General features: G+C 32.9%; 13 protein-coding genes, 1 long non-coding RNA gene and 2 pseudogenes across 27 annotated transcripts; 5 read left to right on the top strand and 11 right to left on the bottom strand.

Moving 5' to 3' along the window:
* LOC114391715 overlaps positions 1–7,233 on the top strand; it is a 12,526-nt pseudogene extending 5,293 nt beyond the window's left edge.
* Positions 7,234–8,686: 1,453 nt separating this feature from the next.
* Positions 8,687–17,017, bottom strand: LOC114418567 (rop guanine nucleotide exchange factor 14-like). Of its 2 annotated transcripts, none has more exons than XM_028383993.1 (8): positions 16,891–17,017; positions 15,415–15,664; positions 11,320–11,706; positions 10,923–11,077; positions 10,759–10,833; positions 10,395–10,667; positions 9,754–10,104; positions 8,687–9,207 (listed from the first exon to the last, which is right to left on the bottom strand). In XM_028383993.1, the coding sequence occupies exons 2-8, from the start codon at positions 15,488–15,490 to the stop codon at positions 8,833–8,835; spliced, it is 1,692 nt and encodes a 563-aa protein (XP_028239794.1). In that variant the 5' UTR covers positions 15,491–15,664; positions 16,891–17,017; the 3' UTR covers positions 8,687–8,832. The 2 variants fall into 2 exon arrangements, with proteins under 2 accessions (XP_028239794.1, XP_028239801.1); XM_028384000.1 differs by having other exon boundaries at positions 15,415–15,599.
* A 5,523-nt stretch (positions 17,018–22,540) lies between these two features.
* LOC114418557 (methanol O-anthraniloyltransferase-like) lies at positions 22,541–26,222 on the bottom strand. Its single transcript, XM_028383982.1, has 2 exons — positions 25,630–26,222; positions 22,541–23,496 (listed from the first exon to the last, which is right to left on the bottom strand). The coding sequence occupies exons 1-2, from the start codon at positions 26,068–26,070 to the stop codon at positions 22,579–22,581; spliced, it is 1,359 nt and encodes a 452-aa protein (XP_028239783.1). The 5' UTR covers positions 26,071–26,222; the 3' UTR covers positions 22,541–22,578.
* A 4,082-nt stretch (positions 26,223–30,304) lies between these two features.
* LOC114418552 lies at positions 30,305–35,568 on the top strand. The gene is made up of 4 exons (XR_003668053.1): positions 30,305–30,684; positions 30,833–30,958; positions 31,621–31,689; positions 31,798–35,568. It is a non-coding gene; the product is annotated as an uncharacterized LOC114418552 (long non-coding RNA).
* A 1,796-nt stretch (positions 35,569–37,364) lies between these two features.
* On the bottom strand, positions 37,365–44,375 carry LOC114418533 (beta-amylase 8-like). 5 transcript variants are annotated; one of them, XR_003668051.1, is made up of 11 exons: positions 43,842–44,375; positions 43,145–43,369; positions 42,565–42,645; positions 42,193–42,396; positions 41,478–41,672; positions 41,022–41,186; positions 40,646–40,906; positions 39,872–40,084; positions 39,462–39,678; positions 38,918–39,120; positions 37,365–38,256 (listed from the first exon to the last, which is right to left on the bottom strand). XR_003668051.1 is itself a non-coding variant. In XM_028383950.1 (10 exons), the coding sequence occupies exons 1-10, from the start codon at positions 44,229–44,231 to the stop codon at positions 39,085–39,087; spliced, it is 1,971 nt and encodes a 656-aa protein (XP_028239751.1). In that variant the 5' UTR covers positions 44,232–44,374; the 3' UTR covers positions 37,441–39,084. The 5 variants fall into 5 exon arrangements, 1 of the variants encoding a protein (XP_028239751.1); XR_003668049.1 differs by having other exon boundaries at positions 38,918–39,104; positions 43,842–44,374; XR_003668050.1 differs by having other exon boundaries at positions 38,986–39,104; positions 43,842–44,374.
* Positions 44,376–48,504: 4,129 nt separating this feature from the next.
* LOC114418520 lies at positions 48,505–53,949 on the bottom strand. Of its 2 annotated transcripts, none has more exons than XM_028383935.1 (6): positions 53,463–53,949; positions 51,464–52,504; positions 50,949–51,143; positions 50,711–50,841; positions 49,997–50,107; positions 48,505–49,370 (listed from the first exon to the last, which is right to left on the bottom strand). In XM_028383935.1, exons 1-6 carry the CDS (start codon positions 53,604–53,606, stop codon positions 49,310–49,312), a joined length of 1,683 nt encoding a protein of 560 aa, XP_028239736.1. In that variant the 5' UTR covers positions 53,607–53,949; the 3' UTR covers positions 48,505–49,309. The 2 variants fall into 2 exon arrangements, with proteins under 2 accessions (XP_028239736.1, XP_028239728.1); XM_028383927.1 differs by having other exon boundaries at positions 50,711–50,862; positions 53,463–53,948.
* Positions 53,950–57,124: 3,175 nt separating this feature from the next.
* LOC114418502 (pectin acetylesterase 8-like) lies at positions 57,125–65,031 on the bottom strand. Of its 6 annotated transcripts, XR_003668047.1 has the most exons (18): positions 64,685–65,031; positions 63,784–63,905; positions 63,587–63,669; positions 63,305–63,434; positions 63,141–63,220; positions 62,951–63,037; positions 62,743–62,867; positions 62,590–62,650; positions 62,362–62,415; positions 62,196–62,273; positions 61,723–61,828; positions 61,300–61,445; positions 60,751–60,876; positions 60,384–60,455; positions 59,356–59,424; positions 59,179–59,258; positions 58,323–58,426; positions 57,125–57,421 (listed from the first exon to the last, which is right to left on the bottom strand). XR_003668047.1 is itself a non-coding variant. In XM_028383913.1 (16 exons), the coding sequence occupies exons 2-16, from the start codon at positions 63,902–63,904 to the stop codon at positions 57,416–57,418; spliced, it is 1,344 nt and encodes a 447-aa protein (XP_028239714.1). In that variant the 5' UTR covers position 63,905; positions 64,685–65,031; the 3' UTR covers positions 57,125–57,415. The 6 variants fall into 6 exon arrangements, 2 of the variants coding, with proteins under 2 accessions (XP_028239714.1, XP_028239704.1); XR_003668048.1 differs by lacking the exon at positions 58,323–58,426; XR_003668044.1 differs by lacking the exon at positions 59,179–59,258.
* Positions 65,032–75,374: 10,343 nt separating this feature from the next.
* LOC114391646 lies at positions 75,375–79,487 on the top strand (annotated as a pseudogene). The gene is made up of 9 exons (XR_003662168.1): positions 75,375–75,403; positions 75,532–75,559; positions 75,655–75,704; positions 75,812–75,881; positions 76,355–76,477; positions 77,049–77,191; positions 77,514–77,656; positions 77,805–77,952; positions 78,690–79,487. The product of XR_003662168.1 is annotated as a carbon catabolite repressor protein 4 homolog 4-like (transcript).
* A 2,257-nt stretch (positions 79,488–81,744) lies between these two features.
* On the bottom strand, positions 81,745–82,515 carry LOC114418497. Its single transcript, XM_028383875.1, has one exon. The coding sequence runs from the start codon at positions 82,418–82,420 to the stop codon at positions 82,010–82,012; it is 411 nt and encodes a 136-aa protein (XP_028239676.1). The 5' UTR covers positions 82,421–82,515; the 3' UTR covers positions 81,745–82,009.
* Positions 82,516–90,108: 7,593 nt separating this feature from the next.
* On the top strand, positions 90,109–95,335 carry LOC114418467 (protein NUCLEAR FUSION DEFECTIVE 4-like). Its single transcript, XM_028383829.1, has 3 exons — positions 90,109–90,473; positions 93,002–93,942; positions 94,456–95,335. Exons 1-3 carry the CDS (start codon positions 90,165–90,167, stop codon positions 94,931–94,933), a joined length of 1,728 nt encoding a protein of 575 aa, XP_028239630.1. The 5' UTR covers positions 90,109–90,164; the 3' UTR covers positions 94,934–95,335.
* A 19-nt stretch (positions 95,336–95,354) lies between these two features.
* Positions 95,355–96,958, bottom strand: LOC114418476. The gene has a single exon (XM_028383842.1). The coding sequence runs from the start codon at positions 96,922–96,924 to the stop codon at positions 95,464–95,466; it is 1,461 nt and encodes a 486-aa protein (XP_028239643.1). The 5' UTR covers positions 96,925–96,958; the 3' UTR covers positions 95,355–95,463.
* An 18-nt stretch (positions 96,959–96,976) lies between these two features.
* On the bottom strand, positions 96,977–102,852 carry LOC114418485 (probable serine/threonine-protein kinase PBL15). Of its 2 annotated transcripts, XM_028383862.1 has the most exons (6): positions 102,371–102,852; positions 99,681–99,816; positions 99,420–99,553; positions 99,186–99,309; positions 98,288–98,670; positions 96,977–97,079 (listed from the first exon to the last, which is right to left on the bottom strand). In XM_028383862.1, exons 1-6 carry the CDS (start codon positions 102,785–102,787, stop codon positions 97,011–97,013), a joined length of 1,263 nt encoding a protein of 420 aa, XP_028239663.1. In that variant the 5' UTR covers positions 102,788–102,852; the 3' UTR covers positions 96,977–97,010. The 2 variants fall into 2 exon arrangements, with proteins under 2 accessions (XP_028239663.1, XP_028239654.1); XM_028383853.1 differs by lacking the exon at positions 96,977–97,079 and having other exon boundaries at positions 98,063–98,670; positions 102,371–102,851.
* A 12,955-nt stretch (positions 102,853–115,807) lies between these two features.
* LOC114418463 lies at positions 115,808–116,562 on the bottom strand. The gene has a single exon (XM_028383815.1). The coding sequence runs from the start codon at positions 116,273–116,275 to the stop codon at positions 115,928–115,930; it is 348 nt and encodes a 115-aa protein (XP_028239616.1). The 5' UTR covers positions 116,276–116,562; the 3' UTR covers positions 115,808–115,927.
* A 1,043-nt stretch (positions 116,563–117,605) lies between these two features.
* On the top strand, positions 117,606–118,921 carry LOC114418456. The gene has a single exon (XM_028383802.1). It carries the CDS (start codon positions 117,794–117,796, stop codon positions 118,562–118,564), a length of 771 nt encoding a protein of 256 aa, XP_028239603.1. The 5' UTR covers positions 117,606–117,793; the 3' UTR covers positions 118,565–118,921.
* A 1,251-nt stretch (positions 118,922–120,172) lies between these two features.
* Positions 120,173–124,705, bottom strand: LOC114418447 (SH3 domain-containing protein 1-like). Its single transcript, XM_028383790.1, has 11 exons — positions 124,543–124,705; positions 124,322–124,390; positions 123,889–124,002; positions 123,703–123,772; positions 123,466–123,614; positions 122,778–122,879; positions 122,499–122,699; positions 122,231–122,293; positions 121,943–122,086; positions 121,362–121,436; positions 120,173–120,692 (listed from the first exon to the last, which is right to left on the bottom strand). Exons 2-11 carry the CDS (start codon positions 124,379–124,381, stop codon positions 120,582–120,584), a joined length of 1,089 nt encoding a protein of 362 aa, XP_028239591.1. The 5' UTR covers positions 124,382–124,390; positions 124,543–124,705; the 3' UTR covers positions 120,173–120,581.
* A 3,227-nt stretch (positions 124,706–127,932) lies between these two features.
* On the bottom strand, positions 127,933–137,619 carry LOC114418438 (LRR receptor-like serine/threonine-protein kinase FEI 2). The gene is made up of 14 exons (XM_028383779.1): positions 137,282–137,619; positions 136,519–136,720; positions 135,975–136,110; positions 135,305–135,376; positions 135,135–135,206; positions 134,633–134,704; positions 134,170–134,241; positions 133,993–134,064; positions 132,521–132,615; positions 131,987–132,154; positions 131,545–131,877; positions 130,268–130,513; positions 129,219–129,352; positions 127,933–128,647 (listed from the first exon to the last, which is right to left on the bottom strand). Exons 2-14 carry the CDS (start codon positions 136,613–136,615, stop codon positions 128,429–128,431), a joined length of 1,788 nt encoding a protein of 595 aa, XP_028239580.1. The 5' UTR covers positions 136,616–136,720; positions 137,282–137,619; the 3' UTR covers positions 127,933–128,428.
* Positions 137,620–143,868: the final 6,249 nt, after the last annotated feature.

Raw genomic sequence — 143,868 nt, 5'->3', positions numbered from 1 at the left:
AGAATTCCCAAACGTCAGAGAGACGGAGAAGAGATTGAAACCTCCACTTGTACTGTCTTCATACGATTCCTTTTTCTCCCTACACGAATATTGTCTCACAAATCCCAACGGTGGAAGCGTGCGGAATTGAATTTCGAACAACATATCCAAATTTAACAATAATCCAACGGTTAACGAAACCGGGATCGTAGTTTTACCAAGACAGCTCTGGGTTTCTGCGGGAAAGAAAAAGGCTACAATGCGAAGGGTTTTTCTCTCATTTAAGACCTGATATCGAAATTCCCAACGGTGAGAATGCTCGGAATTGTGTTGCGAACATGATACTCAAATTTCACGACGATCCAACGGTGAACGGGTTCGAGATTGTCATTTTTCTGAGACTTGTTTGGTGGGCTGCGGGAAAAAGAAAGGGTTTTGAGAGAAGGGGAAAAACGAAAATGAGGCCAAAAGGAGGCAGCTGACTTAACATAACTATTTATACCTAGGGTACTCAGCCTATTATTTGCTCTATATTTATTTATTTATTTATTTATTACTAAAAAGCTTTTTAAATTTATTTACGAAAAAATGGGATGTTACAATTCCACCCCTCTTAAAAGAAGTTTCGTCCCCGAAACTTGCCGAAAGATCGAGAAAAAGATATCACGCATATGATTCTCAATATCAAGATGTGTGTCTAGTTGAAACTCTTTTTCTGTTACTCTGATCACAAGACTCCTCTGCACTTAACTATTAAATCCGGTGATCCTCATTTACTCAATGATAGTATTACATAAGTAAGTCTTCTCACGAGAGTGACATCTCAACTATAATAGAATGTGAATGACATACTATTTGGAGTAGAATAATATCATAGGAGACACTAATGACAAATTGAAAAGAACAAACAAATACAAGGAGACGTGACTGATCACATGGTCGACTCTTTTTCGAACATCGGACGGTTCAAGAAAGATAATGAGTTTCGAGACTCTCACACTCTACCAATCCTAGTTCACGATGACTATCGAGAATACATGATTTGCCTACCCTTGAGTCTAAGCCTCTTCCTTCAACATGATCTTTCTCACTTTCGTATACTTGACTCATAACTCTCACTTAGGTTCAAGAATGGTAACGATTCAACTCTAAGGTTGCCTACTTGATACTAACTGGGTGCTAATTAGATAAGCAATACAGATTACTCCCTACTTCTGTAAGTTTGTTCACCTTGAGGTAATCTTCACACATTTATGCTCATCATGTCACCCTATAACTTTGCACTTGAAGTTGAGATTTCAACTGTTGTTTACGATATCTAACTCTATAACTAGGACACTAGTCATATCATCGGTTTCCTATTCAAACTCTAACTACTAAGCTAGTTCTAACATTTAAAACTAAACTCACAACAAGATTCTTGAGAATTTTACACATCTCTTTTATCTCGGATTCAGCTCCAAAGATCCTCACAATGTATCAACTAACGGTAATGTCTCCCAAAATATTATGGTGAACCCCATGGTTACCTATTCTAACTCACATATAGGATAAATCTTTTCATAAGTCTTAAGTTGTCAAGAAACATTGATCACTATTTGTCCTCCTACAAGCACTCCTCTAAACTTAAAAATTATTTCAAATATTTTACTACTCCAATAAGGACCTACGCGACTAAGATAGCACTCAACAATTTACAATGGTCGACTTCTCTATGAACTTATGGCTTACTCCTTACAAGGATCTCACTCAAAAACTTAAACTTACTTAAGTCATCTCCAGCAAGCATTAAGGTTAATCCAATGAGTCCTAAAATAACCTTTTGGTTCGACTACTAGTTAAGAGCATTTCATCTTAATCTTAGGTTTCCTCTCATCTCAAAACAACTTCTGCCCAAGAAGGATTTGTAGTTATCTTTCACCTAGACGTAGCATACTTTAAGGGTCATCTTCATCTAACTAAAATGCATAACAAAACTCTTAGCTCGGAACATGATGTCCAAGGGTCTATAACAACCTTATAATTGCACATCATAATTCAACTTAACTGGAAACATACTAAACACTAATCATCAAAACCACAACAAGAGCTAACTCAGGGTGAGAGATCCTATCACGCATTCCACAAACACACATAGACATCAATCATATTATGACATGACCAGGTACACATAGAGGTCACAATAGGTACTAAGGTATTTCTTAAAGCATCAACAAACTTTTTCTATATTAAGGTAAAAAGAACTAATATTTATCTTGCTAATCATACAACTATCATCAATAATCTTTTAGGTCACCTACCTTACGCAAGAACACTCACTCTTGAATCCTTCTATGCTTAACAATTAATGTCTTACTAACTACCTTACTCTCTTCTTAAGGTTCCACATTAAACCTCTTAATTATACTTCATAACTTTTCCAACTAGACTATGTTCTCCAACAACTCTACACTAGATATTTCCCACAAACTACGGTTACAAGTTTCTATGGGTACTACACTTATAAGATTCTCAATCTTGCACTTAGGTGGTAACTAAGCATATCCTCAAGGAACACAGGTACACGTCTTACTAAGTTTGACTTTCGTCTATAGGTAACAATGATCATGTCTACTCAAGTATTTCCTCTCAAAACATCTTAACATGATTGTCAAAGGCGAAGTCTCTCTTTATTCGTATTAGAAGTAACAACAAGAAAGATTATCAAGCAGTTTAACTAGACATGATTGGAAGATGAGCAGCCAATAATAAGATGAACACTCGATTGATTAGGAGACTATAATTTTAAATCAAGAAGGATCACTCATCTAGAATCAACAGTAGATACTCCAAATGAATTCTAGAAACGAAAACATAATCATAGTGTACGCACATATGGAGATATCAACTATCACTTGATCGTGACAGAAACATCAATAATCCAATTATTTGATGTAGGCTCATAACACAAACAATGAATTATACTCAAGCTTGCAAGTGAAATCGAATTACTCGACTTAAGTACGCAACACAGAGAATAGTTTACACTAGAATAAAAAGGTATGGTCAAAAGAGTATTCTATATAAAATATATCTCGATACGAGTCCTCGAACTATAGAGTATCAACATTGCTAAGAACAAGAAATCACGAACAACCATACTATCTATGCAATTAAGGCAAAACACCATACTACTAACATACCCAGAATTATAAGGTTCTTATAATAAGTATACAACGTACATATAAGAAGTAAGAATTTAATAGTTAATAAGGATGTATTAAAGAATCACAAACTTCAACTACTACATTCACGACTACACACAAAATAAAGTGAGTTAAGTAGTCATGCGTTTACACATCAAGAAAGACATACTCATCCAAGACATATATATGGTTCAAAAGGTTTTCACAACACTAATCCACACATCAAGATAGAAATAAGTTTATTAACAACATACAAGCAAGAAGATAAGGGCTCATTAAAGCATTATCCATCAGTATCAAGGCTTCTTGCATCACCTAACGGCTTACCATAATGTCGAACCGCACTTCACAAATTATAGAGATGGCCAGTCTCATAACTCATGACTCAACAGTGGATTTATGGTATAACAAACATTAAGGATGCAAGGCACATACAAGCATTATTATTAAGTCTTATTTAATCATGTAGGAGAAAATACAAATAAAAATTCAAGCATGCTCAACAAAAGTACTCATAAGTAACCACACAGAGTGCACACCAGAATATGGTAAGCACATAACACACTGGCCGAAAGGTTCGACCTGCTCTGATACCACTAAATGTGACACCCTCTACCCCTCACATATATATTAATAAAGGAATAAAAATTCAAATATTAATTAAAAGTATTTTTAAAACATTTTTAAATACAAGCTTTTCAAATGGGTAAAAGGCTCACGTTCACTTTCTTCTACATCATATTCAAACTTGTCCAAATAAATAATAAAGTCATCTCGACTCAAAGAAAGTCATATAAGTCTCATACAATTAATATAGAACCTATATCCTAATGTCACATCCTATCAGAGCGTGGTGTTCCCGTGTCCTCTAGCATGAGGTTCTTCATAGTCATCCACCTATTCATCTGCTCCCCCGAACACAAGTTCAAGATCATCACAGGATCCAAACACAACAACACACAGGGAGTGAGTTATCACATTCCTAACTAATAGAGAAACAAGACAATTAAATATACATATTATATAAATGAGATACCACTTGCTTAAACATAGCTCACGTAACTTCACCACTTCGTCATTCAAAATTCACTTTTCAATTATCAATCACATTACACAAGAATCCCACACTTCGATCAAGATATAATAACACATCAATTAGCAAGCATATGCAATAGTTATGCTAAGACTCAATTCTATATGCAATGTGGTACCATGTCAGTGAAAAACCACCCTGGGGCGCTTAGGAGTACATAACAAGACACACCACACAATGGGTTTGTCAGGTCACTCTCACTAAGTAAGATCATAGGGAGACCAGTCAGGGTCACGATGTTTTGCGAGAATGCTCCAACCATATGAGATCAGCATAGGCTTAAAGGAGCACTCAAACTCGGTGACCCCCAAGGCCTACACTCCGAAGAGTCCGTCAGGGCCTCTCCCTCCTGATTCAGGTCCAACCCCTAAAATAATTTTTTTTTTACATGCAGACACTGCTCATGAATTATACAATACTTACGACCTTACACTCGTGTTTTAAACACGTTCAACACAATTGCACTACGATTTAACACTGGTTCCTAAATAGGAAACCTACATTTTCTCTTTAACACTGCGCATCAACGCTTTTCTCAAGATAACGCTGGTCGGATATTGTACAATTCATGGCTTACAACACAAGTAATTTCACATCAAGTGTTAACTACACACTTATCCACAACTAGAACTCATTCACAATTTCACATCTCATAGTGTCACAATCCACCATCACATGTTTACACGTATCTCACAAATTAACACATGTTTAACTTTACACTTATACTCAATCTCAATAACAATATTATAATCTCAAAGCAACATGTTATTCTACAATTCATCACATACTCACAATTTGAATTATCATTTCATATCCTCAATATAACAATTTATATAAAAGACTATCACAACATGAGGACTAAAACCCCTCAAATAATATTACACAATTATATCCAAATCATAGGTCCAAATATACAAATATCAAGAGCACAATTTATCAAGCAATTTTCATCAGGACATCAATATTTTATTTATAATCATAAAGGAAAAATTGCAATTTAACAAACATCCCAAAATAAAATCCCAATTTAATCCTCTAAGGATCCCTACACATGTTCTCACTAATCCCCAACTGTGAATAACTCATCCCTTACCTCTAAGCGGGCTCACGTGTCTTCAGTCAGTGATAGCAACATCTCTAGCGGTTCCCGGAAATTCTTTCAATTATTCATCCGACTGCTCCGATAGAATTCCCAAACGTCAGAGAGACGGAGAAGAGATTGAAACCTCCACTTGTACTGTCTTCATACGATTCCTTTTTCTCCCTACACGAATATTGTCTCACAAATCCCAACGGTGGAAGCGTGCGGAATTGAATTTCGAACAACATATCCAAATTTAACAATAATCCAACGGTTAACGAAACCGGGATCGTAGTTTTACCAAGACAGCTCTGGGTTTCTGCGGGAAAGAAAAAGGCTACAATGCGAAGGGTTTTTCTCTCATTTAAGACCTGATATCGAAATTCCCAACGGTGAGAATGCTCGGAATTGTGTTGCGAACATGATACTCAAATTTCACGACGATCCAACGGTGAACGGGTTCGAGATTGTCATTTTTATGAGACTTGTTTGGTGGGCTGCGGGAAAAAGAAAGGGTTTTGAGAGAAGGGGAAAAACGAAAATGAGGCCAAAAGGAGGCAGCTGACTTAACATAACTATTTATACCTAGGGTACTCAGCCTATTATTTGCTCTATATTTATTTATTTATTTATTTATTACTAAAAAGCTTTTTAAATTTATTTACGAAAAAATGGGATGTTACATATTTCAATGGTGATAGCGGCATCTCTAGCAATTTCATGTGATTCTTTAAGCTTTTTCTCTGATTGTTCTGTTAGAGTTTCCAAGTATTACAGAAAAGGAGAAGGGATTGAAGCCTCCATTTTATGGTCCTATGTGCGATGCATTTTTGTCCCTTCAAAGACATTATTTTTCAAATTCCAACGGTGAATTCGTGCGTAAATGAATCATGAGCCACATATCAAAATTTTACAACAATCCAACGGTTAACGAATTCGGGATCGTAGTTTTACCAAGACAATTTTGGGTTTCTACGGGAAAAGGAAAGGCTACGATGCGAAGGGTATTTCTCTCAGCTTCAACATTTTTTTGTAATTCCCAACGGTGAGAATGCTCAGAATTGAGTTGCAAACCGGGTGCTTAAATTTAACGATGATCCAACAGTGAATGAATCCGAGATCATTGTTTTTCTAGGACAGGTTTAAGGGAAAACAAAAGTGAGAGCGAGAAGAGGCTTAGAGGATATAGTCAGTCTCAAAAAAACTGACCTAAGATATCCGTATTTATAGTTAGGATACTCATAACCTATTATTTATTCTATTTATTTATTTTTATTATATTATAAAAATGAATACTATTTTATTTTCTATCAAATGAATAAATCAATTTTTTTTTCTTTAGATCATTATTTTAATACAACTATTTTTCCTTATTTATTTAATTACAAAAGTCTCATCATTTTTTTAATTCTATTTATTTTAAATGAAAAACCTTTTTAATTTAATTCACGAAAAATGGAATGTTACACTCCTATGCTTTTATGTTTTGAATCATTAGTGTTTCTTTGAATTCTCATTTTTATGTGTTAAGTGTTATTTATTAGTATCGTGTATCACTAATGATAGTTTTTGTATTTATTTTAGAGTATGGAATGGATTCTGAGGTGTCAACTTATGGAGATGTGTACATCTTTGAGACTCTTATGTTGTAAATGCTTATAAGAAGAAGACCTGAAATCTTTGAAGATGGTCAAAATATTCATAATTTTGTTGTAATTTCATTTCCTAATAATACTTTGTAGATTTTGGATCCACGACTTATTCCAAGTGATGAAGCAACAAGGTTGAAAGAAAACCATTGGAATCTTAATCCAAGTGTCGAGATGTGTTTAGTTTCACTTTTTAGAATTGGACTTGCTTGTTCTATGGAATGGCAGAAAGAACAAATGAAATGAATGATGTCACCGGAGAGCTCAATCGAATCAGGGACGCCATGATTATTTTATAGGACACAATGATTATATATATATATATATATATATATATATATATATATATATATATATATATATATATATATATATATATATATATAATTTATTCTTTTGTTCTTATTATTTCACAAGTACATAAAGTACCTTGTCACTAGTTTCGGCTATTACCTGATTTTGTTTATGTAGATATAATTGGTTTTTCTATCATTTTTTTTTCTTTCAAAATCCCAAAACTACAAACGTAATGGAATTATTGAATTTCAGGTGTTGACATTGGAAAAGAATTAAAGCTGAAATCAAATGCTGCAGTCATTTTGGATACAGATGTATGTACTGTATGATGTCTTGTCAATAAAGTTAAGTTGGATGCAAACTTTTCTACTAATTTGCCTCAGGTTTCTATCCATCTAAATAAATCAATCCATCCTTTCTGTAACATACATTTTGTACTTAATGGGTGGAATACTCCATCCAAATAGTAGGCTTATTGTACTCCCGTATTTTTATTTCATATACTAGTGATTTTCCAAATTTTGCTGCAAAAACATCAAAATGCTTTCGAACTATGATGCATATATCTAGCATTCCAATTTGTTTCTTTTTCTTCTGGGTCCGGGGGAATCCACAAACTCTAAAGTAAGAGTAGAAATAATTAGCTGAGATTTTTTTATTTCTGGCTTAGTTTAGGAGGCATTAAATGTTAGATAAAAATTTAGAAAACCAAAACAGAAAATATAAATAATAGTAGTATTTCACATCAAATCATAACACTTACAATGCTTATAACAATCAATTAATACAAAGGAAAAAATTAATAGAAGAGAGTTTAAAAAAGTTTGGGTTGAAGTATGCAATTCATTGTCTTTAGAGATAATATAATACTTTATTTTTCATAAAATAAATTAAAAATAATTTTATTGGAAAATAAAAATAGTTTAAAAAAAATAATGAGATTTTTATAATTAAATAAATAAGATGAAATAGTTTTATTAATTAAAATAATAATTTTAAGGTAAATAAAATAAATATATGTTCTTATAAAATAAAAAAATGTTTTATTTATTTATTTGATAGGGAATAAAATATAATTCTTTTTTTATAAAATAATATAAAAAATAGAATAAATAATAGGTTAGAATATCCTAGCAGATATTACATCCTTACAATCTCTCATCCTTTCAATTTTATTTTCCCTTCCCTTCTCCGAAAATCCTCTCTTGTTCCCGCATACACTCAAACATATCCTAGTAAAATTATGATCCGAGATTCGTTAATAGTTGGATTGTAAGAAAATTTAAACACCAGGTTCATAACTCAATTTCTCACATCTCCACCGTTGAGATTTGTGAAATAATGTATGCAAGTGAGAGAAATATCCCTCACATATTGATGTATGATTAGTTAAACCACAATATATGATTAAGATTGTGTATAGTTAGTTATAAAAGCAACCAAAATATAATGGAAGGCAAACCTATCAGTTTGCTTCTTTTCTTACTAAGCATGCCATGTAGTAATAACAATAACATTTACAAAAGTGGCCAAACAAAAGCTAATAAACTAAGGAGAATTTTGAGGAGACACACTTTTACAAGCCTCTCTACTAATGCACCAGACAGTACTCCTGTTTGGTGTAACTATTACAGAACTGGATTTTGTATCGATAGAAGAAAGTTCTAAATCAGAAGTATAGCAGCTAGAATCACAATATTGTCCATCTGCCTTGTTGATCTTATCAAGTAAGGACTGCCTGATATGTGAACCGACCACCCAAGTTTGAGAGAGATTTATCTCAGGAGAGCAATTTATCGACACAGGTGAATTAGGATTGCTTAAAGAATCCTCCTGCAATACATCTCCTATTCTAGACACTATGCTGAAGGCTAAATTTCCAAGAACTCTGGAATATGCTTCCAAAATGGAATGTCCAATATCCTACAGAAACGAAAGAAACCACGTTACCACTGAATGTATGCCAGAAATCTCACTACTTTAATAATGACAGATTTTTATGCCTCGACGAATTGGATTTTTGAGCTTTTTGGGGGTAGGCAGGAGGGTAAATGAAGCAGATAAAACCAAAAACAAAGAGATTTACGGTATGTTTGACACTTTGATTTCTATTTTTGAAACCTGTTTAATTTTCAAAATACAACTAAATAAGGTTGTTGAAATAGTTGGTGGAGGGTGGTTGAAGGCACGGGAAAGAGTGTGGAATTGAGAGAGTTTGAACAAGATGAAAACAGAAGATGATGAGAAAACATCCCTAAGCTATTTCTGTTTTTTTTTTTTTTAAATACTTGTTTTGGAAACAATTTTCAAAACATAATAGATTTTAGACAAGAAAGTAATAGCTGGATAGTATGTAATTGTTTTAAAAAACAGTTTTTAAAACCAAAAACTGAAAAGGGAATCAGACAGGCCATTAGTGTGTCTTCTCCAGTCAGAATAATTAGTGAAATACATTACAATAAAACTCACCTTGCCATACTGAACTTTGGTAGCATCCAGAAAAGTTTGAGGAAGGTTTGGATATCTGATTTTAATAAGCTGTAGTAGTGTTTCTGCACGGTCCAATAATAACTCCAGTTTATCAACCTCTGACATAGGATCCTTCACAAAAGGCGACCATGAGGATCGAACAGGGGATTTGCCACTAACTTGTTCTGCAATTCTCTCTTTCCATGAGAATATAGCAGCTTCCAGTCTATTAACAGTCTCAAGGACAAGATGTTCAGATTTCAAGTTGAGATATTTAAGCATGTCTTCTCCAGAGCTTGATTCAGCCATCAAAACCTTGTGCAATTCCTGTCCAAGGTTTGCCTTTCCAGACTGCAACATAGAAACAGATTTACTGATTTAGTAATGATGCAATGAAGATCACAATTTAATTTATCAAAGTGTACCTTATGAATATGATTTCTGTAAAGTTCTTAAGCTGAGAATGAAAAGTTCCTCACGGTCAAGTTATCAAAAGATGCAATTTTCTTGTTCAAGAGCTCAAGCTCATATTCAGTGTCAACAATTAAATGCCTTAACTACATTGAAGTTGCTCAGGATAAAATCATAAAATGTACATAGTTTTAATTGAATGAAGTTATTCAACATTACAAAATTATCACCTTTGCAAGTGCATCTTTAATAATAGATGGCACGGGCATTTCAAGCAACACACTTTCATTGATAGCTTTGGCAGCCTTGAATACTTGCCGTACCACCCTACCCTGATGAAGCAACCTTTTCCTTTCAGTATCAGAAAGACCAGTTTTTGGTACTTGGGGTGATGGAAGCCACCATCTTTTGCTATGCTGTGAATTTGTGTCCCTCCTCCCTTCTGCCTGGCTTCCTCCCTCTGCATACCAAAACTCCGTATTCATCATCAAATCTAGTGTTTCCTGTCAACCAAAAATGACATAGTAGCCTAGTAGGTCAGTTGAAACAAAGTTACAAATTTTGATGGGAAAAAGAGATCGCAATGTGACATACAATAAGCATAGAGTCCAACTTCTGAAGTGCGGGAAGATTCATATGGATGTCTGCACGAGCTTTTGGGGTCATTATCTGTTTGAAGAAGATGACTCTCTTATTTTATTGCAATATGATGTTTAAAATAGTCCATCCTTTTATATCAAAGCTCAAATGAAAAATACCTCAAAAATGCCACCATTGGAACTGCTTTGCTTAGCAGGAACTAGCTCGACCATATAGTTGGTAGGAGACAATAACCAGTCCATTTCTCTTTGCCATTTTCTCTTCCTTTCTTCAGATAGTGGTTCCAATTTCCACAGCTCACCAAAAACCGTCACTGCATATGTGATCATTAAGTACTTAGATTCCTTAAAAATAAAACCAGAAGAAAAAAGAGAAATGAATAAGAAATGGTCATTTACTCTTGCAAGTGAAATTTTATCATTGTACATAAGGTTTAAAAGAGTAACATAAAAGCATTACAAGTCATTCCTTTTCTGTGATAAACTTCATCACTTGTAATTTTTAAAGGAACCAAAACCAGATAGTTGTAATTTGTAAAATGGAGTTAGAGCAGACCTGCTAGGTTTGTGATGGCATTAGACAGTGCCAAAGCTGTACTGAGGCCCTTAGTTCCTCCTGTAACATCTTCACCTAGCAAAAGCTTTGAAAATTTATCCTTCATGGCTTCTATATCTGAATGTTGAATAGCATAAGGCTTCTCTTTGACACAAAAATGTTGAGGACTTTCTGAGAGTTCCCATTCTTCAAGTCCTTTATCATCCCTTTTCATTGTCAAGCATTTTGAAGAGAATGATCCAAAAGCATCTTTGCTGGATGAAGAGCTGGAGTTGTCATCATCAAATGAATCTGTTATGCATTCATCTCCTCTACTTGTTCTGCTCTCATCTTCGTAAGACTGGTTGTTCAGCATGCAACTCTCAAGGCCATTATATGTCATAATCCCTGAAACATTCCATTATTATACATTCATAAAACTATGATTTCAAAAGGTGTTATTATACTTAAATTTAACAATAGTACATTTTACATGTAACCAAATGATCATGAGGAAAAAATGTAGTCTGTCTGTCATTTTCAAAATAATGCAAGAATATATTCCCTCTGCCGTTTGACAAATCAGCAATGCAGGCAAACATCCAAAAGTAGCATATGAATAAACAGCATGTTTACAATTAAAACCCAAATATAAATTGTCACTTGGGTACTGGTACATAACTTCTATTTAGTGATAATATTTTAGTAAATCAGGCAATTTTTTTTTCTCAGTTCTTCCATATCTACACACATATAAAATTATAAATTATTTGCTGTTGTTATTCTCAAGTTGCTCCACTCGACACATCTAAAAATGTAATTCATAAATACTCAAAGAAGCCTCCAGATTTAAATAAATAAATAAATAAAAACTATCTCTAATGGTTAAGAATTAATTGTATCACGGAGAATGAACAATTGAGATTCCACCGTATCTCTGTCACGGATAACGTTAACTTCCTAGTTTGTATAAAAAATTTATGCCTTCGTCACAAGGTTAAGTATCATTGCAACTGCAGATCCTCATAGCAAAATAATGTGACCTATTGCAAGATATTCGCTGACTAGAATATATGTTATTTTTGCCAAAAAGTCATATATTTGTTTATAACCTAACAATATTTAAAGCACATGAGAAGTTGAGTGCTGAGAAAATTTTGAAATTGTTAGGCTTTATCCACTATATATTATTGTCTTATGAGTCTTTAAAAATTCATGGTAGATCTTGCACCAACATGGCGATAACATTAAGAGAAGGGCATAGCCATCAGAAAAATCTGTCCTGAATTCTATATTAATATTATGGATAACGAAGCATAATAACATCGTCACATGCAAGTGTCATCAACGAACCTTTTTTTGTTTATTTATTTTTCCATTTTGGAGTTTGGCAATACAACTTGAGTTGAGAATAAAATGTTTCACCTAGCTTTCTGTGCAAATCATTCAATAAGATAACTGAGACAAGTTTTAATTCGGATTTCTGAAGCCTGTTTAATAGGCCTGCATGAGCAGCAGAAAAATTTCTCCAAGTATTTAAATTTTCTAGCTGAATAACACCAATATGGGTGCATAATAATTAGAAAAAATTTTCTTACATATTTTCAATGGTTTATGCTTATTTTTGAAACGCGGACTCTCGTGATTTAAAATAGATGTTATCATCTAAAAAAATAATATTTTGATGTTAATTTTTAATTAATTTTATATATTATTATATTCATCGTCGGGTCCTATAATTTTTCAGCATTTATTATATTCCTATCTGCATGTAATATCGTATCCATATCTTGAATTATGGACCGATTAGCTTAAACTTTATTTGTTAAAAAAATACTCATTTTAACAAGAATTGACAACTTTTTATTTTTTTTAATGTGTTTGTTTAAACTATTTTAGTTTTAAAAAATAATTTTTACTTATTTTAAAAAATAAATTTTATTTGATTATTGAATAAATACTTTTTTGAAAAATATTTATTTTAAAATTACGTACTTTTAAGTTTAAAGAAACTGGAAAAAGGATGAAGAGAGTGTTCACCAAAATGAGCCAGGGTTTGCACGGCAAATATTCGAACAGAACAGAAAAGCTTCAGAGGCAATGAGCTATGACAGGATAGAACATCAGCAGCATCGAATTAAAGGCAAAGAAAAGCCAAGGACAAAAATGCCTCAAAAGATATGCAAGAGAATCCCCACAAAAGAATGAATCACATCTAAATAGTTGGATAAAATATTTTATATTTTGATTTTTGAGGACCAAAGTAGGGCAATAAATGGTGCAATGTTCATCCCCACTCTGCACCTATTTACTTCAATTTGTCAGCACCTATCAACAAGAGTGGCACAGCTAGTAGTTACCACTAATAACAACACTCCCTGTGAGGCCCATGGTCAACCAACATGTTGGTCAAAGGTGTTCAGATTCAGATTTAAGATTTGAGATTGACAAAGATAACCACCACAATTTTCTGTGATTTTATCAAACCCCAAAACTTCTTCACATTATTTATTCATTCCATTTTTCTAACACCGTCACAATTGCTCAAAACAAAAACAGGACCCATGTCACATCTTAAATAATGGAACAAAGCAGATGGTTCAAATTGTGGGATTCCACCAATTTTGTGTAGAAAAAGGGAAAAAAAATTAACTGATGGAGAAAGCTCAACAATGTAGGAATATCAGTTGGTCCCCTTCGTTTTGTCAAGTTTTATACTACCTGTTAGTCCTATTTATCTCATAAATTTTACGAAAAGATTGGATTTTTTTCAAAGCTCAATGTGCTGAGCTTGACCAAAAATTTCAGGATTAACAATAAATAATTGATGCTCAAAATTCAAAAAGTGAATATTACTGTTTATCGTTTGGCTTGAAACAAGAACGTGGCAATAATTGATCAGCATACAAAATTTGAAAATGTGGAAGTTCCCTTCGTTGGTCCACACACATGACCATAACAACCAGAAAATGACCACCTACTCTGAAAATGGGTATTTCTGTCCAGCGTTGAAATAAATCATAAATTATGATACGAAGTTTCCTTTCACAAAATTTATTGTATGTTAGTCATATTATTGTTTTTTACACGAATCAACATGTAAATTTATCAATTCTTCAAATAATTACAAATTTTTCTGTCAAATATTTATAACATCGGCATTTACTTAGATCCAATGGCAAGCCATACTTATCGTAAAGAGAACTCAGCAAAAAAACTTATCGTAAAGAGAACTTCCTTTTTTTGAATATCGTTTACACACATTTTTTTACAGTCTAATCAATTAAAGACCCAAGTCCCAAACTTTCAACTCGGCAGGATAATTCATTTGTCGAAACAAGAAAATCGAATTGACAAAACTAGTTAATAAAGAAATTTATTTTTCCTTTTTGAGATGGACCTGATATGTTTTTCACATAGCCATATTCATGCAACAGGCATGTTGTAGCAGTGAAAATAGTGAAGTTCGTCAAGATGGCTATTTAGTGCCTGTTGTTGGATTTGATGTGTTGCAAAAATTAATTTTGAATGGAGTTGATTTTGTAAAATTAATTTTGAAGTGATATGATTTATATTTGAATGGTTTATTATAAAATAAGTTAAGAGAAAAATTCATTATAAAATTTTGAATCCAAGACAGAAACTACTCAAAATTACTTCAATTTAGACCCATAATCAATTTAAAATTTTTCTTCAATCAAACATATAAAAATGTGTCCAAAATCAATTCTGAATTCAGAATTAATTTTTCAATGTCAAACCTAACTAACAGCCACGATGACTTATGAGACTATGGCAAGAATAAATGAGAGAAGTAATAAAGAGATTTTTTATTATCCAACATAGTAATATAGTATGATATCATTAGTGAATGAAATTGAGATTACTAGCAGGGAGAAGTAGGTATAGATTTCAATTTTAAATTTAGCTCTCATAAAATTGTTGAGACACTAACAAAAATAAGTAACATTAGTATTTGTTAAAGTTAATTACTTAATTTTATAGTTGTAATCATTAAAAAATTTAAAACTTTTATTGGGCCTAATCAATTTAAATTAATAATAATAAATAAAAAAGCACATAAACAGAGTGTTTGTTTGACTAGTATGAACTTACTCTCTTGCTCATCATGATCGATGCTAAATTTCCTTTCCCTTGTGCAGCATGCTAGTCTTTTTCTCATCATCAACATCCCCTTCAATTTCTTGCCTCTTCACTACTCCACGGTCAGTGTTTGAGGACAAAGGCTAGAGCGAAAGATCACTGACTCACTGCGGCTTCAATAACTCTTACTCTGAGTCCTTCACCAACAATGCCACCAAAACATTATTCTAAGCCATTTTCAACACTCAGATTATGCCCACACCTGATAAAATTTCGAGATTAATGCATGCTGAGGACACCAGGGTCCACCAATGTCACCCCCACCATTCCTAAGCATTTAATTTGACGTACTACCAAAGTCACGCTTGAAATAACTTCCACTATAATATCCCAAAATTTCAAAAGCAAAAGCTATACTATTCCATGAATTTACACAATTTGTTTTACAACAAAAGAGATAAAACAGTAAACAGTAAAAGAAAATTTGAATAAAATAATTAATGTGATAAACGAGATAAAAAAAATATTGGAAGAATATTATATAAATAATATGAGAAAAAAAGTTATACACTGTCATAGCATTAAACCCTAACAATATACCTCTTTCAATAAAAGCAAAAATCACATTTAGCAGCAATGATATCTTTGATCCGAACAGAACTGGTTTGAATCCCGCAGAAAAAAAAAATTATATATATATTTAAGATCTTTGATAAATGAATACATTTTCTTTTGGATTCCAAATAAATTTTTTCATTCTTTTAAGTAAATGATATATTTTATTTTAAGTCAGTGTCATAAGTAAAGTGATCTCAGTAAAGTGATCCGTGATACCATTGTTGATAATGTTGTGTAAGGTGACATGTTATTCTTTAACTAAGATAGAAATTTAAAACAAAAATTTCAACAGTAACGTTAACAAAGTTTGGTCATTTATCAGGTATTTTAAATAAATTTAAGCTAATAAAGAAAATGAAAATGAACTTTTTTATGTGATTCATCGGCTACGTATATATATCCACCCCCTACTCCTTCTAAACCAATTGATCCCCAAGGATTAACCGAAGTATCATAGAAATTAAAGAACATGTGCACGTTGAGCATAATTACTTAATTACTAAGTAATCAGAATTAATAATTAATTAATCATAAGGGGGGGAAATAATACTAAAAGAGCAATGGGGTGGAGTGAAGATAAAGGCGTTACTTATAGCAACTTTACGAAGAGATGGTCAAAAAGTAAGAGAGGATGGTCTTCCAAAAAGTAAAAACATGGGTCACGCAGATGATACCCTGATTCTGCATAAAGATTTGCTTAAAAAAAACGTTTTTATTAACAAAAGTGGGATTGAGGAAGATCCAATCAAAAGAAGAAAGGTGAGTTTAAAAATTAAGGAAGAAAAAAAAAAGAAGGAAATTTAATTTTGGTTCTAACATGTGTTGAGAGTGGAAACAGAACAGGTTCCTATAATGGAAACGTTAACGTACCTGGGATAGCATTGTTGTTTGGTGAATGGCGATGGCGAGCATAAGCAAAGAGCAATGGCACCGTACAGGGAGTGAGAGAGAATGAGAAGAAGGAGAGTGAGGTTAATTGGAGTTGGAGAGAGAATCTAGCAATGGAAATGGAGAGTGTGTGTGTGTGTTTAATAGCAGAGAGAGAGAGTAACTATTTTGGGCCGTTGAATGAAGTGGGGCCCGGTTCTCTTTCGACGGTTTAGATTGTGGATCAATAAGTTGTAGAAGTGGGGGCCAAGGATTGTGAGCCCTATCTATTAATATCATCCTTAAGTTGGAAATCATGTTTTCATAATCAAGCTTTTCATTTCAATTTTCAAATTGAACTTGTTCACTCAGGGGTCACTAATTATTGCATTATTACAGCTAAATGCACTTTTTGTACTGGTTTTTTAGGGTACATCATATTTTACTTTCCAATAGTTTTCTATTCGCTTAAATATATTATATTTTTTTTGTAACTGTTTGTATTTTTTTATTTGGTTCCTGTAAAAAAAATTGTTAGTTTTTAATTTAGATAAATTTGTATTTTTTTTGTTTTAATCATTATAAGATATTTTATTCATTTTTAATTTCAGTAATTTTATATTTTTACAGCATTGGTTCTTGTAAGTGTGAATTTATGAAAATTATAAAAAAATTTAAAGAAATTAAAATTAAAAAATAAAAACTTATAAGAACTACAAATAAATAAAACTTATGAAAACTAAAATTAGAAAAATTAACTTACTGAGAAAAAAAAATATTAACTTACATATGCCAGAAACATTTTAAATATTTTGTATTTTCTTACCTTTTTCTTTATATATATTATAAGTATTTTTAACAAAAGACAATTTTACTAAAATACAGTAAGACTATTGTGATGACAAAATTCAGTGATAAAGGATATTAAAGGATAAATGAGAAAAAATGTGAAATTAGAAGTTAGTAAAATATAATATATCCTTTTTACCATGGACACATAATAATATAATTTTCAATTGAAAAATGGGAAAATAAGAATAAGATCATGCCTTCCATCGAGAAATGAAATCTATGGAATAATCTGATTTTCTGTAAGAAAAACTATACTTTTACTGTTCTTGTTGGGGTTGTTCCAATGATGACAATATTTTTCTTCCTCTCTGCCTTGAGATTCCTCTAATCATGGCTAAAGGATGGTGGGTCATGGGTGGATCCTTCTAGTAAATAAATATTTTGAGTTAGTATGTTTTAATAAGGAAGTTGTTGTGACAAAAGTTATATATGCATACGGGATGTTGACAAATGTCTTTGCATAAAACCTTTTTCTCTTGTCTGTATTTACTAGACGAGGTAATTTCTATTGTTAACTGATAAATATGCTTTTTTTTTTTATGAACTGATAAATATGCGTTTGTGCTATAATTATAGTGAATTACAAAGTCATTCGAGTTCTGTAAAAAAAAAAGTCATTTGAGTGGTTCAAACCTTTTTTTTTCTGAAGTGGTTCAAACATGAGTAGAATTTGTAGGAATTTTATAGCTTTAGTACTTTTGTTTTACTTTGTATTTTGTATTAATATCTCTTATATTTTTGTGGTAATTTTTGGGTACAATTAATGATTTTTCATTTCTTATTTTCTTATTACCATTTGTAATGAATTTTGGAAGGGTGAATGGAAATTGAAAAAGACTTTGTAATTGTATGCATTAGCATTGGCACATTTGAGACGAGCAAGTTTGGATACAATGCAATCCTCTTAAAGATTCTTAATTTTAACTTTTCTACCTAATCATACTCTCCCTTCTATAAAGTTTAGAAAAATGTCTAAATTAACACTAATTTATTTTGTGATGGAAACTTTGTTTAATTGATTCGTGTATTAAATTAATTATGAAAAAAAAATGAGAACTAATTATGTGTTTGGTATAGGGAAATAATTTTTAACTAGTATTTTATACTAAAGGATGTACAACACTCACGTTCTCTACTTAACTAATTATGTGTCTGGTTTAGGGGAGTAATTGAAAACAAAGGAAAAAAAATTAAGAAGTGACAATTTTTTAAAATTATTTGATAAAAAAGAAAGTTAAAACTTTTTTTCTTTATTTGGTTGACACAAATATCCCTAATAAATGAGAAAAATATACAAAAACTAAAGTACCAAATGGTAGAAGGAAGAAAACTAACTAATTTATTTCCTCTCTTCTCTATGCTTCCTTCCTTGTTCTTGCTTCCTAAACAAGCATGTAACTATGTAAGTGTTGTTCATTTGTTCTTGTGAGCAATTGAACATATTAACATCTTCATCTTCATGTTTGGCTTTTTTTTTTTTTTTTGAAGATTCATTAAGTATTTGATCTCTCTCAGCATATATTTTTCAATTAGTTGAATATAATACTTGAGTTATTGTAAATCATTTCACACTAAATTGAGTTATTGAACCGGATGTTAATATATGTAACCACCATATTTAAATACGCTAAATTGAGTCAGTCACTAAATAAATAAGTTAACTATAACTCTACTTTTGTATTTGGGAGGAATCTGTGGGAACGATTATCATGGGAGGGCTATATGTTTGGCATAATAGCATTATGCTTCTAAGTTCGTTTCGGTTTGGTGTTAGGCCCATTCTTGTGGTATAGCCCAACCTGTTTTCAATAATTCTTGCTTTTGCTGTGTAAAAAAAAAAAAACTATAACTATTTTTACATCAAATAATTTATAGAATACATTGATAAATAATAGTTATTGTCTAAGAAGTTTCAAACCAATTCAAGGATTTCTTTTTTAAGAAGTTCACGTGCCTGATTCAAGTTTTTGACTTTAGGATCCATTCAATATATAACTAAACAAACAAGCTAGATTCACGTGTAAGAAATGGAACTAGACGTTATGAAATTAACACTAATGTTAATTTTGAAAAATTAACATCATTACTGTTCTGATATAAAAACACTGGCAATGAATCTAAACAGTTAAAAAAAAGTTCAGAATTCAAACTTAACACATGGTATATTAGTATGGATAGTTGTCATTTGTCAAAGCCTATGTGCCATGAACATTAGAGATGCACCTGCAGGCCTATGCCCTTATTGTCAGTTAATTCCCCCATTTCAGTTCCATGAAAATCGCCGGCACTTAGGGTTCCTGTCTCCTAATTTGTCCATACTCTCATTGTACTATTCACCAAAGTGTGGTATAAGCTAGTATGCAGCAGCAGCTGCAACCAACAGGGTACAAATTGTACTTAATTAATGGTGTAGTTTAATTTTGAATACAAAATAAATTATGTTAAAAAAATATTTATTTTATATATGTTTATAATTTTTAACAAAAAAGAATTTTGATATTGAATATTTTATAATAATATGATGATAAAAAAAATTGAGATTGAGAATGAGTGATGCATAATTATTTTGGTATAAGTTGTCGGCAATGTTCGGTACAAAATATCTTGATAATATAAATACTAGCATTCTCTTGAAGTTTATATATTTTTATTTCTAGAAAAAATAAAAATAAAAAGAAATTGTACTAGATAAAATTTCCTAACTAGAATTTTACAAAACTTAAAATTTCCTAACTAGTAAGGACCACTAAGTAGAAATTATAGGAAGCAAGGCCAACATCTATTCTATTGCGTGCAGCTAGCTGTTAGGAATATGGGGATCGATTATGAAGTGGCTGTATCTAATTTGTTTCCTTTTGTAAGTGGCACCAAAGTAGCTTGCCTTTGCTGCTCCTATACCTATCATCACACATTTGCTATGCTAAGAAACAAAAAGCTTAAGTTTCGGTGCCTCTTGTTGGATTTTGATGTTAATTGCATGCCCTACTGTATATCATATAATTGGCAACCCCACCACCACTACATTTTGTCTCCATTTTGCTGTGTACTATCCTTGTGCTTGGGATAAAACTGATAGAAGAACATGGGGATTATATATGGTGCCTCTTCTTGAATTTTGATGTTTCGGTGCAGGGGCATAAAATATGGGCAATAGTCATTTGTACAACCAAGGAAAAACCTTTTTATCCATGCGTTATTACTTGAAAACATTTACCGTTTAACCTCAAAATTTACTCTGATGTTTAATCGGCTGTACTTTGTGAAGATAAAACACCATGGTACAATTCAGTCAAAAAAAAAAACCCACCATGGTACAAATATTATGTGAGTTAGAATACTAATATAGAGCAATTTGTGAGGGTTTTATCTGCAATTTGAAAACACATTATTATTGTTTTTTATGCATTTCCATTTTAGTTATTAAGTATAGTTTATGGGTCCTATAGGTTTTCCTTATTGATCATATATATTGAGGATTTGAGGTATTCCATGCTAAAATTTCTAGTGTTATTATACTTATGTTATGTTTTCTCTTACTGTCTATTTTAAGTTCACAAATCATAGAAAGTGTATTGGCATTTACCAATAGTTGCATCAAAGCTCTCAGCTCTCAAATACTAAGGTATCATATTCATAAGAAATTTGTCAGTAAGTTGTGGCAAGGACGGATGCAAATATGTATGAAAGGGGAGGTCAGATTTTTTTCTTTTCTTTTGCACAATAGTTTAAATATCAATTTTTTTAATAATTCTTTAATAAATAATGAGTTTTATAAAAAAAAAATATTTATTATTGTTAGGTGTAAAAATAGAAATATGATCCACTGCCAGAAAGAAATTAAACAAATATTAACTTAAATCCTATTTTTTTTCTCATTTTTTTACAAAGTCTTTTATCTTGAGGAGTGCTAGTAAGTAGTAACACACTCTTTCTAATACACAATTTTCTATTGGATAAAATTTATTAAAACTATAAAAATAAAAGAGACTCATTAAATACAAAGTAAGACTTACCAAAATTTGTGTTTCAAAAAAATTTCTATCAATAGAGGATTTATTTAAAAGAGTGTTGGCATTTCTCTTTCAACCAAGTGAAAAAGCTTTGAGCACTCTGCAACACTTAGCATATGCTAGCATTTCCTATGCACATCGACACAAATTAAACCTGCCTAACTTCACATTGACACAAACGTGCAGCATTTAGAATTCGGCCAACTTCCTTTGACTTTCTTTTAGGGGGAAAAATTCATACATGAGAGCTTGGTACCATTATATATATATATATATATATATATATATATATATATATATATATAGTCAAGTTCACATGCCTCAATACCTAAATCGTATCAATTTCAAAGGTTTTTGAAAAAAGCAAATGCTTCACATGCACATAGCGTCTAAAGGCAACGCGATTCCATCATAGGTTGGTTGTCTCTCCCGTGACAAGAAAGCACAGGGAAATGATAATTCTTCTACAAATTACATCAGTACAGTACCATGCTTTGCACGATAATTAAATATAAAATATTTTAAATTTTAATGTTTCTAATTAAAAACTCAAGTGTTATTACAAAAAAATAGTAAAATGTATAATATAAAAACATTATACATGATAACTGTATTAATATTTATAATAATTATCTTAAAAATTATGTCTATTATATTATGATTTCTAATGGATTAATAGTATAAATCTTTTTACTAACAATAGAAATATAAACTCTTATTTTATTCACATTTCTATTGTTTAAAATGTTACTTATTTAAAATCTAACTAGACTCTTAAGAACATTTTAAAGTGTACTGCTAGTACTCTTCCTTTATCATAACAGCAGTGTTACAACATGGACCTATTTGTTATTTTGTTGTAAGACAAACCTACAGGTACCTCACTTGTGATCTTCACCAGCTCAAAGAGAAACCTCTTCATGACATGGTGTGGCAACAAAATTGGCACAACAACCCCATCCTCACCTTCATTGTTTCTAAACCGTCCATAGAAGCTAACAAAAGGTATAGCCCCTGCAGGCCCTCCATAGATAGGACTCCCCCACCCAAAATCCACATCATAGAACCCCACATGGGTAGTATCCCCAATAAGGTAATTTTCTTTTGTTTTGTATTTGGGCCGACCCTTGAGAACCATAAGATCCGCCACTGATTTCACATATTCTAGACCCATTTGGGCCTTTGCCTTTTTTATCAAACCCAATGCATATTCCAATGGGCTTTGGCACAAAAGTCCAGCCTTAGAAAGCGCCATTGGAAAGGCAAAGGCATTGCCATAGTACCCATTGGGCACATGTAGGCCCACTTTGCCACGAGCAGTAATAAAGGGAGATAAGCCCACTATCTCATTGGGCTCCAGCCCAAGTGCTTTGGTGCGACATTTCCACAAGCAAGCAGATAGTATCTCAAAAGTTGAGCATTTTCTTAGGTGCTGAGGAAGGTGACTCCTAAGGGTTGCAATCTCTTTTGGGCCGAAGAAAAATGACTCGTGGGCCATTTGGTCAAAGTCCATTGTATCTTTGTTGCTGCAATGTTTGGTTTCATCATATTCGTGGTGTGCATAAGTGATTCTTGGTGGGTCTCTTGCATTGAATAGTTCTCTTTGCCACACAGGGAACTGTGATATAGAAACACCTCTTGCAATCTCACCAACCATGGTGAGAAATTGAACTAGCCCGAGTGAGTCGCAGATTGTGTGGTTCATGCGTGCGGCGAAAGCAAATCCTCCACATGTTAGACGGGTTACCTACACAAACATCATATGTGAACAAATTCAATGATAGTGTGTTCTTTGTGCTGTGTTAGCAAACCAACGTTTCTGTTTCAAGCATGGTTCATGGAAAATATATATTGATGAATATATAAGGAACTAATTAGTTATATTTTTAGTGTACTAAATTACAACGTAGTTTTCTTTTAACCCGATCAAGAAAAGAGATGAGGATTCTATTAAGGAACTAGGCGATTTGGTCACAAATTACCAGTTACATGTAATTATGATTGTTGTAAAGACACAGTAATACTTTGCAATTAATTGCAACGAATCAAGTATTTATCTAAATATCTACTTTCTTAATAATCTGACATTATGTAGTTCATAGAACTTTCAAGGTTTCGTTTTAAGGTAGGCGTTAACATCTATAATGTAAGTAACGGTTTAAGAATGAAGTTTCCCAACTGCGTATATATATTGTAACCAGTGCTTTTTATTCTGACAGTGTCCACACACCCACACACGCATAAAGTGCCTGAGAGGTCTGTTACGGATTGTCTGGCATGTACGGTGAGAGACTGTCGTTACGTTGATAATGAACTAGATTTTCGTGACCAAAGAAATTAACGTGTATGTATATGCACCAACAACTGAGTAATAAATGAACTAGATTTATAGATAATGAACTAGATTTTCAATAAAAATTAATTATTTATAAATGAGTAATTTTTTCATACCTATAACACGACAAAAGAAAATATAGATAAGTGGTAAAGTGTTTTATCTAAACCAATAATTATAACATTTCGATCAAATCATACATGATAGAGATTTAAATATTATATAGGCATGAGATTATATAATTGAAGATAATTTAAATGAATTAATTGGTATTACTTATATTAATAAGATATATTTTTTTTTTAGATTATCACTTAAGAACTCTACAGTTAAGTGTTTGACTTAGAAAAATTATTGGATGAGTGAATTTTTGAAAAATTCTCCAAAAAACATACGAGTAAGGATAAAACACATTGAAAAATCTTGTGTTGGTTTGTAGAAATAATCAATAATCCTAAAAGCAACATAGATGATTGTTGATTTGAAGTCACGAAATGAGATTCTATAGAAGATTTTGACCGGTGGAAGGTTTTAATCCACTGACAAAGGAAGTTGTGTGAAGTAAAGTGTGAGCTAATAAATGTCAACAGTAAGGAATGTTACAACACCTACCTTCATTTTTAGAAAGATTTTCATCTAGTTATTATTTAGCAGTGAGTTTAAACTCAAAGGTATTTTTTATGGAATACATAGAGACTAGCTTGTTTGGTTAAAGGGAAATTGGACTTGAATTATTTAAATAAAATCTCAAGTTTAAGTTTAGTAGATAGAAAAAATGTAATTAAAAAGAAATTTTCATTAAAAAGTTCTTCGACAAAAATTAGATATCCATAATATCAATAGATACTTCACATTTATATTATAAAAAAATTAAGGTATGCTTAAATATTTTACTTTTACTTGAACCAACAGTTGTTTTCATTTTTTAATTACTATGATTTTATCTAATCATTATTTAGTGGTATGTTTAAACTTAAAGGTATCTTCTATGGAATACATGGATACTTGCTTCAAGGGAATTGGGTTTAGATATTTTAAGCAAAATCTTGACTTCAATTTTGATAGACAGAAAAATATGATTAAAAAGAAAGATTCAATTAAAGATGATAAATTAAGTTTTTTGACAATAATTAGTTATGTATAAAATCAATAGATACTTCACATGTTATACCATGACAAAATAAATATGAAGGCATGCTTAATTAAGTGCTTTACCTGAACCAACATTTGTTTTCATTTTTAGAATGATTTTATCTAATCGTTATTTAATTAGTGGTGTGTTTAAACTCAGAGGTATCTTTTATGGAGTACATGGAGACAGCTTGTTTGATTAAAGGAGAATTGGACTTAGATTGTTTAAGTAAAATTTGAAATTTTAGTCAGGTTGACAAAAAAACATAAAAAACGTGATTAAAAAAAAAGATTCCATCAAAGATAAGAAACAGATTCATCAAAAGAGATTCATTGTTTACAAAATTTCTGCATAAATATTTCACACCTATAACACCACAAAAAAATATGGAGACGTGCTTATGCTTTAATTACCTGAAACAACAGCAGAGGGCATCCGAGAATGCCTTGTGATCCAGGAACATCAAGGAGGAGTTCCTTCATGTGGGGGCATGGTGGCAGAATGGAATTGCCTAGCTCCTTGAGTGAAACATGAGCCTCAGCTTCAACGAACAAAATGCCCTCACCACTGCAATCCACTGTTAACTTTCTATTAGGCCATTCTCTCAACCTACCAGCTAGTGGGTAATAGTGTACAAGTGCTTCAGCCAAACCATATTTTATAACCGTAGCAGGGTGTTTTCCTTCCATAACATGACTCTTTTGGTAGAACATTATTACCTGATGCTGAAAACGTAACCCTTCTTGGTCATCTATGTCAGAGAGGTTCTTTAATTCTCGCGGAGTTGGTCCTGCTGGCACCACCAGTTCAGGCTCACCATGCACCACGGAAAAACTTGTTCTTGACGACATCATAGGAATTTTAAGTGAGGACTAAAGATAGCTCTTCTTGTACGTGTGTGCTAGCTTTTGCTCTTCCTTGGAATGAAGATTCCCTTAGTCCATATTATATAGAGTATAAGGATAAGGTCTTAAAATAAATGGCTTACATCGTACAACTATAGTTATTACTCATTCCAAAACGTCGATGTTCAAAACTGCAAGGTCAGTATATATATAGGCAGGTCCATAGGAAAGTTAGGTTTGTCACCATAGGGTGGTCCGAGTCCGAGAGTGGTCCAAGGCTTTTTTCTCAACATGCATGATGCATGTAACACGATTTGTTATTAGATGATTTGTAAATATTTTTTACAAGCATTCTAATTAAGTTTCTAGTGTTGGGATTCAATTCCAAATGTTGGAATTTAATTAATCAGCCTATTTTGATTTTAATAGATAATCATCAATTCTAATCACATGTTTTCTATTCATGTAAAGAGAAATAATATACAAAGATGAATAAAACCTTCTTATATTTTCGTACTAAAAAATCATGATAAAAATTAGTTGCGGAAGCACACCTAGATAATGAAATGATGATATTGATCAAAAGATTGATTTTTATGATCTTTCAAATGTAGAAGGCTCTTTTCTTAATATGAATTTTTCTCTTCTTCTCACCAGATAAAAAGAAGAACGAAACTGTATGCTTGCTCTATATATAAGAATCTTTCATGATATATATGTCCTTAATCATATTTTTATATTGATTAGAACACTTTAATATATTGGTTAATTATATAATGGTCCTACCTCATTTAATTATGTGATATATATATATATATATATATATATATATATATATATATATATAACACCCAAAAATTACTAACATCTAGATCTAACTTAAACTTTTATGAGGAAAAAAAAAGTTTTTTATTGATTAATAGTATAAAATAATTTTAAAATAATATCTAATTTCTCGAATTATATCTTTTAGGTAAGTTTTTTAATTTTTATAAAATTATCTTAAAAGTTATATGATTAATTTGTAACTAGATTTCAGAAATGTAATGGAATCAAACATATGACTGAAAATTAAATGAGTGGCTGGGATGTGTGCCATTAAAGGTTCAGTCAGGCGTTTGTTTGAAGGTCGGTGCAAGATAGAATCCCTACGGCAAGTAATCTGGTTAGGAAGACGGCGAATCCTTGTCATTTGAATATTTGTCAAGGTTGAAAAATGAGGTGGAAACAATAAATCATTTGTTTTTTTCGATGTGAATTTTTCTTTGACGTGTGGGCTGATTGTTTGAAGTGGAAAAAATGACGATGTTAATTACATCAGTATGAAATGGTTAACTTTTCTCAGTTTAAGGGACTGTTAGAAACATGATTTTAAATTATGGTTGCTATCGCGATGCTGTAATTCAGAAAATCTTTACATCACATAAAACTATGACTGATACTATCGTAATTTCGGTTGTGTGGGGAGCATTACATTATCGTTTGTCCATCTGGTTCATTGCTCCTAGGCAAAATCTCTTCCAAATTGAAACATAATCTAACAAGGCAAAAGCATATACGTATATCCTCGGATCTGGATTAGATTTCACACGGTTCACCTTGCAGTCATGATCAAGTTCTAAATAAAGCATTAAAAAAATGATAATCACATTTTTTATATAATTAAACCGTGTGCATCACACGCCATTTAACTTGCTACATGTACAATTGGTTTGGTTGATTTATTTAACCCACAACAAAGAGAATGACTAAAAGGGGACCATTTCTTTTGGAATTTATCAAATAGGAGTGAATTTTGAATTAGTACCAATATAAAGGTAAGTTCCAGGATTTTTTACGATTTCTAATTATAAAATCATAAAAATTTTACGACTTTGCTTTATTTTTTCACTGAAGTCGTGAAAACTGAACGACTTCAATTTTTTTTTTAAATATTTTATATGAAGTGGTAAAAAAATTTGCAACTTTAAAGTCATTTTATTTTTTAATTATTTATTTGAAGCCGTAAAACATTTATTCACTTCAAAGTCGTATTAATTTTTTTAAAATTTTAAATTAATTTTGAACAACTATAAATTAATTTTAACTTATTGTTTATTTAATATTTCTATATTTTTTATTTAATATATTTTACATGTTTTTGTTTATTTTTTTATTTAATATATTTTTATATAGTATTTTCTATATTTTTGTTACTGATATTAAAATCATTATTTTTTAAAAAATTATAAAAATAATGAAATCAATACACATAAACTTAAATAAAAAATAAAAAGTACTACATATATTTGTTTGTAGACCCTGGATACAAGTTGAAAAATATTTACAAAATTTATCAGAAACATTTCATTTATTTAGAAGCTAAATGACCTCAATCCTAAATATGCCTAAGAAATACTTTGAAGCAAAGTTTATAGTGTATGTCTAATCCTTCGAAATGACGAGACACAGCAAAAAGATCAGCCACTGGATGCATGCATAATGAGATGAACGAATTAATCCTAAATAAGCCTAAAAATACTTATTGTGTGGAACTAAAGGACATAATCATAATAATTATCTATGCAAACAAGTTATCGGCTGATATTATTTTTACTTTTCAATTTTATGTTTGTGTTTAATTTGTATTATTCATTTTATATTAATGTATTATATTGTTTTATTTTAACAACACTTTTATTAATAAATTATTTTTTGTTATTAATATTAAAATAATTTTATCAAATAAAATTAATTAATAATATTATATGAAATTATTAATTTACTTAATGATAAATATAAAAACTAATTAAAAAATATTTTAAAAGAATTTCATATTAGTTGATAAATTTTAAGTTTATATTATTTCTTAATATTGTTAAAAATATTGAAACAAAAATGCTAGAAATTAAAAGGAGTTTAAAGTCGTTAAAAATAAATAAAATGATTTTAAAGTCGTAAAAGATTTTTCAACTTCGTATAAAAAGTTAAAGAAAAAACTAAAATCATTCAATTTTTACGATTTTATTCGAAAAATAAGTACAATGTGAATTTTTTACTACTTTATCACAATAAAATGAATTTTTTACGTATCAACAGCATTGAAACTAGAAAGATAATAATATACAAGAAAAAATTGGAGCATGAATCGTAGGTAAAATAAGGTTTTCGACTGTAAATAAATGTAATTTTATAAATTATTTATTAAAATATTATTGAAAAAAATTCAAGTCTAAAAATAATACTTAATTGTCTTAATTAATTAAGAAGTTCCCCTAATACATAAGCTAGGAACTGATTAAAACTAGGTCATGATCTCCCACTAGAAAACAGACCTATTTATATATTTATACAAGGTGGGTATCAAGCATAAAGCACAATATAAAACTAAATGGAAGCAATAAATGATATCGATGTTAATTACATCATGGATGAAACTCCTCTTCACTAGTGATTTTCGTCACCTCCCAAAGAAACCTTCTCATCCAAAGATGTGGCAACAATATTGGCACCATAATCCCATCCGGAGATTAATGCATTATTACAAGTGTTGGATTCTGAATAGGGAAAGCAGATTCATAATCCTAAGCAACCACCTAGAGAAAAATGCTCTCTGCCACCAAGGTCTTTTTCATGGACTGTTAATTAGTAACTCTACACGGGGTTAAGAATTTTGTTTTTTCTTCGAATGTTTTTTGTTTGTTTTACATATATATATAAATATAAAGGATATATATCTTTATGATATTTTAAATATATAAATTTAAACTGAAAATATTTATATATATACCTTTTTCTTCTTCCATGGCCTTAGTTTTTCTGAAAACCTTAAATTTGTAAAAAATAATAAATCTTATATTACTCCTGTTTTCATCACTACAATTTTTGCCTTCTAAATCTTTCTTTTCACGTTTCTTATATATATACACCTAATAACTGCTTGTCTCTTTCTCTCTCACTCTCACACACAAACACATTCACACCTTCGTTTTTTTTGTGGATCCACACGTTGCCTTTTTTTTTCATACACTACCCAATTTTGGCTTCTAAATGTTGCTTTTTCACGTTTCTTTGATTTAGATATACCAAATAATTGCCCCTCTCTCTCACGTCATGATATTTTAAATATATTAATTATTTAAAATAAAAATATTTATATATTTTATCTTCTTACATGGTATTAGTTTTCGTGAAAACCTTAAATTTTTTTTAAAATAAAAAATCTGATATTACTCCTGATTTCATCATCACCACAATTTTTGCCTTCAAAATCTTGCTTCCACGGTTCTTATATAACAAAAAATGGCTGTCTCTTCGGGGACATCTTATATACCAAATAATTGGTTCTCTCTCACACAGGCACATCAACATCCATACATTGTTTAGCTTACCATGTTTTCATTTCCTTGCGTTCTTGTGTTTCAAATCATTTTTTACTTATATTAGTGCTTCACGCCCAAATTTTGGCCTTTTCTGTCTTCTCAGGAGTTTCTTCAAGATGTTGACTGTAGGCCTTGGAACAGTCTTTCAAAAAGAAGGGTTCAACCCTATGGTTATGATGAGTTTCAAGGATTATTTGGGTTTTTTTCATTATCGGTTGCGCCTAAGTTAGTGGAGATCCAACCTTTTTCCAATTTTCACCAAGTAAATAATTATTTTTTATGAAATTGATTGTCCTATTCCAAACTAGTAGGATATGTGTTATAATTATAATATAACAAGTAGATTGCTGGCTATCAGTGAGAAGATTGAGTAATCTAGACTCTCCTTTCTACTTTATTTGGATTTGCAGATTAGGAATGTTAATACCAGACATTGCTTAGGTGAACTTCCATCATTTGTTGCTCCAAAACTTGATAGAATCTCATCATGTCCAACTTTCAAGAATGTTAAAAATACAGTTTTGGACCAACTTACGGTATGCAAACTTACTACTGTACTCCACAATTTGTTAATTTTCATGGGCTATCTATCTTCCCCCTCGATCTTTGCTACTCTTGTCTGGAGAAGCACGTTATGCATGGCATCATTACATTCCACACCACAAGGTGATCACGTTTTGGAAATGATTATGCTTTTCCCCCTTTTAGATGTTGAAAGAAATTGTTACATTTCAGAATCCTGTTTTGTTATCATGGTCTGAAAGTGATTTGTGGTCATTTAAATGGAAAAATCATGAATAGAATATCTTAAAAGGCATGAGGGTGGAAAGGCAAAGCAATCATTTTTTGGCTCATGAGCAAACCAAAAGTTTCCTCAAATTTTTTATATAAAATTTGCAAAACATACCATTTTCCAAAAGATCCTCGTTTGAGAATTTTTATACTTAAGATATTAAGTTCATTATGTATTTGTTTTGTTAAAAGACAATCTGTATTTCATTATGCTGCCTTGCTGCTTTCTTCATTGGGCACTTCAGATTAAGATGTTTTGTAGCTTTCTCACGTGTTCTGTAATAGGGCAACTTTTCTGTGCTAATTTCTAACATTTTTTCCAAGTATAGTGTATTCTGCTTTAAGTGCAATTAGTTGTGTTTTGATAATATATTTTTGCAACTAAATATATTTTCTCCCTCCACAGATAGACAAACTGAATGGCAAAGTGATACGAATGCAGATTAAAGGAAACTAAGCTAGGAAGAATAAATTTGTACTGAATAATCTTCTCCCCTTTTATTTATTCTTTAATGCTTATATAAGAGTTTCCATACAAGATATTTTTGTAGAATTGGTTATAACAGAAATTTGAAATATGCAGATAACGTGGAGTGATGGAATTATCACGTGGGGAATTAAAGCTGAGAGGGAGCTTCTAGAATGGCGCCAATGCTTCACTTGAAATCTTCCAAGTAAGTGGGTTTGCGGGTCACCCTCTTGGGCCTGCTAGTGTCGCCATTGATGTTGTTATTTGGTTCTCTGTTCTGCGTATTACTATCAACACCCACGCCTCCGAAAACAACCTCGTCCTCGAGGTTGTACGATTGCTGCAAGTCGCTCCAAAGTTCCTAGGATGTATCCTCGGGAGGAAGACCCATCCATTGAACGAGGACCATGCGTTGAGGAGGTGTGACTGACAAATCCCATTTCCAGTCCAGGATTGTCAAAGGTTTGACCACGGGGTGGTGATCAACTGCTAAGGAAGGGAGGGGATTATCATTGGAAGGCGGAGGTCCATGATGTGCCTTCAAGAGGGAGACATGGAAGACGTTGTGGATACGGGAATCAGTGGGTAAGGCGAGCTTGTATGCCACGGGCCCTATACGTTCAGTCACCTGGTAAGGCCCAAAGAACCTTTTGGCCAACTTTGAATAAGTTGGGGTCATGGATTTCTGGCGGTATGGACGGAGGCGGAGGAAGACCCAATCGCCGACGACGTAATGTACGTCATGGCGGTGCTTATCATCATTGACCTTCATCACAAATTGGGCCTTGAGGAGGCGACGTTGAAGCACGACATGGAGTTCAGTGCGATCCGTGAGGAATGAATCAACCGCGTCGATGGGAGAGGAACCCATAACATAGTCGACAATGTTAGGTGGTGGACGGCCGTATATGATTTCAAACGGAGTGAAACCGGTGCTGGAATGTACGGTGGTGTTGTACGACCATTCGGCGAGGGATAAATACCGGAACCACTGGTTGGGTTTGTGATGGACATAAGCTCGGAGATATTGTTCCAGTGTGCAGTTGACGACTTCCGTCTGTCCGTCGGACTGAGGGTGGTATGCTGTGCTCATACGCAGCTGAGTACCATTGAGTCTGAAGAGTTCCCTCCAAAAATGGCTGAGGAAGAGTGCATCCATGTCGGACACCAAGCTCCGAGGAAATCCATGGTGTTTGCACACCATGTCCATGAAACGAACCGCGACCTGATGAGCTGTGTGCTGTGCCGGAAAAGCGCCGAAATGGGCTCCCTTGGAGTAACGGTCGACGACGACCAATATGACAGTGTGGCTGTGAGAAGGAGGGAGACCGGTGATGAAGTCTAGCGACAGATCCTCCCAAATTCTCGCCGAAATTGGGAGAGGTTGTAAGAGGCCTGAAGGTTTCTTTGTCTCATATTTAGTTTGCTGACAAATGAGGCAGTGCGAGATAAAATGACGGACGTCAGCCCTGATGTTTGGCCAGTCGAAGCTCTGCTGAAGGCGATGAAGGGTTTTGGCAACGCCGGAGTGATCGCCGAGGGGAGATGTGTGGAACTCTTCGAGCAAGGAGGATGTAAAAGGGGTGGGGAAAGGTAGCCATATGCGGTGGTCTTTGAAGATGAGACCACGGTGGACTGAAAGAGATGGGTGATCTGCCGGTCTGGTTTGAATGGCGGTAAGTAAGTCGCAGTATTGATTATCGGCGGTCAGAGAACGTCGGAAAGTGTCCAAGAAGTCAAAATGAGGCACGGTGAAGGATAAGAACTCCCCTGAGGGAAGGCGGGATAACGCGTCCGCGACAACGTTGGAAACGCCTGGTTTGTAACGTATCTCGTAGTCGTATCCCAAGAGCTTCACCAGATAAGTCTGCTGCTTCGGTGTCTGAATAACCTGGGACATGAGGTCCTTAAGGCTCTTGTGATCAGTAAGTATCGTGAAGGAGGTGCCCAGGAGATAGTGTCGCCATTTACGAACTGCGGATGTGATTGCATGAAGCTCCCTGACGTATGCTGAAGCTCGCCGGAGACGGGGACACAAGACCTTACTGTAATAGGCGATATGATGCTGCTGCTGAATGAGCACCGCCCTGATAGCAACTGCGGAGGCATCGGTTTCCAATACAAAGGGAATATTGAAGTCTGGGGTGGACAAAACAGGGGCACGGGTCATCTGAGTTTTCAGGTGATCGAAGGCGGAGGTAGCCTCGGGGGACCAAATGAATTGGTCTTTTCGGAGCAAAGCGGTGATTGGAGCTGCGATGGATGCGTATCCTTTGATGAATTTCCTGTAGAAGCCTGTCAGGCCAAGGAAACCGCGAAGGTTGGTAGTGGAAGTTGGAATGGGCCAGTCAACCATGGCCTGGATCTTCTCGGGGTCAGGGGCAATGCCTTCTGCGGATATGATATGGCCCAGATAGTTAAGTCGTGACTGAGCGAAGACACACTTAGATTCGCGCAAGTAAAACTGATGAGTGAGTAAGGTAGAGAGGACCGACTCCAGGTGAGTGATGTGAGAAAGGAGGTCCTGACTGTAAACCATGATGTCGTCGAAGAAGACGACAACAAATTTGCCCAGGTAAGGTTTGAGTGTGTCGTTCATGGCGGATTGGAAGGTAGAGGGGGCGTTACAGAGACCAAATGGCATAACACGAAATTCGTAGTGGCCCTGGTGCGTGCGAAATGCAGTTTTGGAAAGGTCGAAATCCGCCATACGAATTTGATGAAAACCTTGCCGTAAGTCAAGTTTAGAGAACTGTGGCTTTCCCGAGATCATCGAGTAACTCATCGACGGTTGGCATGGGGAATTTGTCTTTGACGGTGATAGTGTTGAGTGCCCGATAATCAACACAACAACGCCATGACCCATCTTTCTTCTTAACAAGCAAAATCGGGGAAGAAAAAGGACTTTGCCTGGGTTGAATGAGACCGGAGGTAAGCATGGTGGAAATTTGGGACTCAATTTCAGCTTTCTGGTAATGGGGGTATCGATAGGGGCGCACATTAACTGGTGGGGAATTAGGAAGAAGGTGGATGTGGTGTTGAATGGTGCGGGGTGGGGGAAGTTGGGTTGGTTCGGAGAAAATGGCGAAATAACGGTGAAGTAAGGTGGTGATGGAGGGTGGTATGGTAGTGGCAGGTTGGGTTAAGGGTGAGTTTGGTGGATGGGTTGGGAACGGGGTAATGTGGAAAAGGGCCGAGATACTGTGAGTGGTAGCAAGTCATTTAAGTTGGTGGGCCGAAGCGGGTGAAGGTGTGGGCGGTACATCAACAATAAGGGTTATTGGACGGCCCATATAAAGAAAGGACATGGGAAGGGAGGCGAAGTCCGTGGTGACCGGGCCGAGGAGCTTAAGTCATTGCACTCCAAGGACTATGTCGACACCACACAGGGGAAGGTGGAAGAGGTCGAGAGTGAAAGGATGGGTTTGTATGGTGAGGGAAACCTGGGGGGAAAGGGTGTCACAGTCAAGGGTATGCCCATTACCCACCATTACGCGTAATGGGGTGGTAGGGGAAGTGGAAAGGTTGAGGAATCGGGCTATGCGGGTTTGGATAAAATTATGGGAACTACCGCCATCGACGAGGATTACGACGCGGTAGGGTCCGATGTGACCATAAAGGCGGAAGGTCTGAGGGGTGGGTGAGCCTTCCATAGCGTTAAGGCTAATTTGGGAAATTAGGGTTGGGTTAGGGTCAGGGTCGAGGGGAGTATCGGGAGAAAGGATGTCTTCGTCCGCGAGGAGTAGATGCAGACGGGATTTGCAGCGATGGCCGGGGGACCATTTGTCATCACAATGGTAGCATAACCCCTGGTCTCGGCGCAAGGCTAGCTCTTCTGCCGACAAGCGTTTAACGGGGAGTTTCGATGAAGGGAGGCGAAGAGAGGAAGGGGGTTTGGGAGGGAGGGGTATTGGGTGTGGAGGAGGGGGTAAAGTCGAAACGAGGTTGGGTGTGGGAGGAGGTAGTGGTGGTCGGTGGCCACGGCGGCGGTCCAGTAGCTTGTCCTCCTGGAGTCGGGCAAGTTCGATTGCTTGAAGGAGAGACACTGGACGAAGCGCCTGGACTTCGCATCGGAGTTCCAGGATCAAACCGGAAATGAAGCAGCTCAGCAATGACGAAGGTGCGATGCCAATGGTTCAATTGGCCAAGCGTTCAAAGGCCGCGAGATAGTCACTCACGAAGTCTGTCTGTTGGAGCTTGAACAAGGTACCCTAAGGGTCATCGTAGTAGGAGGGGGAAAATCGGGATTCTAGGGCCTGCAACATCACCGGCCAGGAAGAGAAGAATCCATTCCGGTGCATCCACTGGTACCAAGAGAGGGTGGGCCCGTCCATGTAGAACGAGGCGATGGTGAGACGTTCAAGCTTCGGGATCCCCTGATAATCGAAGAATTGGGATATTTTAAATATCCAACCGAGAGGGTCGTGACCGTCGAAGCGGGGGACATCCAATTTCAGGTGGTGGTGACGAGAGTCAGGTGCCTGAGGTATGAGCGAGGATGAATTGGGGGTGGAAGAATTTGTGTGTTGCAGGGTAATGGCGACGAGACGATCGAAAAGGGATTCGATCTGTGAGGTAAGGGAAGAGTGTATGGTGTCTATTTTGGAATTGAGTGATTGGTGACCCTGGGATAAGGTAGATTGGCCCTCGGTCAGGCAGCTTGGGTCTGGGATAAACGGAGGACTGCTTCCTCGAGCTTATCGGTGGTGGTCTGGCGAGTATGGTGGTCGGGCATGGTTGGGAGTGGCAGGTCGGACCAATTTGATACGAATGCAGATTAAAGGAAACTAAGCTAAGCAGAATAAATTTGTACTGAATAATCTTCTCCCCTTTTATTTATTCTTTAATGCTTATATAAGAGTTTCCATACAAGATATTTTTGTAGAATTGGTTACAACAGAAATTTGAAATATGAAGATAACGTGGAGTGATGGAATTATCACGTGGGGAATTAAAGTTGAGAGGGAGCTTCTAGAATGGCGCCAATGCTTCACTCAAAATCTTCCAAGTAAGTGGGTTTGCAGGTCACCCTCTTGGGCCTGCTAGTGTCGACATTGATGTTGTTATTTGGTTCTCTGTTCTGCGTATTACTATCACAAAGTCATCAGAAGAGCTTTGAGAAGGGTATCTTTTACATTTCGTAAAGTGTGTGGATGTTACGGTCTTTTTTTCTGCTCTTCCTATAAACACCATATTAAACCCCTTAGTACATTGTATTGTTAGTGATTCAGTATCTAGTTGATCAGCACAAGAGGAAAATAAAAATTGCTATTGCTAATAGAATTATTTAAGTAGCTACCACACCTGCTCTTGTTATTAGCGCTTTTCATAGTTATTATGATCGGTTGGTATAGACTATAATTTTCCTGTACAATATTCCTTTAAATACAATAATTAGCAGATTTGAAAATGAAAAAGCTTTAGGAACACTTGGAACAATTTGTATGCGCACGGTTTAGTGTATGTCTTGAACCAACTATCCTAAATAAAAGCTTTAGTTATTGGATGAAAGCAGATGAATGATTTTACAAGTTTAGCATGCCCTCTTCACATACGAGCCGTTTGTGCTTGAAGCTTAAACAAGACAAACTTACTTTATGATGAATTTCAACATATTAGAAGAACAGGGTTGATAAGATTCAAAATCTAAACCACAGTTATAATTGTGACAAGGATACTACTTTGAGAGAAAAGAAAAGCATGTGCTGAAAATTGTGTTTCAATTGCAGCACAGACTTTATATTTTTATAAAGAGTGTAAAATCAAATACAAAGATACATTTTCCTATTACTATGTTTACATGGTTCAATAAATCTAGACTTTTCCTTACTGATATACATTTGACATTGTTGAAATCCTTAGAAATAAGTCTGTGCCTGCAACTTCTCAGTTACAATAACTATTAACTAATTGTTTGTTCCAAGATTTTTCTTGGCTGTCAACATGTTAAAATTAACTTTTTGTGTGTACCAAGTTAGAGAAGGTTTGTGCAAATGTGAATTTCCTCGGTATTGTGATTCTCAAAGATAAGGTTTACAATGTAATGCATCAAATATCTCTTACTGAGAATTGCAACTTGTAAAACCTGAGGTGTGTTCTGCATTTGTTTGTTGTTCCTTGATATTACTAAGTGGACAGTTGTGGGCTTTAGGGTGGTTTTGATCCTTTATAGGCCACCAGCGCTCAACAACTACAGCTTCATTTCAGTTATATCTTTGTCATCAGTTGATGCGCATACACTTCACATGACAGAACTCAGACAACCACCTAGGCTTGTGGCTTCAAGCTTCTAATCCTGTTATCTCCCCTCTTGCTTCCATTTTCAACTTCCAAGGCCCAACGTTTCTATTTCAACCTCCCTCTGATAAGTGTGGAGTTCTACATGAAATATACGCTTTAACTGTTAACTTTGCAATATGTAAGTGGGATACGTGGTTGACTGCAGAGGATAAAAGCCCGTACTCAATCCTTTAGGCATCGTCTCATTTGTACCAGTACACCCAATTGTTTATGTAGGATTTCTTTTGTATTCATTATGCAGGTGACCACCATCCAGCTGATGAATTAGCTTTACTGAAACAAACATGAAAGAATGACAGTGAAGGTAATAAATAACAAGATGGCCATCAAGGCTTGAGCTAATTTTGCGCAGATAAAGATCAATTGTCTTTTCTATTTTGGTTACTGTTTTGGTTGAAGGTATCATATCTTTGTTTCTTAATCATGCAGATATTCCTCACACAAGTAATCCTATCATTATTCAGTTGTAGCCTCACGTGGCTTCACTAGTATATTCAGCTTATATCAATTATGTCCTTGAATTTTCTTACATTTATTCGGCGAGCAATTGATATTTAACGTTCAGATGATGCAATATACTGACCTAATTTGCCATAACATTTTTTTTCTAATATATATATATATGTGTGTGTGTTTGCAAGAATCTCAATGGAATTCAAATAGTACCACTATTTCATTAAAGTTGTGTTAATTCAGTATCAAACATTAGCACAGCTGCTTCCCTTGTTTGAAAACATCTTAACCGTGCCTTTCCCATGCAAGGTTCGCATGTGATTAGAAACAACTATGGCATTGTTAGCTGAGAACAACTGCTTATAATGCTCCCCCCCCCCAATACTTTTAGAATAACAAAGTATAGACAAACTACACAGATATATTTGCTTTTTATTATCGTCGATATATTTCTTCATGATATATTACCATCCATACTCACATTTCATAATTGCCAATTTTATCCGTTAGATAGATTAGAAGATGGAATGCCGTAGACTTTGGAATTACCAAGCTTGCAAAAAGCACTGTTACAAATGACATTGCACTGCCACAAGGTCATTATGCCCCATAAAATGCCCTACAGTTAAAACGTGTATTTTGCCGCCATTATAGATCTGACATCTCACCTGCAAGAATAGGTAGCTATAATAAACATTAGACGGAATTTTTTTTGGCTGAAAGGATATATAATCAAAGCTGATAACAATGATTTTGAAATTATGAAGCCCTCTTGAAAACACATTCAGTTCCATTAATATAGCAAAAGAAACTTAATCAATGCTCCAGGCATAATTTGTATCAAACTTAGAAATTCTCTCAGACTATACACAATACCCTGAGAGTGATAATTGGGCATTGCCGTGTAAACAAGAGGAAAAAAAATAATTGCAGCAACAACCTTGGGGAATACCATGCTTTGTGCAAGCAACCACGTAAAAAGAATAATTCCCACACAGATTAGAGTAAATTCTAAGGATCCTTACCATGCATGCATTTGACGAAGAAATCCAGTTCAGACAAGCAAACATTTGCCTGCAGCAAAGATGGTTGCTGATAAACAAAGAAAGAGAAGTGCCGGCAATCAGGATCATTTCTGGGCTTTGCCATCTCAACCAATCTCTTGTATCCTTCTCTACCATAGCAAAGGAGTGCATTCTCTCCAGCAGCCATCAACCCACGATCCCAAGCTGAGTTTAGCACCTGTGAACATATAACATACAATCATTATCATCATTCATAACAAATAGGTGAAAACATCCTTGGTCCAAGTTGACCGAAATAAGTTATGCAAACTCTCTAAATAAGCATCATGACTGCCTTCATGAAAGTAACTACAGAACTTGTCAGAAGAATTATTCTCCTGAAGGTTAAGAATGTAGGAAAACAAAATTACCTGCCAACTCAAACCCTCTGGATCAATCAACGGTTCATAAGCTTCCTGACTGGAAAGATGAAATCCTAAGCAGACAAATTTCATGGTGACAGCATGTTTTCTCAGAACCTCAAACACAGGAGAGTATCCATCCTGATATGTTGGATTGTGATATCCTGCTGTCAACTCTGCTGCATGACTAGGAGTCTTATACCACCAGTATACAGCAGGAACCTACATGATATCGTTGTCTTAGACATTTAATCATTAATTTAAAGAAAATGATATAATTTCAGTTGGTGTACTTGTACTTTCAAGGGCAACATACGATTTTTTCAGGAGATGCAATGACTATGCTTCATAAAAGGTTAAATACCTGTCAGATGTTAGTTTTTTTTAAATCTGCTGTCAAATGTTGAATATGAGATTAAGTTTCCTTTGAGATATTGATATTATCTTATTTCCCAGTTGATTTCCTCACAAGCTTTCACTCTGCTCCTCTTTTGCTTTTACTATTTCACTTTTTTAACCAAAATTTTTATTCATACACCCACATTATAATTTTAACAGATAAGGAAATATAGGCCATTAACATTTATTCCATGAAAAGTTTCTCTCAAAATTAAAATGTGTAGTAAATGCAATCCCAGTTTTTAAGGGGATACCAAAGTGACTCTAAATAATGCCAATCCTGAATATACTCAATGCTGGCAGTAACTAACATCACCCAAATTTAGTCATACAACCTAGACAAAACTACTATAGAAAAAAAAACTGATATACCAAGAAGACTACCTTGACAATTATTTTTGTTTCCTCAAAAGCAAGGGTTGCAAGAGACAAAACGTTATCTGCATGGTCTATTAATGTCTGGGAGTACCAGTGTAAGAAGAAGCGTCCATAATAGTTGTCATAATCGCCTCGCTCACAAAAGAATCCAGTTTCATGTGGCATAGAATTGTAATGTCCAGCATTATCAGGTCCTCTAGCCCAGAAAGAGTGACCATGCAATTTGGCTGCTCTGCGCAGACTATTTTGCAGGTATTTATCATAGCACTGTCCACAGAAAATGAGACAAAAAACAGGACTACTTTATAATATGATAGCACATACACTATTTATGGTACAGAATAATGCAACAATTTTGCAACAGGGCCACAATATGAGATACCTGAAACTCACCAATACCAGGATACCTCCATCCCATTCTTTCTGAGAAAGAAGGATATTTTAGCTCTCCAGATGCTCCAAGTCCAACCTCCACAGCAGAAATCAGACCTTCTGCAAACAGGTCATCAAACTCTGTCCGAAAGCTTCTCATCATATCAAAATAGACCTGCATTTTTTTAGAGAAGGCTAATAAGTAACAAACACACAAGAAATGAAAACGCATCTAGATTTCAATTGAGGAATAATTCAAAGAATATAATCTATGTTCACATAGAATATCACACATACTAGAAATGTTCTTTTTATTGACAATAAAGTGTAACTAACAGAGTAAAATCTAAGGCAAAATGCACAACTATACTAGAAATTAGCATGTAAATGTAACTAACAGAAATTTGACAATAAAGTGAATATCAAATCTTTGAATCTAGGAGTGTTGTGTTTAATATTTTCATACCTCAATTCCAGTTCTGCCTTTGAGAACTCGTTCTTTGTCAATCCCCCAAGAAAGGCATTCAGTATTCCTCCGTCCTTCACGATCTGTGAAGAATATATCTTGGTTGTCTTTTCCAATATCCAAAACCCATTGTGGGAGGGAAATCAATGCATCACTAGAATCGTTCCCTCCACATTCATGAAATGCCATAACAACCTTCAGAATTTGAAATAAGAATCAAGAAAGGTTCTCCAACAACTTCAAAGATTCTCCCCAATTCCCATGAAAAAAAATACACATCCAATTAAAGAAACCTGACCTATTTTAAAACAATATGGTATTTCAAAAGGCATGCAAGCGAGGGAACAGTTTTATATATTAAACTGAACTGCTGAAGACTTTTAAGAAATAATACTACTCAAATCATCCTCTAGTTATTATGTCAAAGTTTCCATATCAGAAGTAGACGCCATAGAGTTGGCAAAATCTACTCATTATGAAATGCTCTGCTCCATAATACGGCCTTCATTTTTTTTACTAGTTTCAAGCATTTAATAGGCAGGACTTCTATCAATCACTCAAACCAAAAAAAGCATCTCTAAATGACTTGGACCTATTACTGAAACCCCAGACATGCACCACATAGTACACATAGAAAAAACATACGTGTGTTTGATAATTCTTTTTTTAAAGGACATCAATGCATGTATAAGATTATGAGTAATTAAAATTATACCTGTAACTTCAGTTTGAATTCTCTAATAATGTTAAAAAGCTCCCTATAACCAGACCAGACATATTTCTGTGAGCTCCAGCCTTCAACAATGCCCCACCAACAATCCACAACAACACCATCTACATTTAAAGACTTGATATGGATGAGCTCCTGCTTTATGCCTTCAGGATCAATCAACTGGCAAAATTTGTTAATAATACCAGCCTGCAACAAAAGACTCATTTTTTAAACCTTATAATCAAATAATAGGAAAACAAAGTACTAAAAGGACACACAAATGAAAGTTGTAGATGTATAATTTGTTGTCTAGAAATACAAATTAAACAGGATTGATGCTAGTTATTCAGCAAGAAGCAAATAGAAGACACTTACTGGAAGCTTTACATAAACAGAAACGTATGGCGTGCTAGTAAAGTCATTTTCATGCACCCCAGAATGAATATCTTGCATAAGCTGTGTCAATAAATGACACTGTCAGCTGGTCCTGGATCACATTCTCATATATAAGGCTCCATAGTGCATATAATGGATATTGATGCATAAGTTAAAAGCACTTAATACAGAGAATGATTTAGGTTGAATCCCAAAACTATCTAGCTTAGCAGAAACCAACACAAAGACATTGAGGAACTGAGATTTGCAAAATTAGCATCAGTTAAGTAAATTCAGGTGCAATATTTTTTTTTCTATATTGTTCTATATCAGCATTGTCATCGAGAATTTTTTTCTTACGAAGAATTACAGTGAATTTTACTTATCTTGATATCCAAGTAGTCCCTGAATATCAAGCAATAATACTTCCAACTTCCAAATCAAGGGGAACATATTCTAAATATTAAGTGATCTGTTAACACACTCCATGACTTCTTTCATTTGTTAAAACCATATCTCATGTATATCAGAATCAATATAAAATATGATAAAAGTCCACTAGAATTAATCACTAAATCACCTGATCAGCCTCCAAGCAGTCAACTGTATTGATGGGTCTAGCATTTGTATATTTCTCATTCTTTGAGTCCCTTTCTGCAATTACAACGGAATCAATGGATGCAGGCGACAAGCATTCATCAATTCTAAGCACAGCTGTCTGGTTCTCAATAGTTTCCTTGACAGAACAATTCCTCAAAGAACCACCAGAGAGTTGACTTTCAACAGACCTAGCCGCAAATGACCCCTGCATCATAACTCATTACATTAGATAAAGGTAAAAAAACTTAAAATCAACATAACAAGTCATTTCCCAGCCCAACATTTCATTTTCTCATTACATCTCAGGTTTAAAAGGTATGCACTCTCAATGTAAAATTTTCACCCTATCAACCAATAAAAAAATCATCCTTTGTATGATTTTCAAAGTATTTATTATAAAAATCAACAAACTTCCGGATATTGTTGTTTGTGATGGAATGACAGTGTAAAAAATTCTTTACATTGTCAATGCGTGTATTGTTTATTCATTCAATTTTTCTTTTAGTCAAGTTGAATAACAAGCAACTAACTAAATTCAAGCACATTGCCACAATAGATCACATCTCAACTTCCAAACCTTCTAAACCATCAACAAATTGAATTATTCTATAATAAGCAACTACAATCATCAGTGAATTAAAGCTCAAACATGGAATTTTCGGAGAATTGAGAGTAACCACGTTGGAAGGAGGGGGGCACTGGCGGTAGGTGGTGCCGTCGGCGTCGACGACCCAGCCAGCCTCACGCGCGAGCGCGGCGAGTACGTCGTTCATGTCGGCACGCGCTGGCAGGGGGAAATTTCCGTACTGGCGGAGTCCGGCGAGCATGCGGCTGGTGATGGCTCGACGGTGTCGCTCGCGGAGCTTGGTGCGCTCCTTCTCCTTCTCCCTCTCCTTCTTCCCCTTGCCGCCGGTATTGGTGGTGACCGGCGCCGCCGCGAAGCCCCGCGGACGGCGGGGCTGAGGGTGGGGTTCGGGGTGGGAGTTAGGGTGAGCTAAGTAATCGGAGCTGTGGTCGCTCTGAGGGTCGACATCTTGGGTTGAAGCGTCGTCGTTTATGCTCTTCATCTTCACAATTCAATTTTCACGGTTCCCACTCACCTTCTTCTCGCTTGGTACACTTGACAGACACAGTATTTCTGACGACTAAACTCAACGCCATTTTCTGAAATGAAACTGGCCCAACGTAAACGACACCTGGTTGGGTGATGCTAGGTGCACCAGCTCTATTACTTGTGTATCAACATTTTTTGTTAATTTCAAAATTATCTTATATCGAAGGTATGCGAGTTTATAGTTGTTCCATATAATTTGTACGGATGAACTTGATCTTTAAGTATAATTTAAATATACGGATCAAGTTGATCCGTATGGTTTGTACGGAGGAACTTGATCCGTATGAGTCATACGAATCAACTTGAGTAAAGGATATTTTCGCTCATTCTCTTAAAATGTTGGATGCACCAGCAATAATTATGGGTGCACCTCAACTTGATCCGTATGACTCATACGAATCAACTTAAGTGAATGATATTTTCATCCATTCACTTAAAATGTTGGGTGCACCAGCAATAATTCTGGACACACCTAACATCATCCCTCCTAGGTAGTGCTTCTTGGGCCTTGATTTGTTGTAACTTAAAAAAAAAGGTTTAAATAATTGGTGTACTTGTAGTTTCGAGTTTTGAGGGTTAGATATATGTTATAACATATCACATGTATTCACGTTGGAAACATATATAAAATGTTATACTAACATGTATGATGCGTGTATCTTATTTGTTTATACTGAATCAACATTCTTGTTATATTTTGAATGATTGTAATTCCATTTCAATTTTATCGTATTAAACTAAGGGAGATTAGCTCACTTTGTTGAACAAAATACATAACTTGTTATAAATTCTTTTATACTTATTTTTAATTTTTATGAAGCCTCACCACATTGATCATGTGATCCTAACCACCTAACAAACTTTCCTACCAAGATCAATTATTTAAACAAATTCAAGGGTCAGGTATGAACAACTCTCTAAACATCTTCAACTTCTTCTCTTGTCACTGACTTAATTGTTAGAGTAATTATATTGTGTAATGTTGTCGTGCATCATCGAATTCATATCTACTTACAATATTTCCTCATAACAACTTTAGAGACATTTTTCACATCTCATCATCATGAAAGAAACACTATCACAACCTAAGAGAATGGTATAAACATGTCATAAAAGCCCTAGGTATACTCTTTAACTTTTATACTCTTAATTTTCCCATGTAACATTGACTTAAGCATCAAAATTTTTACAAGTACATCACTATAGTTCAGCTAGTGTGGACTATAGAAGATTCTACTCAAATATTTCAATATTTCATCCCTTTGACGGGTGCAAAATATAGAGAAATAAGTAAGATAAAACCCAGGAGAAGAAAAATCAATTAAAAAAATAATTTTTTAAGTTGTTTGTATTAAGTGAATAAAGAAAAAAAAAAGGAAAAAAATGTTTCATTTACGTGGTTCAATAGAAAAATAAAAGATAACTATTTCATGATAAAAACATTTTTCTTAATATGAAATATTCATTGTTAACTCATTTTTATATAAAAAAAAATTATTCATTTTTAGTAGAGTTCTCTTTCCTAATTACATTTAATTCTTGTATTGAAAATATATTTTTTTTTAATTCATTATCTTTTCAGGATAAAATTAAGTATCTAATGATATATGCCTCTTTTTTCCTCTTTTATTTTAAGTTGTAACTTTTTTTTTTCATGCACGTATCTCTCATCGTTTCTTTTCTTTCTCTCCTTTTTCTTGTTCCAAACAAGAGATGATACTCCTTTTTATTTTATCTGTTTAAATTTATTGCTTCATGTATTCTCCATCAATCATGGCATAAATGTACTCTAAATATTATTGCGTTATACATTTGAAAAGTTTGTTTTAAAAAATACTATAATTTAGTCAAACATTTGCCACTCTAATAATATAATACATTCGCTCCTTTTTATGGTAAACAAATTTTAGAGGATCAAAGAGAATAATATTTTTCCACGTAATAGAAAAAATGTAGTTAGAAAAAGAAGTTTACTGTTCACTCAAAATAATCAGAAGGTTTCTTGACATAAATTAATGATTAACTGATTAATCCTAAACAGTACGGTAACCTAAATTTTATTTTGCACGTAATAATAATTTCATACATTTTTTTACTAGGCTCGTCTTGTGTAGTATTAAATATAAGTTCAGTATCGGGTTGAAATTGGATTACAATATCTCGAGATTATCAAAAAACCGATATAGTGTATCATGGGACTGGCATGTATGAAGTACCAACGAGAGGGCCGACTTAAGATTCAAGCAAGGATTTTAGGTCCTAAAAAAAAGATTTTAATTTTTTTTTAGAATTAATATACCTAAAAAATTTATTGTAAAATTATATTTGAAAATAAATTTTAATTAAAATATTATAAGTAATTATTAATTTTTTTAATGATACCGTAAGTAACAATTAATAAGTAACAAGCTTGAAAATTTAATTTTAAATAAAACAATGATAATTTTAATAAACTATTTTATGAGTAAATAAAAGATCTTATTCTTAACTTTACTTTTGGTCTCTCAAATCCTTAAGTCATTCCCTGACCAACGACTATCAATATTGGTCTGTCACCTCTATATGTGTTGTGCCTACCAATGGCAGCAACAACTATCAGCTCACGAGGCAGACTCATGCTCATTTACAGATTTGAAAACTAATCATGCATGTGCTTTGGGCCATGTGAACTACTTTGTTGGACAAGTGACCTTAATAACTTAAGAAGGGAGAGGTGAATTAAGTTTCAAAATTCTCACTAACAAACTTTTAATCTCCCTTTTAAATTGATAGGTTTAGAATGCAGAAGAAGAACAAGAAATAATCAATTTAACAATGTTCTCTTAAACGTGCAAGGAAAAATTGATTGCAATAACATAAATGAGATAAGGGAAGAGAGAAATCCAAACTCGATTTATACGATTCGGCCACGCCCTGTGCCTACGCTCAATCCTCAAGCAATCCACTTAGATTTTTTAGTATCTTTATAAAAATCCTTTTTATAACCTCTGAACACCCAAAGAATCTATTTCCCTTGTGTTCAGGAAACTCACAATTCAAGAGACAATCAGTCTCTTGATTACAATTGACTTTCTTAGAAGAACAGAAAGATTTATCTTCTTTAGAGTGGATAATACAATTTGAAGTTCCTGGATGAACTCTCAATAGATTTGCAAATGTTTGTCCAAAAGTTGTTGAGAGAGCATTTGACAATGAAGTTTTCTTGGAATATCTCTTTTGCTTTTTGAAGTCAGACACACATATGTGTAGGCCATTCGTGCCTTTTCAAGATGGTTTGAAGAAATGTATCTTTTCAAAAAACTTTTTTTAAAATTTTTCAGTGATAATCGATGTGTCTGGTAATCGATTACACAGTTATATTTTGAAGGGTCATAACTTTTGAATTTGAATTTCAAGAATTTCATTATTGGTAATCGATTACAGGTTCAAAATTCAAATTCAAAATCTTTTTTAAAAGCTATTTTTCAAAATTATCTTCTGGTAATCGATTACATTGTCTGATAATCGATTACCAAAGCCTTGGATGTCTTGGAAACACTTTGTTTTGAGACAAGACTTGATCTTGAATTAATCTTGAAAAAAGACTTTGTTTGTTAAAGTAATCTTGAAACAATATTTATCCTTTGAAATAACCTTATTTAATTTTTCTTTAACATCATCAAAATTATGTATTCACAACTGTTGCACTTTGCATGATCAATTATCTAAATTTTACATTATAATGTATACATTATTTACTCAGTGATGATAATAGTTTCAATAAATAAAAACTTATTTACTAATTAAAAATCAGCAAATAAGTTTTTTTTTTTTATTGAAAACCAAGCATTTAATACATTAGTAATATTATTTTTTATCTTGTAAACAATAATAATAATCTATACTACTAATAAAGAAAATACCATTTTTTTGCATCCACAAATTTTAGACAATTTTATCCTTTTTTTTTAATTTTTAAACTTCTATTACTCTTTTAATAATTACTCCCTACTCTCGTGTCGTTAGTTATTTTTTATTGGTCTTATTTTTTATTTTAACTTCTAAATGTTTTTCCTTTTATTTTTTATTTAAAATATCTAGAGAGACACCCCTAGTAATATTAATATAATAATAATAATAATAATAATAATAATAATAATAATAATAATAATAATAATAATAATAATAATAATAATCGGATAAGTGATTTAACAAGGCTGAGGACACTTAGTGGCTGCACTGCAACATGGAAGATGTACAAGGTTGCTGCATTAATATGATATAAAATTATAAAAACATTAAGCAAATAAAAAAAATTGCCAGTTCAATCAAGATAAGTGGGTGATCCAAAACTTAAGCAGATCATCCTATAACCACCCCTGCAATCCTGCATCATGATCATGCATTGGAAGAACACAAGGCAAACCAAATTGTACAACAAAAATCAGTGTAGCTAGTGGTCTTTTTAGGTTTGTTAGGAGACAACTACCACTTGTCTCCCACAATTTATACTGCAATTGAAATGTTTCTTTTCCCTTTTTCCTCTGAAAAGTGAAAAGGATATCATCACACGCATGCACCACTGCTTTTAGTTTTGAAGCCACTCAGTTGACTGGTCTAGAGATAAAGAGAATGATTCGGTCAAAGATGCTGTGCCATCCTGTAGTTTCCTCCATGACCAAAAGTGCTCATTTGACTGATGCTTTTTTCCAAAAATTGTGTTAAACAAGAAGTGGGGAAAAACAAAAGGATGTCGGATACATTATAAGAGAACCTTTTTTTTTCCTGAAACATGTTGGAAAAATTCTTCATTAAACAATACCTCCACCCCACCTTTTTTGGCCATCTGCTTTCACTTGGTGATAGAGAATGAGCTAGTAGATCATTCTATTTCTACAATGGTATGATGTTTATTCAGAAATTGGAGTAAATAATCATTGACAACAATGAGAGTGCTTCATCTGATGGTGTCTCACATCAGCTTATGTGCAATGAATGATCAAAGCAGCCATGAGTATCTGAGAAGGAGATATTGATTAACAATTGGCCACCTTAGTTCTCCCTTGGCAGTGAATCAGATGCACAGATATCCCCTCGACATAGTGGGCACACCCTGTGTATAATAATATAATAAAAGTTAAAGAGATACACATTTCCAAGCATCTTTAGCACATGAGTTGCATGTAAAGATATTAACATAATGATCATATGAATAGAGAGGACAAGATGGTACATCGGGACATATATAGCTCAATTTGAAGATGCAAAGGAATTTCATCAATTATTACAGTAGGGTCTTATGAATTGCAAAGACTTTAAAAACAGTAGAAATCCATAACATCATGATGTCAGAAGGGCATTCAAATCTTTCATTATCCATCACAGAATATCATGGTGGTCGGACCACAAGTTGAATAAATTGAAGAAAATATGGCAAAAGCTCATAAGATGGCACAACATTCACTCAGTTTTGCCAATCTCCAAATTTTACCATCATATAGTTTTGCAAATATCTAGAGTTTACCAGCATTGCTTTACAGTTTACTTATTAAAGTGCTTCTAATTTAAAAATAGACACAAAATTCACTCATCTATGTTCTTTATTCTTTTGTGCTATTTACTAGATAGGTTCCACAGTACCCGATATGAATCGATACACCATAGCAATAAATTTTATATAAATTTGTTTTTAGCCATATAATTATCCAAAAGGACACCCAACTCCCTATACCCACATACCTGTGAATCTCCTTCAGCCACTTGTCTACACATGTTGTATGAAATTCATGATGACAAGGCAGAACTCGCATGCTGTCTCCATCCTCATACTCCACAAGGCATATATAACATCTGTGATATCAAAGGATTAGCAAAGAAAAAAAAATAAAAACTGTTAGTGCATTCCATGCTAGAGAAATGCCTAAACTAGTTTTTAGTTTGGTAGTGCAAAATAAATTTAAAAATAAAATGCACATCAGCCTGCTCATTAAAAAAAAGTGAAAGCGGGTAAGGCCGCACTACACAAATAGGTACATATAAATTCATACACCTCAAATTATGATTAGTTAAAGCTAAATATGCAGCAAGTGGTGATGACAACAACTGGGTACAGAGGTGGGAAAGCTTCACGGAATATGGTATCAGTTAACATTTTCAAGCTATTATGTAAAACTAAAACATTACAATAACCACAAATGCATATTGCAACAAAGCCGGTGTGGGCCGTGTGGCCTTGCAAGACATGAGTAAATAGTGGTGTTCACTGTTTGCATTCTCCTTTTAGCTTTTCTTTCGGAAAAGTTGCATATGGTCTAAGTTCTGTTTGACATGTCACTTAAAATAGATGCCGGAGAGAATGATTTATATTAAAGAAATGGAAATGAAAGTGTTCAAGAAAATCCAAAGGCATTTGAGAAAATGAACACTGTGAGAAGGGTGAGCCGGAATACTTACTGTACAGGTTCTTCTTGATGTTTGTGCAACTTAGTGTATAATTTGACAGGCAAGGATTCCACAACTTCATTAGGTGCAGGAACAGAACCGATAGATGACACAGAAGGGCGAGAAGATAAAACCATAGATTGCTGGTGAATTTCATCCAGAACCTAATTAAAATATGTACAAATATTCAACTTGTATAATTATAAAATGAATGACCACCAGAACAGCTAACACCGTACATTGAACTTACCTCAAATAAGGCTTCAGCTAGCATAACAATTCTTGATATGCTAGCTCTTGCATTGGTATCATCATTTGAATTGGTATCACGACTATTGATTCTGCATGCACAACGACCATTTCTATGTTGACCAGATAAGATACATGATCTGTCATGTCCAGAAAGATTTTCAAACCGGCTACCCAACCGCTGAAGAGCACGGACCTAAACAATTTTAAATGTACATCATTAACAATGAACAAAATCCAGGGAAGGGAAAGAGAACAAGTAGAGATGTTTCAAGAAAAGAAATTACAAGTCTTGAAGAATTTTTTGTTTGAAAAGCCTCAGTTCAATTATTTACACCAATATCAAACCTTTTTAGCTCTAGGTGGATGTGCCACAGCCCAGTTACTGATTACCTACAAGCAAAACATCTTGGCTTTTTCCTCCTTTTCTTCTCATATTATAAGGGTATGCTTTTTGTTTGGTAACATATTTTATCAGACCATCAGTTGTTATAAAAAAATTCATAGTGTACAAACCTGGGACCGTATTCTTCTCCTCCGTTCGAGGAAATTGGACCTATGCTCCAGTAGGTCCTGATACCTAGTTTCTCTAGATCGTGAAGTCTCAACTTCATAGTCTTGGATGCCAAACAAGGAGCTAGGTGTACTGGGTAGAGGATATCTAGGTGTAGAAGAATTTGTAGCATTACGACCAGATGGTGACAGTCTTGTGTCTCTCTCCCCTGCCCGTCTTCCATTATCTTGACTAGCATCTCTCTCTCGTTGCAGAGGGCAAAATGTGAAGTCCGATACTGTTGTTCGGCGGAGAACCCTGTCACGGAGCCTTCCAACACTTAATGTCCGGCTAAAACGAACATTACGTTCAACAGGCTCTCGAGCTCCATTCCGTCTATCAGTATGTCTAGTCTCAATATCTTCTGTATCAGTATGAATTCTTGGAGAAAACAAGTTCATATCCGGCACTTCTCTAGTACCATTTCCATCTCTGACCACATCCTGAACAGAAGAAATGCGACTGCTAACCAAGTTGCCAGGGGAAACCAATGTCAGGGTATTGGATCTTAAATTATTGGAAGCTTCTTGATGACACTGTATAGGCACTTGACTAGCAAGAGATGCATTAAGCAAGTCACAACGGTGTTGAGTTTCATTTCTATTGATCAAGCTGCCAGGAAGCCCTGGAGGCAGATTAAGCTCATCTTCATTGTTAAATATTGAGAGACTCTCTGAAGAAACCGGGCAAGGCCTAGATGACCCCAAACTTGTGGTTCTGCTAAGTCTGAAGCTTATATTACCAGGAACAAGGCTAAAGCGAGAAAGGAATCGGCTTGAAGGGTTCAAGGACTGATTTGAAGAAGAATGTGCAGAGCTGCTACCAGTTCTGGATGCAGTGTGGCCCCACTCCTCAAGGTCAATGTTGGAAGGCACACAAGGCACTTCATCAGATTTATCAGATTTAACCTTTCTAAAAGACTCTGTCTTCACCTCATCTGAATCTATTTCATTGCCACTACTGTATGTCACATCCTCTCCATTTACTTTATTCTGATCACAAACCTAAATCATGTGTTTCAAACTACAGTTAGGCAGTTAGTACCACAAAACTTTGACCAATTCCAAAACTGTTTCAATGCTTGACAGTTACACACGGAAACAAATTATAAGAACAAATGGGGAAGAGAAACTATTCCATTATATTATTTTCAAAACAACCTGAAGGGCATGTCATAGCATAAAAACAAAATAAGACCTGATAGGACAACGGGGCTAACAATAAGAGAAAAGCGTAGAGTTAAGAAAAACCTGATACACCACCACACCAGAATCTTTTAAAATTTATAAATGTGTAACAGGAACTCAATGTAGATCCTCTAAAGTGGGTAAATCATTTTAGAGAATAAAGTAAGTAATCTCAGCCATCAATGAGAAAATCAATGGTTAGTATTAAAGGCACATGCATAACAAATCATAGATGTATTCAAATATCAACAGTTGATTTTCTTATCAATGACTGAGATAGATTACTTACTTTACCCTTACTTTTGAGAAGCCAAATCCCTGAATGTATCATTCATTAACTGTTGCTTGATTTTAAGTTTGTTAAATCATGTCATTTCCTCTACTAAGAATCGAATTATTATGAGCCTCAGCAGTAAATTACAAGGCAAGAAACATCCACAAGAGTGGTAAATGTCAAGGGATGAACTGAAAGAAAATTATTACTTTCAGTTTCCATATTTTAGAATTTTTTTTATAATTACAAACGTATAGACACCAAGCACCAGTGCAACAATCTTACAAGTAAGGAACCCCGTTATAAATGCATGTAGTTTTAAAAGTAACAGGAAATTCAAGCACGGAATACAGATAACACAGTTTTATTAACACAAGAAAAAATGCCTTCCATACCTGATTTAAAAAAAGAGTAAAATTTCTGAAAATATTGAAAACAATTTGTCATTTAAATAAAAATCTAATTGACGTAACATCGAAAGGGATGCGAAGTTAGAGTTACCTGGTCGTCACTATCAATGTCACGAGATCCAGACGAGGCTCCCAGACAATAAGATGGGAAACCTCGGTGTCCCTTAGATCGACCCTTCCTGCAACTCCCCGAAGAGGACGATGATGACGTGGCCTTGCTGGCACTGGACCCCATCTTCAACGAGAAACTCCGCAAAACGAATGCGTTTCGGGATACCCAATGAGGTGAAGGGCAAGACCCAGAAATCAAAATGCGGTTTTTTTCAGATCCCGGGTGGTTCAGATCTGCGGAGAAACTAAAGTGGGATTTTTGAATGGTGCATTGTTGAGGTGGTTGAGTGATGCAGCGTTTGAATAAGTAATAAGAGGATGAGATTGCGATATGAGAGAAGAAAGAAGAGAGAAGAGGGTAAAGGCGGAAAGAATGGTGTGGTGGTGAGAGTAGCTGGGGGAATGAGACAAAGCAACTCGCAGGGAAACGGGAAAGGAGGCTTTCTTTTGTGAGAAAAGTGACAACGAGAACATAAATTAAATATAAATAAATAAATAAATAAAGTTGTATGTAGCTGTGCACTTTAATTTAATAAATAAAATAATGTAAAACAATTCACAAATCTGAGTTGTTTAAAGTGGTGTTTGTATATACTCTAAAAGAAAAAAAAAAAACAAGTGGTGTATTTATATGAATTTTAAGAGTAAATAGTTTAAGAATATCCTAGTTATAAAAAATATTTTTAACTAATTTACATCAAATTTGTCAATTAAATATATTATATTATCATTCTAAAATTATTATTTTTTATTTATTTATTTAATTATTTTTCATTAATATTTAAAATGAAAAGAATAATTAATATATCCAAAAATTTGAAAATAATCTTATAAAAAAAGTCTTATAATAAGAGACGGAGAGAATAACCTATAAGATTAGTACATTGATGTAAAATTATATTGCTTTTACATATGAGAAAATAATATATTTAATGAATTAATTTGTGTTTAATTTTTTTTATGTGCAATTTTTCTTAATAATAATAGTCACACATCACAAGTAAAATAGCAAAATTAATATTTGACTTGATGATTGGAGGACACATGTTATGTCTAATTTTTTTTAAAGGAAAAAAATAGTTATGAATTTTGAGTATAAAGCGCTTTTACATTATTATTATTATTATTATTATTATTATTATTATTATTATTATTATTATTATTATTGTTATTGTTATTGTTATTTACAATCTTTTTTAAAATCAATACATATTAATTTTTATAATTGTTTAAAATAATTGAATTTATATGTATTGATTCTTATACTGTGAACTAATTATACTTTTTGTTGATTTTTATAAATACCTTAAAAATTATTTTGAGAATGTTTTCTTTATTTAGTTATTAATAATAATAAAAACTCCCTCCACAATTAATAATACATCAGATTTAAACTAAAAAAATGAATGCATACGGTGTTAGTTAATATAAGAAAATGAATAAACTAGTAAATGGAATATTAAAGAAAATGGCATTTATTTTATTTTGTGTGTGCCCCAACGATTTTTGGGGTTCAAATATAGGTATGGTGCTGCTGCGTGTCTTTCAATCGCATTTAATGACAGTCAGGTGGAGCTGCCCCAACTCCTATCCTCTCTCTCTCTCTCCCCTTTTCTTTGTTCTTTGGAAAATCAGAGAAGAACTCCAATCTTTACCTTATTTGAATAGTGAATCTCCCATGTCTTTTGTTTTCATGGCAAGAACCTACTCTCATTTATGGTAACGGTAACTGGACTCAGATTCCATGTGCGTCTGTGAAAAAAAAAACATTTACAATAAAAAAGGAAATTAAATAGATGTATAAAACAAATTAAGAAAGAGAGAATTAAGAAAAAAAATTAATATAGACAAGCCATTTTTAAATAATTGTCACCTATAAAAACCAAAATGATTAATTTGACTTTCTTTCTATTATTAAGGTGTTATTGAACAAGAGATGGACTAGGCCGTATCCTTCAAATGTTTTCTTCCTATTCCACCTAAAAAAACGTGTCAAGTATATATATGATAATTCGATAAAATATAACATTTTTAATAAATCTGAAATAATTCAATAACTTATTAATTAATTTAACCTATCTTTTTTGTGGTTTTCCTACGAGAATGAATTTTTAGTGTCACACCAAATTCAAATAGTAACATCAAAGGCACAGATACGTAAAGTCCAAATCAATCCAATATGATGGATTAGATAATATACTAAGGTGGTCTACACGAATCATTTAATAATTCTGAAATAATTCAATAATTTGCTGTTAATTTGACCTTCTATTTTTGTGGTTTCCCTACGAGGATGATTTTTTAGTGTCACACCACATTCAAATAGTAATATCAAAGGCACAGATACGTAAAGTCCAAAAATCAAATGAACAGATACGTAAAGTCCAAATCTACCCAGCATGATGGATTTGATAATATATATTAAGATGGTCTAAACGATTTTGACATATTATATTTGTGTATCTCTTGAGGCACCAAAAACTATTCATGAATGTCAAGAATAAACAATAAGAAGAAAAATGTAAGAATTTTTTTAACAGAAATGATATTATGTTATTTCATAAAGAATCAAATATCAATATATTGAGGGGCATAATTAAAAGTATGTGTAATAACATATAATCTAGATACCTTAGATAAGAAATGGACAATTTTAATGTATGTTATTAGAATTTCAGTTTGTAAAATTAAAGTATCACAATAGTTCTTTCTCTCAAACTAAGTATTTAAATTAAATTTTAGTCTCACAGATACTTTTGGAGAGAGATTAAATGTGATGGCAAATTTATTTTTCTCTCTAAATTAAGTTTGGAACTTTTCCACATAACCTTAATATACTTGTTTTTAGATAAAACTTTCCTCTCCAAATTGTGTTAAGCTCCCCTACTAATAAACCAAACATGACCTTAATTTGTTTGTCTCCAAATAAATCTCACCGTACAATTTTATTCATGAGAAATATCATTAATTTTGTAGATAATTAATTTTTACATAAAACTTGATTACCATTAATAATATCTCTCGACTCAATTATATTTTTTCATCTACAAAGTTTAAATCTAAAAACTTTATTTCAAAATCTGAATCCAATTCCACTTAAAGTAATGACATATTCATAGAAAAATGACGAATTTACTAAGAAAAAATAATATTAAATCTTAATATGTTCAAACTAATATATTTAATATGACTAATTACATAGTAAATTAATGCTAAATTAATATTTTTATCTTCTAATTTTTGGGTTGGCCTTCTAATATTTTTGTTTATTTTGATCGTTTTTTTTATATTTGGTTTCAATTTAATTCAATTTGTAAATTGTAGTGAATTTTGACCATAAGAATGTTAATTGTGGCAGTTTGTTTTTAGGCATATTTGTGTTTGAGAGAAACGAACGGTGTATGAGACAGTGAGAGAACATGGAGTGTTTGTGTAATGTGTTGTTATTGAAGATTTTTATTTTATATCAATTTTAAATTAAATTTATACATCATATTTAAAGATTAAATATGTGTTTGCGCCTATAAATATGATACTAGTGAATCTGGATGCACACTGTGTAGAATGTATAACCCATTAATGGTTAGTGGAGTTCTCATCTTAAAGCCTTATAGAACGAACATCTTACAATGACAACATCACTTAAGCAACTCAAAGAGACATGAAAATGGCCATGATCTTATTTTATTTTATTTTTATTTTTTCCATGTTGAACCTTCAAAACTATAACGATCAAATATTAGTTTATTACAGAAAGAGCAAATGAATATAGCCCTTAGTTGATGACAAAAAAAAGTATCCGCTAGGTGCTATATATGTTAGTACATGCCATGGAAAGATCTTCCATGTGTGGCATTCTAAAAAATTTTCCGCCTTACTTGGTAATTGCCAAGTTAACTGATCAGCAGCTTCAATAACAAGATGAATGGAACTTCACACCTGTTGAATTACAAGATTAGTATGCAAATTGCAGAGAGAATAAAACGAGTGAATTGCATGAGCAGCAGTAACATTCTCTTTGTACTAATGTGCTGTTCAAAATTATATTAGAAGCAAGAATTTAACATGCTGAATGAGAAATTGTGAATTATGTTCGTGATGCTAAGTTCGCCGCAAAAATGATCAATCAAGGAGCCCATTGAAGAAAGAAAGAAATTATGATTAATGAACAGTTCAATACAGCTCATTTATTTGTATCTTCATAAATTCCATGGAGTGACTCCAGAAGGAAAGGATAGGATCTAGTGTTCACTGACGAAGCAAGTCAAAATTCATATTCAATGTAACTCCAATATAAATGTTGATACCAACTGGTATCAAGTGTATACCATAATGCATAACCTCGCTCCAGCGCACACAAAACACACTTGTCAGATGTATCCTAAATTAGTTGAAAAGTTCTAAATTTCTAATAGGAAACTTTGAATTCATGGATTGCCAGATATACTTAAGCAATAAGAGTAAACCCTTTTCAATTCTTTCTTGCTAACATCTTAAACCACTAATACAGTTCATATTTGCATATAGAGTAAAGTTTATTACTGCTCAACCATGCACAACCAGAAACATTCGTCAAGATCACTATCATCCTATATGCTCCATTAGTAACAGAACCCTCACGCAACTCTCCTAGAGTCCTATTTACTTATCTTGAAATGTGGGAGAATCCAGCAACTTAAGAGTATAATTTTCAAAGTTCAGCAATTAAAAGAGGAAAAACTTCAATGTTTCACAAAATTAAGTGTTTCTCATAATAGATGGCATACAAAGAGAAGCCAAATAGAAATACCAGAACATCCCCTCCCCCCAAAAAAAAGAAAACAGCAAAGTTCAAGCTTACACTGACTGAATCCAATTATGAAGCTATGTCCGGAGTTTGTGGCAGTCTGTATGAAGTCAAAAGGTGATTCAATTCAATGGGATTAGCTTTTATTCCATCTTGTTCTGCACAGCCAGTGATTAATCCATTATTTCTAAACAATAAAAAGAAAAGGACAAAACTTAGATTCAGTTCTTTAAGTGCTGTTTATACTATTCTATATTAGAATTGGAGTTTCACTTTAGTAATTTGCATAATCCTTTAATGCAAACCTTTATTTACAGATTGAAAAAACTCCATTCTTATAGGAGAACAATACAAACTCTGCTATAAATTCTTATTGGACAACAACACAAACATCCGAAAATCCAATAGCAGTTCCTCAACAAAGCCAACCTGAAGTTTGCCGGACAACAATTGAAAATTAAAAAAAAAAAATACTAAACTTCAACCACTGATAATACCAGAAGGAAGTTTTCAAACAAAACCCAACACGTTCATAATCTCACAAAACATATTAAACACATTGTTCCAGCAAATTCATTTCAGGTAAAACCATTGTTAAAATGTTAACAACAAACTGGCGGCTCATACAATAACTACAAGACCCAAACAAACAGCTTCTGCATAGCAGCTTTACTGTGAATAGAGTCACAGACCCTGTGGTACTAAACTAACTACTAACAAGGATTGTGGTCCCATGAAATGAATTGTGATATTAGCTACTGAACAGAAATGAGAAGTAAGAGGATACTATACTATCACTATCAGCTTGGAAAACTACACCAAGAACATGTCAGACAAACAATAAAAAAAAATTCACATCAGTCACAACTCACATCTCATAAATCATAAATTCACAATTAATCCTTCTTACATGGAAATTAAAACAGTAGGAGAGATGGTCCAGCTGTGTCATATTTAATCAGCAAAGCAAGTCAGCTTTTATAGGATGACCTATAAAATGCAAGGACCATATAAATGTTTCCCATCTGCAGAATTTATGAACTAATAATTAAAAAAAATGACAACTTTAAATTATAGTTATGCTTACCAGAAGAACCAACGTTAGTAGAAGCCCACTGATTCCACGATTAATGCACACAAGTTCAATCCATCGTACCTGATAAGTGAATTAAAAACAAAACGAAACGCTAAGTCTAAAGTTCAATATCACAATTCATGATGTTATTATAGAACACAATATAGTGAAAAATTAAAAAATTAAAAAAAAAATCCTTTCTCTTAGATATTGTTAGGCGTGGTACTGGAAAAAATTGTTCTCGTTAATGAATCGAAATTGACAAATAAATAATACATCTGTACGTGTGTGTGTAGAACATGGAACCCGGGGAATTAAATAAGAACATGCGTGGTTTCAATGCAAATCATCAAAATTCAGATATACATGTGTTCGTACTTTGGTCCCTAGTGAAACGAAGATACAAACGACATGAGTGAAGAACGCAAACGACAAAGCCGTCCAAAACGACACGACTCCGGCGAAGGTGAGTCCAGTTCGCGGCGGCGATCGGAGAATTACTAATAAGTTATCAAGACTCGAATATCGAGATATGAGAATCGAGAAAAGACAATTGCAATCGCCAATAGCTCGAAGCGCGTGTTTAATGTTTACGACGAATTGACTTGAGAAATATACATTATTAAATTAAATATTAATCAATAAGATATTTTAGTAACATAATGCTTCTTTGTTTTGTGCTTCAGTAACCACAAAATCTCACATTGAGTTGAGACCATGGATCGTTTATAAACATCTATTTTTCTCAACTCACCGAAGCGTGTGGACCCTAATGATGTTGTATTAATGTACTAATCGGCATTGCCTATTTTGTTTTTTTCCCGTGTCTAGTTCCCAATTGTGACCTTGGAATAAAATTAGTTGCTTTCTTATTAAGGTTGCTATATATCTGCAATAGATAATAAAAGCATGAAATTTCACTTGAAGTTAAAAGCATATCTTGGCGTGTGAGTTAGGTTATGTTCGGATTGAAGTTAAAAATATATACATTTGCAAGTTTCAATGTATAACTGCGAATATTGCAACTTAGCATAGCTCACCTTGTTTGTTAGTTTGGGGAAATTGGACTTTGTGGCTGATGCATCTGATGTTCCTTTCGCGGTCACATTTTTCTAACATTCACACAAATGTAAAACTCTTACACATCATCAAGTAATAACAGCATAGAAAGAATATACTACTACTAATTTTTATTAAGAATAAGTGACATTAAACAATGGTGGTGATGGTCCCAGCACACAAGTTCAGTGCAGTGGCGGCATTTCCTTATAATTTTGATGGTCTAATAAAAATAGAAATGATTATTTTTTTCTTATTCTATCACATGTTAACCAATAAATTGTGGTTTTATAAGAATGATGGAAATATTAAATGTGTGCTAAATTTTGATGAAATGAATATCTATACTCCTGGGTGGTCTTCTTGTGGATCGAAAACGCGGTTGTGACAAGTGGGGTTGCAAGGGTAAGGGCAATCTATCTGATGGAAAGGTCTTCTTTCATAAAACCAATCTGCTACAGCCTTTGCAATTGTCTGAAAATTGTTATGCAGACAAGTCAGCTATATATTCATATGTGATTGGTTTAAATATTTCAGTCTATACATATATACTAGTTTTTGCTTTTAGTGTTTTTTTTTTTATGATAATGTCCAAACCTTCTGGGTTTTTTTTCTTCTCATTAATCACCATTACAAAAATATTTTAGTGGCTTCATCAGGCATTGACACATGATGGAAGTATTTTTGGTAACATACCATTGTCACGTGACATTGCCTAATGGAATCAGCAAGCCATTTTTGTAAGGAAGATTGATAGGAAAGACAAAAAACAGAAGGTTTGGACATCACAAGGATCATAAAGAAGTAAAAATTAAAGGAACTAAAAGCAAAAAGTGGTTTTATTTATAGAGAAGAAAAAGATATTTATAAGTATGATATATTAGTGAAGCTTCTTACTGTCTTTTTCAGCTCTGGAGAGTCACTTCTCAACCATGTCTCCTGCATTTCAGTTTGGCAGTGGGCATAGCAAGAGTCTATGAACATTCCTTTGGATGAAGAGTTGCCAAGCACAGTTATAGCCCTTAAAAATTCTGTCCTGAACCCTGTAAATCAATCCATGCATAAAAGTGAGGTCATAGAACTGCTGTATAGGCCCCTATAAGCTTTTACCAAACTTAAAGATATGATAACATGATACTGTGACCACAGTAAGCTGTTTTTCTAATGCCAATATTTTTAAGGGCTATAAAAATTATTGACAGAGGTATGACAAACTATAGACAGCATTATAAGGGTGGTGATTACAAACTTAGTAAAATTCTGAGTTTGGATTTCGGCATTATTCTATGAGACACAAATAATGAATATCAGAATATTCACCTTGCATTAGATCGAGTTGATCAGGTGAGCAGTTGTTTATATCAAGCTTGCAGCTATGCCAATGGCCTTCAGGATCAGCAACACCCGGTGCCAAAATGTTCTTAATCTGAGTCAAACAACATCCTGAGGATCAGGGAAAGGACTAGAAAAATATCTCAAGTTATTAACGGCTAGTAGCAAAACATTAAATGCTAAGTTCATTATGGAGTTAAGTTATCGAGAACCATATGGAGTTATTTTTTGGGGGAAAATAAAGTTCATATTGAATCAGGAAATCTCAAGAACAGAAGAGTATGTAGAATAAGTTTGAGTCAATTTCTGATAGCATCCCAGTTGATTTTGCACAAGAAACAATAAGTTTTTACACTTTTTATTCCGGGTCAGTATCATAGGTCTAGTGTGACCAATACAATAACCATGGAACATCACTATGCATATAAACTGATGTATCTGGAGCAACAAAATTAGCTGACCTGCCATGAGTCGTATGCCGCGTTTACAAAGAAGATTGGTGTAGTAATGCGTGACACCAAATATTGTGGGAAAAAGCACTACAATATTGTTCAGAAATCAGAAGTATTAGTACCACCAAATAAGGAATTGCAGAGGAAGAAAGATAAAAATAATTCACAAACTTACGAGTTTTGCGCTAAGTCTTGAAGTGCATGATTGAGGCAAACTCCTGGCAGAGCCCTAATAAAAGGAAAAGAAAAGAAAAATCAGGCTTGAATGTTTTAGATCTTCCTTCAATGAAAGTTTCACAAAGTATCTTCCACATGAAAAGAGTGAAAACATAAGCGGTTGTTTTTTTGTTTAGAACACAACATAAGCTAAAGTGGAAATTGATCAGATAGAAAGGAAAGGTACATGTGTGACAACAACTTGACTGAAATACTGCTCAATGTGTTGTTCTCCCAAAACATCCTTTCTGTTAACAGTAACATATTGAGTCATAAAATGATCTAAGGAACTCAAAATGTTGTGAAAAGGCTAAGTAAAAATCATATTAAAGGAACTTACGCATTGATAAAGTAACCAGCATCTGAGAGGCATTTCACTCTAGCTCCTCTAGGTAATAGAGCTCGAAATCGATCACAATGCAGTACTGATGTTAATCCTCCGGCTGAGCATCCTGAGATAATAGCCTGTAGTTACAAGTTCTGGTGAGTGAATGAAAAAAATCAATAAAGAGAAAGAAAAAGATTGGCAAATCATCAACGTCTCTTACATTTCGAGCATTTTTCATTCCTTTTGCTAGTAAATCTTCCATGACAGCATTGAAAATCCTTGCTCCTCTGAAGTGCAACTTAGTTACCTGATTAACACACCACAATATTAAAATTTAATCAGAAGGACTAACGAATAAATGTTTCCTTAAATTTAGATTTTGAAATTCCTTTTAGCTTTGCTAAACTTACCGGATTCACTGCTTCCACATCACCAGTAAATGACGAACCATCACAATACCTAACCTTGATTCTGTTCCAGTTGTAGAAATCTGGAATTCACAACACTTATTAGAGAATTAAACAAAATGTTGGATTCATTAGGAAAAACAAGATTGTTGAGTGGTGGGAAAGACCTGGATTAAACATTGCCCTGTTGTTCAAAATTCCTGAAAAGGCAATTTGCTTCGCCATTTGCTTAGATGAACCTAGACGATTGGTCTTGCGAGCAAGGCAAGTAGTGACATTGTTGCACCATCCTCCTCCCTAGTAGAAACGAAATAGATTAAGAAATGAAAAGTTAAAAACCATTGAAAATAAACCTTATATGATTTTTCAAAAAAGATGAGGCAGAACAATGAACCAAATTTGATTTTTTAAGACTAATTATTGATGGAAATTTGTAGACAGGGACACACCTCAAATGCAACCAACCAATTGTTAATCCCTGATCCAAATCCCTTATCAAAATGGTAAGCTGGTGGACTCCCATCCAAACAAACTGCAAAATATTTTGAATTTCAATTTCCCAAATAGTATAAACATCATTGAAAATAATAAGCATGAGATTAAGAAGATGATTAATATATGAAAGGACACAGCAAAAATTCCTAACCAGCTCCTTTAGCTACCGCGTTCTGAACAATAGTGATTGGCACATAAGAAGCTTCTGATATCAGCAACAGCAGTGCACACACCAGAAGGTTCAACCACTGCCTTATTCTCACATTCTCCATTCTGCACAAATCCAACAAAGAGAGAACGATAAACATACGCATAGAGAAGAACGAGGAAAACAGATTCAGATCTTTCCATCGATAAGTCAACAAACATACATGATAAAGGAAACCCTTCCACCGGTGAATGAATGAACTATTCATATCAACTTTCCAACTCTTGTTTCACTTCAACCTAACACTCACCAATATAAGATCTATATCTATTCATGTTGTTATTCCGAAAATCATAGAACCAAAAACAGTTTGATTTCATATATAAGAAATAACTTGAATTTATGAATTATATGTGAACATTGGTTTCCGCAGTGAAAAATCCCAATGCCCCCATTCCCATTGGTTTCCACACTAAAAAATCCATAAACTTGCATTTCCATGGAGGTGGTTTTAAATTGCAGCTGTGGTCATGATCCTTGATATTGCAAGAAATTATGAACAAATGTGGCCACAATTGCAGTGACTCAAAAACTTTGATGTTGCGGCCAAAATCCCGGACACAGACAGTTCATTAAAACCTTCATCAGAATCAGAATACAACACAAGGAAAACCAAAAATGTTAACCTGCACTTTACATATCTCCCACAAGTGGCACAAAATGAATCACCAAAAATATCACTGATTCCATTACAATCTAATAACTCTTCCTAAATTCTAAGGCCAAAGGCAAAACAGAATCTTCATTCCAACCCCACAAACATTCAGACGATCTAAGCTGGTAAAAAGAAGATAAAAAAAAAACATTTTGTGCAGAATGGATGATTATGAATCATAAGGTGTACCTGAGATGGAGACTGGGTTGGGGAAACCAAGTAGTGGTGGTACTTTGATTGAAGAAAATTTGTTGATGAAAGCCAGTGGAAGGGTGATGATGGCTTATAAAAAAGGGTGTAGAAACAGAATGTAACTACCAATGGTTAACAAGTCTGTTTCTGAGACAGTGTTTGGAGGAAAAAAAATGGTTGTATCTGTGGAGGGAGAATACTGAATTGGCTCTTAATTTTTCAGTTACTAAAGTAAACGAATTATGGTGTCAGTTTTGTGAAACTGAGGGAGATTAAGTACAAACGTTTTTTTCAGTTTGGTCTGAGAAAACCAAGAGCCGACACTCATTGGCTCAAAAACCACACCAAAAAAATGTGTGGTAATATTTATAGTGTTGTTCTTTATTTGATAGTACTACGTTTGTTTAAAAATAAATAAATAAAATGAAATAATTGCCAATAAAGCACAAATGTAAGTGACAGTCCGACAGAGGAAACTTAGTTGCAGAATGTCCCTAAAATTAGGATCTCAGTCAGTTGAAGATAAAATTTTAATTTATGAAAAAAATGAGAACGCTCCCCATGCTCATGAAATTTCCATATAAAACCGAATCATAATTAAATTATCAAATGAGTAATTTCTAATATATATTTAAATTTTTAAATATGTAATGAAAATTAACGCTTGTATTAAATATATATTAATACCTGTAACACCAAATCTGTAGTTGAAATGATACTATATAAGATTGTTTTAGATTACAAAAAGTGATTTCATGTTCTTAGCCTATGCAACTACGTTAAAACATATTAATACCTGTAAAAAATAAGTGCGACTTGTGAAATTTTTTTTAATAAATATGAATAACCAATATAAAAATCATTTATAGTTTAAGTTTTAAAATTCTTATTATAAAAACCAACAAAAATATATACTAGTATAATGATACTCCCTTCCTTCACATTTTAGAGAAAAAAAATTGTTTTAGTGTGATGTTATTTTACAAAATCAATGTTATATTAAATATTTTTTTTAGAGTTATCTTTAATTAACATTTGATGTGAATAATATATAATAAGAGTGAATAAGTACTTAATAAGAGAGATAAATAATAATATATTAAGAAATTATTTAATAGTTTTTTTAAAATTCAACAAGTTAATTGTATTTTATGGCAAAATGTTAAACATTGTATAATATAAAATGGAGAAATTATATTAAAAATAATTATTGTAAAAGGGAATAAATTTATCACTTATTATATATAACAATAACAAGTTGGAAAGAGACAATTGTACCGTGAATACATTTAATTTGATCTAGGAATAAATAAGAAGGTGTTGTTGTGAAAAATAAGAAAAAATATTATAAAATGAGTTTTGGCAATAACAAGATTGATGCTGTCTCTGGGGTCCGACCCGAATGTCGCCTGCACCGAATCACATCAATCAATGAGTGGTTCAAATGTGAAAACCTGAACCTTGGCGCCGACTAAATAAAAGTTAGAACATGAAACCTCCCACTTTGGAGCCATGCTCTCCTGTGAACGCTCTTATTCTTGTCATCCTGAGCTCGCCTCTCCTTCCACTAGTTTCTTTTTTCCATAATAAAGAAAATGTGAAAAAAGGTGAACTCTTTGCAGTTTGCGTCTGAATGCATTCTTCATCAAAGTGTTTACTCGATGAGCAATGAAAATTTTGAAATGATCTTTCTGTAATTTTCATAAACAAAGTTATTTACTTGATGAGCAATGAAAATTTTGAAAATTTTATAAAAAAAAGTTGTTTTCTAAAATGTTTTTTCTTTATGGAATGATCTTTCTGTAATATAATTTTCATTTTTATTTGGTCTCTTAAAATGAGAATTTCTTCTCAATTCTAAATATGACAAACTTTCCTTTTACTTTCATAAATATCATAAGTTTCTCATTTGATTTGTAATATTTTTTTAAAAAATTAAATAAAAAATCGTAATATTTAGATTAGATGTATCAAATGGATAAAATAAACAGAAGCATTTAACAAAAAAAATCATTTGATAAATTGAAAATAAAAGATTAAATAAAAAAATATTTTTTAAAAAACTTAACTAAACCTCAATTTACACTAACAAAATATTTTATTTTTTGAACTTTAGGTTTTTTAATTTCACAAAAAAGTCTCGAGCATACACTCCTCTTGGTTATGGATTGTGGCATAACATATTTTGGGTTCATTTGTTAAAAAATAATTTTAAATAAAACAAGTCATTTTTTTTTGGCATATTTATTTAAACTATTTTTACTTAAAAATACTGTCTATTTTTTTAAATAAATCATATTTATTTCTTAAAAAATATTTTTTAAAAAAATTATAAGCACTTTTTTAATTTTAAATAAACGAGGTCATACTTATAAAAAAAATAAAGGAATTTATTGTGCCACATTAATTAATGAAGAACAAGTCTAATAGAAGGAATCAATCTCTGATAAACTAAAGTTTGAATTATCACTTACAAATATATAATTATATATAATGTTAAGTTATGTCTTATGTAGAATAATTTATGGTAGAGGGATTTAATTTGATTGATTAAATAAGAGGCGTGTGAGTTATTATATGCCTCTTGACATATTTTTGATTTCTATGGAAAAAAATTATTCTAATAAATATGAATGAAAAACCAAAGCCCCCAAAAAATATAACGTGCCTTAATTAGATGTACATGCACGATTGAACATTGGTCCCAAGGCGTAATTTACTTGACATTTATCTCCTGATTTCCTTTTCTACGTGATCTATGCCACGCCTTCCTTAATTACATTTACTGTTTGTGAAAACTGGAAAACATCATTCAAGTTTTTACACGTTGATTTGATGGAAGTGTGCCTACCTCTCTCTGAAATACCTATCACCTTGATAATGTTCTAATATTGTCTTTGCGGAATAAAGGTAAGCATCTATTGATGTTTCATTGACTCAAAAAAGTAAATTATTACTTTTTGGGTTAGATATTTCAGCATCCATAGTCTTAAGACTAAATGATGAATTTAGTTTCTATAATTTATTTGTTTATAATTTTATCACTTTATTATAAAAATTATCTATTCAATTCGTAAATATTAAATATTATAACAATTTGATTTAATCGTTAAAATCATTCTGTCTTTGTTAGCGGACATAACTTACGTGACTCGCACTCATTCATGTGATAAATACATATGTGCACAGTAAATTTTTACATCATTTTAGATTAAATTGTCATTTTTTTAATGTATTAATTTTCGAAGCAACAAACATAATGACTATGTACAGATAAACTTTCCTTCTAAAGATTTTCCACCAAAAAATATATACTTATTGACAAATTGATCTTTGACAAATATTAGTAACTAACAAAGTAGTCCACGAAGACGTATATTCTCACTATGCATCGCATTCTCATTGTGCTCCCACCGGTTGCTCAGGTTGTGTTGCTTCTGGTAGAGTTCTCACAAGCAACCACTAGACGGAAGTGCAACCAGTGCTGGGAAGAATGTGCATCGCATTTGCGTTCTGGTCTAGGGTGGTAGGGATGGCATCACGTTCTATTCGTGTGGCTAACCTCCGTGTTCTCGCAAGTGGCCACCGGAGAAAGGACAATTCAGAGTGGGAATGATGTGCATCACGACAACAAAGAGAGAGGAGTGGGATATGGTCTAGTGGGTGGGGTTGGCTTTGAGAAAAGGAAATGTTCAAGAAAAGACTTTTTGTGGTGTTTTATACTTTTTAATTTTAATGACAATTTAGTCCGTGCATGTTATACACTTACTTTGCCATGTAAACCAGTTTGAGCTAAGTAGACTAGAACCATTAACGGAGTCAAAATAATTTTAACCGTTGAATCAAATTGTCATAGCATTTTATATTTGTGAATTAAATAAGTAATTTTTATAATACATATACAAATTTGTCCGCGAGTATAAATTACTAAATTAACCATTTACCCATAATATAATGAAAAGCTAGACTTGCACGTTAGAACTAGAGAAGGTCAACCATCAAAACTAAATTCCATATCTAATAAATATGTAGCAATCAAATTTCGTAAAATACTTGTATATAGTTACATTATTAATTTATTAAAATAAAAACATTACCAATAGCATGAAAACGAGAAAAACATTTATAAAAAATATATTTACACATAAGATAAATCAAATGGACTAAAAACAATAACAAATAATTTTTTAAAGACCCTAATTAAAACCAATCATCTTAATATAATGAAAAGTTAGACTTATCTAATAATCTTGAATTAAAATGTTTAAACTTATCTAATAAATAACTATTACAATAATTTTTAAACCAATCTAATTAATAATATAATCTTGAATTCAAATGGAAGAATAGACTGACCCAGTAATCCTACAAAGCTCCAACAATTGTGCTATATACCAAAAAAAGGGTTTTGTCAAGGGCAGCATGAAACAGAGTTCATGGAGAGTAAGGTGGAGGCGGGTACACCATAGTATGTACACACATAAGGAATGTGAAGGCCATGATTGGATTGGACTACTAGGGTTTACAATTTGTTAAAGTTCAGCTGCAATACAACTGGCACGCGATTGACGGTGATTTCTTAAATGCCACATCACCGTTTCACTAAACCTTACCCTTACCTATATAGGTTGTTATATTCCCATTCCCATTAATAAAAAAAGCTGTCATCCAATGCCCACCTAAAGGCGCCAACCTCTTTTTCTTGTCTTACCTTTGTGCGCCAAACCCAAAAGCACTTTCTTATACCTTTCCTCCCTTCAAACCCTAACAAAAACGCCACTATCTTTCTCCAAATCATAACCTTCCCAATTAAGTTGTGTGTTTGATTTGATACCAGAGAATTCATTTTGAATTTATATAGATTTTTATATGTTTGATTTTATGTTCTCGAAGATTTTAAAATTGATTTTAATCTAAATTGAATAACTTTTGTATTATTTTAATAAATTTATATCAAATTTTATTCATAACTTGATTATATAATTAAAATATTCAAACACAAATCACATTATTTTTAAATTAATTTTATTTTAAATTAATTTTGTCAACATTCATGCAAACAAATACTAATTCAATAAATACTTTACTAGTTACTATTGAAATTAATGAATTAGTATAATATGTTATGTTTTATTTAATTGATGAATTTAAATATGTCCTGTTCTTCGTTATATGTACCCCAACAGTTAATATTGAGCTCCTAGTTTGTTCACTACTATACTTGACTTATGATGAAATCATCACCACCTTGCCTTGTTTCCTTTTGGCCGGTGAAGTCAACAAACGAGTATCTTGGAGTTCTTATAAATAAGATTTTGTTCTTATGAATTTCAACCATTGAAACATACTCAAGTGGTTGTCAAGTGTACAACTTGTTCTTATATAAACAGAGTTCTTATACAAAATTGGGTTTTTAATAATAAAATATTATTTTGCTGATTAGATCCAATAAAAAAAATAGAAAGATGTATGGTGAATGTGAGACCCATTTCAAGTTTTTAAGAGTTTTATTATTGAAGTGAAATTTTTTAAGAGTTCTTAAATTCTGTCTTACAGCATATGGTTCACTAAACATAAGTTAAGAACCCACTCATAAATAAATTCATTTGTATGATATATTATAATTGAGTCTTGATATCATTTAGAGTTATTTCAACTTAATGGGTGGTCTAAAATTTAAATTTTACATATAGAATTATCTTGAATACTTAGAGGATATCATATCACTAATAAAGTCCAATCAGCTTAAATAAAAAATACCTCTAATAAGAGTATTTATAATTCATAAATGAATTATTTATTTTAATTTTATGAGTCTTATTCCACATAAATTTAAATTCTTTATACAAAATTTCACTCCAATACTAAAGCTACTAAAGTGGGTGGTTAACTTAATTTTATAAGTCTTATAATACTTAAAAATATGTTATGTTTGGTATAAATGTTTTAAACAATGCCATGCTTATATATATAACTTCATGTCATATACTTCAATGAAAAAAAAAAGTTAAATAACATTACTTAAGATTAAACAACTTATATAAACATTCTCATCAAATATGTTATAAGTAACTTAATCCCTTACTCCCTCTGACAATCAACACACTAATTATAAGCCTAATACAGAATTGAATCCTCTTTTAAGAATCTTCCATACAATAATTAATTATAATGATTTGTCTAAACAAAACAGATAAGGATAGGCAAATTATATGAGGCAACCCATATGCGTGAACATAGTGGCAGCTGAAAAATTTAAGTGCGTCGCATGGGGCATGTGATGGCGAAATCTAATTAATTAATATGGAACAACCAGAAGTTCAGAGAACGCGAAAAGCAATACTTGAAAAGGACTTTGTTTGGATAGCATCTGAAGCATTTCATAGAAAGTTGGCTAGAAAAAACCAATCACAAAAAGCCATTGGAAAAATAATGTGGATGGTGAACCTAACTGCATTTCGTCACTCAGTTGGTTTAACTAACTAACTAACGGTGCTAGTAAGGAAGCCAGCAACTGCACCGGTCAAGTTATTGCCTAATACTTAGCTTGCATCGAATCATCTTAACCGTAATAAGCAATTGTGTGTTAACATTAAAGAAAGGAAACGTGCTTCTGAGAATTTGTGTAAGAAACAGTAAGTTTAATAATACTAGTTCTTTGAAGAATTACAAATTGCACACTAATTGTATCATTTTATTGAAATGACATCCAATCTAACAAACGTGAATCGAAACTGTTCAAACACTTTTTTTTTCCAAATATAAATATCAGTTTCGTGATGAATTGAATTCTTGAAAATTCATCTAAACATTGAATTTAGTTGCTTAATATTACAGACTGGTATATTGATCCTTTATCTTGCATTGCTCAATTGTAATAGCCAAGGCAACTTAACTTTGCAAAAAGAATTGGAATATTCCCTTTACTCCCTTTTTAAATTTTTAGCTTTGCTAAAAAAGAAAAAAAAAATATACATATTCTTATTCTGTTATTGGGTGGTGGTGTTTGGTATCAGGACTGAACTGTAGCTACCATTATGTAGAATTAATAGAATCTCTTTGCTTATCAAACACAAACTCTGCATAAAGTAATTATGTCATTTTCAAGACTCAAATTAATATATATCAAATGATAAAAAATTAATGTATATCAGGTGAAATATTCGTGGTTAATTATTAATGGTTCGATATTGCCAAATCGAGAGTAATTTTATATATATCTTGTAAGATTATTTTATTAATATACTTATTTTTTTTAATTATAAAGAAAGAACTAAATATAAATATATTTAATTAATGTCTTAAGTAGAAGATTTAAAATTATTCCAAATAATACATTTTATAAAAGAGCTTAAAATGTGAACAGTTGAGCAGCCGTCAATAATGAGATCTTATCGTAATGGATAATATAATGCAACTAGTAATTGGGCACTGCATGGAATGTAGCTAGTTGATGACAATTTCATGCAATTTGATTAGAAATACAATATACTCTAGATCTAAAGCCTAAAAAATAATATAACCAACATGTGATATATACAAGAAATTTGACTCTTGGATTGCAATATTTTGCATCAAAATGGTTGAACGTGATCATCATCATAACGATTAGGCTTAGGTCCACTGAGCTTGTTCTCATTTTAGAAAAGAGTATGATTTTCCACTCTTTTGAACGAAATTTGGAGACTTGTTTGAAACGCAAGTGGAAACTTATCTATAAGAATTGACGAATTGATTCAGCTTTATCAGCTTATCCATAAGTCAAGTGAAGTCATTTGCCGCAACGAACAAAAGACTGTGCATGGCGTCATTGGCCCGCAATAGCTATTGCTTCCGAGGATGTAGTGTCATAAGGCCTCAGCTTCTCACATCCAATTAATCAAAATAACATGGTTCGTTGTTTCCGTTTATCATCATCAATTCATCATTGGAACTTCTGGTTTTGATAGTGCATACAAAAATATATACGTCCTTCATAAATAGGCGACTTCACCTTCTTCTTATTATTATTAAATATTAATGGTTAACATTATTAGTTTTTATTAACGAGAAATTAAAACATGTGATCTCTTCTCGTGTTTTTTTTCCTTTCACCACCACATCAACTTTATATATGCTAAATAATTTAATTTTTATTTTATTACAAAAATAACATGGTTATTAAAATTTGAGAAATGTTATCTATATATAACAAATTATGCAACAAATTTTACCACTAACAAAGAGACTCGTGGAATATAATAAGAAAGATAAACAAAAAAATTAAGAGTAAATTATATTTATATCCTTGTGTTTTTCTCAAATTGCATTGAATGTTTTTCCTTTTTTATATTACTTTTATCCTATTCTGTAAATGTCGTTAACTAACATCAATTAAATACATGAGTAGATTTTGTCCTAACATCTTTATTACTCTTACATCCCATGTGTTTTTCTCAAATTGAATCTCATACCCATTTTTCTTTTTACATTACTTTTATTCTCCATTCTATTAACGTCGTTAATTAATATTAATTAAAATATGTGATCAGACGAAATTATTCTAACATCTTTATTAAATACTCAATAACAAATTAATAATTTGCACTATAAATGAGTCTTTTAAGGCAATAACAATTTTTTTTTAATATTTGACTCTTAATTCATTGTTATTAACACTTGAAGAAGATGCAACTCTTGATTGAGACATTATATCAAACACTAACCAAATGATCCAACATGTACCAAAACAATTAAACTAGAAAGAAGAAGAAAGAAGAACGAGGAAGAGTGTTAACACATGCGTACCAACAAGGTGAGTTCACGTCCAATTACCACCATTGATAAACACCAGAATAGGCTATATTAATTGGGCCTAGAGCACCTCCTCGAGTAAAAGTTTCTATAGTCAATTGACCAAAATGAGGAGAAAAAAGAAAATTTGAGAATCCATTTCTGTCATTTTTTGTTGTGGATTTCTACATATTTCTTATATTTCTTTATTTTTTTATCTTTTTATTTGTTAAAAAAATACTTATTTGATAGATAATTGCCTTCTTTAAGCATTGAATATCATAATAGTAAATATAGGTATAATTCAATGGGTTAGGTCAACTTACTTTTTGTTAATTTTTCCCTTTTTAATAATTTTATACATTTTAATTTGAATTTCTTTCTTGACTATATGCTAATGAAATTCTATGATTACTTTATTTTTTATTACAATTATTTTTTTTTACAAATATAAACTTGTTCCAAATATCAACAATATTTCTATTATTCCTTAAAAAAAAGGAGGGGATGTGGTTTTGATGGTAGATTTTTTCGAAAGACAACCCAAATGAAAATTTTAATTGAGAATCCATTTATGTCATTATTTGTTATGGATGGGAATTCTACATATTTCTTATATTTCTTTATCTTTTTACTTGTTAAAAAAATACTTTATTTGATAGATAATTGACTTCTTTAAGCATCCTGATATTCAATTCTACATCTTAAGAGATTAGTTTCATAACTTTTGATTATGAAAATATATTATTTTTTAAAATAATTAATAGAAAATATTAATTATTATATTTTTTATTATGTCCTTATTTTAATATTTCAAAAAAAGTTCTTAAATTTGAGTTTTGTTACCGGAAAAAGTGAGTGTGAAGAAAAATGGTACTAAAGGAATTCCTTAAACACAAGTATCGAACATATAAGATGAAAAATATGTCTTCCTTTTTTTCATATTTGTGTTTTTGGTGGGTGAGAGGCCAATACGGTGTAAATAGAGAAATAATATTTATTTATTTATTTTTATATATAAATAAATAAAGTTCATAACATAATTATAATTCTAAAATATGAAAAAAAAAGGTAGTATTACAATAGCTATCTTTCAATCCAACAAACAAAGTAAAGAAAAATAAAATAGTCCTTGTTTTGGACCTTTGGTTGCGCCAACTTTGGGCCAGTCCATCTAATCTAACACTAGGGTTGGACCTTTCTTAAGTTTGGGCACTTAGAATCAAAACGACTAAAACTTTTTAGAAAAAGACGTCACAACCTCATTGTTCTTAGGGATTTGAAGAGGTGAGATTTGATTAAAGATGATGAGATAGATTTTCTGATAATAAAATTAATGTCATCACGATAAAAAATATTATACTTTTTCAAAAAAATAACTTTCTAATCTATAATAATAAAAAAATAACTTTTAAAATACGTGTTCTATAACAACAAAAATAACTTTTTTTTTGAAATTATATGTTTTATGATATTAACAAATAACTTTCTACATGTCTATTACATAACAATAAAAAATAATGGTTAAAAATATAAAAAAAAAACATTTTATACATTGTAGAAATTCTATTTTGTCTTCTGCGTAGCTTTTGGAATTATGTTTCAGAATAATAGTTGAAAATAGAAAGAATTATTCCAGAAATATTATTCTGCAAGACAAAACACCATGGCTTGCATTCTTAACTTCCTTCAATGGCAACGCAGAAGCGAAGGAGGAGGGGGAGGACGTTCTGACTCGTGAGGAGAAGAAGATGAAGTCTTGGGAGAAGTAGTTGCCGTCATGGGTGAAGGAGGGGCTATGGCAAGAGTAGTTCCCACACACTAGGTATTACTCCATTAACGTTTATTTGAAGAACTGTTTTCACTTTTCAGCCCCTTTCTGACACTTTTTGCTGAATGAAGTGTTGTTAGGAAGATGAGTAGTTTCTCCCCAGCGTTTCCCAAGTTCGTATCCGTAGAAGGCGCAGACATACATTCCAGAACTAAACCTGACGATTCTTTTTTTCACTTTGCAACATTCAATTCAATTATGCTCTTTCGCTTCTGAACTTTTGTTCAGGCTTCTGATTCAGTCTTGTTTCGTATAACATTTTGGCTCAGGTACGCTATCTGTAACCGTTTCGAATATTGTACGGACGCATACACTGTTACTGTTTATTTAAAAAAGAAAAATAAGATTTTGATTTTTAATGTAGGCTTATGTGAAGAGCCCGCTGCTCCCACACTCTCCTTCCCCAAGTCTCAAGTAAGTAATGTGCTTTGTATCTTATGTTTCAACTTAATGATCGTAAAAGTTGTATCGGTAATTTCACTAGTTTTGATTTTTACCATTACTAGTTTTGCTTGCTGCAGATGGAAACTTCGTTCAAACACTATTTTGGCCGTTCTCAAGAACTTGGGAGCTGATTTTTTCTGTCTACAGGTTTTTTTCGTTTCTTCTTGTCAAACGATTGTCAATGTGTTTGTTTTTGTGTTAGAAGCCTACTAAACAAACAAGGAGAAGCAAGAATTTGTTGCTTCTCACAAAATTGTGCTTTGGAGCACGTGCCCATTTAATGAAACAGGAAAAGCAAACATGCTGTGTCTCGTACTAATATTTTGCACTAGTATTTTAGCATTTTGATTGTGCATTGTACAAGATACGCGTTTATTTTTATATAATTAAAATTTATAATTATAATATATATGTAATTTTGAATATGCAAATTATATTATGATTAAGTGCATCCTAAGGAGAGAATATTGGGCATGTTTGATTGATAGAGTCAGAAGAGTGAGTCTCGGTCTCCAATTTGTGTATTCTAATTTATAATGTAGGAGTAGATTTCAGCTTTTTTATTACTTTCTTTCAAATGATGTTCTTCTTTTTATTCTTCTTATCATAAATCATTTCAGGAAGTTGATGAATTTGAAAGCTTTTACAAAGGGGAATATGCAGGACCTAGGATATTCTTCTATTTATATTAAGAGAAGTGGACAGAAGCGTGATGGGTGTGGGCTATTTTACAAGCATGACTGGTATGTTCAACTTCTGTGTAAAACTCATTCAACTTGTAGCTTTGAAAGGAAGGGTGTGGTTTAAAATGTAGATTTTACCTAGAGTTACAGGACCTGTGACTATTGAGTGGCTTGGATTTTGCACCTGGATACAAGTTTTTTTTAATAGAGTTGGGGAGAACTAGAATAACTTTGCTAACCCAAGGTCCAAAGTCAGTGTTTTGTTTGGTTTATAATGGAAAATTAGAAAGATTCCAACTTAAAACCTGCGATCCCTTGGACACTGTTAATATTATTCTGATGCAAATGTTAATATAGTTAATGATATGCTTATAATGCAAAATCCCCAATTTAATTTTCTGGTAATTAAAACCAGCAACAATGGTACTCTGCTAGTTATTGGTTAATTAATATTTACATAAGTATGGTTCTGTTTATATCTTCTCTCTTTCCTGTCTCATCTTCTGTGGTTAACTGTTAGTTATTTTTGTCTCCAAAAGAATTTAATAGATGTGATTACATATTCATTGATGCTCTTTCCATCCTTGGTACCTTTGTCTACTTAAATTTATCCTTACTTGTTGCTGTTTAGTGCAGAGTTGGTCTTAGAGGAAAAAATTGAATACAATGATCTTGTAAAGTCAGTTCCTGATGGGAACTCTTCAAATGATGATGAACACGCCAATATCCAGACAGTCCAGTCAGATAAACAAAAGGATGTGGCACCCAAAAATGGTAAATGCAAAGGAAAAGTAAATAATTCTGTTTGAAATATAGATTTTCTTCTTAATATTACAGACAGTCAATCTTGACTCTTGAGCATATACTGTTTTGACATTGTTATAAACTGGCAGAAGCTCAATTCTATGTCTGCTACTTCATTTCTATTGCTGCAGTGTTCCCCTGTTTTCCTTTTATCTATATCTTTTCTTTTGTTATTTTTTTTTAGTTTTTTTTTTTCTGCATTCATTGTTTTAACATGTAGAAATTGCGGTTACATGGATGCCTGTACAGATTAGAGTGTGCTATTTCTTCATTAACTGAATTCCTGAACCAGAATCTAAATCGAATTCAGAAGATCGTGGAGATCTCAATGACCCTCGTGTCAGACTAAAGCGTGATTGTGTTGGAATTATGGCTGCATTCAAACTCAAAGATCGCTCTCATCATATTGTTATTGTGGCCAACACATATTTATTGGCAATGAAGTGACTTGTGTGTGTTTTACTTCATTTTTTCCATTGTTGACTTTATTGAAATTTTGACTCAATGTGGATTGAGTTATGGGAACATGGGTTTGCTTAACATTAGTGTTGGAATTTATTAATTGTATTTATTTCTTCCCCAGGGATCCTGATTGGGCTGATGTCAAGCTTGCACAAGCTAAATATCTTCTATCCCGGATAGCAAAATTTAAAACACTGATATCAGATAGATATGAGTGCATACCTGAAGTCATTTTGGCTGGTGACTTCAATTCTACGCCAGGAGATATGGTACTAGCATTCCTAAAATCTTAACTCCCCTATTTCTTATTTTTGTCTAGTTTATAATGTTCCTGTTTGTTATATTCCTATCTTGCCCAACTCTTGTCTTGTTATTTGAAGCTAGGTGCTAGATTAAGATTGTTGTTGCACAGAAATCCTGCGTGATGCATTAATCTGCTAGCAACTCATGGTTATTGATTAACCTTCAATCTCAAAGGAAAAGAGAAGAATGGCATAGAAATAGTTGCTGGGAAAGGGAAATTGCAAAATGTGTCCAGAGATGTTATAGTTGAGTGCTGTGCACTTTACCTTCTTTCCCAGAAAGAAAAGACAGAGAGAATTTTTTTTAATAAATTGATGACCAAACTTTGGTAGTAATCTTTAAGTACAAAAACTGTGAATTTGACAAGATCTTGAACACAATTCAATGTTGATAGCTATTGATTGAAAACTGTTTATTCTGTTCAAAAATAAAATATAGAACTCTTACAATTAGCTAAACCAATTTAACACAACCAAATATATTTTAATATGTAACATATAACAGCTTTTAAGATTTTTTTAATCAGCATTAGAATGAACAGTGCAATACCTTGAGTGATTTGTATTTTTGCTATCAATATGTTTGTCCATGTTGCTTTTGGTCACGCTTGAGCACTTGTTCATAGCTTTGGATGTGCTTTCAAAATACGAGTTGTATTTCCTGCAATGTTTTACTAATTTATCAAATCTCTCATTTTTTACAGGTTTATCAGTACCTTGTATCAGGCAATCCTTCATCTAACCTGACTCCAGACTGTTTAGAGGAGTCTCCTAGTCCTATTCCCTTATGTAGTGTCTATGCTTCTACAAGAGGAGAGCCACCATTTACAAACTACACACCTGGCTTCACTGGAACACTTGACTATATATTATTTTCCCCTTCTGATAACATTAAACCCATTAGTTTTCTTGAACTTCTAGACTCCGATGCAGCTGATATTGTTGGTGGACTGCCAAACTTCAGTTATCCAAGTGATCATCTACCAATTGGTGCTGAATTTGAAATCATCAAGGAATAAATGTTCTGGTATGCGAGGTGTTATTTTGAGTAATCAGCTTTCATGTTCCATCTCATCTCCCATTTGTGAAGATTAAAGCAAGGTTCTGGAAGCAAGTGTACAATAAATTGTCATAAATTCAACACAGGCACTTGGCAAGAAGGCCAACAGTTACCAAAAAGCAAACATTAGAAGTTTTTGTTTTGTGACGAAAATTTCATTGAGTTTGATTGATTTAGCCCCCCAAAAATTTGCAGCTGAGTCTTTCCGAAGAAAGAAGGTTGTTGTATTTTCAGACTTGACAGTTTCAAAATTTATGTAATTTTCTGATTTTGGTGAACATATATGTCATTTTAGACAATATATTGTTATGCATTATTTTTTGAGATAAAAATTTCTGGGATCAAGTAAATGCCATTATTTATTTCAAAGGAAAACTGAGGAAAAAAGCATCTATATGCCAGTTTTCTGTTGATGTTGAAACTAAATGATCAATTTTGCCTATCAGATGTGTCCTTTCAGGCCAGTATCACTTACTGGCCCCTTCAGTATTACAACCATGATCTTTTTGTTGGTTGCTATTATTTTTTCATGATTGTGGTGCAAGTTCTGAAACTGTCCATACTAGACAGAAATTTGATGATCATCATAATTGTGGTCTTATGTGATGGCCCTACGACAATGACTGGAAGTTAAACTCTTACCAGTTGATTTACGAAGTCAATGTTCTTTGCCTATTCTCTTGTCAGATTGTATAGGTCACTGTTTTCCTCCATAACACTCATTATCCACTTGCTGCTTGTTATCAAATTCTGAGTATCACTTTATGTAAGAATGGTAACAACAGAATCCAGTATGGAGTTGCTAAATTCTGTAGCTAACTATCTATTTTTTAGATTGTTTGCGCAACAATGAAATCAAATTACTTGTTTTGCTAGTCTAGGGAATCTTGAAATTACAGGTTTTCCATTGCCAATTCTGCTCCTAACTGTTGGATGGCGCTCATCTGTCTATTCGAGTGATGCTCAGGACATTTTACTGTTATCATCAATGCATTAGATTGCAGCAGGGCCCTCACGACAAATTGACACACACAGTTATGATTGGAGCGAAATCTTTTAAGTGTGGGACCATGAGTACTGCAAGATGCAAGTTGGGCAGGGATGGGTTAGTTTTAGATTTGTGTTGTGTTCTCAGTTTTCATGCTTTTAAGGTTGGTTGGTTAAGTTAACCAGGCATGTTGCTCCGTGTCAATTAAGGTAGCTACATAATCTGTCAAGTGTGTAGATGTGTTATACTTTTGATGCATCAACGCATGCTTTATTGTAAAAGAAGTTCAAGAACAAGGTCACACATAAAACCCATATCTAATGCTTAGATATAATGCCAAATGAAATCATTAAAAGTTTCTTTAGGCAAAGTTCATATATCTTAAAAAAAGAAAGAAAAACTTAGATATAATGCCAAAATGAGGTTGTTAAAACTTTAGATTGTCACATGGTCATATAAGCCATTAGATAACATATACTTGTCTCTGAAATCTGAACCAGATCCAAAGGAAAGTGGGGAAGTGGGGCTCATAGATCCTTGCATATTCGTCTTTGGATGGAAAGTAAATGTAGTTTTTCCCTCATGACTTGGGAAACTCTTATGCACAGGTACATACCTTCATGGCTTTATCCCCTGGGTCAGCATCAGAAACTATAATTGGGATGCCGTGAGAGGTACATCAAATATTTGACATTTCAACTAACTTTTCCATGAAGCGGAGTCAAGCCTGAACTAAATTCTAGAGGTAACAAAAAATAAATGCTCAATACAGTTTGACCAAATTAATTTTTTCACTGGATCTTTATTAAATATTGTGTTAATGCATATGAAAATCTTTTGACAAATTTCTCAAATTCATTATTATTATCAAGACAAGAAGCATTTATATTATGCAAGTTTATTAGGACGGAGAATTATGTAGCACAATATTATCCTATTTGACTCGAATTACTTATAGTGAAAATACTTGTGATTTCTACCCTGATAAATTAGGCAAGATTATCCTAATTTCTAATCAATCAGACAGAAGTCCAGGTATGTGGTAAACTGGGCACCCAATTTTCAAGCTTCCCTTTAACACATTCATGATTCAAACATTTCAATTTAATCTTTTGCTCTGCTCTGTTCCAAATCTGCCGTTATTCATGATTCAAACATGTTCTTTGTTATTTTTATATAGTTTTTTAATTAGGTTCCATGCTTCACTATCTTTAGAAACTCCGCTGCTGTAAAATCAAAACAAATCCATCAAGGTGAGTGGTGACAAATTCATGGCTCATCCCAATGGGAGCTTTGGTACACATGTTGATTTGATGTTCTGGAGTTTTCTACACATCCAACTGATCCAAGCGAACCTATTTTGACAAAGGAATGGAATATATGTGGGCTAGCTAATCTCACATTTAAGTTTAGTTTGGAACTATGTGATAAATGCGTGTGTCTGAATGTTCTGGAATACGTTTGCTGATCTGATCGAATAGATAGTCTTTGTGTTTGAAACAATTCCTAAAAAAATTGTATTAGTTTAAATATCTCGACGTTACGTGGTCAGAACTTGCAAAATGGAACATATACCCTTGTAAGTAATGTTTAAACAATATTAATAGTACCCACTTTATGTTTTAGTAGTGCAATTGGTTAATTTTAATCTTAATTAGCACATACTATTAAATTAGTAACACCAGCTTTTGGCAAAAAAGTGACCAATATGTAGAACGAAATACTAGTAACATTATGTTCAAAGTTTATTTATTACATCATTACATGTTTATCAGTTCCCAAAAAATGTATTTTAACTTCATAAGCTAGCAGGGAACTTCTTTAAGAAACCTGCGCATAGAAGTACAACTCTAGCCAGCAACATAATTACAAAGTTCTACTCAATTTTAATAATAATATAAACATTCAGATAATATACTAGTGAACTAGACACATGCATGAGAACATGTTGCCACTACTTCAAAGGAGGAGCTTTGTTAATTTGGAAGAACTGGCACTGAGAAATATGCCTCAGTAGGTGCTTCAATGCCCATTTTCGCTTCGCCAGCAACATCTCCAAGAAATCCATTGTAGAAGGCCTTAACCTTTATGACTAAGTAAAGAAAAGATGATGCAAGGTACGAGAAGCCAAACCTGTGAAGCTTTTGTGCTTGTTGTCTACCTCTATTTGTGCCACGTTTTGGACCCTTTTCACATCCCATGGTTTTGTTATTATTATGATGTTCTCTGAAGTTCCATTCTTCGGGTTGGAATCGATGGTAGCCATAGTTTTGGCGATGAGACAGTGAGCAACGGTTTCCTCTTTCTCCATAAGAGGCTGCACAATGCATTAGTTTCATGCATCTTACCTCACTAGCAAATTGGGAGGCCATGTGATCAGTGTTCATTAGCAAGGCTAGGATGGTTTTCACAACAGTGTTTTTGTGTGTGTGGAGCTCAAGGAGTGTTTTCTCTCTCTCACTCCTAAATTCTAATTGAGATTTGCAATGATATGGGGACCTTTATATAGAGAAAGCCAACATGAAGTCTTGAAGATATACAGGCCGTGATTTTGAGGCCAATATTTATCTTTTTTCACACCATTTGATATGTGTTACACACCCACGCTAACCGACAACTATAAGAAATTGTGATAGAAAGAGACCTGAAGAGGGCATAAAAAAAAGGTGTGAAAAAATTGGGACTCTCCTAAGGTTAGTGATAGAAATGAATTAAGTTAAACTAAACTTTAAAATATTATCTAAACCTTAACAAAATGTATTTCAAATCTAAGATTTCAACCCTCATTTATTTATCTAATATATGTTTCTTTCTTAAGGCTCAGATTTTTTTTAAAAAAAATTTAAGTTTGGACTAAATTATTTTATTTTAAAAGCTCATTTTATAGCTATATATTTTTAAAGAGGTTGAAAATATATATTTAAAAAGACTAATGGACCTAAAATATGTTGGTCAATAGTGTGCAAGCCTTTAAATAAGTAATAACTATACAATATCAACTTTCAAAAATAAAAAATATAATATCAGCTTAAAAAAAACTATACAATATCAAAATATTATAGTAAAAATTTAATAATATAAAATAGTTAATAGCAAGGGATGCAAAATATCGCGAAAATAAAAATGGGGTCCCTGAGAATCACGAATAAGTACATGGCACGTGAAGTGTAGGACCTATTAGGACAAGCGGGATAGCATTGCCATATTCATTCAATTTCAGTAACATACAAGTTGGGGATGGAATGGATCACGTAATTTCATGGTAAAGGAGCCTAATACCTCACTCTCAACTTGCCTGTGGAATCTGAGTTTCAATTCAGAGAGAGGATTGAAGATCAAGTGGTTGGATTTTAATTTCAGAACTTCTCTCTTCATTTGAATCACATATTTTATTATTTCATCGAGTTTAAAATTAAAGATCCATTTGTGGCAGATATATATGTGACTTGTGCATATTCATTTGACATTTCTAATTATAATCCTTTTTTTTTTTGTTTTATACAAATATGTTGCCAAACGCTAAATGTGAGTTCCAGCAAAAAATTGAATCTTGATTCACTATGTTATGATGAATTAATCCTTTTTGCTAAAACTAATTCCGTTGGTTTTCCAAATACAATACAATTAGTACCGAATCAACTGATTACTTACTGATTGAACTATACCGGATATATGCTAAACATTTTTTTTATATACACTATCTCAATCATGTATTGTGATTAGTTCACATCTATTGTCCATGAAGTTTAAAAAACGAGCTAGTAAGGGACACAAGTTATTAGTTATTCGACAAAGTTCGAGGCTAGGATATGAAATAAAATACCTTTCTGTTTTGTTGATTGATAATGTGTTTTAAGGAACTGAAAACAACAGCACATGCATATACATGTGAAATTAAGATGGGAGAGAGTCAATTAATCTAAAGACAAGTTAAATGGCACACAGAATCTAAATTTGGAAATAAAAATGGACTTGAAATGAAAGAGAACAAATAAATTATGGCGGTGTTGTGCTTCTTGGCGGTTTATTTGTCTTCACTTCATTCCATAATTTGGAAGAGCTTTGATTATCTTTTGCTTTTTGTCTGTGTCTATATGGATACATAATATTAATGTGCATGCTGTGCTTCATGGTATGGACGTTTATTTTTTGGACAATCAGTTCATCACGTGAGATTGAGCTGGCCAAATTCATCCTTTTCTGCACCACCGCTCTAAACTCTTTTCATTATCTGAGGCCATTCTCATTAGCTAGCGAGGGTAATGTGTTTCTGCAGTCTCAGTTCACCACAGCTTCTCATTTTATGATTTACTATACAAGAGAAGAAGGAAAGAAAAATCTGAGTACATATTTTGTAGGTTTCTTGAATTTAAAACAAGAATGAAAAAATCAAGGCTTAATTACAAAATTTTCGCCCTTACTTTCATGATTTCATGAATTTTTTCCCTGTTTTTAAAATTTTGCAGATTTTGCTCTTTTGTTAAATAAACGTTCGTTTAGTTAGTTGACCCAGAATGTTGTTAGAGCAAGCTAGATACACATCTGTATATTAAGAGGAATAAGAGGAAGAATGAAGAGAATGCAAGATGAGAAAAAATAGGCTTCCTCATTAACGGTATGAAAGTCAATACAAGAAATGAGTTTATATACAACAACATATAGCTGGATGGTTACCCATATATATCTGGAACCATATTAACTAACTTTCAGATTTGGATTACACTCCAACATTTCCGCTTAATCCAAAACATTCAGCTGATTCTAAATTCAGTAAGGTTTTCAACTTCTCAAATCTTTCATATTTCAAAGGTTTGGTGAAAACATAAGCAACTTGGTCATTGGTGCTGCAATATACAAGCTCCAATCTTCCTTTACTTACTTGACCTCTAAGGAAATGATATTTATTTTTGATGTGCTTGCTTTTTCCATGATAAATTGGATTCTTTGACAAGCTAATGGTTGATTTATTGTCAACATACATTTGTACTAGCCTTTCATACTGTAATTTCATCTCTTCGAGCAGGGCTTCCAACCATAAACTTTGACAAGCAGCTTCAGCTGACCCTATATATTCAGCTTCACAAGAGGAGAGTGCCACTACACTTTGCTTCTTTGAACACCAGGATATTGGTGCATCCAGATACTTAAACAAGTACCCAAAGGTGCTTTTCCTCTCAACCTTATCACCACACCAGTCTGAATCAGAGTAGGCTTCAATGCATGATCTGTTTTGATCATTACCTATTGGAAACAATAAACCAAAATCATGTGTTCCCTTGATATACCTCAGGATATGCTTAGCTGCAGTCATGTGAAGAGCTCGAGGATTACCCATAAATCTGCTAAGCAATCCCACTCCATAACTAATGTCGGGTCTGTTGTTGCACAGGAATCTGAGTGAGCCAATAATCTGCTTGAACAATGTTGCATTAACCAGCTTTTCATATAGTTCTTCTGTTAATTTCAAGTTAGGCATCACGGATACTGGAGCTGTGTTGCAATTCTTCATATTAAAGTGTTTCAAAACCCCACCAGTATATTTTCTTTGGTGTAGGAAAATTCCCTTATGTGTATTGTTAACCGTTTGGAAAGTGTACCAAATGTCCAAGTAGTAAAGACTGGGAAGTTCGATATCGATTTCCACAAGAACTTTGTTTTGTATTTGTGTTGTATAATTTCCAATTTATAAGAAGAAAAGATAAGATGATGTATAAAAGATAAATTTAAAAGAGCTGAATATAAAATAATAACTATTAATAAAAAACAAAAGAAATAGTATGAAATTCAATGAGATGAGAATGTTAGGACCTAACATGTCTTATTTGCCTAAGATGTATTACTTTTTTTATTTTTTTCTTTATCAATCAGGTGAATTTATCCAACCCACATTTATTAGATTACTTGCCCCTGATGTCTCACGATGACAAGCTTATTTTACCTATTCATCTTTCAAATTTCTTTGCAAAGATTTAATAGATAAAATGCATGAAATTCTAATTCTAGATGTTTGCTTTAATGTATGATCATAATGCAATCACTCTATGTCTAACAATGATTTTATTAAGTATCCCTTCCTTTTAGTTCTATTAGAAATTACCCTTTGTCGAACGACTAATTCCTAAAACTGATGCATGCAAAACCTTCCTTGTGTTCCTATTAAGGATTACCCTCTGTCGAACACCTAACCCCCAAAATAATGCAAGGATGAATGATGCATGAAATTAAAAGTAAGAAAGGATAATAGAAAAGAAAACACTTGTGGCATTGATAAATATAAAGTATACAATACATCTTTTGGCTTTTTAGGTCTGTTAGGCCTTAACTAAGAGTTTATCCTCTCATAGCCATAAGGGGCCTTACACTAGAAGAGGGGTATAAGAACTAATGGAGGAGAAGGGATGGAAAAAGGGAATAGAAAATGATGAGAGAGAAGAGAGAATTCCGTAAAGGAGAGTTCTCAAGCTTTGGGTGTGTATTAGAGTGCTCTAAGACTCGATGTGTCTTTTCTCCTTGGTTTGACTCTCTTTTTATAGTTGTTGAAGTGAACTTGGATCTGCGTACTCGCGCTTAGCATGCTCTGCTCGCTTAGCGCGGGTGCCTGTATTCACACTTAGTTCATGCTGCTTGCTTAGCGAGGGTGTATGTATTCGCGCTTAGCGTGCTTCTCCCTCGCTTAACACCAATGCTTGTTTTTGCACTGAGCGCGTCCTGTGCGCTGAGCGTGTATTGGGCTAGGCCTTTTTCAACTTTTTGCTATTTTCTTCAGCTTTTAGGCTTTTAATCTCTCTTTTTTATATCTACAAGTCATGAATAGGAAAAACATCAGTTCTTAACAATTAAGAGTGAATAACTTCTAAATAATTATTTTTTAAAGATATTTTCACTCTATTTTCATTATAAAAAATAGTTCATATTTAGCAGTTATCATGTATGCATAAATTCAAAACCAAGGAAATAATGCAGGATTCAAAGGTCTGCCATGTCAAACTCTGACTTCATCTTTTCTTTGAATTGCTCGATTTCTTCATTCGCATCTCCTGTAATGATCAGATCATTCACATACAAGCATACAAATAGCAAGTTCTTGTGCTGAATTTCCTTTACATACACACCAAACTCTACTGTGCATTTCACAAATCCTTGTTTGCTAAGGAAATTGTTAATCAATCTGTTCCAAGCTCGAGGGGCCTGCTTGAGGCCATAAAGAATGGCTGCAAGATGTATACTTCTTCTTCTAGTGGCCCATTCAAAAAATCATATTTGACATCAAGCTGACATATGGTCCAATTTCTAGAACTGGCAACAACAATTACTAATCTGATTGTTTCCATTCTTGCAACTGGGGCATATACTTCTGTATAATCAATTCCTTGTTTCTGAAGGAATCCTTTTGCAACGAGCTTGGGTTTGTGTTTTGCAATTGAGTCATCTGTTTTGAGCTTTACTTTAAACACCCACCTCACATCAATTGAATGTTTATTATGTGGAAAATCAACCAGCTCCCAGGTTCTATTTTTCTCTATGGCATCCAACTCTTATTTCATAGTAGCCTTCCATTCTCTGATATCCAGGGTCTGCTTCCAGTGTACAGGTTCTATTTTTCTCTATGGCATCCAACTATTTTTTAATTATGTTGTGCCCAATTGCAAGACCCTCTTGTGCCATTAGCAAAGCCTATTGTATAACCTGATGACTATTTGTGTCTTTAGGTACAACTCTCATGTCCAATAATCTCTACATGGACGCTTACATTATTTGAATCGACTCTACATGAATATTAAATAAGGAATCACTGAACCACCATGGCTAACCAGCTTAAGCTCTACTTAGGGCTCATCAATCCAAACATGGCCAACTACGTGGTCCTTAATTATAGGATCAAAACAACGTCAAATCACTAGGGCCTCCTCCAAACAATAGTCTGATGATACAATCATCGGGGGATATCTATGGATATGCCTTAAGCTATGCTGCATGTTGTTGCTGTCGTCGAGGCTCTGCATCACGATGTGTTGATGCAATCACAAGTCAACGCCTGTTTGCCTTTGTGACATCACCCCTACCTCCAATGGGGTCTCGTCCAACAACATAGGAAGCTCCTTTCATGTGAGCCATCTAAAATGACCAAATAAAATTTTTAATTAGGAGAAAAAATAAATAAATTAAACAATAATCCAAGTTAATGATAAATTAAAATGGATAATTTTAATATTAAAAAAACTAAAACAATCCAAAGAAAATATGATTTTGTTGTGTTTCTCAACCTAGAACACAACGAAATTGTATTTGTAGGTAAAGAAATACAAAAAAAAAAAACATTTTTTCGTTGGGTTTTTTTTTTGTTTCAAAAAAACACACAACGAAAATACAACTTTATTGTATTCTGGGTTGAGAAATTCAACGAAATTGTATTTTTTGGGTTTAAGGTTATGGAAACACGACTTTGTAGTGTTTCTTAACCCATAACACAATGAAATCATGTTTTCGTTGAACTAAAAAACCAAAAAAAAAAACTTACCACCAAGAGCCTTGACGAAGAGATGATGCTCAGATGCTAAAACAGTGAAGGAAGAAGGGAGTTGGGCACACAAAGAGGAGGAAAAGGGAGAAGGGGCAGGGTGGAAAAGAAAAATGAAGGAGAATGGGAATGAGGTTGAGAAAAAGGGAAATTGGGTGAATGGGGAAGAAGGAAGGGAGGAAGGTGTGGGAAATTTTGACCTTTCACCCTCAATTTCAAAATTTGGTAGTGTCAATAGTAGGCTATAGTAACTGAAAAACTCATGTTGGATATTTCCTTTTTTTTTTTATAAAAGAAAAGGTAGTGCAACTTTATTGTAAAATAAGAAATGTGGAAAGTTTTTAATTATAGTATAAATATTAAATAATCACAAATCATTTTAAATGCAATTATTAAAATAATTATTGTAGACTTTTTTAGCAAATTATTATTATAAACATAATATTTTTTAATAAAATAATATTACTACTTTTTGCTGGAATTAGTATATTTAAATGAGTTTAAGTTATATGCACTACTAAAATAAAAAATTTAGAACAAATGTGTTTTCAATCTTTATATTGATGAATTTAATTCTTTAAAAAATGTGTACATTTCTTTTAAGAGATAATGATTTCTTAGAAAAGAGGAACTAATTCCACGTTTTTTTAATGGAATCAAATTTATCAATATGAAAGTATAGAAACTTTAATCATGTTGACCGAAAGTATAGGAGCTAAAAATATTTTTTTCTCAAAAATTTAACAATATGAACCAATAAAAAAATAATCATTGATGTAATTTTTAAGATATTATTTAAAAATTTAATTATCATATATGATAATTTGTAATTGCATAACAATATAAAAAAAAAAACTTTATACGGCATACTTTATTAATTATGTTTAAATTAAATTCTTGTAAAAAAATTATTGCATACTAAAAAATGTTAACAATACACTCTCAAACACATTCATTATTATTGTTTAGAATTAATTGAAATTCTCAAAATTTAGTTAGTTTCACTTATGATTTTATAATTTGTAATAATAAAATATGTGCTAGAAAAAATAGATAATAGTCAAAATACGTTGCAAGCACTCCTCTTATATATTAAAGGAAAATAGGCACTTCATGTCTGCCTTTGACAAATGAAATATATGTGGAAGGTTATAGGTGGTACGTAGGAAGAAAAAAAAAAGAAAGGAAGGTTATTGGTGGTTTATAACCGTTAGAGAATAAATATGAGAGAGATTTGAGAAGTTAAACTTGTTTCGTATATAGTGAATTGAATAAATGAATATGATTATTTTCTTTGAATTACATCCATACAGATAAATACATGTGTAATTATTAAGACTAGAATAAAGTAAGAAGATTACACCCAAAAAAAGAGAGTAAAATAAGAAGAAAACTAGGATAATTGGGATTACTGTTACTGTAGATTTTATACCCATTGATTGAGTGAGTTAATTTATTTGAAAAAAAAACAGTTTTTATTTAATTTTATTTTCCTGTAAAAAACAGGAATTTGTGTGGTTGTACGGTTCGTTTATAAGGGACCAATTCCATGCGACGTAGGAAGCCACGTAGAGATATATTCATAGCTAGTCGTGTACGCAAAACTCATATCCATGGCGGGGCAATCGCGGAAGTGGATGATTCTGGTGGCCACCATATGGATTCAGGCATTCACCGGCACCAATTTCGACTTCTCCGAGTACTCATCTTCCTTGAAGTCCCACCTCAACATCTCTCAGCTGCAACTCAACTACCTCGCCACCGCCAGCGACATGGGCAAGGTCTTCGGCTGGTCCTCCGGCCTAGCTCTCATGTACTTACCTCTCTCCCTCGTCTTGTTCATCGCCTCCTCCATTGGATTCATCGCCTACGGCCTCCAGTGGCTTGCCATCAAAAATCTCATCACCTTGCCTTATTATCTGGTGAGTCCCTCTATACATGCTTATCAAACTCTCTATAGACTCTATATACTCTCTTAAATAAAATCGAGTTTCCGAGTCAACGAGTCAGCAAATTAAAAAATTTAGACTAAGATGTAAGTTATTTTAGATTATTTTTTGTCTATTTATTGTTCAACATATATTCATATAGTGAGTTATTTTCAAATAAAAAAATTCTCATCTTTAATACCATCAAATTCTATTCTCTAATAACATCAAATCATCGATGGGAATGATTTACCACTATTATAACATCTACAAATTATTATCTAATAAGTGATACATTACTAGACTTAGTTATTTAAGTATTATGAAATTTATGATTTACTATTTTATTGTATTATATTATTGAAATATTTAATTGATATGTTATTTATAAATATTTTGTTATTATTTTTATATGCAGTGGATTCTTACAAATGAGTTGAGTATCCACGAGTTGAGCCTATGAAACTCTCACTAAATTTTCTTGAGTTGGATAACCTTACATGTATATATATACTCTCTTTTTTTCTTCCTTTGGTTTGCTATTACTGAATTCTCCGTTTTCTCTCCAATTCAAACACGGAACTTTGTCAAGGGGGGTTGGGTTTAATCACTTTAAACCAATTAAAAATCATCTTTGCTACACGATTTTAAATACAATTATTATTAAAAAAAAATAAACTTACTCATGTGATTGCATAATAGTGTATAAATTTGACAAGGTTTACTAAGTTGAGTAATCAATAATCATCAACAATAATTTGCGATAGCATTGAGGGTGTGCATTAGTATATATATAATTATTTCAACTTAACATGAATTTTGTCGTGCAAAATATTTCTATTCGGTTTGAGCAAAATTTTCACCGGTGAAAGATACTTGTCATTCTGAAAAAGACATGAATTGTCAATGCATTTTAAGTAGTTAGGAAGCAACTTGCCATTTTTGAATTCTGGAGGGAGTTGCGGTCAGTTTCTCGGGGTGGCCTTGTGGTCTAACATTCGTTACCCTACGAATTTTTTTCAAAAGAAAAAAATAGACAAATGTTTTTTGTTGATCAGATTCACGTAAAATTATGAATATTTTAAATAAAAGAAGTTATTTTGAATAGACATTTTGATCATTAATTACAATTTTCTAATATCTAATGTGTTTTTATTTTAAAATTTATGGACCTAAAGATTAATTTTTTTTAGTAATACCTATTCCGTTACGCTTATATTTTTCTTATTTAGTATTTTATATTTTATTTTAAAGGATAAAAAGTACTTATTCCGGCCAAAGACATTAAAACTAAAAGATTTCCTCGGGAGGGAGAGAGGAAAGTGTTTTTGAGGATGAGAAAAGTTTTTTATTTTTTTCGAAAATAGGATGAGGATAGTTATCATCATATTTTTTTTTATTAAATTTTACTAAATCCATATTACCAACTTTTCTCTTCATTAATTATTCTGGGTCCCCTTAGATATGGGGCGTTCGCTTTTGGAGCTTCTATCCATTTTTTCTCTTTTTGAGAAATTAGAATAGTTTGCCTGAATTATGCATTTTCCAAGTGCCACTGATTAATTTTTATACTTTTTTTTTTTTTAGTTTGAGTGGAAGAAAAAAATTTGATCATATCAAGTGTCAGCATTTTTTTTACTATTTATTCTTTTAAATTTTAATTTTAACAAAAAAATATATATTGTATCAATGAAACTTATTGAAGAGTCGGAATCTGCTATGATGATTTTTAATCACTACAGACAACCCATTCCCAAATTTCAAGATGTGTCTAATAAAAAATTGTAGTTTTCGCAAGTTTAAAAAGGTCGTTATACTATGTTAACTAGTATTTGAATGGATGACATACTTTCTGAAAAGGATAGAAGTTATGAGGCTATAAGTATCCTAATTAATTGCCTCCATAAATCTTTTATGCTATGTGTTGTTGTGTTTTGTACTTGTGGTCATGTTTTCTAGGCACATCCTTTTCATTTAGCAACTTTTCAACTGTATTTTCGTTCATTCTGCTGATCTCAGAGTGACCAAACTCCGAATTAATCAATTGATTATGGTTTCCAAACCCAACAGACGTGGTTCTTTTCCATACGCTACTAGATCATATAACACACACACAAAAAAAAAAGTTATCCATACAATAAATAGAACAATGATACTTACACAATAAAATATTCGCGAAAATGATAAATGACAAATGAAAACAACTTTTGCAAATTCTCTTTCAATTTAATTTCCACTTCAAAGCTTTTGCTTTTCCCCCAAGCTTTACAGTTTAAAATTTAAAGGACTGTTGGCAAGTGATAGTATGATGTAGTAAAGAAACATGCATAATGAGATTAAAGTAGTGGTTACTAGTGGTAATTACAGTATATATGGTTGATAACTGGAGAGTAATAAACCTAGCGAGGTGTAATATATCAAGTGTGATAGAAAATGTGTTACTAGTATTTCACATATACTAATTACAGAAAACTACTTATGTTTTTATTCAAGTTAATTAGCTTTTACTTTGTATGTGGCAGTTCTTTCTTCTGTGTCTGTTGAGTGGCTGTAGCATCTGTTGGTTCAACACAGTATGTTTTGTTCTCTGCATTAGGAATTTCCCAGTTAACAGACCCCTTGCATTATCACTCACTGTGAGTTTCAATGGTGTGAGTGCAGCACTCTACACACTTGCTGCGAATTCAATAGACCCTTCATCTGATGCATTGTACCTGCTCTTGAATGCCCTTGTTCCCCTTCTCACTTCCCTTGCAGCACTAGTCCCAATTCTTCTCCAACCCCCTTTAGACTCTCTCAATAGATCTCCAGAAGCTTCTCGCAGGAACTCAGTGATATTTCTAGTACTCAACTTCCTAGCCATTTTCACTGGCATTTACCTCCTTCTCTTTGGCTCATCAACTTCTGATGAATCCACGTCGAGGCTCTACTTTGGTGGTGCCATTTTGTTCCTCATATCCCCACTATGCATCCCTGGCACTATATATGCTCGAGATTGGTTTCACCATGCCATCCATTCCAGCTTTCGGATGGAAGGCTCCGGCTTCATTCTTGTCCATGTCGATGATCTTGAGCTGCATAAGGAACTCCTCACGCGTCAAAACAGCACTCTCAGTCTCAGCAATGGGGACGGTCATGGCCTGCTGAGTGAGAATGGATCCAAGTATAGAAGTCAGAGTGCAAAATCTAGTGATGTGTGTTGTGGCAAGATGTTTGGCCAGGATCAGTTGGCAATGCTAGGTGAAGAGCACACTGCTGCAGTGGTTGTCCAGAGGTTGGATTTCTGGCTCTATTATGTTACATACTTCTGTGGAGGCACAATAGGACTTGTTTACAGCAATAATCTGGGACAGATAGCTCAATCTTTAGGCCTCAGTTCAAGTATATCTACCCTTGTCACACTCTACTCGGCATTTTCCTTCTTTGGCCGCTTGCTTTCAGCTGTACCAGACTATATTAGAAAGTAAGTATTATCCTCGCCATTTATATATTGTATCATGTTTATGGAGCTTATTAATAAAGAATGTGTCATAAGGGGTATGTTAGAGGAGAAATAATTGTATCAGGCCAATCTCCACCTGATGTCTAACCACATTTTTTTTTTTCAATTTACAAGAAAGAATTAATAATGTGTCATGTGTAGATTGGTCAAGACTATAATAGGGTTCGACAAATCTCCACGTGATATGTAACCACATTATTTCAATTTACCGATAAGAGTTAATAGCATGTCACTTGGAGATTGGCCAGGACCTCATAGTCTCAGACTATGCAATAATTTCTTGTGCTAGAGATTATGTTTTAGCACTTCTAAAAACAAAATGCTACTGACACATTCTTTAACACATCATTTTGTTGGTTTTACATTTTATTTAATGAGTTCCACTTGGGATTCTATATTAGAAAAAGTGGGTTGCTAGTACTCCTATCTTAAGTAGAAAAGCACCTAAGATGATAGTATTTTTCCAAAATGCAGCAAGTTCTACTTTGCAAGGACCGGATGGCTAGCCATTGGACTTGTTCCAACCCCAGTTGCATTCATACTGCTTGCTGTATCAGACAGTGCCGCGGCACTTAAAACAGGCACTGCACTGATTGGTTTGAGTTCTGGCTTCATATTCGCGGCTGCTGTGGCAGTTACATCGGAGCTATTTGGACCCAACAGTGTGAGCGTCAATCACAACATTCTCATAACAAATATCCCCATTGGGTCGCTTCTGTTTGGTTTTCTGGCTGCGTTGATTTATGATGAGAATGCTTACAAAATCCCGGGAGAGTTAATGGCTGACACACTGGTGTGCATGGGAAGAAAGTGCTACTTCTGGACATTTGTCTGGTGGGGAGGAATGTCTGTCCTAGGACTATGTTCAAGTGTGTTGTTGTTCTTGAGAACCAAACACGCGTATGATCGTTTTGAGAGACACCGGATTTCAGCTCAATTGATTGTGTCTTAGATTTTAGCACAGGCCATGGAATTGTTGATACTTGAAGGTGGATGTATAGGGGTTATGATTTTGGAGGCAGAGCTGAAGCAAGGGAGAGTGAAGATTTTGTTTCTCTCTCCAGCAATGCACCAAACAGGAAAAACATGGAAGCTTTGGAAGCATGAGGTTTGAAGAAATATACAACAATGACCCTCTGGAACTTGAATGAGGTTTTGCCACCATGAGTTGGGTCAATGTGAGCAGATAAATATTCTGCTTTGTACATACTACATAGTTTTATGTTTTCTAATAGCTGCTGAAGAAGCAGAGGCAAGATGTATATATATGCTTGGAAGAGATTTATTTACAAATTTCTGCAACAATTTTTTTCTCTCCTTGTTTTGGGCAAAAACAAAAGCTATCACTTGAAAATTCAGGACTTATTGGGATACGAAATTATAATTACCAAAACAATATCTCGAATTGACAATTTTTTTTATAATTTTGATACAGTCGTGTCCGAATAAAAGAAGCAATGATAGAAAGAAAAAGATTAAACCTCAAGGATAGTTACAAAATCTATCTTCTTTTATGCATAGGAATAGTCTCTCATATGCCAACGCCATCTTTGTTGCAGTAAACATAGAAATTGCATATTCACGGCATGCCTTTCCCCTCCTTGCAAGCCTTTCCTTTCCTTCCTTCACCACTGCTTCGAGTGCCTCCAAGAGGGACTCCACATTGGGAGAGAACATGAAGCCAAATGCATCATCAACCACAACACTACCTTTGATGCTCGGAAACCTCGACGCCAAAAGTGGCTTCCCACTCATCATGGCTTCCATCATAGTAAGATCAAGCCCTTGTGGCCTAAGTGTAGGATTGACAAAAATGTCAATAGCATTATAGAATGCTCTTAGCATGGAAGGACTCATTGATCCAAGAACAAGAACATGGCTCCCTAAGTCCCTATACCGATTCTCCCACGGTCCTGAGCCAGCTACAATCAAATACACATTGGGGTACTTGGTTATTAGCATAGAGTATGCTTCGTGAAGGAGAGGGTGACCTTTGTCCTTCACCAATCTTCCAGCTACACCAAGCACTAAACTAGCATTGCTTGGAATGCCAATTTTGATTCTAAATTCCTTTCCCAATTCCACATCTTCTCTGAATTCATCCTTATCTACCCCATTGAGAATTACATGCACTCTTTTGTTGGGAATTTGGTACACATCTCTTAACATCTCACCACAACTATCACTAATGGCAACATGGTGTGCATATTTCCTGAAGAACCTTATCTCATTTAGAATCTTAGGGAGAACACCTTGTAAGCCTTTGTCGAAATTCGGGGATCTAGGCTCGTCTTGCGTACGAGCCAAGTCTTGGAAGATACTAGATTGCAAGCTTTCAAGAGCTATGCCATGCCATGAAACTGCAAGGTTCGGAAGTTCGCGAGCGAGCCAGTGAGGGAGTGCTACACTTTCTGAGTGAACAACATCGAATGGTTCTTTCTGGTTTTGTTCCAGAAACTGTTCCCATGCTTTGTTGTAGCGCCACTTACCCGGCTCCCCTTCATGACAATGGATATAAGGTGAAGAGGGTGCGTTAGCATCTGCTTCTTTGGTTGTGTCTGAAGAGAAGGTTGAAGTGGTTTCTTCTTGTGGGGGAGAGGTGAAGATATGAACCTTGTGGCCACGTTGAGCTAGAGCAGTGTGAAGGGTGTATGCATGGCGCTCCATGCCACCAGGAATGGTTCCAATAGGCCATTTTCTAGAGAAGACAGCGATTTTGAGAGGTACCGGTGAAGGGTTGTGTTCAAGAAATGGGAGTTTGTTCCATGCAAATTCGGCTAAACGAAGATCACCTGACCAGGTTTTGGAGAGGGTGGTGCTTGTGGTGGATGTTTGGAGGAGTAAGAATACTGGTATGGTGCAGAGGACAAGGAAGAAAAGGGTGATGAAGAAAGTTAAATTAGAAGGGGAACTGGACTTCTTGAATTTGTTGTTGAAGGCCATTTCTTAATGGGATTCTGAAATTTTGGACATGGATTTTATTTTTGTGTTTGAATTCTGTGGTCTCTGAGGTGGAAGTTAGATATTATCTATGGGGGGTAGAAAGGCACTAAGGCATGAATGCAATGAACCATGAGCGTTTGTTGGGATGGATTTTGCTTTAATTGCATTTCTCACGCCCCTTTTGAGGGAAAAAAGTGGATTCATGTGGCAAAGGTTTCGTAGGTTTGTGAATCAGAAACTGTATTTAGCATGCACACTACCCGTTCCAAAATGGACCTGAGAGAAATTGAGGATCATTATTAATATGCTGGATTCCTGGTTAAGTTTTGTCTTTTTTATGTAGAAAGAAAGAAACCACACCTTTGGTTAATTAGAAGTTTACAACTACTTAGTACTTTCTTCTTGTAATTTAGAACTACATGTTCTGTTGCCACACAAACTGAAGCAAAGTAGCTGGCCTAAGATATTTGAACACTAATTTTTCTACATTACTTGAATAGTAGATCGTGGTAAAAAAATGGGTAGGTCCTGTTTAACATTTAATTTGGTCATTTTAACTTTCTGTTATTATCACTCAAACAACCCTCTTAAAAAGCCTATTTTGATAATAGAAGTCAATTAGGATGGTTGGTTTGACGCATGTGCTTCCTGAAGGACCGCTGAGCACATTGAAGCTATTGCAATTGGCGTACATAATTTGAAAGGCTTACAATTTGGTCCCTTCTCACCATTAATGAAATATATTAATAGTAGTCAAATCATGTGACGTAATTGTAGGATTTGTTCAGTCCTAAAGCAGTTGAAAATTTACTCCTCTTACTGGCTTAGTGGTTTTCCTTCTCGAGCATGCATATAACTTTAAGTACATAGCAGCATTTACATGCTATTGGAATCTCCCTTGATCTGTAAATCACATGGTAAGGCTTTAACTTGAAGAAAAGAGTTATGTTCTCATGCTAAACCAACCACGTAATTTAGTGGCATTTTTTTTTCTCTGAAGATATCTTAACGACAATAAGATTTAAGGATGGATGAGGCAGCAAATATTTTAGAAAAAGATGGCTCGACCCATCTAGCTGATTGGTCTAAAAATCTAACTGATTTTCATTTTGATCATGGATTGAGAAGATTTCAGTTGTCAAAGGAAGATTTTAATTAATGTACACTCAATAGTTTATCTATATTGCATATATATTTTATACATTTAATTATGCACATATATAGGGTGGTTTGACAATTACTCTTAAACCACATGTTATAGTTAATTAAAAACCACTCTTGTAAAAAGTAGCAATCAAGTTTTTCTGCTAGGAACTGGTGAAGGTTGCTTGTGGTTTGCACCGGCTCTAGCTTTCACATTCACCTTATTATTGTTGGAGACTCTATTTTTGGTAGATTTTGGTGACACTGGCCAGTGTCCACTGGTAACAGCCATGTCCTTGTACTGTTGCAAGCCTTCAAGAGTTTCAACAATCGTTGGCATTCTTGGTCTGTCTTTAGGATTCAAACTTATGCATTGCAATGCCAAATGTGCCATCTCCTTTGCACCCTTCACAGAATATTGGCCTGAAAGCCTTGGATCCATAATGTACCTCAACCTCCTACTGCTACTCAAGTAAGGTTTAGACCAATCCACAAGGTTTTGCTCAGTTTTTGGTCTTGTCTTGTCTGTTGCTCTCCTTCCTGTAAGCAGTTCTAGCAGGACTACCCCGAAGCTATAGACATCACTTTTGGTGGTCAAGTGCCCTGTAAATTAACACTCATATGTTGCATTAAGATCAACAAACAATACCCAATTTGATAAGTCAGACCATATGATATAAACAATCTCCACGTGACATCTAATCATATTTTAATTTATAAAAAATAGTTAATGTGTAATATGAAGATTGTTCTTATCAATCTTCACATGACACATTATATTTTTTAATTTACAAAGAGTTAATAATTTGTCATGTGAAAATTAATCGAATCAATATTCACATGACATGTTATATATTTTTCAATTTACAAATAATTTATGTGATATGGAAATTTATCTTATCAATCTTTATGTGACATATAATATTTTTTTTATTTTTAAAAAGAATTAATAATATGTAGTAAGAAGATTGATCAAGATCCCATCATTTTCAATTATATAATAATTTTTTCCCGGATTAACACCTGCTATTGATTGAATTCCACCTTGGTTCTCATTATAGATGTAATAAAACATATGGCCAGGAAATAGGTGCAAATCACTGATTTATTAATCTTGCCTGTTGAGATGTATTCTGGGGCTGCATATCCATAAGTGCCCATGACTCTAGTCGAAACATGTGTGTTTGATCCCTCTGGCCCCATTTTTGCAAGTCCAAAATCTGACAATTTTGCCGTGAACTCCTATTTTAGACAAAAGCACATGATGCATAAGAGCTCTTTGGATTTAGTTTCTTGTGTTATTCTTCCGTTTTAACCAATAACAAGAGAATGGTTGGTAGTTAATTACGTACTGAATCAAGCAAAACATTGGAAGTCTTGAAGTCTCTATAAATGACTGGTTTCTCAGCTCCATGCAAGAAGGAAAGGCCTTTGGCAGCACCTGTTGCGATTTTTAATCTTGTTCCCCATGGCAGTGATGTTAGCCCTGCAATTACATTCAGTGGTTAACTGAGTAAGTTAAAAAAGAGATAAGTAGACAACAAATAGTTGCTAAATGAGGCTTTGTAGCATATGTTTCAAAGATAAAAATAAACAAGGATTTTGATGCATACTTCTGAAGAGGTGATTCTCCAAACTTCCTCGTGGCATGAATTCATAGACAAGTAGTCGTTCTTCATCTTCACAACAATATCCAATCAACTTAACCAAATTGGGGTGTCTTAGCTGCCCAAGAAAAATCACTTCTGCCTGCAACCCAATCAGATTATTCAATTGGCTCAGCCAAAAAAAAAAAAAGTCTACTTCTAATTTGTTATTATATTGTCTGTATAAAATTCTTTTTTGATTCTCTCTGTTATTAATAAACGATTTTTATATGAACTCTAGAAAAATTTTATGAATAACAATCTTATTTGCGAAAATTTTTTCTCTAATAATTATGCACGTGTGAAGATAAAAATTTTCATAGGACTAAAACTTACAATAGAGATAATTATAAGTGTCAAATCAATGATTTAACTTTTCTATATCCAGATTGAAAGAGAGAAAATTAAACAACTCAAAAAGAGGATGCTGGAATAAAAGTGCTTTTAACAATAATAGTTTAACTTTTTTATATCTAAATAGCAAGAGAGAAAATTGAAAAACTCAAAAAGATGGTGCTGGAATAAAACTGCTCTTAATAATAATGATTAAAAATTGCATGTGCATTTGTTCCCAAAACAAGAGTTTACAAAAGCACAAAAAAGCTTTTGCGCTGGCCTGTATTGGGTTCCAAAATCTCAGGCCCGTAGGTAGAAAAATGGGTTTGGGTCTTTAAAGGGAATATAAAATTTTAAAACGGCAATGGTTAAATATACCTCCCGTAGTTATTACATATACTTCCAAGTATTTTCCCATGGATTTCTGACATTTAATTTTTTTTTTATTAGTGGCAATGAGAGATGAGTATAAGGCAATTTACCATAATTCACATACTCTTCTAAATTTAGATTCTTTAGTTTTGACATCTAATGTGATCATTCTTGTCTCTCTATTTTAGTTTCTCTTAAATATAATAAAGGATTAACTAAGTTTTTAGTTTTTTAATTTTTTTGAAATTTAGTTTTTAGTCCTTAAATAAAAATCTGACTGATTAAGGTCCTTCAATTTTTTTTTCCATTAAGATTTTTAGTTTCTAAATTTTTGTTTGATCAGTCAAGATCCCTATATTTTTAGAAATTTCAGTTTTTAATCCATAAACAAAAGTTTGAACTCATTTTATTTGTTTGATGAGATTCAAGGATTAAAAATTGATTTTTTTTCAAGACTAAAATCCTTAATAAAAAAAAAGTTAAAAACTAGTCAAATTTTTGTTTAGGAACTAAAAATCAAATTTCGAAAAAATTTAGAAAACTTGACTAATCAAATTTTTGTTTAAGGACTAAAATCAAATTTAAAAAAAAAGTTTAGGGACTAAAAATTTAATTAACCCTATAATAAATAATATTTTTGCAAACTCTATTAGAATATCTCTAACTTAGGTGCTTAAATAAAGTACTTAAAGTTAAATAATGTTACATAACAATTTTTTTCATTAGAGTTAATGATTTAACCGTGTGTTGCTTAAGAGAATTACTTATATAAGTAATCGTTATTTAATTAATTATTATAAAAAAATAATTTTTTCAATCCTAAATTTAATATGACTCAAGTTAAGTACTAACTCTTACAACTTTAGTATTTATTAATTTTTTATATAAATTTTTAAATCTATATGATATTAAAGGTTCACAATTTTAAAATAAACAATTTATTTAAAGAATTTTAAATCTTACAGCATATTTTATTTCACCTTTCTTGTTAAGTAATTGACTCGCACCCATCCTCCAAGAATCAAAATAATATAGTAAGTTATTTTTGCCCTAAAGTAGTGCGTGTCAATATTAAAGTATTCTAAGTTACAAAATTGCCTGACTTTTCTCTTTAGATACCCCCAATCAAATGGGTTGATGGGGCGTTTAGTCCACTCCCACTAGTTGGATCACGCTCATCGTAATTAAAAATTAATTGCGAAGATTCTAATTCTAACAACTACGACAAAAGTAAACGACCCTGATAATGACTAGTAAATTTAATTGCATCAATAAAAGGCCTTTCCTCAAATCTCTATTGTTATGAAGCATAAGAACTTAAGCAGCAACCAATACTCGATCACATATATGCATGAGTTTTTAATTTTTTTTTACTGTGACCACGTATGCAATCATGCATAATACAATAATAAACTTAAAAATCTAATTCTGATATAACTCATCTCCTCTTAATATATTATGATCAACTTGATTTCTAAATATTTTTGTCTTATTACTTCCGCTATAAATTGAGATTATTAGAGTGGGTAAAGGTCACAACCTTTACAGCTAATTCTTAAATTGTTACAGTACGTACTCTTCATTCCATATTAATATATGAAAGGAAACCAAACAAATAAACATAAAAAAAAAATGTAAAATTCAATAAAAAATTCAACTCATGTCATTGAAAACTATTAATTTTTATAATAATTAATTATTTTAAAAAGAATTTATCTATAATGCATCGATTTATATATATATATATATATATATATATATATATATATATATATATATATATATATATACACGATAATATTATTGTTTTTACAATAATAATTTCTAGTTAACTAATTTGTATAAATGCAGTGTGAAAATTATCTTAATTTAAAAGTCATATATAAGATAATTTCTAATGGTTGATTTATCAAAATTAAACACAATAAAGAATGATATGTGACACTTACAAGCCATTCACGGTGTCCTTGTAATCCTTCAATGTCAAGAAGCTTAACTGCAACAGGCTGTGCCTTCAAACCCAGCCTCAAATTGTCATCTATGTAACCCTTATGCACTGTTCCAAAGCCACCTTCACCCAGCAAGAAATTGCTAGAAAAATTCTGAGTTATCGCACGCAGCTCACTCAGCTGAAAATCAAACAAATCCGAGCCAAAAGACTGTGCAAGATCCTCGTTGATTCGCGTCGACGACGAACGGCTGAGATCGGAGAAAGAGAGCCTCCTGAATGATGGCAAAGGTGCAATGTTCTTTGACAAATCTGAACGTGATGGCTTGCACCTGCTGAAGTTCTTAAAGATGGTTTGGTCCTCTGTGGAGCAGCAATTTGCCGTGAAGGGTCTCCATGGCTTTGATGGCTGCTTCATTTTTCTAGCAAAAGTTGGAGTTAGGGTGCTGTGGGAACGGGTTGTGTGAAATATAAGTACGACCAAGATCATATAATATAGTAATATGTACTATAAAGTTTTTTACTATGTGATAGAGACGGAGGAAAAGATATTCTTTCTTCAACTGCTCTAACCACTCTAGTAATTTTTGGGGGCATTATATGTTGTCAAGTTTATTAACTTATATACGTTAATGTTTTGTTCTTTAATTTGGCATCTATGTGGTGTCTTCATGCACAATACACCAATGTCTTTTTGCCTTTTGGTACGTAGTATTAGGTCCACGCCAGACACGTACCTGTACCTTTTGCCTTGCCTTACCTAAGTGGAGGCAGTAACGTAACGAGCTAGGACTAGCTAGAAAATTAAAACTATTTAGTGTATTTTGCATTTTGGCTACGATAAATTTTGCTTTATATCTAGCTTTGTATTAGTGTCTGAATTAATACGCTATTGGTCTCCTTATATGAAGCAGTAAATTAAGGTACGAATTTTGTTTCTGGTAATTAAACAAAGGAAAAAGATATTTGGACACCCATTAAGGGGTGTTCAAATATCATCACCCATAAACAAAATAACTTGTATAACATGTGTATCTTAAACCTGAAGGTTGGAAATTATATATAGATCAGTCCTAATCATGATTGACATGGATACTGATATTTATGCTGTTTGCCAATATATATGATTTTTTAATTTTTATGTTTTAGTATCTTTAGAAGTGTGTATTACCAAAAAATTATTGGTTATAATTAAGAAATAAATTTAGTGTGAAGTTACTAAGATGTTATATTATATACTCTACTTACTCTAATCATGACCAGGTGGCATGAGGATGTTGGACATTTTAGTGTAATTGATCTCTTTATTATGTTAAAATAAGAGTGCACGCTTGTTTTAATGTAATAACGAGATGCTCGGTTTAGGCAAATTTTGGAAGTTACATGGAAGTCAAATTTTGGAAGTTACATGGAAGTTATTTTTCAAGAAAAGACAGTTTTTTAAAAAGATAAACTTCCATCAACCGCCAACCGTTTTTTTTTTCAAAGGATAAAACTTCCATAACTTCCTTCAACCGCCAAAAACCACCTGTTCTTTGATTATAAATAATCATCCTGGTTCAGAAAGCATAACATGTGAAAAACTCACAAGACCAAAACAAAACTCTTGAATTATAATCTTCTGATTTTATCCGATTGAACAATTTTGGTTGAACCCCGAAATTTGATTCAATCTGAAAGTGTTTATACACGACTTCAGATTTATCCAGGATTATCTCGATTTTCAAAATTAACCAACAAAAGATTGAATCAAATCTTTCGAGATGACGAACGATAGTTCGAAGATGACAAGCAAGTTTGCGAAGTTGGACAAGTTTGAAGGGCAGGATTTCAGAAGATGGCAGAAGAAGATGCACTTTCTCTTGACAACATTGAATGTGGTGTATGTGCTGAGTACACCGATGCCGGTGTATATGGAAGGCGAAACTCTGGATCAAACAAGGAAGCGTTCGAAATGGGAGAACGACGATTACATTTGTCGTGGACACATTCTGAACGGTATGTCTGACTCTCTCTTTGATATTTATCAAAATGTTGAGTCTGCTAAGGAATTATGGGACTCTCTTGAATCCAAGTATATGGCAGAAGATGCCTCAAGTAACAAATTCTTAGTTAGTAATTTCTTTAATTACAAAATGATTGATTCGAGGCCTGTTATGGAGCAATATAATGAACTGCTACGGATTTTGGGTCAGTTTACTCAACATGATTTGAAAATGGATGAATCCATTGCAGTTTCATCTATAATTGATAAACTGCCTTCTTCTTGGAAAGACTTCAAGCATACCTTGAAACATAAGAAGGAAGAGTTGACTCTGGTTCAACTCGGTAGTCATTTCATGATTGAGGAGTCGCTGAGGGCTCAGGAAATTGACAAAGTCAATGATAAAACCGTAGCAGGTTCCTCTTCCGTTAATATGGTAGAGGAAAGTGGAACAGTTAAGCAAAATTACAATGCTAAAGGTAACAAACGAAAATTTCAAGGAAATAAGAACAAAGGTCCAAACAAACAGACAAAATTGTCATGTTGGAAGTGTGGGAAACCTGGTCATTTAAAGAGGGATTGCCGGGTGTTCAAAGGAAAGAACAAGGCTGGTCCAAGTGGGTCTAATGATCCTGAAAAGCAACAAGGTCAGATTGTAGTGAATAATTTTAATTCGAATACGAATTCAAATTATGTATCACTAATATCTGATGCATTCTATGTGCAGGATGATGACGTTGCTTGGTGGTTTGATTCGGGAGCAACAAGCCATGTGTGCAAAGATCGTCGTTGGTTCAAGGAATTTAGACCAATCGATGATGGCTCTATTGTGAAGATGGGCAATGTTGCAACTGAACCAATCCTAGGATTAGGTTGTGTGAATTTAGTTTTTACTTCCGGAAAAAGTTTGTATTTGGATAATGTCTTATTTGTACCTGGTATTCGTAAGAACTTATTGTCTGGTATGGTTTTAAATAATTGTGGTTTCAAGCAAGTACTTGAAAGTGACAAGTACATCTTGTCAAGACATGGTTCGTTTGTTGGATTTGGTTATCGTTGTAATGGAATGTTTAAATTAAACATTGATGTTCCTTTTGTTCATGAATCTGTTTGTATGGCCTCGTGTAGTTCTATAACTAATATGACAAAATCAGAAATTTGGCATGCTAGATTAGGACATGTTCATTACAAAAGATTAAAAGATATGTCAAAAACAAGTATGATTCCTCCTTTTGATATGAACATTGAAAAATGCAAAACTTGCATGTTGACCAAGATCACTAGGAAACCTTTTAAGGATGTTAAAAGTGAGACTAAAGTCTTAGACCTTATTCATAGTGATTTGTGTGATTTGCATGCTACTCCATCATTAGGTCATAAAAAATATCTTGTTACTTTTATTGATGATGCATCAAGGTATTGTTATGTATATTTATTAAATACAAAAGATGAAGCTCTTGATAAATTTAAAATTTATAAGAAAGAGGTAGAACTTCATCAAAATGGACTAATCAAAACTCTTCGTACGGATAGGGGAGGTGAGTATTATGATCCGGTTTATTTTCAATCTACTGGAATAATACATCAAACTACAACTCCCTATACACCACAACAGAATGGTGTAGCCGAAAGGAAGAATAGAACCTTGAAAGAAATGGTGAATTCCATGTTATCCTATTCGGGTTTAAGTGAAGGATTTTGGGGTGAGGCTATGTTGACAGCCTGTTACTTGTTGAACCGAATTCCTAACAAAAGGAATAAGGTTACCCCATATGAACTTTGGCACAAAAAGACACCAAATTTGAGTTATCTCAAAATTTGGGGATGTAGGGCTGTAGTCAGGCTTACAGAACCTAAAAGGAAAACCATAGGTGAAAGAGGTATAGATTGCATATTTATTGGATATGCTGAACATTCTAAAGTATATAGATTCTATGTGCTAGAATCTAATGATTCTGTTGCTGTGAACTCGGTTATAGAGTCACGAGATGCTATCTTTGATGAACAAAGGTTTACATCTATACCTAGGCCAAAGGACATGAATTCCATGTCGAAAGTCTCAGTTAATATTGAGGATATACCTTTAACTAGTACTGAAACTAGAAAGAGTACGAGAGTAAGAAAAGCTAAGTCATTTGGTGATGACTTTCAACTCTATTTGGTTGAAGGGTCAAGGAATGATATTGAATTTCAATATCAATATTGCCTTAATGTTGAGGAAGACCCAAAGACTTTTAGTGAAGCAATGACTTCAAGGGATGTTGTATTCTGGAAAGAAGCAATCCAAAGTGAGATGGATTCCATCATGCAAAATAATACATGGAAATTGGTTGACTTACCTCCTGGATGTAAGCCATTAGGATGTAAGATGATCTTTAGGAGAAAGATGAAAGTGGATGGTACTGTTGACAAGTACAAAGCCAGATTGGTTATCCAAGGCTTTAGGCAAAAGGAGGGTATTGATTTTTTCGATACATATGCTCCTGTTGCTAGGATATCCACTATTAGACTGTTGTTAGCACTTGCTGCTATCCACAATCTGATGATTCACCAAATGGATGTGAAAACTGCATTCTTAAATGGTGAATTGGATGAAGAGATATACATGAAACAACCTGAAGGGTTTGTTATGCCAGGAAATGAAAATAAGGTGTGTAAACTGATGAAATCTCTTTATGGCTTGAAACAAGCGCCTAAGCAATGGCATAAAAAATTTGATGAGGTTGTGTTGTCTAGTGGTTTTGTTATAAACCAAGCAGATAAATGTCTATACAGCAAGTTTGATACTCATGGCAAAGGAGTTATCATTTGTCTGTATGTAGACGACATGTTGATCTTTGGTACCGACCAAGATCAAGTTGATGAAACTAAGGCATTTTTGTCTTCTAAGTTTGATATGAAAGATATGGGGGAGGCGGATGTGATCTTAGGAATAAAGATCAAACGTGGAAACAATGGTATTTCCATCTCTCAATCACATTATATTGAGAAGATATTGGAGAAATTTAATTTTAAAGATTGTTCTCCGGTAAGTACTCCCATTGATCCTAACCTGAAGCTATTACCTAATAAAGGTGTGGCAGTGTCTCAACTTGAATACTCAAGGGCGATAGGATCACTCATGTATGCAATGATTAGTACTAGGCCTGATATAGCTTATGCTGTTGCTAAACTCAGTAGGTTTACAAGTAATCCTAGTTCTCATCATTGGCAAGCTATGAATAGAGTATTCAAGTACTTAAAGGGAACCATTGACTATGGTTTGACATATACTGGATTTCCTTCGGTTATTGAAGGTTACTCTGATGCAAGTTGGATAACCAATATGGAGGATTATTCATCCACAAGTGGTTGGGTATTCCTCCTTGGAGGAGGTGCTATCTCTTGGGCATCCAAGAAACAGACCTGCATTACAAATTCAACAATGGAATCTGAATTTGTAGCTTTAGCAGCAGCTGGTAAAGAAGCTGAGTGGCTAAGAAATCTAATCTATGAGATTCCATTGTGGCCCAAACCTATACCTCCCATGTCTATCAGGTGTGATAGTCAGGCAACTTTGGCTAAGGCATATAGTCAAGTGTATAATGGGAAGTCTAGACACTTGGGTGTTAGACACAACATGGTTCGGGAGTTAATCATGCATGGTGTGATATCAGTGGAGTTTGTGAGAACTCAGCATAATTTGGCCGATCATTTAACCAAAGGGTTAAGTAGAGATCTCGTAAAAAGGTCGGCTGTGGGATTAGGATTAAAGTCCATCGGAAATCTCTTATGTTAAGATACCCAATTCCCATCTAATATGACATTAGGTGCTGAATTCAATGTGGAAAGCTTAACATGTAGAGATTGGAACACATCATCGAAAGTATCCCAAAAGGAATGTGTTCGGTTCTGTAAGTTAAGGAGGTTGAAGTATAACTTCTCAATGGTTCTTTTGAAAAATTGCATTTACAGGTGCAAGAAAGAAAAGGACTACCTATATAAGCATGAAGTTTAGCCGCTTCAAGAAGCTGGGACTTGGCTTTGATATGCTTATGAAGGATAGGGACACAGGCTAGTAAAACTAGTGTCGAGCAAGAGTAATGTTATAAACTATTGTGCAGATTATCTTCATGTATTCATTATGAATAGAAAGGGTTCAATCCTTAGTGACACCCTGATATTCGAATATTTGAAACGTGTAATTTGCTAAGATGAAATTCAATCGTCACGATATTTCATCTATGCAGTAGTTTGTTGTATGTTATGACTTTGGTGATTTGATCGGTAATTACACTAAAATGGGGGAGGTCTGTTGGACATTTTAGTGTAATTGATCTCTTTATTATGTTAAAATAAGAGTGCACGCTTGTTTTAATGTAATAACGAGATGCTCGGTTTAGGCAAATTTTGGAAGTTACATGGAAGTCAAATTTTGGAAGTTACATGGAAGTTATTTTTCAAGAAAAGACAGTTTTTTAAAAAGATAAACTTCCATCAACCGCCAACCGTTTTTTTTTCAAAGGATAAAACTTCCATAACTTCCTTCAACCGCCAAAAACCACCTGTTCTTTGATTATAAATAATCATCCTGGTTCAGAAAGCATAACATGTGAAAAACTCACAAGACCAAAACAAAACTCTTGAATTATAATCTTCTGATTTTATCCGATTGAACAATTTTGGTTGAACCCCGAAATTTGATTCAATCTGAAAGTGTTTATACACGACTTCAGATTTATCCAGGATTATCTCGATTTTCAAAATTAACCAACAGAGGATATATTTAATTTAAACCGTAAAATATTTCTGATTAGATAGAACCTTATCCGATCCATAAGGATAGTGCTAATAATATCTATGAAGTTATTCTAACTTTAGTTCATAATTTACGTTCACAGATGTAATTAAGAAAACTTAATTAATCGCACCCCTTACAATGAATACATATGCCTGCTAATGATTTGGTAACCTTTTTTTGTTTACGGAAATGATTTGGTAACCTAAGTAACGTATAAACCGCAACAGTCATGACGAAGGGAATGATAGCATCAATTATGTCTTTATTGATAAATACAACTACTGACAAGTAGTAAATGGTGCCAAGCGAAGAGGAGCAGTTGCATGTTGAAGTGCTGGATAAAGTATTGAACAAGCTAGTCCAAAAAGTCATTACAAAAGAGGAAGAAAATAATAGCAAGGTAGTGAATGAGGTATACACACTAGTCTTCTGACTCCAATTAATTTCAACTACCAGATAAAAAAGCATCGATCAATCTAATGTTAATTTTGTCAAACTTAATTTGATCGATCTTTGAAAACGTTGGTCACGGCAGTATCATTTGAATCACTTTCAACCTTGCTAGAATTGCCGTTCATACGATTTTGACTGATCCACATCAAGCCATGTCTATGGTGCTATCTTGGACTACATTTAGGATACATTTGATTTAAAGTTACAAAAATATGTTTGTAAATTCTAATGTAAAATTATGCGTTTTAATGCATAAAATGAATTTCTTGTCTTGAAAGTAAAAATATTTTTAATCTCTTCTAACTTTAATTCAAACATGTACATGAGGAATAGATTTAAACAAATTAAGATTAATACCAACAATTAATGATATACATTATTTTCACTTTTTTTTTCTAACTTTTTTCTCTGACTTTCTTCGTATTTCATCACATTACTTATCATATATTTCACTTACTTCTCTTCTTTTTTTTAAACTTTAATTCTTATTATATAAATGATATAGTATACACCCAGCTGAAACTGTATGCATATCATTTTTCCTCTTGGTATTCACCAATTTTTTTGCTCTGGTGACTGTTGAGAACTCTGCACCTGATGTGTCAATTTTGGTGCATTCTTTTTGTAAGTCTGACCTCTATTATTTTTCCCTTTTCAACACCAAAAGATTTAATCTGAAAATGCTTCGTACCCTTCTATCTTCTAATGTGTATATTAAATTAATCCCAAAATTGCTTTCACTAGAGTTGTAGGACATAAAACTCAATGATTTTATTTGCAACCAATGTATGCTTCAATATAATTAATGAAGTGTGGGTTTGTTAGTGTTGTTTATATGTATATATATATATATATATATATATATATATATATATATATCCCAACTATGAAAATGCGGTAGCTATTTTGTTAGTCATCCACTTGCTCTAATGCAGTACTGTATTCTATATATTGAATTTAATTTTTTATATTTAACCGTTGCTTTTATGTTCAACTATCTTTAAAGCTGGTAGAGATATATGTATTGTTTAAGAGTATTGTGTTTGAGAGTTTTTGTATTCAGCTACCTTCTCAGTCAACGATAGCTTTGGTGCAGTGAACTAAACTGGTTTACATAGGTTGCGCTTTGCGGCCCTTGTATTTCTTAGAAAACTAAAAGCTATTATTAATGAATCAAATATGTATCAGGCATGTATTGGTGCCAGATACGTATCAAATATTGATACTTTCACATCTTTAGAGAATCTGAGCTTCATAGATCCCCAGTTATACTGAACTTGTTAATGCATGTACTTGTTAGTGCAGTCCTAGTTTATTTCTAAAAGTAGTTCAGTTTTAGTTCAATTTATTTGCTAAACAGTTCAGTTCTTTTAAGTGCAATTCGGTTCAGTTTTTAATATATTAGTTCCAGTTCAATTCGGTTTCTTATTACCTGGGAAGCAGAGTTATATTTGTGTTTTCTCAATTACTGTCTGTGTCATGTCAACCATATATATCAATGACTTGTTTCTTTGTTTTTCCCATCAAAATATTTCTAAACACACCACTTTTTAACTATTTATAAACCAGGTGCACACAATGAAAATGGAGTTGTTGTACTCAGAAGATCAGTCAGTTGGGTAAAACAACTCTAATGTTTCAATTCCTAACAAGAGGACCTTGTCTAATGACAAAGCAGTATCTTCCTCATGCAGAATTGAACCACTTAATGAACAGAGGAAAATAGAAAAAATGGAGAAAGAATTGGCACCTCGTCTTACTTTCAGCCCTAGTGGCATTGTAAGTCTAATTTATAGAGCATTATAATTCTAACGAGCTATGAAACAAGAGGATTATAATTTTTTTATATTTTTTTTCAGCCTTCAAGCTCTTACAAACATGGTAGCAATGTAAGTATAATTTATAAAGCATTGATTATAATTCTAACTAGCTGTGAAACAAGAGGATTATAAACTTTTTTTGTATGTTTTTTTTTTCAGTCTTCAGTTTCTTGCATCGGTGATGACATTTTAAGTATAATTTATAGGGTATTAAAATTCTAACTAGCTGTGAAACAAGAGGATTATAATTTTTTTGTATTTTTTTTGTCAGCCTTTTAATCTAGACACACTGGCTTATGTTAATTTTACGAGTAGTCGTTTTGATCTTATTCTGAGATTTACAAAGACATATGCTTATCCAAGAAAATATAAACACGAAAGGTATAATGATGCAGAGTGTTAGGATTTTAAATGTTATTAAAAAGACTGATAGGGGACAGGAGGAGAACAAAAATAAAGAATTTTCATGAGGTTAATAAAAATATCTTTTACTGTAATACTATAAAATTATAAATTATAATACTTGATATTTCTAATGCAGTTGATTATTCTTTTAGACGCCCTCGATTTTCATTAGCAGACACAGTCAAACACACACAACAACAACACTGTTAATGAGCAAACACACAGTATGCAGTCGGCAGATATAAATGGTAGGAGTGTGTAAAAATCGGTTTGGAAAAGAGATCGAACCGAACTGGTTTAAACGGTTTGGTTTTTAAACCAAATTTGAGAATCAATTTTTAAAATCAGTTTCAAACTGATTTTAAAATCTGATTCGAGGACTAAACTGGTTTCGAACTAATTAACTGTTTTTTTTTTTTTAAATATTATTCTAATTTCGGAAAAAAAAACAATTTGGTTATTAAGTGAAATTAGTTTGGTTCAAATAAAACGTATTTAAAGAACTAATTCAATTTTATTTAACCGAACCAATTTGGTTCAAAAACCGATTCAGTTCAAACCAGTCTATATGCACACCCTTGATACTACACACATTGCATTTAATAAATGCATATCTATAGCATGCAAGATAGGATATAAGTGCAGTCACTGTGCACACACACCTAAATTATGCAGTATACACTCAAACTACCAACACACACCAGTCACACTAAACCCCACACACCAAAATACTCCTGAGTCCTGAAATAAGCCACAACTTGACTCTGTGAACTGCAGCATACAAAGCAAACATACAGTTTAGCACACTGTGTTAGGACACTGCGTTTGGGCCTAAGCCCAACAACTAAGCTAAATAGGGGAGTTAGAGACATGCCGCTGATGTGGTAGTTGGTTAGGATACGTGAGTTGTTACAGGGAGAGGGAGAAGGAGTGTGACCAGGATTTTAAATATCGGTCTGTGTGTGACCGTGATTTTACTTGTCTGCAACAGTAACTTGGCCACAATTGGGACTGTAGTCGCATTTGTCCGCCATATCTACCAGCGTGATGAAACCCTAAGGCAATCATGACCAATATTTAAAATCTTGAGTATGATTATTCATTCAGTGTCTTTTCTGTTAGAAACCTTATGGGTTGGGCAAAGAGAGGAGTGTGGCTTCCTTAAGAATGAGTGGTTGATGTCAATAAATAAATTACATTCACAAAGTTCCTTATAATTCTGATATTTAATTTTCTAAGTGAAGTGTATAAGTCTTAAGGTCAAAGGAACCAATTCCAAGTCCTTTACTCCACAACTTCCTATGCATGTCTTAGAATGTGTTCTTTAATTTTTTATATATTTAAATTTTCATATTTACTTGAATGTGAACCGACCTTTGAGGAATTTCTAACCATCAACAAGCCTGATGAAACCGTAACATGATCATGATCAATATTTAAAATCTTGAGTATGATCATTCATTCAGTATCTTTTCTATTAGAAACCTTATGGATTGGGCAGAGAGAGAATGATCTCTTCTCTGAGTAACTTTGCTCTGGGATTACAGGGGTTATCTTCTGTAACAGCTCTAGTTTTTCCAATCAATAATATTGTTTTGAGCTTCTATTGAATCTTGTTCCTATCACACTGGTTCATGCAGCAATTCACACACATCTTTTTACTGCAATACTGTAAAATTATGAAATTCTAGTATCATTTCTAATGATATTGTATTGTTTTTCAGATTGTGCATTACTTAACTATCGCATATGAAGAATTCAAAAATTATAGCAAGTTAACGAAATCAGGGGCGAGCGGAAGGAAATTTGATGTGAATACTGGTGCTCTTTATCCATCCAATCCAAATTTGGAAAAGGTTAGTTGTTGAAACCAAATAGCCATTTAAGTTACTTCATTTAGCCATGTTAATTGTCATTTGTGGTTCCTATATCGACTATCGCTATGTTGTGATTCTTATTCTTATGTGATATATTTGTAGTAGCACGCATCCCTCTTCATGAATCAATACTACGGAGTGATTAAACATTTTGAGGCCTTGAAACTTGTGTTTCAATTCACGTGGCAAAGGATTTTTTACCCGTAAAAAGGAATTGTATAGTCACGCAATCTTAACAGGTCTGGAAGTTCGATGCTTTGGTGTTCACCTCCTTCACCTTTCGAAAGCGACAACGATGAAGATGAAAAGGCGGTAGGTTCTTAATGTGTGGTTTATATATAGGCTTAATTATGTTTTTTTTGTAAGTTAATTTTTTTTTAAAGTTTAGTTTTAATTCTGATAAGTTTAAGTTTTTTTTTTAATTTTGATTCCGGTGCAATGTTTTGTTTATTTTTAATTCTTGTAAACGTGTAATTTTTTAATTTTGATCTTTTAAAATTTTTATATTTTTATTTATAATCTTTATAAGTTCAAGTTTATAAGGACTAAAATTTAAAAAATACAAACTTACAAAAACTCCAATTAAAAACATAAACTTACATGTATCAAAAATAAAATAAAAAACACTTACAATTATCAAAAATATATTTAAATCTTATATATATATATATATATATATATATATATATATATATATATATATATATATATATATATATATATATATATATAATCCAAATTAATCCAAATCAACTCAAACAAGTTGAGTTGGATAAATTTTGTGTTTGAGTTAGACCCGAATCGAACCAACAATTAAATCTATTGAGTTTTAGGTTGGATCACAGGTTTTGATATATGAACCTATTGACCGGTTAACTTGGCTCGTTAATTTGTTAATTTGTATTAAATTATTATTAATATATGTAATATATAATATATATTTTTAAATTTAAAAAAAAATATTATTGATTATTGATTACATGAACTTATCATCATGAATTGAATAAGTATTAATACATTCTTAACCTTCAAAATCAAAGCAACAATGACTTTATTTATTGAAATCACTTTAGATGAACTTCTAAAAATATTTGGAATCTATTTACAAAGAGTATGCTTTGTAATGTCTTATTGGTTTTGATAGAAAAAAGTGTTTGAAAAACATTTTCACTATGTTTATTGAAACTCCTTATATTGAATATGATATGCTTAATTTCTTATCCCCATGGATAAATAGATAGATATGAGTCATTGGAGTGGAGTGGAATAGAGTCTGAAAACATTACAAAATTTTCTTTTTAATAAAAAATCTAACAAAAAATAATTGCATTTGATTCATTTAATTTATAAAAAATATTGTGCTTTAAAGAGAACAGATAGAATTAAACGTTTTTGTACTTTAAAGAAAACAAATAAAATTAAATGTTTTAACTTATTGATCAAACAAATTAGTTTAAGTTGGATTTCATATTTTTTCTTGAAAAAACGAATAAAAACAAACTGTTCAAATTTAATTGAATTATGTATTTAACCAAACTAAATTCAAACGCTTAATAGAGAGAAGGACAGCTCATCCGAATCCTATACATCTCTTTCAACCTTTGTTTACTTTCTACCACTAATTAATATAAGGGGCTAGAAGCCAATTTTACTTGGTACTTCAATTTTTACTTCATAATCACCATAACCTATAATCAAATGTAATTTCCAATCATGACATGTAGGCATATCTTCATATATGTGAGTGGGACATTTCTCTGGGAACAATGGAGCTGATAGACAAGTCCAACACACCTCCTTCGTGGACAAGGTCAACGGATGTTTCTTCTTCGTTATTTCCTTTTACGACGCAATCTGATGCTTAACTTGAAGCCAAAGGAATACACCACCCAAAATCAAAAATGTAGACAACTACTTATCAAAGATTTTAACTCAGTCTACGTACTAGTATCAACAATATTTCACGGTCAATTAAAATACTTGGTTATTTCCAAAGAGACAATAATGTTTAAGTTCTTCTTAATCAGTGTTACAAGGGAGAATTTTTTTACCGGAAATCATATGAAACTTATTTAAAAATTACATTTTAAGCATTCTAATAACTCTTTAAGGACAATGGTTAGCATGCCTCCGGTTAATTTTCTATACACATTCGAATTTCTTGTAATTACAACTTACCAAAATAAAGTTTAAGAGAAAGACAACAGAGATCAATTACAAACTCACAAGTAGTCAAGTATCACTTAACATTTGCTTCTTTCTCGTCACTGAGAATTGATTTGATTGCAGAAACATCAATTCTAGCTGATTCCTGCTTCACCCATTTGACAATCCTCTCAGCTTCCTTGCTTGCCCTCTCTTCCTCTTCCAACGCTTTCTTCAGCCTCCTTTCTTGTTCTTTCACCGAAAAGGTGCTCGTGTCTGAGAGTATTTCATCATTCTTACCCCACTCAACGTGTTCTGAACTCAACAACACTCCACTGCTTCTTTTACCATTCCTTGCAACACTCTTCTTGGTGGACGGGAAGCAAAAGCAACATGCTGATTCTCCTGTGTACTCTGGCTCCATCATACAATTTTGGGGCATGAAAAAATTGGATAAACTTCGCTAAGGGAATTTGACACCCTCTGAGCTAATTAGTGGGAAAATGAAGAATGTGATAATGTGGAGTTGTTGGGATGAGGTGTACGTTATTTGAATTAGAATCGGAAGGAAAGAAAGGTAGGAGATTATTCTAGTAAGTGGGGTCTTGTTCCTTGTCAGCATGCTATATATATAACGTGTTGGCACCCAGTTTATGCAATTCTATTGAAATTGTGACCATTGTTTGAGCTGGTGAAGGGTTTTAAGTCAAATGTGGGGCTTCTTGACTTTTTTTTCCTAGCTAAAGCTAGGCATTGGAGATGGAAAGGAACTACTTTTTTTTCTGAATAGGAAAGGGCCTAATTATGACATGCATATTTATTTGATCAAACCTAAGTATATTATTCTTAACAATTATTTATATAAATTATAACAATTTGTGTCTCTTAATGAATCGATTCAGAATTTGAAACAAACGATCTAATTCGATTTTTTTTTTTAACAAAATGAAAACTACAATTGATAATTCACCTTAAAAAATGAGTAAATAACATTAATACTTTATGATATTTTTTATTTTCTTAAATTACACATGATATTATTTTTTTAAAATTTTACAACATATTTTCTTATAAAAATATAAAATGTGATACTTTTCAAATAATTAAAAAGATTTGTGTAAGATATAAAGAATATCAAGTGTAATATTTTTCAAAAAAATAAGATAATTAGTATAGAAAGAAAAAAAGAGTATTGTTTGAAAAGTAAAAAGTCTCAAAATATGCTAGAATGATTTGCTCAAAAGAATGAAAAAAAAAGGATTATATTGGCCATTGGAAATTCTTTAGGGGCCTTATTTAGGAATGAGTTAGAAAGTAAACATATTTTTTATTATGTGGATAAAATAATATTTATGAGTCTTGAGTCTTTTAAATATATGACAAGAGTTTGATTTTTTTATTATGTGAATAAAATAATATTTAAAAAAGAAAAGTTGTCTCTCATTAATAATTTGTTTTCTTATTTAAGAATTAGTCTCATGACTTTTGCATGTTAGAATATCTTGTCTTCAAAAGAAAAAAAAATTGAGATAGTGAGCCTTTTTCAAAATCTCATATTTTTCGGTTGAAAAATATTTGATGGAGAATCAATATGTTATCCAGCACCTTAGTGAGAAAAAAATATATATATAAATATAATAAGATTTATCATACGATGGACATAAAAAATAAAAAAATTAAGAATTATTAATGAAATATATAAAATTATGAGTGATTAATGTAATTTAAAAAAATATCTCCATGGTTGTCGGTATCCCCAGGTAGAAAGTGGGGTAGTGGGTCCCTAAGAATGCGGGGGTGGACACGCCCAGTTAGCCGTTGTCGAACTGAAGCAGCTCACGCTCTAGCTACTGCCCCTCTTCCATTTCCTTTTCACACACACTTCCAATGATCACAATTCACAACAACACTCACTCACCTTAATCAAACAAAACCACACACTCCACTCCCAACAACAACAATGGTGGGATTCTACGACCTCTCCGACACCGACAACGACTCCGCCGTCGAAGAAATAATCTCGCAGGCCCAAGACGCAGTCGTTCTGGACCAAGTCTCCGCCATCAACTGCTCCGCCTTCACTGACGACTCCCTTCTCCCCTCCCACCTTGAAACCCGTTTCCGCAACCTCAAATCCTTCCCTCCCACCAAACCCAAACCCAACACCATCGCCAAAGCTCGCACCTTTTCTTCCAATCTCTCTTCAGCAAACCCCCAAAGTCCCAATTTTTCACCACCCAAACAGAACCCAGATTCTGGGTACACCTCGTCGCACGAGAAAAAGAGTTTCAGAGAAAAAACTAAAGACGGGTCTCTTTCTGTTTCTGCTTCTTCACCCCCGTCTGCTTCTGCTTCTGCTTCTTCCCCTTGCTCTGATGAAAGTTCCATGTCTTCCTTGTTCAAACCGAAGCAAAAGGAAGAAGGTTCCAAACAGGACTCTTCTGTGAGGTCTTCGAATTCTCCTTCGCCTCCTCGGAGGAGGGGTTGTTTGTGGTTCTTTCCGAAGAAGAAGAAGGAGGAGGAGAAGGAGAAGAAGAAGAAGAAAAGCAAGCAGAATTGGGGTGATGACTTGTTGTCGGAATTGGGAAGCTTCTCGAGGAAGGAACAACAAAAAATGCTCAAGAAGGCGATGAAGGAAGAAGAGAAGGTTAGCCGCGAGGCTGAGAAGATCGTCCAGTGGGCCAAGCAAGCATCTGCAAGGTTCAACCTTGAGGATGAGCTCAGTGATTGATGACTAGAATACAGAACACTGAATTTTGGGTTTTCTATATCATTTTAGGCTTCGTATAATCATAGAAGAAGAAAATTAGGAGTTAAGCTGTTGCAAAGTAGTATATTGTTTTCTTGTTTCATTTGGGGATAATGGGAGACTATCAATTTCATTTGTTTGTGTTTAGATCGATACAGATATGTTTACATAGTTTGGGGATTGGCTGCACTGCGTTTACACAATGAAGAATGGAGATATGGCAATTTTGTTTTGGTTTCATGATCTCCTTAAATGGGAATTACTTTATTGTATATGTAGCTTTACAATATATTGTACGCTTGTAATTTGTTACAGATTAACAATCCTAGTTCGAACGAATTTGGTGTTTGTTTTGGACTTTTATTTTTTTTCATCTAAACCACAAATATTTTCCATAAGAAACAATCCTATTTCAGCCAGTCAAGGTGATATAATTAATGGCAAGCATAATTATGTTTTTTGGGTTGTTAAAATATATTCTTGTTCTTATTTTCAATTTATTTCTGTGGAAAAAATAAGTTTTCAATTATGTAAATCGATTCTAATACTGTCCTTACATATAATAATTGTCATCTTTAATGGTCCTTTCATAAACACTCTTCACTTTGTTTTCTTTATTCAATCTCATTTGTACATGCGATTTCAAGTAAATGTTTTTCTTGTTATATTTAGGAGGTGCTTGTTAATGAGGAAATCATCTAAACAAGCGTAATCATTTAACTTGGGAATTTATCTTAAAAGTTCACATATTGAAAAGGGAAACCATTAATGAATGTATCAGGCTTTTCTTTCTGTTCAAATGGACCTGTTTGGCTGGGAATAAGCAAATATAAAATAAAACTGTCATATATGATCTTAAACAAGCTGGAAAGTTCATACTTACTTTCTTTTTCTCTTTTATTTGACACACCCTTGCAGATAAATACATTACATGCATGTGAAAAACAGAGCGGGGAGAACTTGGTATAAAGTTTCAGCAGGAATAAAAGAAGCTGTTTATTAGCTGACTCTGATCTTAAACAAACAAGAAAGTTTATAATTTTCCCTGTTTCAATTGGTACATAAATGAGCAGGTATTGCAGCCACAGCTTCAGAAACTGACTTGGACAATTGTAAAGTATTAAAAAAGAATCCGATAATGTGATTAACTTTTCTGAATCAATTAGTCCAATATATCAATTCATCGCATTATTTTAGATCTTATGCTCGCATCTAAGGAATACCTTTAAAATTTAATACAATTCAACAAAGCTTTGTACCTTAAGCCAGTACCTTTTGTCGTTCATTTATGCCAACAGATTGTACCACGCAATAGTTGCATGCGATGATATCTGTTAGTTTCCTTCGACTATATATGCCTTCTCCCTTTTCTTTTGCATTCAATGTTTAACAAGAATTGTTGTTATGGAGCAAAAAAAAGAAGAGAGAAAAAAGAAAGTTGTTAAGGTTGGCGTTTGAAGGGTGGAATCCAATTTATGTTAATCTATGATCCGAGTTTTGTTATAGTTTTCAGATAATCTATTAACACCATTTAAATCCCTAAGATCCAGTAAACGTAGGCCATAATTTAATTCTGCTAGACGAGAAAAGTAAAGATACAAATTACTTTTTCCATATTGATGCATAGGAAGATTTCTTAAATACAATGTTTCTCGCCATATCTTTCATTTAGAATTACAAACAATGCTATAGAATATGGACAGCATAAAATTAACACTTACCCACCTTACTAAGCTTTTCATCTCGAAAACTAAGTTCCTTAGAAAATGACCTAAGGGCTTAAGCAGATGCCAATAATATATCAATCTAAATATTCAAACTGCTATTTCCTATTGCAATTATGCTCTCACATATACAACATACTGCACAGATGATAGAACCACCCAAAAATAATGGCAAGCACATGCTATGGCTTTTCAAATGCTGCACCTATTCCGTGATTATAATATACAATTTTTGCCTCACCTAATCAAAAGACCAATGTTGGTATCGTGTGAAGTTATTCTGTTATCTTGCTGGCTGGTATCATGTCCTGTCTCTGTACATAAGCAGAGGGAAACCATCCAGCATTGCCTTTGCATTCTCCTTCAGACCATCCATTGGGGCCAACCTGGAAATGTAACAACCAAAAGGATAATACAAATACAGCTCAAATCAGTCTGATACTGGCAATAAAGATTATAACTTAATGTCTGAAAAAAATATCACAACATTTTTGTAAATAGTTATTCAATAGTGGCACTTGTAGGTCTTGGAATTTGAGCTTGAAGACTAACTCAACCTCACAAAACGGATTTGTAAGGTGACGACTATCCAAGCTTTATAAGGACCATATTAATCATATCTATAGTCAATAGGAAAATGCACATTAACCATACACCTGTGGTAAAAGATTTCAATATTTAAATTATCTGTTTCATATGTTTAAGTAACAGACAATGGGTATTAGAGCAGATGAAAGTATGAAAATCAAATAAAAAGAATTAACTCCATAAGACTATTTCATTTTTGGTCATTATGTCTTGGGATAAAAAATTTATACAAGTGAAATTTTATTAAATTTGAATTACATGTCTATTTTTCCCCTCTGCTTCTGCATAACAAGAAGACGAGTGATTTATGAACTATGACCCCAACCAATAACCCATAATTAAGGACACCAAAAAGTCCATCTTTTAGTTATTTACACAAGAAAAAATTAAGCTTTTAAAGAATCAGGTTTATCTGAAGTACAGGTGATGATGGATCATAAATAGCAGAACAGTCGTCAAGGAAATACCTGACGAACTACAACAAAATCATCAACTGATAGGCTTAACTCCCCCTCAGCTTGAGCATCAAATGGATGTATGACCTACAAGACAAATGATGATGAACATGAATCAATTTAGGAGAATAATGTAAATGGAAATTGCATTGCACCGAGTTCTAACAAATTTTGGATTATATCATATGGAAAGACTTGATTTTCTTTTTTTGCAGAGATTTGTCAATGTTTTATGTGTATGAACTTGAATGTAATGATCTCACAACATTCATTATTTTACACATCTTGTTTTCTGTAGTTCCTTCGTCATAAAGTATATGAAAATTTGATAATGAAAAGAGGTATCTAGAGTGAGAAGCCATATATTTTATAGCTTAAAATAATTTCATAAATATAATATAGTCCATAAATTCAAATATGCTGATACAAGAAATAGTAATAAGAAGATCAAGATGAGATATCGGTTGCAACAAAAGCAAAGTTAAATATCTGTATAGGCTTCATCTTGAGCAACAGTAAACTGCAAGAATATAGCTGTATGTAATGACGAAGCTGAAGAGAAAGATTTATTCATCTGTTCACACATGACTTACCTTTGCAAAAAAGTATGTGCCTGTTTGACTGTTGTGTTTATAATCGATGCCATTTGAATTAGCATTCTCATCTGCAGGTTGATTATATCCATCTTTTGGCAGTGGAAATGATGTAGCCTCTTTTGGTTGTCTCTCTTCAATTATCTAATTCCAATAACATCAAATTTAAGGTACAGATTATTAATTTAATCAGCACCAGAAAAATGGTCAAAATATTATGCCAGAAGCTAGTAATTATTCTTCCAATTTGAAAAAAAAGAATCAGGCTCTATGGTGAGGGTGACTAACCTCAGTATATAGTTTCTCTAGAATAACAAGGACATGCTGATGATAGGATCTCTCAGCATCCACCTGCCAAAAAGGGGGAACAAATGAAAAAAGAAAGAAAAGGTTTAGGAGAGCAGGATTTTCTCTAGGCTCAGGAATACAAAATATAACTAGAAAAAGAAAAATTGCAACCACCGTACACAGTCAAGCAAACATTAGTTACTATCATAAAAGTCAAATCAGTAATCATATTGGCAAGAGATTACTTCCACAAGGAATCTAGCAATACCATTGTACGAAGACTCTGGAGAGTCATCTGTTGCTGTTGTTCTTCGACAGACAACATAGCAGCAGTTGCTTCTCTACCAAGTGCTGCCAAGGCAGATTTAAGTTCTTTCAACCTTGTTTCTGCATTTTGAAGCCTCACAGCACTCTCTGCAGAAACAGAAGAATTCCTCAACTTTGATCGGCGCCTCAAAACTTCAGCAGCCTGATGAGAAGATAGCTATGATAAATACCATGCAAAGCATACCACCATATGCATGCCATTGTGGAAGAAAATTATTACCTGGGCTTCTACCTCTTGATGAAGTTTGTCATAGCGGTGAGTGAGGTGGCGTGCATCCTCCAAAGGAGCTCCTGTTATCTGTGCCCGCAGTGGCTCAGAGATCTATACAAAAACCTGAAGCAGAATTAGCATAAAAATTGGGGATTTGGGGGGGGACATGATTGGAACTTGGAAATCACCAATACCATGTGTTTTATTTTACTTGGATAGAATGGAAGACTAAAAATATTGGTATATAACTAACATACAACTGAAGGGAAAGACAAAAAAGTTGTCTTACATAATAAATGGTCATTTAGTAATAATTCCAAAAAACCAGGTTTCCCTTAAGTAGCACTAGCAAGTAAACAGTTTCCTTGTCTCAGTGAATAGTTTGGAAGAACTAGGGCTTCTTATTCCCTATCAAGCAAAAAAGAAGTAATGTCCTAATATAAATATGGAGAAGCACGTGAATGTTTCTATTGATTTGCTTTTGGTCAAGTTGAATTCCAGAAACCATGTGCATGTGTTGGTGTTGGTCAAAAATCATTGCAGCAAGGCTACCACCAATAAATAAGGTAGGTATAATGTTACACTAAAAAAACATTAATTTTCACATTAAATATATCATATGCTACACTATAATTTCACAAAATGAACTCTTACGAACTATGCTTGAGAGTACAAAAGAAATTCACCAAAAGATTACCTGATCACCCAAGATCCCGAGCAAAGTTTCCCTCTCATTTTCCATTGTATCGTATGTGTTACCAAATTGAAGAGAAGCCCTTGCAAGGGGGTAACTACTACCTAGATTCTCAGTCCCATACTTACAGCAGTCCCTTGCCATCCTCCTCACTGAATTATAGAAAACAAAATATCAATTATCAATCTCAAGGCATAAACCAAAGCAGCAAAGGTGCAAAAAGCCAAAAGCCAAATTCACCTATCTCCATCTGCTTGGAGCTAACAGAAATGAATCCTTCAATAGCACGAACAATATGCCGCTGAAAATGCTGTGAGCATTGAGCAACACATTGGTTATAAACATAACCAAGCAAAGCTTCCTGAACCAATTAAATAAGATACATGGTTTGAAAATATATATATATATATATATATATATAAGAACCTTGGCTGTCTTTGTAGAAGTGTATAACTTTTGAAGTTGCTGGAGACATTCAATTTCAGATTCATCAGTCATGAGCGGTTCATTGCTAATTTGGCCCAACTGTCTAAGTATAGCCTGCAAAAAAAAAAAAGCACCATTATGATAGAAGACCAAAGTCAAACAAACAAAACCACTAGAAACACACAGAATCAACACTTTTTACATAAGGATCCCACCCCATCAGTTCAAATCAAACCAAAAGTAAAAAACTGACCCTTTTCTTTAAAACCCCACTTTTAAAAAAAAATTCAAGGTAAATTGATATATGATCACATGCTACAGAAGCAGTTATAACCTAAATAGTAAGTAAATAAATAGTAGCAGCACTGAATTGAGAAACACCCCACAAAAAGTTTCCCATTTTTCATCTAAGAAGAAGAATATGAATGAAGACCTGCTGTTGCCTGGCAACTTGCTCCCTCAATTTGCTTGCTTGCTTCCTTATAGCATCCATTCTTCACCCCTTTTATTGTTTACAATAAAAACAGTTACTTTTTTTGCAGTTCAAATAGAAAATGATAAGAAAAACATAGTCTTTGCGTTTGGTTTTCAATTTGTTGAGGCAGAAAAGCAAGGCAGGGATGGAAAGAAGAGGATTGATTGATTGATTATTACCTTTACCAACCTGGCTTGCTGGGTCTTTCTAGAGAGAGAGAGGTTTCCAAATAGTAACTTAGAAGAGAACAGAAACAGAACACATAAATTATGATAATAATTGAATGAGTTATGAGAATGAAAGTGAAAACTGAATCATGTTGTAAGAGAAAGAGGAGAGAGAGAATCTTGGGGGAAAAAAGCGTCTTTTTTGGACTTTAACAGCACCGCACAGAGACACGCGCTTGACTTAGGGACATAAAGTGTAATTATAATAAGAACTGAAAATATTTCTTTTTTATTTTTAATTGTAGAAATGAAGCATAAAATAAAAATAAGATGTGATTTTTGTAAAAAAAAAAACAACTTTCTCTAATTGAACGAACTATAAATATTAAGCATTCTACGAATTATATAAATGACTTTTTCATGGCATGGGTTAAATGGAGTAAAACTATTTTTTTTCTTGGAAAAAATACATTAAAAATAAAAAATAAAAATCTATTACATAATTTTTTTTATTTCTTAGCCTTTAGCATATTTCAAAAAAATAAGAATTAAAATTATTAACATTAGTAATAAAAACAATATTAACTATTTTTAAAATATAATTAAGCATTAAAGTTAGAGTTTAATGATAATACATTGTTATTTAATTATAAATTATTATTAATATAATTTTTAAGATTGTTCATTTAAGTTAATAAATTTATCATAAATATTAAATTTTAATTAAGATTAAGTAATGATGTAAAATCATTTTACAGAAAGTTATTTTAATCTTAGTGTGTTTTAGTGTGTTAACCTGAGTATAAAAGAATTCAAGATTAATTTAAAGAATTTGATTTTTTTTCATTTTAACCAAAGTAAGTTAGAAAACTAAATCTTTATTTTATACAAATATCTTGATGTATAGAATTTCTGTTTTGTGTAGAATATATTTTGAGACATTTTATAGAATAATAAAGAGTACTGATTTTAAATGCAACGATATTTATCTTTCCAATGTCATATACAAATAATATTTATAAGGAACATTTTTTATTTATAAATGTTAACCATTTTTTATTTTTGATATGATTATGGGTTTTAAGTTTTTGAAAATTTTTAAAATTAAAATGAATTTTCAACTTCATGATTTTAGTTTAAATTTTTAGGATTTTTAATTTTTAATTTTTAATTTTTGATATCAAATCTTAAATTTCAGTAATTGAAGTGACTTTTTATTCCTTAATTCAAGCTCATTTTGGTGACAAATGAGGAACCAATATTTTTTTCCTTTCTTCTCCAATAAACATTTTATTTATAACTATTAAGTGAATTTTATATCTTCTTGATAGTAGTAGACTTATGACAATGAAAATAATAATAATTATTATTATTATTTTATTTATTTATTTGTGTTAAAGAAGAAAGACCAAGGAAACGATCGAAATTGCTAAACATGCCACCACTGATGATTGTCATTTACATTGTTTTCACCTTCATAATTGTTGTTACTATTAATTATTGTTGTATTCATTATAGTGTGTTTTAAAAGGCTTTTAAAAAGTTTATAAACTTCTTTAATTCACTTATAAATTACTTTAACTAAAATAAATTTATTTGATACACGAATTTATTTTAATAACTTATTTTTTATTTTTCATAAGCTAACAAGCTCTTACACAGTTACACCTTTTTTCTTGTCTTTCATTGAAATATGCCAATAGCATTTCATGCTAATACCAAGCAACCAATAGCAGTTTTTCAATGTAGCTGTTGGCTAATATTTGTTTGCAGCTGGCACTAATTTTTGTACGTTTTTAGTCCTCACAAAGCTTCAAAATCAGCATAAAATAATGGTACATAATTGAAGAACAGAAAAACCACAATACTTAGTGAATGATCAAGTCTCACTCTGACCGGCTGGACATGAGTCAGATTACAGATTTTGTTTAGTTAGAAGGATTTTTCGATTGAAAAAAGGAAAGCACAATAAAGAATTAAATATGTGGGATATGTTTACTAATCCATCAAACTAGTCATCATTTTTAATACTTGATAAGAAGGAAAGACCGCAATTAGCTGAATTAATTATTTTTCATGAAAACATGTACAAAAATACTCTAAATAACAAGAATCACTTGCAAAAGTGGGGCCCCTAAGCTTATACACTTAAAAATTGGACCAACTAAATGTGACAAACATTACAAATGATAGGATAGTTTAGAAAAAAAATATTGCGTATGAACTTGTCCATTAACAAAGACTAGGGAACGTGTGAACTTGTCCCGCGATGGCACCTGACCTAGAATCACAATTTCTGTCTACAGTGGTGTAATCAAGAATATTATTATAAATTACATATTAGATTATCCTAATTTTCCTTCTATTTTTTTCTCAAAAAATTTTCCTTTTATTTTATACTTTTATTTTAAAATGTTTTTATTTTAAAATTTTACATAAAAATTCTCTTATATTATAAATATATTACACTTAATCAAACTATTAACTTTTATTTTATATACAGCAAAAAAAACTATTACTTTTATATGCAAAAAAAAAACACATATAATGGCACATTACATTCCCTCACTTTATTTTTTTATATTTTTATTAAATATATCAGAACTAAATCTCCTTCACTAGAATAAAATTTTGACATTATTTAATAGTTAAATGATAAAAAAAAACAAAGTAATATATGAGAATAAATACTAAAATAAATTATAGTTTTTGTATCTTTGAAATAAAACTAATTTATTAGGATTAACTTAAAATAAATAAATAAAATCTTGATACCTGGATTAGGATAAAAGATCCAATTGAAAATCTAAAAAATTAAACGACGTTTATGGAAATAAATTAATATTGTCATTTCATAATAGTTTAAATTTTATGTTAAGATTCATATTTCAAGAAATTTATACTTATTCGCTTTATCAATTGATTCTAAAAAATAGTAAATTAACTTTATTAAATCAACTTTGAATCATCTTATTAGTTAATAGTTATATATGTGATTGACTTTTTTTATTAAGTTTTCATTACGATAATTTATACCAATTCTCGCCATTTCAAAGATACAATTATATATTATTTCTAATGTTATTAAGTTATTTTAAGTTTTTTTTTGTTCAAGTATTTAGCGACTTCAATTATTTATTGTAATAAAACACATTCATTTTAAATATATTTATAAAATTAGAAGTATAGTCTATAAGAATTTAAAATTAAAAAAAAAGAGGGACTTGTGTTATAAATTAAAATATAAAGGATGTTATGTTTGGGACAAGTTTAACTTTATCTTTATCTTATCAGAATTTTTTATAAGATTATTTGTGTTAACTCAATGCAGTAAGTGTAAACGAGAAGACATTGCAAAACACAAACACAAATGGATCTAAAAAGTAAAACTGAAAGACAACCTGAGAAATGAGAACCACACTCATTAGATGAATTCTTTTATGGGACATATATTACAAAAATAAATAACAAGAATCACTCGCAAGAGTGGGCCATCTGAACTTGTACACATTCATATACACTTAAATTGGAGTGAAGAAATGTAACAAAGATTACAATGCTAGCAAAGAGAAAGAGAGAAAAAATAGAGGGAAAAAAAAACACGAGGAAGACTGGAACCAGCGATTGATCGAGTAACACATACAACTCCATTCACAAAGACGAAGAAATGTATGAACATGTCCAATGATGACATGTGACGGAGAACCACAACAACTACTACCATGTAGTGTAGTGAAGAACCTCTTTCATTATAATTCCAGTTAAGAATGAATGCAACTGAGATGAAAATTAACACTGCAGATTCTGACCCTCTATAATCGCTTCTGACTTGCAAGGAATTTGCAGTGACATGGGTGCAAACACAACAACATACTTTTAGTTTGCCTTTGCAAGCTTTCTAATCGGAGTTGGAGTCATAGAAGTCACTAGGGCATGGAGTTACGACCTCGGATTCAAGCAATTGCACCACTCGGTGCATGGTGGGTCGATCCTCTGGACTTGAGGAAACGCACTGAATAGCCACAGAGAGCAAGGCATCAAGGCTCTCCATTTGCACCCCTTCACATAGAGGGTCAACAATTTCCCTCGGCCTATTTTCTGTAATTAGAAAATTCAACTGCAACAATGACAAATATGTGGCATTAGAATGGTGATCCATTACCCATTAGAATAGCAACTAAGACATGATTGGCTTGCTTAGTAATCACATAACAACTACACAGCTTATGTATGTACTAAAACAAGATGGAATTTGGCTCCTCTAAGTGCATGGTGCACTTTAGAGGGTTAGTGCAGAGTGATCACCATTGATTAGAAAATTATCCATTTATAGAGGTAAAATATATGCATATGTTAAACAAATTATGAAATTGTTAAAATCACAATTATTGATTTTACGCCAAACTTTACCCTCGAAGTGTGGGATGATTTTTAAAAGAACCAAACCCAAGAAGATGATAATAAATTACAATTATTTTACCATGTAACACTCACTCAACCCACTCTGCTGATTAGTGACAGCCATAAGGAAGCCCGTTGTAAAACATAAGGTCGTATAGTCTCAGTTAACAAAAGATACTCAATGTGTGTTTATATTAAAATATAAAATATTTAGTTATTTAAAAAACAAAAAACTAGAACGAGATCATAACTTATACTAAAATCCAATATTTGTGTGAATGACATACCCAACCAACAATATTGAGACCCTTTTCAATGAATGCTGCGTCTGTTGGCCGCTTTCCACTCAGCACTTCAAGTGTCAACACACCAAAGCTATACACATCAGACTTCTCAGTTGCTCTGCCACTTTGCATATACTCTGTCATGAAGTAACAGAAGCTTGCTCAGACAACCATGGAGTTAAAATGCAAAACTAAGTTTAAAGATAGCCAAATTTTAGCACACCCCAAACATAACCCACATTTTTAATGTTGCAAAATTGTGAAAAGCTCAACACGTCTATTGATCATTAGCAGCTACTTTACTTTGCGTAAACAAAAAACAATAAAGTAAAGGTTGTAATCATATTCAGTCATTTTCCTCATGTTTCATTGGTTAGTTTGGCTACATTGGTTCGCTCACCCTCCCTAATGCATCTCAATTTAATTATAATTTCTGATTTCTTTTCTACAAATTCTTAGTGCATTTGGGCATATATCCTTAGTAATTTTGCATAGTTTTATCTTCTTAGTTCATGTTACTGCTCTTTTGTTTATTTTCTATGTAGGATGGCCTTTCAACCTTTGGATAAGATGAAAGTAATTGGGATTGAATGGAGTATGGAAACAAGAAGCTATAGATCACATCTCCTGGAGGAGTGCACGACACTTGTGGAATGTAAGGATTAATTAAGATATTTTAGTTTTTATGTTTTTATTATTTTTTGGACATCACTTAGGAACTCATATATTTTAGTATTTTGGGCCTCCTTTATGATCTTTTTGTTTTTATTATATCTTAGGACTGGTTTAGAAACCCTACTTATAAAAAGGGTTTAAAGACCCTTAAGGGAGACTTTTGCCTCTCTTGCAATGGCTGGGTTCTTCTCCTCTCTCTTCTAAGTTGTTCTTGTGCTCTCATGAGGAACTGAACGCTTTTTCTAGTTCAAGGTTAATCAAGGCCAAGTCCTTCAACAACGAAGAACTTCATTAATAGTTTAAATGCTAAATACCACAAATCATGCCCCGGTCAACTATCTATCTGGCAAATATCATATTCATTCTACATTGCCTACCTGGAGCTAGATAACCAAACGTTCCAGCAACAATAGTGGTGATGTGAGATTCTTCATCCTCCAGAAGTTTGGCAAGTCCAAAATCAGAGACCCGAGCATCCAAGTTTCCGTCAAGTAAAATGTTGCTAGATTTTATGTCTCGGTGTATGATCCTGGGGGAACAATCATGGTGCAAGTAGGCAAGCCCTTTTGCAGCTCCCATGATTATATTCAAGCGTGAATCCCAGTCTAGTTGCTCAGCTCTTTCTGTTCAATGCATCACAAACATCATTATCCCCCCAAATTGATTTAAGCAAAGACACGATACATTGAAGATGTAAATTTTAAAAGGAAAATACATCTTCTGATAAGATTACAAATGAGGTTGCTATGTAACATCCACTTTAAACATATTAGAATCTGTATGAAATTTCTGCCAATGAACAAAGCTTTAGAAATATACCCAATTGAACAAACTAAAAAGAATAATGCATCGTATTGGCAACCAAAGAAAGCCAGATAGAACAGGATTTAAGAAGTAACAATAAAAAATAAATTAAAATAATGAAACTTCTTTTTTAGGACAAATCTTGCTCCTTGTAATTTTAACCCCTTTCCAGGAAACTAGTTATAAAGTGCATTTACCTATAAGGTGCAAATACTATTGTTCAGAGCATACCATTCAGAAATAATATTTTCAGATTATTGATGTCTGCTTCATCTATCATACAATATGATATTGAGCTCTTAGGACTGTCATCTAGGCAGAGCCACAATGCTTGTTAGTTGCTATACTACCTTCCATGTTAATTGAATTTGTATCAACTAGTGCAGCATTGATAAAAAGGTGTTATTTAACAACCAAATATCTGAAGCATAATACCATGATATCCCAAGCAAATATAAGTTATAATAACCTAATCATTATGCAGCAAAATGTTCTATCGAAAATAATTCTCAGTTGAGTAGGCATTTCATATCAAAAATTCACATGAGCTGCTATGATGAAGAAAAGATTGCTATACTTGTTTAATAATGAATGTTCATAACAAATTACCCTAGATATTTATGTTGTGACCTATTTTGAGAGTAAACTAAGGGTTCTCAAAGAGTTTGGCTGGTTTATAAGGAGCACCAAATGATAATTACCACATGAAGCATCTACTCTTTAATTACCACATGCCCCCCCCCCCCCCCCCCCCCCCTCTAAAATGCCCACACTTATACCCAAAAATACAGCTGTTTCACGCATAGATATGATGATCAAAATATAGAAAGTATTCAAATAGGGATCTTACCATGAAGTGCTTCGTCAAGACTACCACCTGGTAGGTAATCATATATTAACAACTTTGACGTGGGTGAATTGCAATATCCTCGTAAGTTCACTAGATAACGGTGTTTGATGCTACCAAGAATTTCAAGCTCCCTCTCAAAAAAACGATCAAACCCCTCATTCAACTTTACAATCCTTTTCAAAGCAAACACATTCCCATCATCCATTGCTAGCTTGTAAACAGTTCCAAACCCCCCTATCCCTATTATGTGTTCCTCATTCAAAGTCTCTAGTTTCTTGATGATGTCTTTTGAAGAATATGGTAAGTCTCCATGAAACATCACAATTGATGCACCTACAAGACATTTTGGGCATTCCAAGTTTTAAGGATTTTTCAATGTAAAGTAGAAAAAAGATTACTCAAATAGGTCTATATGAAAGCTGCAGAGAGATAAGGAGAAAACCTGCACCAACATCCATTGCCAGACTTATTCTGTCGTTTTTGCCAAACTTTTTATAAAGAAAACAACCCCAGAAGCACATAAGTGCCACCAAAAGTAGAGCTCCCACAGTTGCTGATGCACTGATGAGCAGCCGGCCAGAATATTTCTTCTTTCCTATTTGATTTTGGTCTATAAAGAAAAACAATAAAAATCAAAATGGTATTTATGACAATGTGATTAAATTGACAATACTATATACAACACAGCCAAAACCATTGTCGTGAACACAAAATTGAGTAGTTAAGTCCATTTAAGGCTTGTGCCAACATATCAAAAGTGAGACATACTATGAAATTGTCCGCATGCATTATTAAGAAATATTCAAGAAAGGAAAAAGAAACTTGGGTAAAAATTACAAAAGCAATAGTTCCATTACTTGTGTTTCTACTTAAAAAAATATATATATTAAAAAAACCATGCATCATTAAAACAAAGAAAGTTGTCATGAGATCAAATGAAGGGTTAAACATGAGATTCAAAAGTGCACATTTTTACCTGAGTTAGTAGATTGACCATTGGTATCCGGCAAACCATCATCTCTACATGTTGAATTTATTTTCACTCCACACAAACCACGATTCCCAACAAAGCTGCAACAAGGCACATTTGTCTCAATAATTGAAAAATAGATTTAGTTCCGTAGAGATTGACTATTACATTAGGATAGTGTAATATCATTAATCACAAAAGATAAAGATATAAACATTTAAAACATAATTATTGACAATGGTAATATCAAGACCTAATATATCTATAAAAATAACAACCAGCATAACATAATAAAATAATCATAAAGCTAGAAAAAGTTAATGCATAGTCATATATAATACTTAATTTATGCCTACAGACATCTGTGCGCATGGGTAATAAGTAACAGTTAATGATTACAATGTCAAAATACGGGTTAATACCATAGTGCAGTGTAGAATATGCAAATAGCTTGATACCTCATAAATACATTATTTAATAGATTTAAGTCAAACCTTGAGCTTTTGTTTGAGAGAGGCCAAAGGAAAAGAAAAGCACAATGTATACAAAGAGTACACATGCCTTTAGTTTTAAATATTTACAAGCAAGCAAAGCCTAAATACAGAAATTTAATATGCATTTCAGTAGCAAGTGAGCAAAAAATAAAGCATTCATGTTCAAATATTTAAAGGCAATGGCATACAAATTATACAATGAATAAGTCATCCGATAAGGGAGCAGGAACATGCTTTTAATACACAGCACACTAGTACATATAAGAATACAAATAAAAGTGCACACTAGATTTGACCTGAAATTAGACTATTAACTGTTCATGATCTAATCTCAACCACATGATTCCTTCATCTTAATTTTCTTTTTCTTTCAAGTAAATTATTCAGTAATCTAAATAGTAGATCCAAAATAATTACTAGGTATGAAATTCCTTTCATGTGTATTGTCTCTTACTTAAAACATATACCAAATATTGTCGATCAGGACTCACATGATGCTATTGACATTCTCAATTACCTATTCACACTCCCCAATAACAATTCAAATTTGTAATATCCTAAACTATGCTCACCTAAACAATTTCTACTCAATTTAGTCAAATTAATTTATATTACTATTTATTTATTCACTCTCCAAGTTAATCTTAATTATGCTAATCTTTTCTGGAACATCAAACTCTACATTCTTCAGAAGAAAATATTAAAATACAAGGAAGAAGTTCACAGTTCATACAATGAGCATTTTTTCACAATTTAAATGAGTAACTAGCAAGCTAACCAGGAAGAAAAAAAAAAGATAAAAGGAAATTTGAATTTAAATAATACAAATACCAAAAGTCATAAGATTTTGAATACTCAAATATTTAATATTGTGGGGTGGAAATAGATTAATATAAATATATTAATTAAAATTCAACTTTAATAAAAGGAAAGCATCGGCACTTAACTTACAGAACATCTATAAACAGAAAAGGTCATACTTACGAGCTTCCAGTAAAGTTGGCAAGGACACCATCAGAAGGTATAGGTCCGACCAGAAAATTGGTTGATACATTGCTTCAGAGACAAGACCACAATAGTAAAAGATTCATTCTTGTTTAAAATAAAATAACAAAATACTAAAAAATGAAGTATTGTGGCAGAAAAGAAAAGCCTACATACAAATTTTTGAGATTATACAACTTCCCAAGTGATGCAGGAATATTCCCACTGAGGGAATTGCTTGATATATCCCTGTAAAATGGGGAGATATGTTGATGAATATGATCTTTGCAAGACTGTAATGCCAAAACTATCAAATTTGAATTTCATTAAAAAAGGAAGAACTAGAAAGTTCACCAAACAACTAAACTACTGCACACTACTCCCATCTCCAAATTAGCTTACACATTGCATGCATGAATAAACCCACCACTCACTCATAAATGCCAGATAATCATCTCAAATATTACTTTTTCTTTCCCTTTTTTCTTTCAGTGCCCACTCTTAGGCTATTTATTCTTCAAATGAAAACAGAATGAATGTGCACTACAATACTCATAGTGTTTAATCCACATCCACACCCAAATAATTATATACAAATTACAAACAACAAAGAGAAGCATAAACTAAAAGACAAACTCACAAATTTTGAAGCTGTGAAAGGTTTCCTATTTCACTTGGAATCGCTCCACTAAGGTAATTACCCTGTAAAAATCTGTAGAACCAAAATTAGCAGTTATTACCAAGTAGCAACATAGAACAATTGGATTTATCGAACTTAAACCTCAAAATAAAGAACAAGATCTAGTAGTTATATAACATATTAGAGAAATTTGTTTCTGAAAAGGAAGTTATGTGAGACACAAACTGCAAAAATGTCATACTATAAGTTAATATGAAGAATATAAGAATTCTTGTAGAAAATGCAATATAGATTGCACACACACACACATACACATATATGTAACAAGCAATCAGAATAAGTATGTACATTAAATTAAACACTTAACAAAAGTGAGATGATGCAAATTTGAGTTATCTTAATATCATCAACAACTAAGATGAAAGAAGATAATTTTCTGAGGTAAATAAAAAAACAAAAAAATGGAACAGAACTAGGCAAATGAACCAAAGTTAATACATACATTCCCTCCAATTCAGTGCAATTTCCCAACTCTGGTGGAATTGACCCATAGAAGTTGTTGTTATGAAGAGCACTACAACAGATACATTATCATGAAATAAGCAATTACATAAAAGTATCAAATAACTTAAAATAAAAGATATATGCAATCAAAATTTTAAAAATACATACAGAACCCTCAGATTCTCTAGCTTCCCAAGGTCAGGTGATATAGACCCACTTAACTTATGGTGAGATAGACTCCTACAACATCACCAATGAAAGCAATGTTAGATAAAAAAATTCCAGACAAAACTGTCAGCAAGTCTCCTGTCATTAAAATTAATAAGTTCCACAACCAAAGTATTATACAGATGCAATCTTTCAAGGAAATTTACACCTAAAAACAGTGATCCTTTCCTGCTGTAATGAAAGCCCTACTCCAATACAAAACCCATAAAAGAAAGGGGAGATGAACACACTAGGGTGGAAGAATTTAAGTCTGGCATTGAGCTATAACAACATCATATAGACTAAAGCAATAAGAAACTGAAAATGGCCTAATGGTTTATGAGAAATTTACAATCAGCACTAGATGTAAGACTAAGACAATAAATTTATTCACAAAATCTATAGTCTAAATCAGATTATATATGTTCTAGATGAGGTAAAAAAAATTGAATTAAGAAGTATAAGCCAGGTTTGCCATATTTATAAACACAACCAACATCATACAATCTATTTGCCCTTTAATAATAGATGTGACAAATTACACCAGTCAATCAAACACTTTCATCTCTAGAAAAATGACTTATAGTAAGTGTGAGACAAGAAATGACTTATGATCATTATAAAAACTCACAGATGTGTTACTCTTTTGGTTTTCAGATCACATTTCACTCCTTTCCATTTACATGGGTCAGGATCCTCTGGCCTCCACTGTAATAGGATACCATCAGAACTAACAACTGATGTCCTAAAGCTGAGCAGCACCTCACCTACAAATGTGAGAGAATATAATATGCTATCAAAATGATTGTGCACATTAAAAGGAATCTACCTAAAGAAACTAGTTAAATGTTAATTTCAATCAAGTCCCATGAAAGAACGAATGCATAAGAAGATGGTGAAGTTCTACAGTAGATTAAGTAAAATTTAGTTCAAAGAAATTATTATGGAAGCATAATGAAAAATAGCAATAGTTTCAGTCAGACCGGGGAATATCACAAGTATACGTATGATTATGTCCAAATTCTGATATACGTAACATAAATGCGAAATCTGATCATATTAGAAGCAAGATTATATCCTAATCAACCATAGCCTCTAAAGTAATAAGTTAAATATAAGTGTAAGAAATATATATATATATATATATATATATATATATATATATATGATCATACCATCGGGGGTGATTGCTTCGCTTTTATTGATTACAACATGTATCAGCAGAACATAAAGAAGCCACGGCCATTGCCATTTCAAAAGACAAATGCCCATAGCAGCACTGCTCAATAATAATATGGTTAATAGAAGTCATATGAGAAAAATGTCTCTCTCCACCATGTAGCTATCTAGTTGATATGAAACATCAACAGCGCAGAACTGCAACAAAAAAAAAAAAAAAAAACTATGCTGAGATTACAACAACAGACAAGAATCATCATTATATCATTTATTACAAACTCAATAACGGAAATTAATTACAGCAGACAAAAAATAAATTCTATTTCGGCAGTTATTCACATAACACTCATAAAAACCGGTACACATGTAACATAAACCTCACCGAGGCGAGTAAATAAAAACACAAAATTAGTTTTCTATATTTAAATTTTAAAAAAACGATGCATACGAACAAAATCAATAATAATTAATATACAACAATAGAAGCAAATGCTTCAACTCGAGTTCGAAAAATTTCAGCTCAGCAACACAAGCACGATTCTATCTAGATAGCAAGAGAATAAAAAGTAGCACCGAAGCTAACTAGGCAAACAGCTAGAGTAGACTAAAGAAGAATTGAATTGAGCATATTTGAAATCAAAAGCATTGAATGCGCAAACATCAAATCGAAGTAAAATAATCCGGCGCCTCAATTGCAGGAACAGCGCTGGCGAAAATCGAGGAAGCTGAGAAAGAGAGAGAAAATTGCAAACTACGCACTCAGTCAGTGACCTCGAATTCGATCTGAGATGCGAGTGTGTGAGAGAGAAATGCAGGTTGAGCTGTAAAGGAATAGCAACAAAAAACGTTAAAATAAAAACCCTCTCTCTCTCTCTCCCTATCTTTCTTTCTCACTGCGTTGTGTGTGTCTGAGATATCTTTCTGTGATTCCAAAGAGCGAGTGGAGAGTGTGCGTGTGAGTGAGTGTGAATAAATGGATGCTAATGCTAATGCTAATGTTTGCTATGTTGGGGAATTAAAGGGGGAACCAATGGGAGCAAAGCAAGGCTGTTCCGCACGTGAGAACATCGACACGCCGTACGTGCGACCGACGCATTCGCAACCCGTCACAGCTCACACAGCACACCAAAATGACGCCTGTAATACCATTGCATTACATTACAACAACACTTATCCCTACTTTTTCGCTCACAATTTTTTTTTTCAAAGGTAGTATTAATGTATTTAATTACGTGTTTTACAACTAGATAATCTAAACTGGATAAGAAGTAGTATTAATGTAACAATTGATACTATTAATGTAATATTAATACTACTAAATATAAAATATATATTTTCCCGGTATAGTAGGATCAATTTAGTTATTTAAGATTTAAACAAATTAGTTTATCACACATTTAAAAAAAATCAAATCTACATATATTTATCTATATAACTATGTACATGTAAATAAATAAACTAGAATCAAGATGAAGTATTTATGTAGAATTTAACGTTGTTTCCTCAACTTTTGGTTTTGTTGTTTTTTATTTTTAAGGTAAAATTGTATTTTTAACTCCTTAGCCTTTACTAATTTTAATTTTAGTTTTTTTTAAAATTTATTCACGAATTTAGTTTTCAATTCTGTCAAATCCTGTAAATGTGGTCCTCAAGTTTAGATTTGAATATTGATTTTCACAAAGAAGGGTTGATTGACACGTGTCACGTTCTGATTAGACATGAAAAGGTGTGCTCAAGAGTTAGTTCTAATATTTTATGTTGACCGTCCAATCAGAACGTGACACGTGATCATTAACGTTCAAATTTGGGCTTGGAGATCACATTTACAAGATTTGATAGAATTACGGAACTAAATTCGTAAATAAATTTAAAGGAAAACTAAAATTAAAATTGGAAACAACTAAGGGACCAAAAATGCAATTTGATCTTATTTTTATTGAAACGGAGTAACTTTATTTCTCTAAAAGGAAAAAAAAAAGTGTAGGATAACATGTAATTAGCATTTCCAAGTTGTTCCGTGTTCATAAACTACACACCAAAATCTAAATTTATTTATTTATTTATAAATTTAAAGAAAATAAAATATAAGTTAAAACAAGCTTTCTAACTCCTTTCCTTACTTCTTCTATAAAAAAAAAAAAAAAACTTTTTTCTTACCTATGTGATTTACTATTGGTTAGTTTATAAATTTGATATCAACTTGCTGCTTGTTATATTTTACAAAATTATATAAATTTCAGGAAAAAATAGTTTTTGGATATTCTTATAACTATAATATTATAAAAATAAAATCATAAGATATTAAATGTAGTAATTAAATAAACGTTTAAATATGTTTTGGGTTCATGATATATATTCATTTTGGCATCTAGTCTCTAATAAAAATTTTCTTTGAATCGGATTTCTAATATTTTAAAAGTTTTGTTCGAGTTCTCTGTTGTTAGTCGAAATCCATTAACTGTTTACATGACCGTTAATCAAATATGTTGGCATGCGTATGTGGTGCATGTGCTTACGTGAAAAAAAAATTATTATTTTTATTTGGCATCATTTGACCAGGTCTACGACTTACCCTCTTTATTTTCTTTGCTCTTTTTAACTCCTCCTCCTCCTCTTTCCATTCTCTTTCTTCTTTTTCTCTTTCTTTGTCTTTGATGCAAGTATGGTCGTGGAGCTCATGATGGGATATCGAAACGACAATTTCACATAAGAGAATGTGGTTTGTGAAGTTGTTGTCATAGGCCCAACAACAATTCCAGACAACATCTAATTCAACCTCAAACTTAAAGTCTTCCATGGAAAACATCGACACCAACTACAGAGTTGTCTCTGACATGGTTGTCTCTAAGTTCAAGAAGATCATTTTGCTTTTGGGCCACACCAGACCGATCATGCGCGTTTTAGAAGAGTCGTTACTGCTCCCCCTCCTTTACTTGCAGAACCTAGAGTCTACCGTGCTATGCCACTGTGGCAAATCTCGCCACCCACCTTTCACACTCATGTTGTTGTCACTTACCACTCCTTGGTCCCCAGTGATGACCTCGATCACAATGTAGTTGAGGTAACACTTCATTTTTCGTAAAATAAATTAAAAATGATTCTTATCAAAATAAATAGAGTTTTAGAAAAATGATGAAGTTTTTATAATTAAATAAATAAGGAGATATAATTTTATTAATTAAAATAATGGTTTGAAAGAAAATAAAAAGATATTTTATTTATTCATTTGATAGAAACTAAAATAGAGTTTTTTTTATTAAACAAATAAATAAATAAATAGAGTAAATAATAGGTCGAGAGTATCCTAGCAATAAATAGAAATATATTAGGTCAGTTTTCAGACTGACGATATATTTCTATGATTTCTCTTCCTCTCTAATTTGTTTTTCCTTCTTCTCTCAAAACCATATCTTTTTCTTGCATACACTCAAATCTGTTTTAGTAAAACAATGATCTCATACTCTTTAACCATTGGATCATCGTGAAATTTGAACACCACCTCTGGAACTAATTTTTTCAGACTCACCGTTGAGATTTGTGAAATAATGTTCTTGAAGAGAGAAATTAGTCTCACACGTTGACAGTGAATTAGAGGCTACAATCTCTTCTCCTTCTTTGTGACGCTTGGAAATCCTAGCAGAACAATTAAAGGAAAAACTTGAGGAGTCTCACAAAAACGCTAGAGATGCCACTATTACTATCTGACTACACCCATGAGCCCGTTTAGAGGTAAGGGATGATTTTATCGCAATTAGGGTTAAAATAAATATGTGTAGGGATCTTTAGAGGATTAAATTGAGGTTTATTTTAAGATGTTTATTGAATTATAATTTTCCTTTATGATTATAAATACAATATTGTTGTGTTTAACAGACCAATTGATGTTCTAAGGCGAATTGGTTAATAAACTAGAGTGCTCTTGATGTTTTCATGTTTTTTACCTATGATTTTGATCCATTGATTTTAATATGATTGTGTGAAATTGTTTGAGGGGTTTTACTCCCTGTGTTGAAGCATTTTGTATGAATTGTTATATTGAGATACATGTGTATTGAGATGTTGTATGTATTGAGTTGTGAGTTATGGACTATGCAATCACACAATTGTAAGACTCTTTAAGGGCGACGAGTTTTTGCACAATGAGTATTGTGATGAGATCCACTGTGGGAACCCGACGAGTTGAATCACTTTGAAGCGCGACAAGTTAAAATGATTCTGAAAACAATTGAGTAGTTGTGTATATTACATAGTTCATAGGTAAAGTGTATATGATTCATGAGGTGTAATAACATGTTAAATTGGGATTATACCATTGTGATTAAGACCGAGTGTATGTGATAAATTGAGTATGTAGTGACTTGTAATATATATGTGCATTGAGATGTTGCGTGTACTAAGTTATGAGCTATGAATCGTACAATCACATGACTATAAGACCCTTTAAGGACGACAAGTTAATGCGCGACGAGTATTATGATGGGAACCATTGTGGGGACCTGACGAGTTTAATCACAAAAATGACAAGATAAAATTATTTTGAGAACAATTGAGGAATTGTGTGTTTTGTACAGTTCATAGATAGAGTCTGTGTGCTAAAATGTTTTTTGGGTTGAACCTGAATCAAGAGGGAAAGACCATGACAGACTCTTTGGAGTCTAGGCCTTGGGGTAAATACACCCGGTTTGAGTGCTCATTTAAGTCTGTGTCGATCCCACATGGTTGAAGCATTCTCGCAAAACAACGTGACCCTGACTGTTCTCCTTATGATTTTACCTAGTGAGAATGACCTAACTTACTAGTGTGTGGTTTGTCTTGTCATGTACTTCTTGGTGTCCGATGATGTTTTTCACTAACATGGTACCACATTGCATATGGGATTGAGTATTAGTGTATCTGTTGCATAACGCTTGTGTATTGATCAATATTGATTGATTTAGTGATATTGTGTTTTGATCCTTGAGTACGTGAATAATGTGAAAATGAATGAGACGTGTTGTGTTGTGATGTGATGTTACGCGACAAAGTGGTGGAATGACTTGAGTTATGTTTAAGTAAGTTGTATTTTGTTTATATGATATGTATATCTACATGTTGTCTTGTTTCTCTCTATTAGTTAGGAATGTGATAACTCACTCCCCGTGTATTGTTTGTGTTTGGATCCTGTGATGATCTCGAACTTTGTATTCGTTGGAGCAGATGACTAGGTGAATTTCTTTAAGGAACCTTGTGCTGAAGGACGTCAAAACATAATGCTCTAATAGGATGTGACATTGGGGCATGAATTTTGTTTAATTACATAATGTTTTGAGCCAATAAAATTTCTGATAAGTTTTATTTGGTAATAGTGAAGTGAATGTGAACTTTGTACTCTTTTGAAATGCTTTTATTTAAATGTATTTTAAAAACTTTTAATTAATTATGATCTTTTATTTCTTTTATTATTAGTACATATATGTGTGGGGTAGAATGTGTCACAATTGACATGGTTCTCAAGGCCGAGAAGGAGGTCGAGGTTGCGAAGGCCAAAGTCAGCATCGATGGCGACGACGGAGAAGCCGAGGCGGACGAGGGAGAGGCTAACGTTGGCAGTGGTGGTGGTCTAGGCCATGTCGCCCTTGCTGGAGGTGATGACGATAACAAGGGGGTGGAGCCGGAGAGTTCGGGCTTGCAGTTCCATTGGAGGGCAGAGGAGGGCTTGGGTTTAGGTTTTTTGGGGGTTAGGGTTTTCAAGGGGAAGATGGGAGAATGAGGGCGGAGGAGGAATGTAGAGTTGCAGGTGATGGTGGCGTCGGGGAAAAGGTGGAGAGAGGGCACTGGGAAGGGGAAAGAGGGGGAGGAAGAAGAAGAAGAAACACAATGGTTAAGTGAGTGAGTGGCTACTCGAAGTAAAAAATAAAAGGAGAAAAGGTTGATTCTTTTGGTTTAAGGTTAGCTTTTTCTTTTCTTTTAACCTAAATCCAAACGACATTGTATTACTTTTTAAAATTAAAAAAAAAACTTTTTCCACAAAAGTACGTGACACCACTCATGACATCACACATCGCATGCTAACGTGTCCGATTAACAATTATGTAAAGAGTTAACGGATCTTAACTAACGATAGAGACCTCAGACAATATAGAAATACTCTTAATAAATTTTTACAAATTAGTCATATGTTTGAAAATAAAATCAATTTTTAAGATGAAACAAACTTTTCGGTAATTTAATAAATCTATAATCTAGCTAAAAGTAACATGCCAAACATAATTTAAAAGGATCTAATTATTTCAATTAGACAATCTCAACTATATTTTTCTTTTTTTATTTAATTAAAGTGCATTTCACACACGTTACTATTTTAAATTACTATTCTCTTATATTTATTTATATATTTAGAATGAAATTTAATCATATTAAAATAAATATTCATCCAGCACCGACTAAAATACAAAAATATATATAATCATTGAACATGGTCAACATGCTGATTAAACACGCCAATCATAAAGGCAAAATACTCCTATTATAATTGAAAAATACACAGAAAAAGATCATTGAATACCACATATTGGCATATTGATGTGACATAATGAAATAATGAATAAAGTAGATAAGAATTATTCCTTTCTTCTACAGTGTAAATAATTTTTATTTTAAATATAAGTAAATCTTAACCGACTAATCTTTATTTAATAAAATTATCTTCAAAATATTCATAATTTAATAAATTCAAAATTTTTAATATTTGATATTTATTTTCACTGAAATATAATTTTTAAAAAATTATGTTTTAATTAAAAATAATTAATATAATCTAATGAATTAATCTAATTTTTAATAAGGATTAAACATAATTTATTTAGCTTAATTTCATTTTTATAATTTAATATCTTTTTTCATTTTTGTCATTGTAAGAAAAAACATTTTAATTCTTATAAAATATATTTATTTTATTTTTCATCCTTGAAATATTTTAGATAATACTTTAAATAGTAAAATATAATATTTTGAATGATAAAAAAATATTATTTAAAATTTTTTAAGGATGAAAAAAAATAAACTCATTTTAATAACTAAAATTAAAAAAATATAAGAAAAAGGATAAAGAATATTAAGTTATATGGAAAAAAATTATATTTAAACTTTTTTTTTATAATCAACAGCGGGGAGAGTACGTGATAAAAAAAAACGTAGTTTTATAAGAAAGCACGAGGGTGGGACCCCACTTACGTCTCCGCCATTCGTCGTCTTCTTATTTCTGTTTTCGTCGTCGGATTTCAAGTTTTCGCACACTACACACAGAAAAAAAGAGAGAGAAGATGACGCGGGGAAAGCAGAAGATCGAAGCGCAGAAGCGAAACGCA

The sequence above is a fragment of the Glycine soja genome, chromosome 1, assembly GCF_004193775.1.
Source record: "Glycine soja cultivar W05 chromosome 1, ASM419377v2, whole genome shotgun sequence".
Lineage (NCBI taxonomy): Eukaryota > Viridiplantae > Streptophyta > Magnoliopsida > Fabales > Fabaceae > Glycine > Glycine soja.
The sequence above is the reverse complement of the archived record's forward strand: the minus strand, read 5'-3'. Positions and strand labels throughout refer to the sequence as shown.

Excerpts from the sequence above, each read along its gene's own strand:
- LOC114418456 (XM_028383802.1), top strand. The coding sequence starts at position 117,794 with ATGGTGGGATTCTACGACCTCTCCGACACCGACAACGACTCCGCCGTC.
- LOC114418447 (XM_028383790.1), bottom strand. The coding sequence starts at position 124,381 with ATGGATGCTATAAGGAAGCAAGCAAGCAAATTGAGGGAGCAAGTTGCC. Across the intron at positions 123,773-123,888 it reads CTTCTACAAAGACAGCCAAG|CATTTTCAGCGGCATATTGT; the intron begins GTTCTTATATAT and ends CAATGCTCACAG. Across the intron at positions 122,880-123,465 it reads TCGGGATCTTGGGTGATCAG|ATCTCTGAGCCACTGCGGGC; the intron begins GTAATCTTTTGG and ends GTTTTTGTATAG.
- LOC114418497 (XM_028383875.1), bottom strand. The coding sequence starts at position 82,420 with ATGAACACTGATCACATGGCCTCCCAATTTGCTAGTGAGGTAAGATGC.
- LOC114418557 (XM_028383982.1), bottom strand. The coding sequence starts at position 26,070 with ATGATGTCGTCAAGAACAAGTTTTTCCGTGGTGCATGGTGAGCCTGAA. Across the intron at positions 23,497-25,629 it reads GCCCTCTGCTGTTGTTTCAG|GTAACCCGTCTAACATGTGG; the intron begins GTAATTAAAGCA and ends ATGTTTGTGTAG.
- LOC114418567 (XM_028383993.1), bottom strand. The coding sequence starts at position 15,490 with ATGTTGATGATGAGAAAAAGACTAGCATGCTGCACAAGGGAAAGGAAA. Across the intron at positions 11,078-11,319 it reads TGCCATCACAAACCTAGCAG|TGACGGTTTTTGGTGAGCTG; the intron begins GTCTGCTCTAAC and ends TCACATATGCAG. Across the intron at positions 9,208-9,753 it reads CCAAAGTTCAGTATGGCAAG|GATATTGGACATTCCATTTT; the intron begins GTGAGTTTTATT and ends TCGTTTCTGTAG.
- LOC114418485 (XM_028383862.1), bottom strand. The coding sequence starts at position 102,787 with ATGAAGCAGCCATCAAAGCCATGGAGACCCTTCACGGCAAATTGCTGC. Across the intron at positions 99,554-99,680 it reads GGAGAATCACCTCTTCAGAA|GGCTAACATCACTGCCATGG; the intron begins GTATGCATCAAA and ends ATGTAATTGCAG. Across the intron at positions 99,310-99,419 it reads CCAATGTTTTGCTTGATTCA|GAGTTCACGGCAAAATTGTC; the intron begins GTACGTAATTAA and ends TGTCTAAAATAG.
- LOC114418520 (XM_028383927.1), bottom strand. The coding sequence starts at position 53,606 with ATGGGGTCCAGTGCCAGCAAGGCCACGTCATCATCGTCCTCTTCGGGG. Across the intron at positions 51,144-51,463 it reads GGAGAAGAATACGGTCCCAG|GTCCGTGCTCTTCAGCGGTT; the intron begins GTTTGTACACTA and ends AAAATTGTTTAG. Across the intron at positions 49,371-49,996 it reads TGGCTGAAGGAGATTCACAG|GGTGTGCCCACTATGTCGAG; the intron begins GTATGTGGGTAT and ends TATTATACACAG.
- LOC114418502 (XM_028383913.1), bottom strand. The coding sequence starts at position 63,904 with ATGGAGAATGTGAGAATAAGGCAGTGGTTGAACCTTCTGGTGTGTGCA. Across the intron at positions 63,221-63,304 it reads CAGGGCAATGTTTAATCCAG|ATTTCTACAACTGGAACAGA; the intron begins GTCTTTCCCACC and ends TGTGAATTCCAG. Across the intron at positions 61,829-62,195 it reads CGGCATACGACTCATGGCAG|ATTAAGAACATTTTGGCACC; the intron begins GTCAGCTAATTT and ends TGTTTGACTCAG.
- LOC114418438 (XM_028383779.1), bottom strand. The coding sequence starts at position 136,615 with ATGGGCATTTGTCTTTTGAAATGGCAATGGCCGTGGCTTCTTTATGTT. Across the intron at positions 135,207-135,304 it reads CTAGAGAATCTGAGGGTTCT|TGCTCTTCATAACAACAACT; the intron begins GTATGTATTTTT and ends TATCTGTTGTAG. Across the intron at positions 130,514-131,544 it reads TCTTGACGAAGCACTTCATG|AAAGAGCTGAGCAACTAGAC; the intron begins GTAAGATCCCTA and ends TGCATTGAACAG.
- LOC114418533 (XM_028383950.1), bottom strand. The coding sequence starts at position 44,231 with ATGAAGAGCATAAACGACGACGCTTCAACCCAAGATGTCGACCCTCAG. Across the intron at positions 43,370-43,841 it reads GCCCCCCTCCTTCCAACGTG|GGGTCATTTGCGGCTAGGTC; the intron begins GTTACTCTCAAT and ends GTTATGATGCAG. Across the intron at positions 39,105-39,461 it reads CTTCGTCAAATGCATGCATG|GTGAGATGTCAGATCTATAA; the intron begins GTAAGGATCCTT and ends CTATTCTTGCAG.
- LOC114418467 (XM_028383829.1), top strand. The coding sequence starts at position 90,165 with ATGGCGGGGCAATCGCGGAAGTGGATGATTCTGGTGGCCACCATATGG. Across the intron at positions 90,474-93,001 it reads TCACCTTGCCTTATTATCTG|TTCTTTCTTCTGTGTCTGTT; the intron begins GTGAGTCCCTCT and ends TGTATGTGGCAG. Across the intron at positions 93,943-94,455 it reads GTACCAGACTATATTAGAAA|CAAGTTCTACTTTGCAAGGA; the intron begins GTAAGTATTATC and ends TCCAAAATGCAG.
- LOC114418476 (XM_028383842.1), bottom strand. The coding sequence starts at position 96,924 with ATGGCCTTCAACAACAAATTCAAGAAGTCCAGTTCCCCTTCTAATTTA.
- LOC114418463 (XM_028383815.1), bottom strand. The coding sequence starts at position 116,275 with ATGCCCCAAAATTGTATGATGGAGCCAGAGTACACAGGAGAATCAGCA.